The sequence below is a fragment of the Pholis gunnellus genome, assembly GCF_910591455.1.
Source record: "Pholis gunnellus genome assembly, chromosome: 2".
Lineage (NCBI taxonomy): Eukaryota > Metazoa > Chordata > Actinopteri > Perciformes > Pholidae > Pholis > Pholis gunnellus.
The window spans coordinates 8176787-8305865 of NC_136536.1; the positions used below are offsets into that span (position 1 = coordinate 8176787).

A 129079-nucleotide genomic window follows, 5' to 3' on the forward strand; every position below is an offset into this window, starting at 1 on the left:
TCCCACTAGACAACCTACTGAGTTAATGAGTTATTACCTAAACTATGACTTTTTTGTGGATAAAAACAATCAAAGGCTTTCATTTGTTTTATACTTTTATTGTGACACTGAAACAACTTTCAGTATGAATTCATGAGTGACATTTATCACACTTGCATGGGTATAAAGACACACATACCATAGATTTAAAAATAAACAGGAGTCAAGTGAAGCAGATATCAAAAAGTTGAAAACAATTTATTTTAAATCACAAAATGTTATAAAATGGGACAGATAACTGAAGCAGTGCACCGATGGATTTCCAAAGAGAAAACACAAAAATAATATGCTATCTGAAAAATCAAAAGTACAATTAAATACATATCGGAAATACAAATAAGTGAGTTAAAAATGTTTCATGAATTATTAGAAAAAGGTTTGTTTAATTGCATTACTTACAATGAACAAGTATAAAGGATTTACCTTGCACTCGTTCAACTACCATAAACTAGATCATCTTGCTGTTAGAATTGACTTTTTCTCTTTGTTCTTTGAAGGAATTTTCTATTTCCAACGACCAAAAGTTCCCATTTCCCTTGTTGCATGCAAGATAACGAGAGGACATGTTTAGATACCAGGTTGGTTTTTAGCTTGTGCACACTGTAGGAGTTGATGCAGTTTGAGTTCAGTTTCTATTTTTGTCTCTACTCTCTGTCCAAGTAAGAGCCTCACTGGTCCCACAGCTGCTTCACAGTAAAGGCATTCCCTGCTTCAACTTGCTCACATTTTCTGTTTGGTGTTGTGAAACAAACTTCCAAACTTCCAGTGGTTTAAAGCACCATTTTGATTAAAGAGTATATTGTAAGGAATCACCTGACGCAGGGATCACTAATTATCCCGTACGAACAGGCTTTTGCTGTTTGACTGGTTGCTGGATAAAGACCTGGTGAATGGACTTCATTGCAGCTCAGAGGAAGCAGTGAACAGTGTGTTTAGTAGAGAGGGAAAAACAAAACCTCTGTTACACATGAGTGAAGAACTGGCCACGTATTGTATAAACAAACCTAATTCCTGAAGTAAAAAGAACGCAAATTAAAAATGACACGATCGAAGGCCTCCAAGGCCTGAGAAAACGGTGCGCCAGTAAAAACTAAATAGGTGGTTTGTATTAAATGTTTTTCTAGTTTGCATTATCCACTGACATTGAGGTTTAGTAAATAATCAAGAGCTTATTTTTATCGTTTTGTTTTCCAAACCGTTTAATGACACAACTCACAAATGTATCTTTGCATTTAATTGTACCTTTGATTTACAGGAATCCTATCAGTGACATTTGTCGTCTGCAGGGATTTCTGTTGTGCAGTAATGAAGATGTTTTACAAAAAAAAAAAAAAGATTCATCATAGGCTCTAAAACATTGTTCAAACTTTTCCAAATCTTTCAGCGCGCTTCATTTTCTTTGCCTGTAGAAAAAGACAAAAAGAAAACCTCGACATTAAAACCCAATCGCTCCTTTTTTTATTCCCTCTGGTGTGTTTACGTGTAATGAGCTTCATTATAAAATATAAATGACCACAGTTGTGTTAAAAGTGTTAAACAACAAAAACACACACACCTCAACATCGGCTGAAACGGGACCTGCTGAGGCCCCAAATCTCTCCTTTCTCTTCTTCAGCTTTTCGTCCTCTTCAATCTGCAAAACAACAACAAAAACAACATTTTAAAGCCAAATGTTTGACTCCAAAAAGGGCAGAAGAAATGTCAACATAAGGATAGAAATAAGCCATGAATAGAAGCTCACAGTATGGCTGGGCGTTAAATACAATATGATATATCGTCCTTCAATGGAATCATATTACGATGAGGTCATATATCGAGATAAACAATAATGTCTAAATTGATAACTAACTCATATTTCTCCGAAATTTTGATTATTTTGCACTTAAGTTCTTAACTAAATGAGAAAATACTCAATTCTTTTCATTTGTCAAGTATTTAATTAACACAAGTGAATACAAAACCATGTGATTATTATATATATATATATTTACTTATTGAATTACCAGAAAGCATGCTGTATTGTGATACATAGTTATCGGGATATGAAATGACCGATAAACGTGATGTTGGTCATATAGCTCAGTCACAGCTCATAGTCACCTTTTGTGAAACGGAGGAAACGTTGATGCCAAATCGCTCTGCTCTCTTCTTCAGCTGATCGACGTTCACCTTCATGAGACACAAACAAATTCTCCATCAATGTCATCTCATCAACTGGAGGAATTTAAGAAATGTGTAAACTAAATGACGCGACACTTACAGGAGCTTTGCTGTTCGCAACGGCACCTGTTTGAGAGACAGATTATTAAAATGGTGTGGTGAGAAGCAGCAGGTACAAACCAGTGAGACCGTTAACATACAACTTTATGAAAAACACGCTAAAACTACATGCTGACCAAGTACTACTAGGTTAAGGCGTTTGGAGGCTGGGAATTGAGATGCTGGTTTTTCCTGAGAATTTGTAGCAAAAAGTTATATAAAGACAAAACTAGAAAAGTGCACCCAGTAGAGAGCAGATCATCTGCAACGACCACACGTGTGATGTTTGTGTGAATGAACACAAACCACAGTCGCCCGTCTAGACCACCAGCGTATCAGAGATGTGTTTTTAAGTTTTATGTTTAATTTTAATCTCTGCAGCCGTCTGCACCATCTCTGCTCAGCTAAACTACAGCTCACTGTGCACCGTTTCGCGTTGACTGTTTAACGCTTCCTCTGAACAGAAGCCGTCAGTCCTGCTGTGCGTTTAGTTACGTTAGCTGTATTTGTTTATGTTAGCTGCTGCCCATCCACTGCTAACAGGTAACAGCTGACTGCTGTCCTCCTGCCGACACGAGGGGACAGGGTTTAGTTTGTCTTTTGCAAAGCGTGAGGAACAATAACTAATCTGTAGCGGACACCAGAGTCCAAAATGAAGCAGCTGTTGATGGTGTGCGGCCCCCTACCGGCTGGTTAAGAGTAGTGAGAGTCGGCAGTCCATCACGATATAAAACAGTCAATAAAATAAGTTTTCTACAAGTGTAAATCGCTGCAACCAAAAGAGGTACGTGAACATATATTCATACATGAGCACAAAAAACATGAGGCTGATGGCTCCAGAAGTATTCAAGATTGGTGACGGACGGACAGACAGACAGATGTGCGCACACACACACACACACAACGAAAGACACACTCTCTTCAGGCTACGCCCTGCGAAGATAACTAACAACAATTTTCTGATTTGTTATCCAGAGCTCACTTATGGTCAGAAATCTCGAACAAAGACTGAAATGAATACTTTTTAAATCCCAGGAAACAGTTCAAAAATAGTTCACTGCACCTTTAATGTTGCTCCATTGAGAACATAGAAAGACAGTGAAGCAGAGGAGTAAAGACTACACACCTGGAGCGGGATTGGAGTTCTCGGTGGATTCACCAAACCTGAAGAAAAGGAGCGTAATCCATTTAACGTGGCATATAGTACATTTACTTCAAGTATAAATCGAGTTTATGGCAACGTGGCTATTATTTTCACAGTTTAGGCAACAAGTAACGATATTTACTGATGCAGTGATGTGTAGTAGGGCATAGACCGTTATTTAAGTGTACAGGTTCACTCTACTGGTTATAAGAGTGAAATGGTCATAATGTAGAATATGTACACTTTCCAATAAAAGGGAACATTTAGCATTTTAAGAAAAGCAGCTGAATGTGCTGCACTTCCTCTATTTTTTCTGGACTTTTACCGGAGAAGCTTTGGACTTTAGTCACTTTACTTTCCGTGTTTATGTCAAGTATCTTTGAACAAATATAAAGCGAAGTTTTGATTTCTTTCAAGCGTATTTCTGTTAAATGGAAGATAAGTTGTCCTGTGGACACCATGATGGCTAGTGTGAGGTATTTAGTGATCGTTCACAGTGTTACACATTACAGACGCCCTGTGAAGGCTTTGTTTCTCTACAATTACACGTATGCGAGGCTCTTTTCAGGTTGTATTTAAAACCGGTCCGATCAATTAATTAGTGATTTTGCTGCATCCACAAATCCCAGAAAGGACCTCAGTGAATAAATACAATGTTATCGTTACCCAAAACTACAACAATAAACCTGCAACAAGCAGGAAGTACCGTTAAATGGGATCCTGGTTAAGTCTTACCTTGCTGCACGTATGGCCTTTTTGCTTTCGGCCGTTGCAGGAATGTTGAAACGTTCTGCCCTCTTCTGTAGTCTCTGCTCAACAGAATGTCACATTTAAAATCACAACACAAGCTGTCGGTGAAGGTGTCGCTTCTGCTGGTCAATATTTGCGAAGGAATAACGACTCTACTATGTTTTATTATGAGTTCTACGGTTTTACACCCTCATACAGATATCACTTACACACACGACATTGATTGTAATATTAAAATATGCAGATCGAAAACTTCTAATTGGATTAGTAGTGCACGTAAACATGTCATACGTACTTCACCGGAAGATGATGGAGGAGCTATTTTCACCACCTTCTTATCAGCAGGTCTGAAAGAACATATGGAGAAGTAAGATGACCGAAGATTGATTAGTGGTGAAAACTGAAGAACCATTACAAACCTGGTGGTTATTACATCACGGTCATGAACCAATCGGATCGCTTGATTTGAGCGACCCGTTTAATAACACCCCACATCTCTAGACAAGAGAATTTCAGTAACAAGCCGAATCTTAGGTTAAAGACGATTGCTTTGATTGTTTCCATAGACTGTATAAAATAAGGCGGTTAGTCTCCGTGACGGCTTCGGTTGTCGCCATCTTGGTTGTGATGAGACGGCCTATCTCTAAAAAAAAAGTGCAAAAAGGTGAAGAGTTGGTGGCGCCGAGGCGGTTTTCGGGAGACGCTGCAGAGCAGACGGCTTGCAGCTGGCGATCTGAGACTGCACTCACCGATAACTTAAACTTAAAATATTCCCCAACTTTAAGCCGTGATATAATTTCCACAGGTAGCTTATATAAAATGTAAACCCCCATATGGTTGTCATAAACGGGGAGATTAGCTATGGAGACCAAAACTGCTTTTGTACCCGGCTGCAAACGTGTCCATTTCTGCTGTAGGCATTTTAACATGAGGGTCTATGGGGATTGACTTGCTTTTGGAGCCTCAAGTAGCCTTTTCAATAGATGCAGTTTTTGGCTCATAGATAAATAATACTTTCCAAAATCAACGGAAAAGATTCATCGTTTTGAGAAATATGCTTATTTTGTTTGTTGTAGGCTAAATGAGAATAAACTTACGGCTCATGCTCATCCTCGGTAGACTCGGAAATCTTCTCTTCTTTTACATCGTTGGCAATCTCAACTTTATCTAAGTCCTAAAAAGGAAAATAGAAACATTCATCACTAGTCCACAGAATGGTCTAATGAGTTCTGAGAGAGCAAGTGAAAGTATCAACAATCACATTACCTCTGTATCCTCTGCCAGCACGTCATCCACGTCCACATCGTCCTCTGTTTGGATTACAGGAGAAATAAACGTTACACCATGCCGAGAGCAGAAAGAAAGAGGGTCAGACGGAGAGATGAGTGCTTTTAAATCCATAAAAGACAACGAACAAGACACAGTCTCACTGTATATCAGGACCCAACAGCATCTCACATCACAGCGGCACATAGACGCAATTCACCACAAAATGATCAATTTCATGCGTTTCTGATTACCGTCCCATTTGCACACCGTATCTATATATAATGTCGCCTCACCGTGCTCCTCCAGATAGGATTGCAGTCGAGCAATGAGCTCTCCTTTGTTTCCCTTGGTGTCCAGACCTCGGGCCTCACACTCCTGCCTCAGCTCAGCAAGCTACAACAAGAGGAACAGAAAACAGCCCTTTTAATACAACAAGTGACATTTAACGATTAAGCCTTGCTGTTGAAATAAAACTGCTCGTAGTGACATGTGTGGATAATCCCCTGTAACCCACAGTACTCAAGTACAGTAGTGGATTTTAACTATTGAATATATTATTCATATAAGTATGAATAATATCTCTCAAAGAGAGCAAATATTAAATCTTGACCTGAAACAGCAGTGGGATTATTTGCAGCGGTATAAACATTTTAATAATATTCCTATCTGAAATGTAGAAGAGTCTTAAGTGTACAAAGTGAACCGTAAAAAGGAAAAACTCGAGCAAAATAAAAGTATCTAAACTGTAGTGTTACTTTCCACCACTGCTCGTGAGTAGGAAGTGGTTTTGCATCCACGCCATTGTACTTTTATAGAATGCGTGCAGTTTTGCACACGGCTCGTGAACTGGACAACACGACGAACATACGATAATAAACTTTAATAACACGAATTAACGTAATATGACCGATGGAGGTCAAACACACACACAAACACGATGTTAAGTTCGATAATTTAATTGAACACGCGACATATATGGCGGGACACTTTATATCGAACAATCGGGGGCAACATTTACAGTTTTAATTAAACGTTACAGTATAAGTTAACTTCCCCGGCGGCGTATTAACCGCTACGTTAGCTTTTAAATAATATATTTGTACGGTTGACTCGTTTCGCTTCGCGTCTGAATGAACAACGTGAACACACGCCGGTTGTTAGCCTCCACTCACGACGGACACATTTAACGCTTCAAACCGCTCTTCAACTTCTCTCTCTGGTAACTTATCACAACTAACAACGGTTACAACACAATATTTACTAATAAAAGCTCCTTCTGTGTGATATAAATACGTTTTTACGGCACTACCAACCTTCAGTTTCTGCAACTCTATGACTTCGGCCATCTTTCTTTGTTGATGTATTACTTCCTCCAATCAAACTGGAGCGGCTCTACTTCTGAACGCCTCCGCTCTCACGCGCTCTATCTCACAGCGCCGCCTGGTGGACGGACGGACAAACTGCAGGCCAGTGCATAAGCAGGTTTTCTCAACCAAAACGTATTTAATCGTGATAAAAGTACGAATACATCAATGCAAAAAATATTCCATCACGGTAAGTAAACGCTAGTTAGTTAGTTAGTTAGTTTAATTACATTTCTCTGTCATGTCAAATATCAAGACACCACCATTTTAAAGTATGTATGTATAAAGTTCATATATTTTTCAAATATCATATTTAAAATGATGGTTGTATGTAAATGATTTGTACACTGATGAAGAACTGTTACAGTTCTACAGTTCATCTTGATGAAGATCTTTTTGTTTGTCTCTCCCAGGCTTTCTCCAGGTAACTAGACAATCTAAATGTTTCATAACAGACAACTCTATCTTTGTGCTTCATCCATGTTTACAATATCAATATCTGTTTTTACCTTAATAAACAGAGTATTGTGACGCAGTTCCCAGTAAACAGGATAAATTGAAAACAACGTGAATCTCATTTCTATATCAGTCAAACAGCAAATGAACAAATCCGCTTTATTTCTTCCAGACTGACAAACTGCCCAGTTTCAACTGCAAGCGGTAAAATATCAGTTCTTAGCTCGGCACATTCGTCTCTTTGCTTTTTAGATCAATTATATAAAACATAGTTCATATTTCATCATCCTACGCAGTTTTGGTTTAGTCCATCAGTTCATCGCACTTTATACTAAGTAAACACAGATTCTCTTAACATACAAATGTTGAGCTTTTCATTATTAAGAAATAGCTCACCAAACCCAAAGTTATAGACAAATGTGTTTCATCTCTCAACCAAGAGCCATTGTTATCCCACAGGCGATGAATATCTTTCTTCTCAGCTTATTTTCTTCATGTGACCGATTCCATAACTGGGATAAACATTACAAGTCACTTACACACTATACACTTACCTGTTCTAGATGCTAGATGCTCAACTGCACGTCGTTGTCTCGTACCTACAGTCTGTGCAATGACCATACATTTTAATCAAATCTCATAATAGTACTATTTCTACATCAGTGAATAAGCAGCATAAGCTGGCCACGGTGCAGCTAGTTTATCTATTTTTTGGTGAAATATTGGATACTTTTTAAACTCAAAAACAGTTGTTGAAATGAAACCATCTTAGAAGTTTTGAAGAGAAATATCAAGAGGCCCCCACTAGACATTGCTTTTGTGTGTCACAGGTCGAAATACAAGTAGAACAAAAGCAAAGTTGTCCTAAAATCCACAAATGAAAGCCTAAGTAGGTTTATCATTCCAGTTTTTAAACTAATTTCGAGAACGAGATGAAGCCTCAGAGGCCTCAAATCGAAATGGTCGTCTTTACGTCTTCTCTTCATGCAGCTGTGATGAAAAGGTGCCATCAGATTCTTTTAAATGAAGAAGAACAACGCCTTCTAACCAGGTTTGGGACGAAAAGGTTGCCGACATTTAAGCCTATTTGTGTATGAGAGTGGTCTCAATCTTCATAACTCTGCTTATTTCTGGGTTTTTTCTTCTCTACCCTCTGTATGCCATGACCAACCTGACATGCTGATCAAACGGTTCACGGGAAGCTTTAGCCAGGTTTAATTTTCACCACATTATCTGATGCATCAGCCCTTTTTTAACCAGAGACCTGAGACGTCATGTTATATGCTTTAATTCATGTTATGATGCTGCACATATATGTTGTGGCCTCAAGGGAGTTAAAGGGTTCATGAAAGGGTTCATGAAACAGGTCTGAACAGGATTAGGTGTGAATGCTGACATTGTTTAAAAAAAGAGGTTTAAACACTGTATGTGTTTGGCACATATGATATGGAGACAAATAATCTTTCAACAAAGTCACTTGATCGTTCTCGGGGGGTAGAAGGACAAAGCCGGATGAATTTAAGGAGTCACAAGTGCTTCAATAATCCTCATTAAAGCTGCATTCCTGCCTTTTTTGCCCCCAAGCACAGCGTCTCTGTGTGCGCTATTGTTCTAATGACACAGAAACTTCCCGTTACACTTTAATATTCAAGACACTATATTTCATCACAGCGTCATATTCAAGCATGTCAGCTTATATGACTTCTACGAATTTTAAGGTTTTTTTTAGAGTTCATGGATTAAATCATCAGCAGCAACATGAATTTCAGCGTAAATCCGCAAATAATTAGGAACAATTAGACGAGCAGCCCAAAATGTGTCAGGTGATTTTAGCAGAGATTTCGGTGACCATTCATATTGTGTTTGAAAACACGTGGGATTGTCAACTAAGACCCAAAATGTCACGACACTGTAACCTCATGATTTCAGTACAATCCATTGGGCATGGTACTGACCTTTAAAACGCCTAATTAATAAAACACTGTTTGCAATTCCAAAATATACACATGCCAAAAATAAAATACAAACAGGTTAACTGTAAGGCTCCTAAGAATCAGCATGAGAAAGAATAATTACATAAGGTTGATGTTATGATACAACACATATTTACACTGATATAACTGCACTGCAGTATATTCAGTGATGGAAGAAGTATTTCTGCTCTTTATTAAAGTAAAAGCATCAATAGCACAATGTACAAATACTTGCATGTAAAATCCCTGCATTCAAAATGTTACTTAAGTAAAAGTATAGAGCTATTACCAGCTCAATCAACTTGATTATGCAGATTATTATGTTGTTATCACATGTGTAAGCAGCATTTTACGCGTTTTAGCTCGTCTATTTGGAGCTAATTTAAACTACTTTATCACTGTTGGGTAATTTAATCTATAACAATGCATCATATTTTATCAGTTAATCATTTATTGTGTATCTAAATTGATCTATAAAGTCACATCAGCTGTCAAATGTAGTGACATAAACTATAAATATTAAGCAGAATATATGCAATGTTACGTTCCACCACTAACTGTAATGATACCACTAAGCGCAGCTATGTTAGGATGTTTATTTGTTATTTCTTTTGATCGGTTTATGCAAACTCGAGCATGTCTTGTGACCCAATCTGCTGCATGCATGCATGCAAAAGAAAAGTGGTTTTCAACATTTCTTATGGGATTATGAGCTCCTTTCTCTACTGTATTTGCAACTTTAATCCTTGAGACGCGCTTTAAACTATAAATACACAGTTCAAAAAACCAGTGCAGGCGCCCCTAAAATCTGATTCGAGGAGCTCTACAGGGCTTTGTGAGGAAGGAGGCGTTTCTTCTACTAATAATCTGAGTGAAGTCAAACATCGCACAGTTTATAAAGCCTGATTCCTGTTGTCTGGTCCTCACAAAAGGGATATTTCACACAGAGGAGGAGCACTGACAATGTGGACGTCTGTGGTGCTGTTGGTGTTGCTGGCAGTGGCCTCACAAACTGTGGCAAGTAAGTACAGAAAATACATCTTCTATGACTTCTATGAGTCTGTACCTGAGAGTCTCACAAACCTAAAGATAGTTAACGTTAATAATCAGTTATTAGTCCTTCCAAAGGGGATGCAGGAAATATTCAGATCCTTTACTCAAGTAAAAGTGTCATTATTGCAGTATATAAAATGTCTTGATAAGTAAAAGTGCTGCCTTCGAAATGCCATATATGTATGTATTACTAAGTAAATTGAGTAAAGGTCCTCCCAATTCAGGAAAATGGCCCCATTGAGTGTTACACTACTATATGTTATATTATTTGATTATTATTACTGAAGCATCTATGTGCGAGCAGAATTGTATTGTTGAAGGTGATCAAGAGGGAGCTAATTTCAACTACTATTTGCATATTGCTGGATAGTTTGAGCATCTTATTTTGGATGATCATATGTTTTGTATTTTGTTAGTTGTTAATTACAATAACTAACCATGTCCGATAAATGTCGTGGAGTGAAAAGTACCATTTCTCTCTGAAATGTAGTGAAGTAGTATAAAGTTGCTTGAAACTTGTGAAAAGTATCTCAAATGTGTACTTAAGTACAGTACTTAGGTAAATATATGTTAAATATATGTTACTTACGTCATAATTGTCCCAGCAGGGACGTATACTTTCTTTAACCTTCATACATTAGTTGGTTTTAAGACAATATTCAGTAAACTGGCACACCGTTGTCAATCAGAGTTTTAGTGATGCTGCTTTTACGGACTAATTTTCTTTCCTTACATGGAGGTAAACCCAGCTTTCTACTAAGTAAAGTACTGTGTGTCTTTTGATGTTCAAGATCCAGTTTCATGTATTTTTTTCCCATGACCTCCTTATTCAACCATGCATGAATTTAAATGACACAGAATGTGACCTTTGTAAAGCAAAGCACCGACGATTTATCTTAATCCGTTTATTCTTAACTTAAAAGGGTAAATTTGACATTCTTACAAATAGGAAATTAGGCACATTAGGTGTGCATTGAAAGAGTTTTTGGTCATTATAATAATTCCTCCTCTCCATACTGGCTCTGAAGAGAATGTTCTGGGGAATATGAACAGATAAAAACAACGTCTAAAGCACAAAGAAATACATCTCAAATCATGAATATCTATAATATTTTGAGCGATAGTGTCATGACTTTAAGGAAGTCAGAGGAATGAGTCCTTTTTCCAGCTGCTCCTGCACATTGATTGTATTAACTTTCATTTTACAGTCAAAACTAAAGTGAAACCACAAGAGAAAAGAAAATTGAGAGCGATTACTCTGAAATAATAATACAGGCTGAATTCATCATCGCATTCAAAAGAAGTCTGATGATTCACTCTGTTATCTGCCGTTGTGTTTAATCCAAATTCAGTCGTGTGACGTTGATAATCGGTGGTAGAAATCCTGCACCGACTCAGCTGAGCCTCACATGAGAGGGATTGAAGGGATGATAGATTTACATTGGCAATAAAACTCATTCAAGCTTTGGTGGTAAATATTACCCTTAATATTAAAATAAAACATATAATATCCAACAATGAAACTGTAAAACCAAATCTCACTGAAAAGGCATTTAAGAGTAAAACAAATCTAAATATATACGTCAATATATCTTACGTGAAGAGAACATTTTATTTTAGGGGTCTGTGACTTCCCAATCATTTCCATGGAAGCTTAAAGCTAAAGACAGGAATGTCCTTAAAGCAAAAGCAAATATAACCCAAATGACTATCATTCATTATTATTTATTTTACTGGAATCTTTATTCTGATTCTATCTTGAATTGTATGTTTGCTGTGGACAAATTTCACATTTCTAATGTTCAGCTGACCTGCAGGGCACTAATTTAAAGTCTCAGATTAAGAATTCATTGGAATTAAATAATTTCAAGTCTATGAAGGGAGGATTGTCCCTATAGTTCCCCAATTCTTCTTCTTCTTAATAATAATGATAATAAATCCTCTATAATCCTCCTTATTATTAATAATATTAATAATAAACAGTTCTTTCCAGGAAAAGTGTGAAAGTTATTTGGAAATCTGAGACCCAGTGTTCACATTCTGTTTCCAATAATCCTTTTTTATGTTTCAGAGCCCAGAAACCGTTTCACTCGTTATCCATCATGGAACAATAAGATGTACCCAATCTGGAAAGATGGAGACCCGCGATACAAAGACTCCTGGAAAGGTAGATCCAATGAAATGTTGTTGGTATAATCACTTTCAAATGCTCATATTGTCTTTACTTTATATGTCTTTTTAAGTTTAAGTTTGGGGCACTTTTGTTAAATAGTGCCAGGAGAAAGAGAATATACTGTATGTCCCTCGGGACATTGTAATGAAATGTTCTTACCCACCTCTAATTACTTCTGAAAAGAAAAGAAACAAAAACTCAGAAGGATGTATTTGATCTGAGGCTCATTAAAACCTATTTGGAGACACCGACTTAATTAGTGCTTTCTTGTTTTTCTTCGTCCAGGTGGAAAAGTGACTTTCAATGTGGGGAACGATTCCCCGACTCTGACTGGAGCCAAAGTGACTTTCACCATCGACTTGGAGTTCCCACACAACCAGAAGATGCAGCCTAATGGAGACGCTGTTTGGGCCGAAGACTGCACAGTCAATGGTAACACACACACACACACACACACACACACACACACACACACACACACACACACACACACACACACACACACACACACACACACACACACACACACACACACACACACACACAAAATAGTGTGCTACCCATTCACTGCAAAATACACACTTTACTGTATTATTAGCCATGATAGCGGTTGTGCTCAATGAGATATCTCACTGGTTGTCGTGAAATTTGGTGCACATGTGTGTTATTTGGTGAAATGTCTCAACAACAATTTGATGGATTAGTGCAGACATTAAATCAATGTCCTCCGCAGGATGAATGTATACTAACTTCATTTGGCACCATCCCCGGGTCAAACTGTTTTTTGATTTATTACAAAACACTCATGTATAGTATATACTATAATAATATTAATATTCCTCTCATTTGCAGCTGCACTATGTGTTTAGTGCTATAGAAAAAAGATGGTGAACATCATGATGATACCTGCCAAACATCTGCATGTTAGCATACTGACATTAGCATTTAGCTCAGAGACTTTGCGCTGTGGCTGAGTATAGCCTCAAACAGCTGCTAGCATGCCTGCAAACTCATCTGATAAAATGTCTTTATCAGAGTCTCTTCGAGTCACAACACTCTTGCTTCTGTCACAGGAACAAAGTACCACGAGTCTGAGCCAGTATACCCAACTCAGACCACAGACTGGGAAGCTGTTTTTCCTGATGGAACACCAATTAAGAAGGACAAGAAGCCAGCCTACGTGTTTGTCTGGAAAGCCTGGAGTGAGTGAAGCTGTCGTCTTTTCTGATGGTCACAGAGTTTCTTGAGGCGCGTGCCATGACCTGAAACCTGAAACCTGAGCCAGGATTACTTATGAGCCTCAACATGTGATCAGATTATATCACCTCATTATATAACCTCACTTGTCCTCTATGTACGAACAAAATCCGTTAAACAATCCATGATTTTCAGTTTAGGGATTCAGACGTTTTCTACATTGTGGCACAAGGCTTCAATTATATCTAAAAAGTGACATATTAAAAAGTGAAGTGTACACATCAGACAAAACGTTTTTAACCTGATGTTGTTTGATGAACACACTAAGAAAACATTATTTGTAATGAAGGGGTACAAAGTGTATCTCATATGTACTCTGGATGCTCGTTTTGCAGGTCAGTACTGGCAGGTGGCAGACGGCTCCTCTTCCTCCCTGACCATCGATACAGATGACATCCCGCTGGGCTCCTACACCATGGACATTGTTATCTACCACTACCGCAGCAAAGACAAGTTCATTCCTCTGGGATATGCCTCCACTCAGTTCTCCATCACTGGTGAGTTATAGGGGACTTTATGAATATTATTATATATTCATAGATTAACAAAAACTTTGAGGTGAAGCCCCAAATTAGCTTGAACAAAATGTAAGTTCCTTTAAGGGATTGTTAACCCTTAGAAATAACGCATTGGAGATAATCCATTAATCCCTTAATAGGAAAGATTGGCTCAAATTAAAAGCCACAAAACATAAACGTTTTTAAATGGAGCGTACCGAGCGTAAACAGTGTTCTAGCGTGTGGGACAGCCTTCATTGCACTGCATCAGGTTTTCTCCACTAGAAGGTTGAGATTCATAAGATCAGCTCAAACTAAAAGACAAAAGAAGCTAAAGTCTTAAAAAAAAACATCTTATATTGTGTGCGATAAACAATTAAAACCCTCCTTAAGGTAACAATTAAGGTTTAGACACCTACAATGTTATTTTGCACATTTAAAGGGGTTTTACACTTTACTTACTTTAAACCATTTTAGGGATTGTTATCCATTAAAATATACCAATTTGACTGATACATTAAAGACCTTCAATAGGAAAGGTAGGATTGGCTCAAATTAAAAGCCTAAAAAATTCAAATAAACTTTTGTTGACATCATTTTTTTGGTGTTCTCCTCAGATCAAATCCCCTTCGCTGTCTCCCTGGACCAAGTCAACGACATCGTGGTCGGGGACATGCGCTTCATCCAGAACAGGGCGATTGCCTTCACCATCACCCTCCACGACCCCAGCCAGTACCTCAGCAACGCAGACATCACCTTCAACTGGGACTTTGGGGATGACAGCGGAGCCCTGATATCCAGAGAGCTGACTGTCACTCACACCTACATCAACTCTGGCTCGTTCAAGCCTCAGGTGGTGATCCAGGCGGTCATCCCAGATAAGGCCTGCGACCCACCAGTTGATATCCCAACCAAGGCCCCAGGTCCACCTACTCACAAGAGCACCACAGGTAAAGAACAAAGTGTTAAACAAACATGTAACATGTTAAGGTTTGCTTCCAGTCTTTATGCTAAGCTCAGCTGTTGCAAATATGTTCTGAACCAATGTTCACAGTATTTGTAGCCATGTATATTTTCTCGGCTTCACATGTGTTATGGAAACACACACTCAACAGTCCTCCCTGTGTGTAGTGAAAGCTGCTGCACTGGCGTCTGCTGTCCCCATACTGGTCTCCACCAAGGCCACTGGTCTGACTGTCAACATGGTATCTTCGGACACAGAGGAGGACAACACTGAGGATGAGGCCTCCACTGCGCCTAACACTCAGCCGGCCCAGGAAGCAGCCAGAGTGGCCAAGACTCCCTCCCCCGTCAATCACGTCAATGAAATGCCAGCTGACAATGAGGCACGGACTGGTAAGCTCTTTATATAGTTGTACAAAATTTGTATTCAGTAATAACGCTACGGTCAAACCACTATACCAAGTAGTAAAAATGATCTGTTATTAATAAACTAATTCTCTTGCTCTGGTTATTTCCTCCAGGTGCAAAGCAAACAGTGACCCTGACAGGCCAAGCTACAGTGGTAGTCCTTGCTAAGAGGGATGCTGGTGACACACCGTCCGACGACGACTGCGTGATTTATCGTTATGGCTCTTTCTGCACAGGCATCGAAGTGTTTGGTGAGTTACCTTCCATCAGCGATATGTTCAATATGTAAAATGAAAACAATGAAAACCTTTGAGATGACTGTCAGTGACCTCTCGTCTTTGTTTTCAGAGGGCATTGAAAAAGTAGAGATTGTACAAATGGACAATGCTGTGATGGCAGCACCGGACATGAACAGAAATGTTTTGGATATCACTGTTACCTGCCAGGGAAGGTCCTGCACTACACTTTGTCAAACTATACTTTAAAAGCATGGTGTTGTTTATTCTGACTCACACCAGCATCTTCTTCCTCCAGCCATCCAAAAGAGGTGTGCAGCGTGATTCTGGATGCAGAGTGCTTGAGGCCGATTTACACGGCATGCAACATGGTGGAGCCCTCCAAGGATTGCCAGCTGGTGTTGCGTCACTTCTTCAACGACTCTGGTGTCTATTGCATCAACGTGTCCTTGGCCAACGACGTCAGTTTAGCTGTCACCAGTGCCAGAGTCAACGTCGACATAGGTACGCAACTTAACCACCGTACAGTCCAGTACGTTTCTGCTTTACCCTGCTTACTGAACGCGTGATCCTTGTTTCAGGTTCAGGTCCGTCCTCTCCTGGCACCATCGGCATGGTGTTGGGTGTCCTGGTCCTCGTTCTAGCAACAGCAATAGTGGCATATTCTTATAGGTAAGAACTGACTTCACTTGAGGATATCAATTTTCTACACATAATGCACAATCTCATTTATTTGCTATAAAGAAACGGTTGGTAAACTACTTCAAAAACATTTTCGATATTTTTGTTCAAAACTCTCATTACATCCTGACAGCACTTAATGAATCAAATGCTCTGACAAAAGACAAATACAAAAATCTGTGTCCATCGCATAACTGTAATAAGCCCAACCAATCATTTAATTCGGCCTGATGTGACAAGATGTTATTGTTGTCGATTTGGCTACTTTTGTAGCTTGTTGCTAGCTACTTTCACTGGAAAAGAGTTAGCAACACTGGGCTGGGTTTTTCGGTTAGATAATTTAAAAAATCTAGCATACCCTTGCTAGTTTCTCAAGATTACCAACCCTGCCTTTAAGGGATACATTTGGTGATATTTTAGATTTGTTTTATTGTCAACAAATCCCATGAAAAGATTTTAAAGAAAGACAGGCACGCTGGTGAATAATCACTAGAGCTGCAAGTGTGCATAAATGAACTATTTATTTCTGTTTGAGTAAAGTTTTCTAAATACTACAATGCCCAGCTATTTGAGGAAATACCTTATCCACTTTTTAATAATAATGATAATGTAATCATAATAACTATTAGCCAACTCTGCAGTTGCCCCTCAGCTCTTCATTGCCGCAGCAGGCAGGGGAATGACTCTAAAAACCTGGTGAACACAGTGCAGCATTTAGCAGCTAAAGAGCAGATATTTCACTCAGGAGTTGGTAGCCGACGTATAATAAAGACAAAGAGCCAGAAATGTGGAACTAGAGTCAAAACCTGCGGACCTAATATCCAGGCACCTTTGCTCCGCGTGCGCAAATAAGGTTCCGCGACCATGTACCAGCGAGCGCGTTTCGAGGCTTCTTTTCATGAGATTATGTGGAAGAGAACAAAAACATAGAATATTACGAGGTTTATCCGTAAAGTACGAGCAATTCAATTAACTTGTCTGGATTGTGTGCTTCACTCAACAGGCGCTTTAAGTCCTACCGTCCTCTTAAGGAAGAACTGATTGCTGCAGACCGGCAGGACAGACGGGCCCACGTCACCTCCGGAGCCTCGATGTTCTGGAAGCTTCTGAACAGTCGGGGAGCTGTGGATGACTGCCCTCTGCTGCAGGACCGACCGGTGTGAACCAGCCTCACACCACCGATTAGAAAACCAAGAAACTTATGATTTGCAAGTTTTTTGCACCAGAGATGTCTTTTTGTACTTTTTTTTATTACATATTTTCTAATGAAAAACTCATGTGTGTGTAATATTTGGGTTTTCCCGGAATTATACTAAAGACATGCTCTGATCTTTTGTACCTATGAGTTTGGTAGTAAAAGTGTATACTTTAATTTGGACAAAACGGAATTTGAATGTTTTTCCAATAAACTTTGCTCAAAACTGTTTTGTTTCACTGTGATTCATGACACCTTTCTAACAGTACATTTACTGACGAAGCAGCTAAACTAATGATGTAGATGAGCTCCTTAAGTTATGACATAGACACCTGAATCTACCCTCAACTTGATGACATTGGATAGCTCAAAACTGTGGAATTCAACATCTTGTCAGCTACTCATTGGTTGAATTTATAAAAAGACAAACACATTCACAGGAGTTTTATTTAGAACAGAGCTACTTGACAAACATTTCTGTTTGGAATGCATTCAAGAACCCATTGAAATCAATTTTTTCCTGTTTAACTTGTATCTTTTTGTCCCTTTTAATATTCCTCTCCCTCTTCCTCTCCCTCTCCCTCAATAGAGTCGACTCCAACCTCCTCATAATCCTTCTCCAGAGCTGCCATGTCCTCTCTAGCCTCAGAGAACTCTCCCTCCTCCATACCCTCACCCACATACCAGTGCACAAACGCACGCTTAGCGTACATCAGATCAAACTTGTGGTCGAGCCGAGCCCAGGCCTCTGCAATAGCAGTGGTGTTGCTCAGCATGCACACGGCCCTCTGGACCTTGGCCAGGTCTCCACCGGGAACTACAGTGGGGGGCTGGTAGTTGATGCCAACCTTGAAACCAGTGGGGCACCAGTCCACGAACTGGATGGAGCGCTTGGTTTTGATGGTGGCAATGGCAGCATTCACATCTTTGGGAACCACATCACCACGGAACAGCAGGCAGCAAGCCATATATTTGCCGTGGCGAGGGTCACATTTTACCAATTGATTAGCTGGCTCAAAGCAGGCGTTAGTGATTTCTGACACTGAGAGCTGCTCATGGTAAGCTTTCTCAGCGGAGATGACGGGGGCGTAGGTGGCCAGAGGGAAGTGGATACGGGGATATGGCACCAAGTTGGTCTGGAACTCTGTCAGATCAACATTGAGGGCGCCATCAAAACGAAGGGAAGCAGTGATGGAGGACACAATCTGACTGATCAACCTGTTCAGGTTGGTGTAAGAGGGACGCTCGATATCGAGGTTCCTACGGCAGATGTCGTAGATGGCCTCGTTATCTACCATGAAGGCACAGTCAGAGTGCTCCAGGGTGGTGTGGGTGGTCAGGATGGCATTGTAGGGCTCTACCACAGCGGTGGACACCTGGGGAGCTGGGTAGATGGAGAACTCCAGCTTGGACTTCTTGCCGTAGTCGACAGACAGACGTTCCATCAGCAGAGAGGTGAAACCAGAGCCGGTGCCACCTCCGAAGCTGTGGAAAACCAGGAAGCCCTGAAGGCCGGTGCACTGGTCAGACTGAGGGAAGAGAGGGAGAGACAGAGATTACATATGAGATAGTCATGTCATTTAATGTTAATTCAAGAATGGATCCTCTGATATCATGTTACCCACCAGTTTGCGGATCCTGTCCAGCACTATGTCGATGATCTCTTTGCCGATGGTGTAGTGTCCACGGGCATAATTGTTGGCAGCATCCTCCTTACCAGTGATCAGCTGCTCAGGGTGGAACAGCTGGCGGTAACTCCCACTGCGCACCTCATCTGAAGAGACCGAGTCGATCAGAAATGACTAAAGGGTTTGACTTTAAAAAAAGAATCAAAAGCTAACTATGGCATCTACTTAATTGGAGATTACCGATGACGGTGGGCTCCAGGTCGACAAAAACTGCTCTGGGGACGTGTTTTCCGGCTCCAGTCTCACTGAAGAAGGTGTTGTAGGAGTCGTCTCCTCCTCCGAGAGTCTTGTCACTGGGCATCTGTCCGTCCGGCTGGATCCCATGCTCCAGGCAGTAAAGCTCCCAGCAGGCATTGCCAATCTGGACGCCAGCCTGACCGACGTGGATGGAGATACACTCACGCTGTGAAAAAAAACAAAATCAAGAGGTTGTTTACCTGTATGCATTTAATGATGTTTTCACATTAATTTACATTCTGACGCTGCTGGTTTTCACATGAAATCTGCCACAGTAATTGCAACATAAATGCTTCTGAACATTGTGAACATTCAGTTGCTCCCCCTTTCTGAGATACACAGGCGGTGCAGCAGGAGGCACCTCCCTGCACCACAATCTGCAGGGGACAGAAATGCCTGCCGACAGCCTCCACCGAGGCAGAGCGCTCTTCTCGTCTTTCCTGCAGAACTTTTTGTCCTCTTGTCCTTTTTACCTTCACACAGCACAAATGCAAATTAATTTGCCCCTGCCCATCATCAGCTGTAAATATTCCACTTGCTGTTGTGCCTTGAGGACGCACAATCACAGCGGATGCTTGAAGAAGATCATCTGCCCAATAACAACATTTTACATTATATTTGCATATAGTTAAATTAGCAGTTTAGATAAAATCAAATGAGTGAGGACTTCTTTTAAGTTAACCCTTTATGTTTCATGTCATGCTTAAAATAGAGGCTTTTGTGTGGAATACATTTTATTTTTTTATGAATGAGATTAAAAACATATTTACTTGAATTAAAAACGATGGCTGCAATCTAATGTCATCTATGACTCACTCGGCCCCTCCCTTCCTTCAAACAGAGGGCATTTGCAAGGTGTCTAATTTCAGCGTATTCTCGCGATAAACCTGACAATAATATAAATATAAAGACAGTAATGCTGCTAAAGAACACCAGATTTATCCACCTGAGCGTCTTGTTACTAAAGCTTGAATGCAGACAGTCGGTGCATTGTTCTCATCTCTATACACAATGACAATCACACCGTGCCAGGGCTGCTGACCAATCCGAACATTACACTGTTCACTTTCATCCAAAAATATAGTCGACCTATTTTGAAATGATAGCAAAAAAAAAAATCGGTGTGGTTGTTCGATTGGAGAGGGTCGTTCAGAGATGGAGACCCGTTAATGACGTGTTGTAACAGCAGAAAAAACCGTCTGCTGATCATCTCCTACCTCACAATACTGCGTCAGACAGACAGATAGAAACATAGACTTACCATTTTTATATCGATTGAGGTTCAAAGAGGAAGAGCAGACGGAGAAAATGTGAAGAAAAGGGCTTTTTAAAGACGGTGTGGTTTGCGTTGCGTGTTGTACCCAACGGGGTCGATGCAACAACTGCTGACAGGGAGGGCGGTGCTACCGGATTTATAGGCCCACATGCAGGGCGGGGGATTTGCTTCTGTGCATTGTGGACAAAAAAAACGTTGTACTACCTCCATTTGATAATGCAGTCTAAACCAATTTGTTCTGTAATTTGTATTCAAATTTGAACAAAATTGTCAGACCTGGACTTAAAGTACACTAGAATAAGAAACAGCCTACTATTTTCAGGGTATATTTGATGTGACTAGGAACATAATTATAATGTGATGGCACTTTATTTTTAATAATCTGTTTTATACAGTATCTGGTTGTAATGTAATTTTCACATATTGTTTGTGTGGATACATTAAAGGTAATTGTTATGGATAAAGGACTAGTTCAAACAAAGCCAATTTATTATGCATGCAGAGGCAATGTGGTGGCAGAGGAATGAGCAAGGACATCGTTGATGTAAGTGTGGCAAACTGCAAATCAATACAAAGCATTTCAGCTAATTTTGTGACTATTCTTGCGCCTGCACACCCGATGCATTATAAATGATGCAAGATGGCTGAGTACTTGTGCTGCACAAGATGCTTCCATTCCACTCGAGCTCATATCAGCTGGGCATCCATGCCTGCCATTTTATCTGCCCGGCATGCCAGCTCGCCAGCTCCCCTCCCTCTTTGTCCCAGATTCTCTGCAATGATGTCATTCATGGGCTGATCACGTGGCAGCGTGTCAGCCTGTCCCTCTGTGTGCCATTCAGCTGCACTGACTTTGGGGCGTGCTTCCTCTGGTCTTGTTTGAGGAAATTAAATTGCCTGAGTTGCAGTTTATGTGGCATAATGGTTGCACTGAAGCATTTCACATGTGCAAAAGGTCCTTGCTCACAGCGTGGCTTCTACAAGATTAAAGCCCTGCCAGTTAAGCTGTCTGGAATCCTACAGGGAAGGAAAATAAGCTTGCGTAATGCTTCTAATATAATAAGCACCTTCAGACTCAAGACTTGCTTTTGTCAAAGGATCCACCATAATGTGGGAGTTATCGTTCTTTATTCAGCATTGAATTGAAGATGTATAATCTACGATCAGCTTTTGTGTTTGCTGTACTCAATGAGAACTGCAGGGGATGAAAGAGAAGGACAGGAAGCAGCCATGGCTCTCAGCCAGGACTTCATGAGAGAATATTCTCCACTCCCCATCCTACTCCTCCTCCTTCCCAGCAGCAGCTGTGAAACAGGGAGGGTCTGAGCAACTGCACACCAAGAGGAGAGAGGGAGGATGGGAATGCTGGAGATGGGAGCGGTCCTTAATAGCATGAAACTGACCACACTGCATCCTGCAAAGAGAGAATTGATACCCAACAAAGTGACAAAGCATATGTCCCATCTGCAACAACAATGTTGAATGTTTTAATGCATATGCAAGTTACCTAAAGTGGTCTGTCAGATGAAAGAGGAAGGTTGTGTTATCCTTATTCACATAAATGAATTAGCAGAGATTTTGATCATGATATATTATTTTTGACAAACCTCGCAAGAATAGGCCTACTGATCTGGAGGTCCACGTGGTTAGTGGCCCACATAATGATGTGTATGTTTTAGTTCTGCAAATACAAATGAAATACATTAGCTACTAATCAGAATGAGTGATTCAGAATTTATATAAACGTGGCTTCATGCAGATATAATGAGTAAACTGATTCATTCCTTTATTTCATTTAAAACCTCGGAAAATACATTAAAGGAGAATCCTCATTTTCGAAGGTGCCGAGGTATATATACAATAAGTGCAGATGAAAGAAGAATACATGATTATATTCATTAAAACAACAAAACAAATGAATACAATGTAAAGCAATGACCACAATCAACAAGACTAGCAATTAAACCTTGGAATTGCCTCAGTGGTATTACCAAGATCAACTTAAAGTATTGTTGAAGCATATTCTAAGTATGTTGCATGTTGCTAACAATATGTCAACATGGACTTTGAAGGGAAGTATTTCATCGGCTCAATTGCTAATATTTAGAATGTTGCACTTTCTCTGTTATGGTGGTGTGAGCAAAATAAATGTCAGAACTTCCACAGTCAGTATTTCTTGTATTTGAAAACAACATCCACTTTGTGTTAGCACAGTTTAAGGCGGCGATTAAATGATACCTGTAGATTTAGAGTGGTGGCATGAATAGAATCTGCACAGGAATAAAGGACCGTGTCATCTGTGTAAAGATAGAAGTTACAATTGCACAATGAAGAGGTATGTTTATATTTACAGTGAATAAGACAGAACCCGCTGGAGGGATTATATCTCCCAGCTGGCCTGGGAACGCCTCGGGATCCCCCAGTATGAGCTGGAAAATGTTGTGGGCGAGAGGGAAGTCTGGGTCAGCCTGCTTGGCCTGCTGCCACCGCGACCCGACCCCGGATAAGCGGAGGAAAATGGATGGATGGATGGAAGACAGAACCCTGGGGAATTCCCTTTGTGATGAGGAGAAAAGAGGACTGAATATTACCGGTCTTACACTGAGACCTATCAGAGATAATTAAAAAAAAACACAGACAGATACCACGGTCAAATCCCCCAAAAGGAAAGTATGAGAGCGAAATTTGAAATTAAGATAGTAAAACAATTATTTAAGATTATTAGATGCCGAGGTATGCCATGAATTGAGATCACCAAGGATAATCCTGATCAAGCAATGGTGCATCCATACAATTTCTAGGGCTTCTGAAGGGGCAGATAGACACCAAATACTATTATTGAGCTATTGTGCCCGGATCAATTTTCAAGGAAGTAAATTCAAAATATTTAGAAATCGACACTGAAGTCAGCTAATATATTTTATGTACAGTACATAAAGATTTCACATATATGGCCACATCACCTTTACCAGCTTTATCTGCTCTGAAAATGTTAAAACTAATAAAAGAGATTATCAATCTCTTTTTTGAGCCAAGTCTCTGTTAAAATCATAACATTCGGTTCCGTTGGAAAATTGGATACTTAAATTATCATATTTGTTATGAATTAACACAGCACAAATATTTAGAAGCTGGAAACCAAACCACTTCTAGCCTTAAAAACTTGTCAACCATTTGAATTAGCATCTAAAGTGATGAGTGAGGAAGACCTAGCAGAATTGATGACAGCAAAATTTGTACAAGCTAATTCATATTTAAATTGGCCACAGCATTCTTTCAAATTCAATCTATATGGCAAGTAGCTCTTTCTAAAAATGACTCATTATTTCATAATGAATATATCATATCAGCTGGCTCAATGCCTACAACTTAAAGGCATCAGTCGTCAGACAAAAACGCAATGGCATATCTATAAAAACACGGTTGAGTGGTCGTCTTGAAAATGATTTACCAAAAAGAAGGAATAAAAACATCATTTCACTGTGATTGTGGCTGCAGGTAGTTTGCAATCACTGAAACAGAGATCAGCTTCTCTTGACTATAATCAAAGTGGGTTATTTTAAGGCACCCCAAATTCAGAGAGGCATCATTTCTGCCTCTGGGACAATTGTCATAGAGTTTCCTTTGTTGTTACTATATGGCTTAACTGTCTGTTAGTTTGCGCTTCTTTTCTTTAGATCCACAGAAGAACAATTTATTGTCTTTCTCATTGAAAGTTGAATGTATAACACAAACAGAGCTGTTACGCTCATACATTTACTTCACTGTTTCACAAAGAACTGCCTTGATGTGTCTGAACAAAAGAGCTGACCCATATTGATGCCAGGACTCTTGAGTTTGCAGAGGCCACACCCTGTCATCCTTAGGATAATTTGTATTTATTTATTTTTGTCATCAGTTTTACCAGAAAGGGGGGACACATGCATTTGTAGGCCAGCGGAAGTGTGTTTCCTAACATACACAGGACATCAGGCGGAAAGATTTTTGGAAAACAAGATGGCTGATGCGCCTCACATCCCCCCACAGAGGCAGCTGCACTGCAGCCCGATAATGCTGCCATTTAAGCTGAGACACGTGACCGCCAGATAAAGGCGGTCTATGTGGATACTAGGCTGTATCCAGGCAACCATGTTGTTCATTTCCTAGCAACGTTAAATCTTAGGAGGGGGGCTGGGGGTTGGGCGTCTGTGGATCTCTGTGGCCTACATGTCTCTCATCTCTGACAGGACAATTTGACCTCTTTTGTCTGTGACTGAAAATAAAAATCTGAATGTTTGTCTTTAGGCTGATGGTTAATAATAACACACTATACCAGCATCCCAATATTTGGAAGCTAAACATGATTTGGATGGTTGGGCAGTGAAGCAGATGGTTACTATTCATATGTTGGATTAAATGACTCATTGCCTGGTTGATTGTGCACTGACAGGTGTTCAGACATCAATCATGTTTGGTGTATAAGGCCTACAAACCCTAACCCTAACGACAGAGTGATATATTCCCAAATTGAAGACTCTATTCTATTCTACTCTGTTCTATCATAAATACATGCACAAAGATAGTTTTATCTTATCTTTTGTATTCTATAACCTGTTGTGTTATGCTGCATGCATTCATTTGTTTGTAATGTGGACATGCAACCGAACTGTTTAATGTATGTCAAACTGGGTCAGTGTGGTACCAGCACGCAGAAAATGAGGCACCATTTTTTCTTCAGACGCGCTGCACAATAAGTGGGCGATGACTGGATTCGGGCGTGGTCGGGGAGGCGGTCTGTGGAGCGAGAGAGACGCTCATCCAATAGAAAGCCGCGGATAGCTTCTGCGCGTCCGACTGACATGGAAGTGACCAATAGAAACACAGCAGACACCGGCTCTGGCGCTGCACTTGCATATATACCGCTGTGCATCCTCATGCACGCCATTGTATCTTACATCGACCCCATAACTGTCGAACTGTAAGATTTTCCACAGCAACTGCAACAGAACAAAATGGTAAGCTCTTTTCACATCTTTTATAAATAGAAATATTTGAGGTCTGTTTTAGTGATGGGAGGGGGGCGGGAGGAAACATTAACATTGATGGAAAAACGGGAATACGCTTTAGACATCATACAAGGTTTAAACTAACTTTCTTAAATTAGTCATTTTAAATGTATCATTAAATATATCATATAAGATTTGATGTGGGGAGATGTGTAGGCGGAGCTATGGATGGGGAAACAGCACGCTGACGTTACGTGGTGGGCAGATTGAACAAAAGAGGTTTTCATCAGTTAAACTGGCAATGTGGACAGAATGAACAATGATGGCTTCGGTCTCAATCACCGGCTCTCTACGGGTGTTTTGTTCTCTCGGAGCACCTATGAGCAGTAGGCCTCACGTCACTCGTTACAGAGCAATTCACTGTAAAATAGGATGCTCGTCTTCAGATGTCCCATACTCAGAAAAAGCCTGTCCGGAGGCAAAACGGATTAAGTGCACATGTCAGCATGGCGCAAGGCATTAAAAAATCATGCCGGTCGTTAATGGACACTGTTGAGTGGTCCTCCTTAAAGCCACTGCGTCGCTGCGGCCCAAAGGGGAACTTCATCTCCTGTTGTTTTATAACTGGTTGTTATATTTTAAATCCGTTATATAATTTCACCAACAATTTCCTCAAACAACTAATAGATTGAGAGTGTTTATTTTTTTCTGCCCATGTCACATGTGAACAATGCATACAGGTAAATAACCTCTCTTGTGTTCTCTTTCCACAGCGTGAGTGTATCTCTATCCATGTTGGTCAGGCTGGCGTCCAGATTGGCAATGCCTGCTGGGAGCTTTATTGCCTTGAACATGGCATCCAGCCGGACGGACAGATGCCCAGTGACAAAGCCATCGGTGGAGGAGACGATTCCTACAACACTTTCTTCAGTGAGACTGGAGCCGGAAAGCACGTCCCCAGAGCTGTTTTTGTGGATCTGGAGCCCACTGTCATTGGTAAGTGTCATCACTTATGGCTGAACATTAATTTAGGCAAATTAAAAGTGAAATATTGGAAAATTGTAAACACCACCTGATTTAGTATTTTTGTCTCTTCAGATGAGGTGCGCAGTGGGAGTTACCGCCAGCTGTTCCACCCTGAGCAGCTGATCACTGGTAAGGAGGATGCTGCTAACAACTATGCCCGTGGACACTACACCATCGGCAAAGAGATCATTGACATCGTGCTGGACAGGATCCGCAAACTGGTGGGTAACATGATATCAGAAGGGATCCATTTCTCATTTTGATTTCAAATATTTAATTAAATGACATGACTGTATCTCATATGTAATCACTGTCTCTCCCTCTCTTCCTTCAGTCTGACCAGTGCACCGGCCTTCAGGGCTTCCTGGTTTTCCACAGCTTCGGAGGTGGCACCGGCTCTGGTTTCACCTCTCTGCTGATGGAACGTCTGTCTGTCGACTACGGCAAGAAGTCCAAGCTGGAGTTCTCCATCTACCCAGCTCCCCAGGTGTCCACCGCTGTGGTAGAGCCCTACAATGCCATCCTGACCACCCACACCACCCTGGAGCACTCTGACTGTGCCTTCATGGTAGATAACGAGGCCATCTACGATATCTGCCGTAGAAACCTCGATATCGAGCGTCCCTCTTACACCAACCTCAACAGGTTGATCAGTCAGATTGTGTCCTCCATCACTGCTTCCCTTCGTTTCGATGGCGCCCTCAATGTTGATCTGACAGAGTTCCAGACCAACTTGGTGCCATATCCCCGTATCCACTTCCCTCTGGCCACCTACGCCCCCGTCATCTCTGCTGAGAAAGCTTACCATGAGCAGCTCTCAGTGTCAGAAATCACCAACTCCTGCTTTGAGCCAGCTAATCAGATGGTAAAATGTGACCCTCGCCACGGCAAATATATGGCTTGCTGCCTTTTGTATCGTGGTGATGTGGTTCCCAAAGATGTGAATGCTGCCATTGCCACCATCAAAACCAAGCGCTCCATCCAGTTCGTGGACTGGTGCCCCACTGGTTTCAAGGTTGGCATCAACTACCAGCCCCCCACTGCAGTTCCCGGTGGAGACCTGGCCAAGGTCCAGAGGGCCGTGTGCATGCTGAGCAACACCACTGCTATTGCAGAGGCCTGGGCTCGGCTCGACCACAAGTTTGATCTGATGTACGCTAAGCGTGCATTTGTGCACTGGTATGTGGGTGAGGGTATGGAGGAGGGAGAGTTCTCTGAGGCCAGAGAGGACATGGCAGCTCTGGAGAAGGATTATGAGGAGGTTGGAGTCGACTCTATTGAGGGAGAGGGAGAGGAAGAGGGAGAGGAATATTAAAAGGGACAAAAAGACACTTAAACAGGAAACAATTGCTTCAATTCATCCTTAAATACATTCCAAAAGAAATATTTGTCAGTTAAATACAAGTTTGGCTGTCACAATAAAACTCATTGACTTGTGATCGGAAAGGTTGGAGAGAACAGGTTGTTAGGTTGGAGTTTACTCTGTTACAGGTGTGGAAGACGAGTATTAAAAGGGACTTAAAGCACTATTTAAACAGGAAACAATTGCTTCCAATTAAAGGCATTCCAAAAGAAATGTCTATAGTATTCTGTGTTTGGCTTTTCACACTAAGTTATCGAAAATATGTCATTTTCACTCTGTTCTAAATAAATTCCAATTTGTCACATCAAGTCGTTTGTGTTATTTCTTTCTTTCTAATTTTTGGTTTAATAATGAAAAGGAGTTTATTTGTACCCAATTACACAATTGAGTGTTTGATCTATGAAAACTTAGACTTTCTACCAGATCAGAAATCAACAATATTCAAATGTGTGAATGTTATTGCTACAGAGCTAAACTAAATTAATAATCCATAATCTGGGAACTACAAAATGACAATGTGTTATCCTTTCAACAGCAACAGCAGCCTCTTTAAGTGTCAGATCAAGACACCAAAAACAGCTTATAATCTAAGTTTTCTGTGACTTAATGCACAGCTGCACCTAACCCTTAGTTTTCTTGAAAAGAAGAGACCTAAACCTTCTTTGGTCCACTTCCAGCTAAATCATTGGCCAACATTGAGAACAGTGTATCTAATTTATCCTAAACATATGTCACCAATGTGTTTTTAGTATCAGGGTTTACATGTAGACTCATTAACCTGCTTGTCCGAATGAATTGTCTGATTTTCAAATGAAATGTAACATTATTACGAAGGTCAACCTATAAAGAGAAAAAGAGGGGTGCATTCTCCACGACGTAGCCCACATTTGGTTATTATAAAAGATATAAGAGGCATTTGATCTTCATTATAAACCACCTCTGACCAGCTCACAACATCCCCATTATTTCTGTTCCCCACATTAATCCCCCTGCATTCTGTTTGAGCACACAGTTTGCTTTGTAAAGGCTGGATTTGTCATTTGTATTACCACAAGGCGATACAGTAATTAGTTTACTTTTAACTATTCACGCATAACTTATAAAGCATTAGTGGTCTTGTGGTTTTATTGCATGTGAATTTGAGTCAGTGTGTAAGTGTGTTTACCATCAAACTTGGATTGCTTTCTTTGATTCATTCATCATAGTAGCAGTCATAAACTGGCAGGATTATACAGTATAGTGCGGTGGCCTCGAGAGATCAATGCGCTGCAATTTAAGACACATGCAGAAAGATAAAACAGAAGCATTTTGACAACACATGCAAAGCTTTTAGAAAAAAACAGACGGGCCTATAATAGCTAATCCTGCTCGTGAGAAAAGAGCTATTGTAGGTCCCATTTAAATTGGAATGGTATTTTGAACTGTTTTGAAATTTCTCATAAGCAAAAAAACAACACCAGACAACTTTTGCTTTTAAGTTATGTTTGCATAACTTAAAGTAAACATATTGTTGTATGGCCCTGTAGTAATAAAAAGGGAAAATTCTGCATTTACAAAGCAAACTATGCTGTCTGTGTAACAGTCTGTGTAAACTGGTCTATGGCAGACCCACTTTGTCATAATCAGTCTTAACAAGATTTACATGAGTTCAGAAAATGCACTTTAACTATAGTTAGCCTGCTGTCTAAAGAAAATGTAACTTTAAAAAAACCTTGAAAATATTGAATATATTAATTTTCTCCTTTTAGGTTTTTCACCTAATAATGACTGTCAACTACACCTCATATTGAAACCAATTTTAATGTTGCTTTTTATTACAGGTTAATGAGATCATGTGATCCAGTATTAACACTGACACTGAATGAACACTGAGAGAAAAACTCAAGGTTGAACAGAGATACATCGGACTCTTATTTAATAAGAGTAAATCTTCTGTCTCTATAAATACATATAAATGATGGATGCAGGTGTATCCTGAGATGGTGTGATGAGCAAAGCGTGCAGCTTGAAATGTAAGCAAACCGGTTCAAGTTTAATCTTTTAAAGTAAAGGATTACGGGTTCATTTTAGAGCATTTCGGAGTGGCAGGTGCACTCGAGAATTAACACTCGTGAAATCTTACACAATAAAATGTTTTTGGTGTCTTGATCAGACACTTAAAAAAGCTGCTGTTATCTTTTAGTTCCCACAGATGACATATTATTAACTGGGATAAGGATAAAAACGAGCTCGATAATATTCACACATTTTTCTATGGATTTTCTATAACAAATAAGGTTGACTTCTCAAGTAAAAAGGCTAATATATAGCTTTCATATATCAAACACTGAATTGCATAATGGGGCACAAGAAAAACACAAGTTAAACTACAGAGCCTGATTTTCTTTCTAAACAAAAATCCTGCTTGAAAGAAAACACTGTACTGTAGAGGGAAGCCATATTTCAAATATGCTGACCGTAGCTTTAACAAACCATAACACTCATTTCAAAGATTTTAAAGTAGAATGTTAACACTGTGAGTAGTCTATATTCAGTAATTTGTCAAATTAATTTCCTTATCTAATCACATAAACTAAACTCCTGACTAAAGGTTCTTTTTCATTGTTAAACCAAAAAAAGAAATAAGAAACAACATAGACAACTTCATGTTATAGGATGTTTATTTAGAACAGAGCCAATCTGACATTTTTCTTGGATCACTTAGTCTGAAATGCCAAACTTTGATAGACAAACATTTCAGTTGGAATGCCTTTACTTTGAAGCAATTGTTTTAATACTGTTCTTTTAATACTCCTCTTCCTCTCCCGCGAAGGAGTAAACTCCAACCTAACAACCTTACGTCCTCTCTGACCTTTCCTATCACATTAAATTAAAATCCAAATTGTGATTTTCAGGAGGTTTATTCTGAACAGCCAAACGGGTAATTAACAGATATGTCTTTTGGAATGTATTTAAGGACTAATTAAATACATTGTTTCCTGTTTAAGTGCCTTTTTGTCTCTTTTAATATTCCTCTCCCTCTTCCTCTCCCTCTCCCTCAATAGAGTCGACTCCAACCTCCTCATAATCCTTCTCCAGAGCTGCCATGTCCTCTCTAGCCTCAGAGAACTCTCCCTCCTCCATACCCTCACCCACATACCAGTGCACAAACGCACGCTTAGCGTACATCAGATCAAACTTGTGGTCGAGCCGAGCCCAGGCCTCTGCAATAGCAGTGGTGTTGCTCAGCATGCACACAGCCCTCTGGACCTTGGCCAGGTCTCCACCGGGAACTACAGTGGGCGGCTGGTAGTTGATGCCAACCTTGAAACCAGTGGGGCACCAGTCCACGAACTGGATGGAGCGCTTGGTTTTGATGGTGGCAATGGCAGCATTAACATCTTTGGGCACCACATCACCACGATACAAAAGGCAGCAAGCCATATATTTACCGTGGCGAGGGTCACATTTTACCATCTGATTAGCTGGCTCAAAGCAGGAGTTGGTGATTTCAGACACCGTTAACTGCTCATGGTAAGCTTTCTCAGCAGAGATGACGGGGGCATAGGTGGCCAGAGGGAAGTGGATACGGGGATATGGCACCAAGTTGGTCTGGAACTCTGTCAGATCAACATTGAGGGCACCATCGAAACGAAGGGAAGCAGTGATGGAGGACACAATCTGACTGATCAACCTGTTGAGGTTGGTGTAAGAGGGACGCTCGATATCGAGGTTCCTACGGCAGATGTCGTAGATGGCCTCGTTATCTACCATGAAGGCACAGTCAGAGTGCTCCAGGGTGGTGTGGGTGGTCAGGATGGCATTGTAGGGCTCTACCACAGCAGTGGACACCTGGGGAGCTGGGTAGATGGAGAACTCCAGCTTGGACTTCTTGCCGTAGTCGACAGACAGACGTTCCATTAGCAGAGAGGTGAAACCAGAGCCGGTGCCACCTCCGAAGCTGTGGAAAACCAGGAAGCCCTGAAGGCCGGTGCACTGGTCAGACTGAGGGAAGAGAGGGAGAGACAGAGATTACATATGAGATACAGTCATGTCTTTTAATTAAATATTTGAAATCAAAATGAGAAATGGATCCCTTCTGATATCATGTTACCCACCAGTTTGCGGACCCTGTCCAGCACGATGTCGATGATCTCTTTGCCGATGGTGTAGTGTCCACGGGCATAGTTGTTGGCAGCATCCTCCTTACCAGTGATCAGCTGCTCAGGGTGGAACAGCTGGCGGTAGGTCCCATTGCGCACCTCATCTGAAGAGACAAAAATAGACATTGAATCTTTTATGTCTTATAACACACATAATTTATCAAATGAATGTTCAGTTCAGCCAGAAGTGATGACAATTACCGATGACAGTGGGCTCCAGGTCGACAAAAACAGCTCTGGGGACGTGTTTTCCGGCTCCAGTTTCACTGAAGAAAGTGTTGAAGGAGTCGTCTCCTCCTCCGAGAGTCTTGTCACTGGGCATCTGTCCGTCCGGCTGGATCCCATGTTCCAGGCAGTAAAGCTCCCAGCAGGCATTGCCAATCTGGACGCCAGCCTGACCAACGTGGATGGAGATACACTCACGCTGTGGAGCAGAAAAAGAAGATATTTGTTGAAATAGAAGAGCTAAACACGTATACATTTCTTTCGTCAAATAGATTTTAAAAGAACTCTAAAACTGCAGTGCGTCATAAACTGTTTCAATTCGTTCTTCTCATCCTGCATGAAAGGCCTTTACAGTTCTAATATTATGTGATAGCGTGTCTGTATGGACGTTCAGTCCATCGTTTATTTTAAAGCAACACATCTATTTTTTGCTGCTCTCTGCTGCCACATAAGTTCGGGTCTATTGCATGCATAATTACTGTAGGGAGAGGATTATCTGGGTCAGACATGTTGCAGTGTGCTGTCTCTTTAGAAAGCCACATTCACATCCTCCACTGGGAATAGAAGGCTCACATATATTTTCACATTTCTTAACAGTGAAGAACGAACAGAGGTGTTTTATATTTAAAATACATCTATATGTCATATTTAAGAAGGTGTGCGGTCTTGATGAGTCAGTGGGATGTATAACTGAACATCCTTAGAACAAGGTGTACTAAATTATAATCATAGAAAATCTACAAAAGTGCCTTTAAATCAGGATTACAAACTAATAAAAGATTGATTAAGAAGCTAATTAAGCTAATTCAAAAGAGATATAGGGGGAGAGGATTAGGAGTCAGCTTGCAGTGCAGCAATACACTACATTTCTATTAAGCATGCGATTCACCAATATTTTCAGTTGTCTATTAGCAGCCATATTGACAATAAAGCTATATACAGCCACGATTCACTATAATAAAGAGGAGAAAGGATGACGTCAACATCATATGAGCTACCTCCTTTACTCCCATTCTGTAAGACCCTGTAAACAATAACCTTGGAAATAGAACATGACATTTTTACTTAAAATGTTACTTACCATGATGGCTCGTCGATATTATGCAATGTAATGAGACAAGCCAGAGAAGTGTTTGTGTCTGAGGGGTGCGGTGTTTGATGCAGATCTGCAGATGCACCACACTCATGTACTCTACTCGATCTGCCCCTTGAGGAGAACTGGTGAAGTGCGTGAGAAATAAAAAGAAAACTCCTCCTTCTGCCGCAGTAACTGTTTCACATCCATAACCAGATATGTGGACTTTGAAGAGGACTGATTGATTTGGTTCGGGAGGCTGTAGAGTCTAATGGCCAAATTATAGATTTAAATTTAATCTGGGATGTTCTGGGACCAGAAGCCGACCCTGTCAATGTAGCTGGATGTGGATGCACAAAATATACAGTCCATTTGAGCCTGTAGTGAAGTAAAAAACATAATGTTTCCTGCTTCAGCCACGTGGAATAGTCTACAAAAAGACATCACAATGATGAATCGGATATTTCTGATATTTCTTTTCAGCATTGTAAACTCTGGTATCTGTCTGGGTTAATAAAACTATAATTATGACAGTCCGCCTGGTCTTTTATTGTCTTTTTTCTTCAATAAATGTATTAGAAAATGTCCTTATTGAAAATTATTTTGCTCCTTTTTTCAGGAGAAATGTAACTTTCAAAATCTGTATTTGTATTTGTCATTATCATATGTTATAAATGCTTAAAACAGTGTGTAATAACAAAAAAGTTAGTAAATGGATTTGAATTTTCATCAGGTTTCTCTCTATAAACAATTGTAAATGTACATGAACAGAACTTTTGAGAAAATGAAAACTCAACCTATTTTACATCTTCTCAAATGGTTTTGTTTGCCTAGAGAGCTTTCAGTGTCCATGCTACAGGCTGTTATATGTGTCCATGACTAGGCGTTTTTTAGCTGCAGGGTAGTCCCTGAAGCAGTCCCTTTCCACCTGAAGACAGAGCCCAACCTTGCACTCCTCACACATCCAGGGTGTGCTTTTGGGGGATGAATCTGGGTGGGTGAGGGTTGGCAATGTCAGGGTCTGCCACCGTTTTCCAGGCCTCTTGACGAATTGGTGACTGGCTACGAGGGGCATCCCCAGCTGCATCAGCACCTCTACTGCTTCGGCCTCGGCCACGGATCAGACTCCGTCCCCGCACTGTACCTCTGCGGGTACTGGTGGATGGCCCTTCATCAGAAGAATCTCTAAAAATATAAAGATATATCATAAGATTAGATAAGATTTATCCAAAAGAAACCCTTGTGTTTCTAGAAAAACATTTTCAACAGAATAAGAAAAGTAATAAATATAACACAGGAAAAGTAATAAATAAAGCAATAATAAAGCAATTTGAGACAAAGCCAATAAGAAAATATACACTAGATATTGAAAAACATTATTGTAGTAAAGCTGTGAATAAATATCCAGTGTATACAAACTGAATTACTTACAGTGGTCCTCCTGTCCATCCTGCTATCTCCTCCTGTCTCCTCCTGTCCATCCTGCTGTCCATCCTTCTCCAAAAATCTCGATGGGACTTTGCTCTCCCTGGTAGATCTCCTCCTTCCACTATTTACAAAATGACTACCGAAAAAGACGAATGGTGGCAAAAGAAAACGGCAAAAAACCCGGCAAAAAAACACTCCAAAACTCACAGAAACAATACTAAAACTATTATTTACAACATCAAAATATAATTTACAAAGAAAACACCGCTAAAACACTGCAACAATTCTCAAAAGTTGTACTCACTCTCAGCTGTTGCGTTTCCTGCTCTGCTCACTTCCACCCCACCCCTACAGCCAATCCCGGCACTGGTTTCTCCACTACCGCAATGTCTATGTATACATCACTGGAAAGCTTTCAGAATCCGTTGGAATTACGTCGATAGCGTGAATGGTTGAGGAGTTACGGTAATTTGAATTATGCATGCGACTTTCTGTCTCCGGCGACAGGGTTCGTTTTAGAAGGGTGTTAAATAGCTACTCTCTGAACAAAGGTTTACATTTGTTATTATAGGCTTTGAGACATTGATATTCTATTAAAATAAATTGTAATTTCCAATACAACCAGTCAAACTTTCTTTTCATCAAGTGCTTCAATATTGGAGGCCTATTTATATAGAAAACAATTAATAAGAACCAGTTGCAACATGAACAAATGAATGCATCACACATTCCAATCAAATATATTTGATTCTAAAATGAGTCATTCTGTGTATTTTAATGCTAATACTTTTGTACTTTCACTAAAGTAAAATATCTAAATGTTCATATTATTTTATAGCACAGTGTAAATAACTTGTACATTACATTACAATTGTTTTGATTGTATGAAAACAAAACAAACAGAATGACAGATTACGGTTAAACTAAAATTAGCTCCACCTTTATCAGCTGATACATATAGAGTGATGAACACATGAATGCATCAATAATTATAATCCAATAATATAATCTATATTATTCTAAAATGGGCCATTCTGCATAATGAGGGATATTACTTTTAGTATATTGTAATGCTAATACTTTTGTACATTTACATCAGTAACATTTTTAATCAGTACATGTATTTATACATTGTGGTATTGTTACTTCTCTTAAGTAAAATATCTAAATGTTGACATTCTTTGACAGTATCATGTGATTTACTTTCATTGTATTAAAATCGGAAACAAAATTTGCAGGATGACCGTTTATTTATCTCTCATCATGTTTTGTTTGCTGTTCGTAGTTATCTGTTATGTTGACCAGGAGCTGCCTTTTTGTTGTTATAAATTTGAGACAGAATAAAGTTTTGGAAAATCAGCTGTCATGGCTGACCTATCGGTAACACCCCTAATGAAGACGAGTAGTTTCGTTTAACCAATAGAAAAGAACCTCTTGTGACTCTCGACCAATCGGATTCAACTAGTGTTTACCTTCCCGGAAGAGAAGTATAAAGTGCCTCACCCAGGCAAACACATGCGACAGCATCTCGCTCAGCACTCATTGAAACGCAGCTGTGAGAATTTATCGTCCTCTTCTTTCTTATTTCTACCTCTTTCGACACAGCGTCGGGAAACATGGTGAGTGGAACAATGTGAAGTTTTGTTATGATTTAAATAGGCTCACAGCCAATTTATTTTGTCAATTTAAGCTATTTATCAGCATTAGCTAACGCCCATTAGCGAACATGTAGCTTTAGCTAACATTTCCTTTTAATGGAGTCTGGTTTTTAATGGAGTCTGGTTTTTAATGGAGTCTGGTTTGTGAAGACTGTGGGACGCAACAATGTTCTCGTCGCTTATCTTTCATTGACGATTCTCTACGTGGGTGACTTATTCTTTCGCTTTTTGTTTGTAAACAAACCAGACGTGCATGGGTCGCGCGCCACCTGTCGTCACGCCAGAGTCAGTCCAGCCAGCGGCTTCTTCTGTAGTTACTGTTGGACGAGACCGAGAACAAAGAACCGAGACAACAGTTAGCCGGCGCTAAATATATGCAACACAACAGATGCATATTGCCGTAGATTGGCCGATGGCAGGCGATGTTGTGATCTTCGCAATAAAACATCTTTGATGTGACGTGTCGAGTGTTGGCCAATCGGCGTTAAGATGTCTACAGCGTCTTCATTTCCCTCCGTTAAAGTTTAAGCTACGATATGTTCCGTTACCGTTCAGACTTGCTGGGTTAACGGCTAACGTCAACTGCATGGGGAACTTTGTCGACTTTTAACGTTCGTTATTATCGCGATTTTGGAGGAAAAAACGTAACGTGATGAAACATGCAACCCCCCCCCCCCATGTTCCGGTTCAGTTCACGCGGTCACTCATTAACGTTAAACCGAAACACCGGCGGATCTGGTTGCAGTTTTCTTTTTTAATTCAAAGTAGAATGAGGATGATGTCGTGGTGATAACTTGTATGACCACGAAACATGAGGCCCAGATACTGATGAGATGATGCGATCAAAGCGCTTCAGGGAGAGGAGGCTGTTTGTGTAGCGCAGCTTGACGCAGGACTTGAGATGTGACGGAGCTGGGCCTGGATAACGGTGGAGCTGGGCCTGGATAAAGGTGGCGGTCTAAACAGACGTGAGGACAGCTTCCCGCTGTCACAGTATTTTAAATACATTGATAAGGCAGAGTATGCTAAATGCAGCCACTGCTCCAAGGAGATAAACTACAGGAACAAGGGCTCACGTGCCCTCTGATCGCACTGTTCACTGTAATGACCACAGCCAGTGTACCAACAGTCCCTCGTGCAGTTGCTCCTAAGGGCCCTGAAGTAATGAGTGTTAAGGTGCCTGTAACTTAATTTCAGTGGGTCGCTAATGCAGAAGTGTGTGTGTGTATAGATCACAGCTAATATTTTACTCTTGATGAACTACCTCAGCCAGAGTAGATTATTTTAATTTAACTGGATTGAATGCATATTAATTGCAAATAGAAGATAGGCCACAACTGTAACAGTGTAAGTTAATATGAAGCCTTACAGTAACTGGATTCAATGAAAACTAATCACTTTATTTTGTACAGGCGATGGTTCTCGATACTCTTGCTATCTTTGTTTTTATGACACACTTTTGAAAATGAGACCTCGGTCTCAATGGATTTTGTCTACATAAAGGTTAATAGAGCTGAAATAGTGAATAATAAATCTTATTGCGTACGCATGTTTATCATATGTTGCATGACTAGGTCATGATGTTTTGGTGTTTGGTTTCTTACAACATTTTTATTTTTAGCTTTCTTCATGTGTTGATCTCAAGTATCTAATTAGACATGGTTAAAGATGTATATGTATGGAAATATTTAATGGTAAATGTTACATATTATTGTCCTCCAGCGTGAGTGTATCTCGGTGCACGTCGGTCAAGCTGGCGTCCAGATTGGCAATGCCTGCTGGGAGCTGTACTGTCTGGAACATGGGATCCAGCCGGACGGACAGATGCCCAGTGTCAAGTCCACGGGAGGAGGAGACAATTCCTTCAACACTTTCTTCAGTGAGACCGGAGCCGGAAAGCACGTCCCCAGAGCAGTTTTTGTCGACCTGGAGCCCACCGTCATCGGTAAACGCTCGTTAATATAGATGCATAGCTCACTATCTATTTCATGAAGTCAAACCCTCAAGTGATTTCTGATTCAAACTGTCTCTTCAGATGAGGTGCGCAGTGGGACTTACCGCCAGCTGTTCCACCCTGAGCAGCTCATCACTGGCAAGGAGGATGCTGCCAACAACTACGCCCGTGGACACTACACTATCGGCAAAGAGGTCATTGAACAGGTGCTGGACAGGATCCGCAAACTGGTGGGTACATTCAAAGCATTCCTGATATGGCTGAAAACCTGGAACAATGTATAATTCTAAAGAATTGATCAGGAAAGGACAACGCTGCATTATTGACAATTAATAACTATAATTAAGATTCTAATGGTGTATTCAAGGGGTCATTTCATCCAGGTAACAACACACTTGCTGACTTGCCTCTACTAGTATCGAGGCATGCAGGATATTTTGCTGTAATTTGTCTCCAGACCAATACCGTTTGTGTGAATGTAATTTCATTACTGGTGCTTACTGCATAAAAATATCTTCTAGCAATCACCTTGCACACTTTAATTTTACCTCCTTTTTGTATTTGGGTAATGGCAAAATTGTCAGACAAGATCTCAAAACTTGGACAAATTGTAATGAACTATATCTTCATGTCTAGATATCCCTAGAGGCAGGGGGGGAAATAGTATTTTACTAACTAATCATCATGCTATTCAAATGTTTGGTATTGCTGTTAGTGAAACATTACCAGTGACTGTGGCTACAGAGAAAATCTGCTGTCACTTCACGGTCACCAGATATACATGAAAAGTTCTAAAACCCTCTTTGTTTTGATAAAATGCAACAAACAAGTGAATTCACTTGAAATAGTTATGTTCATTTTGCACTAAGTTCCCTAATAAAATGAAAAAACACTCTGACCTTTTCATTTGTCAAGTATTTATTTCACAAAGGCGTATACAAAAAAATAAGCTTTACCATCTGAATTTTTCATATAACTATTTATTTATATATTGAATTACCTGCTATGCTACATCATTATCGAGATATGAAATGACCTATATTGTTATAGAAGATTTTGGCCATATCGCCAGCCCTAATCTGTCTCTCCCTCTCTTCCCTCAGTCTGACCAGTGCACCGGCCTTCAGGGCTTCCTGGTCTTTCACAGCTTCGGAGGTGGCACCGGCTCTGGTTTCACCTCTCTGCTAATGGAACGTCTGTCTGTCGACTACGGCAAGAAGTCCAAGCTGGAGTTCTCAGTCTACCCAGCTCCCCAGGTGTCCACCGCTGTGGTAGAGCCCTACAATGCCATCCTGACCACCCACACCACCCTAGATCACTCAGACTGTGCCTTCATGGTAGATAACGAGGCCATCTACGACATCTGCCGTAGGAACCTCGATATCGAGCGTCCCTCTTACACCAACCTCAACAGGTTGATCAGTCAGATTGTGTCCTCCATCACTGCTTCCCTTCGTTTCGATGGCGCCCTCAATGTTGATCTGACAGAGTTCCAGACCAACTTGGTGCCATATCCCCGTATCCACTTCCCTCTGGCCACCTACGCCCCCGTCATCTCTGCTGAGAAAGCTTACCATGAGCAGTTAACGGTGTCTGAAATCACCAACTCCTGCTTTGAGCCAGCTAATCAATTCGTGAAATGTGACCCTCGCCACGGTAAATATATGGCTTGCTGCCTTTTGTATCGTGGTGATGTAGTGCCCAAAGATGTGAATGCTGCCATTGCCACCATCAAAACCAAGCGCTCCATCCAGTTCGTGGACTGGTGCCCCACTGGTTTCAAGGTTGGCATCAACTACCAGCCGCCCACTGCAGTTCCCGGTGGAGACCTGGCCAAGGTCCAGAGGGCTGTGTGCATGCTGAGCAACACCACTGCTATTGCAGAGGCCTGGGCTCGGCTTGACCACAAGTTCGACCTGATGTACGCTAAGCGTGCGTTTGTGCACTGGTATGTGGGTGAGGGTATGGAGGAGGGAGAGTTCTCTGAGGCTAGAGAGGACATGGCAGCTCTGGAGAAGGATTATGAGGAGGTTGGAGCTGACAGTCTGAGAGAGGATGAGGATGGAGAAGAGTATTAAACTAAAGTGTTTTCAATAACTTGAAAAATAAAGTTTATAGTTGACCACTAGTTTGCTGTCTATTAATTAATACACTCATTCCAAAGGGCAGAAGTACTGTTGAACGGTTTTAATAGAGAAACACTGTTTTTCTGTGTCTCTAGTTGTCACTATTGCTAAAAGCATGACGCCATATTGGGCAGTATCAAACTGGGTTTGTACAGTTTTAGGGGAACAGTTGCTCTGCTCCAGACATGTGACAAGTCTCAAGCCAGTCCCAAGATTCTGCAGGTCTACCTGCTGTATCTGGTCTTTATACAGAGAAAATACTATTGGCTAAGTTATCTAACTTGTTGTTTTCCATCAAATTAACCTGCGCATTTATTTCTTGACTTTTATTTATACTTTTCTTCATTTCATTAATTGACTTATTTATTATGATGCTGGGTTTAGTCCATACTTAAGTACAGTACTTGAGTATATGTAGTTACTCTTCACCCCTGCTGAGTACTTTTTTCACCACTGTTGGATAAAATAGACAAATAACCGTTTTAATTAACACATAAGAAACTGACAATCTGAAATACCTATATTTAGTAGACTGTCAAGATACTGATGCATAAATGGCAGCAAAACCAAAAAGAGCAACGTTTTCACTTCTGGTTCAAAATGTACTGTCAGTCAGTTACACCATACACACCTGATTACCTTATTTTCCCAATAGAGTATGATTGCCGCGTGTATTACACAGAAGGCAACCTCTGGTCTTACCGAGTGAAGCTGATGCGGAAGTGTCTTAATACTTAAATCCTCCCTACTGACCAGCAGGGGGCGACTCTTCTGGAAGCACAAATAATTCCGAATGTATGGAAGTCTATGAGAAAATGACCCTACTTCTCACTTGATTTATTACCTCCAGTAAACATTTTAAATATTGTCTCAATCGCTAGTTTAAAGTCTTCGATACATGTTAATTTAGTGAATTATGGTCCCATTTGGAGTAAAATAGACCATAATGCGGAGTATGTCTTAGGGCGGGCTTACTGTGACTGGCTACCAGAGCCGTATCCAAAATCACGTCCCTCCTCCGCATTCCAAATATGGTAACTTCCGTTCGTCGGATGCAAAAAAGCCAAGATGGCGACGTCCGTATTTCAAGATGGCGACGGTGAAATCACCTAACTCGAAGCTTCATAACGGCAGTCAATAAACGAATGAGTGACGTCACGATGACTACGTCCACTTCTTGGTCTATGGTGATGAACACCGACTGCTTTGATTGGCTCGTGGGGTACGGGAACGCCCAATTATTCTCTTTCCCAATAAACAGTTTCTTCTTCTTGAGTTGAATTTGAGGCAGACTACAACAGTTCCTTCGTAGATCTGTGTAAATTATATCCGTATGTAGAGTGCAGTACGATGGAGAGAATTGGTTAAAGATGCTGTTCTTCCACAATTTCCCACATTGAGAATTGACAACCACGAATAAACTGTTAGTTGTGGTACCTACGGCAGGAGAGCAGATGGAAGCGCCGAAGAAGTATCCAGAGGCGGGGAGGGGGAGGCAGAACGCAGGGTGCGCTAGCTAGCTAATGCTAACACAGGTCTCATTTGTAGTCTTATAACGTTAAATAGTTCATCAGTACATCCATGAAACGTACATTCTCCATCGGGAAGACACATACATTGAAAGCAAACCATAAACCAAGATGAGCTTTATTCATACGTTATGACACTGATCAATAGGTATCTAATGTAGGCTATGTGAATACATTTTTAGCATCAATAGCTGTTGATTCATTGCTGTAAGCTTGTTAAGCTAGCACGCTAGCCGGCTTTGTTTAAATCGAGTTGGTACAAATTACCAATCTGAATGTAACACTAAGCATTTAGTTAGCTTAGCTTGCCCCACTTGTTAATCAAAGTCACGCATACTGGGGAAAAAAAGATTAAATAAATAGACCAAAGGCGACTTAAATCATGCGTAAAACCGATCTAATGCCACCAATGTGATTGACAGGAAGGAGACAATGAAGTTACTGGGCAAGAAAGCTTGTGGGCGTTCCTGTTCTACATTAACCAATCATCTACTAGGGCATTGCAGCTCCTGCGGCTCCAGTCCATTGTGCAATTTCACTGCGTAGCCCGTGCCGCATATGACTGTTCAATTTAACCAATAGGAGACAGGACCATGTCACTCCCGACCAATCGGATTCATCAGCATGTTTCCGCCGGGTAAGAGAGTACAAATAGCCCCGCCTAGAAAAAAAACGTCAGTTGCTTCTCACACTGGACACATAACGCCCTTGCTGTGAGAGCTAACGTTGCCTTTGTCCTCTTCTAAAACAAACTTTATACAGAATCACGAAAACATGGTGAGTATAAAAGTATTGTTTATCGTGTATTATCGTGTATTTATTTGTACCGAATTCAATGCTCTGGAAGTATCAGTCATCACGTGCCAACCTACCTTAACCGCTGTTATCAATTTTAAAGAAGTAAAGGAAATGTAATGTGTAGAACGGTAATTTTAACGGTGATGTGTGTACATTCGGTGTAACTCGAGAGGGCACAGCCCACATTCAAATTCCGCCAATTTCCGGTTTTCATGTCTGCACGTTGACCCAGTTAGTGCAGGTCATCGTGCGTTCAGCCTGAAACATTCCTCATTTTAACCGCCAGTTTGAAGAGGCCTAGCCTTTTATTAAACTGAGACCACAGGCTTTTCAAACGACCTATTCACTCAAAGTCTTTCATATTCTACCTTAGATGTCCTAACTACTTTTTGTATGAATATCTGTAACGACAGCTGTGTTTGACAAGGTTCACCACAGACTAATGATGGGGAAAATTTTCTTTCTTTCTTTAAGTACTCATGTCTGAAAAAGTCTTTCTGCTCAGAGGGCCAGTGTCTGTGTGTCAGGTTACTGCAGTCATGATAGCCTGGTATCTGGTTCGTTACAAAAGAGCTGTTCTCCCCTCTTCATGTCAGAGCGGTCCTTGACACGTGATGAGTGGCCTTAAGTATCTAATTGGTTAAAATTAGCACAAGAACCAGCCACGCATGCCTTTAAAAGAATGATTGTAGTTACTTTACAATCTTTCCCCCCCTCTTTCCACAGCGTGAGTGTATCTCCATCCATGTCGGTCAGGCTGGTGTCCAAATTGGAAATGCCTGCTGGGAGCTGTACTGTCTGGAACATGGCATCCAGCCGGACGGGCAGATGCCCAGTGGAAAGACCATCGGAGGAGGAGACGACTCCTTCAACACTTTCTTCAGTGAGACTGGAGCCGGAAAACACGTCCCCAGAGCAGTTTTTGTCGACCTGGAGCCCACCGTCATCGGTAAGTGTCATCACTTCCAGCTGAACATTAATTTCGGAAAATTAAAATGTAAATAATAGCTGTAACTTAATCATTATTTTTGTCTCAGATGAGGTGCGCAGTGGGAGTTACCGCCAGCTGTTCCACCCTGAGCAGCTGATCACTGGTAAGGAGGATGCAGCTAACAATTATGCCCGTGGACACTACACCATCGGCAAAGAGATCATCGACATAGTGCTGGACAGGATCCGCAAACTGGTGGGTAACATGATATCAGAGGATCCATTCTTGAATTAACATTAAATGACATGACTATCTCGTATGTAATCTCTGTCTCTCCCTCTCTTCCCTCAGTCTGACCAGTGCACCGGCCTTCAGGGCTTCCTGGTTTTCCACAGCTTCGGAGGTGGCACCGGCTCTGGTTTCACCTCTCTGCTGATGGAACGTCTGTCTGTCGACTACGGCAAGAAGTCCAAGCTGGAGTTCTCCATCTACCCAGCTCCCCAGGTGTCCACTGCTGTGGTAGAGCCCTACAATGCCATCCTGACCACCCACACCACCCTGGAGCACTCTGACTGTGCCTTCATGGTAGATAACGAGGCCATCTACGACATCTGCCGTAGGAACCTCGATATCGAGCGTCCCTCTTACACCAACTTGAACAGGTTGATCAGTCAGATTGTGTCCTCCATCACTGCTTCCCTTCGTTTCGATGGCGCCCTCAATGTTGATCTGACAGAGTTCCAGACCAACTTGGTGCCATATCCCCGTATCCACTTCCCTCTGGCCACCTATGCCCCCGTCATCTCTGCTGAGAAAGCTTACCATGAGCAGTTAACGGTGTCTGAAATCACCAACTCCTGCTTTGAGCCAGCTAATCAATTGGTAAAATGTGACCCTCGCCACGGTAAATACATGGCTTGCTGCCTTTTGTATCGTGGTGATGTAGTGCCCAAAGATGTTAATGCTGCCATTGCCACCATCAAAACCAAGCGCTCCATCCAGTTCGTGGACTGGTGCCCCACTGGTTTCAAGGTTGGCATCAACTACCAGCCGCCCACTGTAGTTCCTGGTGGAGACCTGGCCAAGGTCCAGAGGGCTGTGTGCATGCTGAGCAACACCACTGCTATTGCAGAGGCCTGGGCTCGGCTTGACCACAAGTTCGACCTGATGTACGCTAAGCGTGCGTTTGTGCACTGGTATGTGGGTGAGGGTATGGAGGAGGGAGAGTTCTCTGAGGCCAGAGAGGACATGGCAGCTCTGGAGAAGGATTATGAGGAGGTTGGAGCCGATAGTGTTGGAGACGATGAGGAAGAAGGAGAAGAGTATTAAACAGACTCATTCCCCTTATTGATCTGTGGCAAATAAAGTTTGTTCATTGACTGAACTGTTTTTTTCTCTTTTTAATACACTCTGAAGTTTAACTTTTATCTAAGATGGGTTACACACACATTTGATAGTGACTTTCATTTTGTCATTTTAGTTTTGACTACAGAGATCTTGCTCACTTTCGTCACTTGGGGGCAGTGGTGTTCAACAGGACTGGCAAACTACTCCAAAATTTGAAAATGTTGCAGGTAGTTTACATCCTAAATTTATTTTACAGCATCCAGTGTTTTCAGTATACTATTTGCAGGGCTCGCATTTACTCATTGAAAGTGTGATTTGTGCTTTTAAATGAGAAGAACCTCTGTACGTTTATATAAAAAAAAAAAAAAAAAGGCCCAAGGGAGCGATAGTGTGTTGTCTCATGCAAGCAGACAGGTGGTAGTGAAAAATATATACATTTAGTTCTCTTCTACCAGACTGGACAATGAATGACACTAAAACTAAGTTGCAATTTAGAGAGGCAATTTTGCAATGAGGTATATTTTATTTGGTTTTACTTTGACCAGGTTTGGCTACAAATGCATTTAATCAAATTAGGCAATGTTGTTTAGATTTAAATGCTCTAAAACAAACAAAACAAAATGGCTTCTACAATACACTGACCTGTGAGAATACATTTTTATTGCACTTTAAACTGTCCTCTTACAATTGGCTTTTTTTTTAGATCAGGGATAAACTATTGGGTAAAGGTGTATTCCGAATACAAGATTTATTAAAATTAACTCATTGTACATTTTACTTTTTTTGCATAAACAATGCACAACCAGTGGTCTGAGTTCATCTGCAAACACAAAGGCAAAAAAACTTTCAGCTAAAAACCTCTTTAAAAAGCCACATATTACACTGCTGAACGAACAAGGGAGAAACATGAAACAGCACCTCTGGAGAGTGCTCATCTCAATGTAAGACATGGCGTTAAGAACCATTTTTTCTCCATCTCACAATCACAGGTTTAACTGACTCCTTTTGGGAAATAAATACATTTAGGGTTGCATATTTGCCTCTGACAATATTTTGCTGAAAAGATGTGCACTTCAAAACTATACAAAAACACTGACGCATACACACGAAGTGCCCTCATGCGTACACAAGTTAAAGTCTTATTTAGCTCTGAAGCATAACGGGCCCTAAATATAATGCAGCGTGGAACAGAGTGGACACTTTTCTACACTGAAACATACATTTAACCATGAAAAGCTCACAGGCGAAAACATCCTAACCCACCTCCTGCAGCTACTCTTGTATTTATATAAATCTGGAGATTGAGAAACCTTACAACATAGTGATTGATTTAAACAAGATAAATCCCAGCCTTCAATTTTCTGCTTGCTCACTCTGTTGCAAAACATACACAACTCTCATTTAAAACCACCTGGGTGCTAAACAGCATTGCATGAGAAACACCACAGGAAGATACAGTACAGTGACACTCATAAGCTTCTTATTTGCCTTCTCTATTTGGTGCATCAGCTCTCAAATCAAAGCAGCAGAATGACAATAAATGCATGTAAATCCCAGTGAAAATAAAAGGTTTCACAGTGTAGTACACCACAGTCTCAAATGCAATTAGCCGAAATGTAACTCTAGTCTTAAGAGACTGAAGAGCAAGATGAAAACAATAAACTGACTTTACAGTAGCGATGGATTACAGTTTGAAGTATTTCAACAGTATTATAAAGTATTTTCTGGAGACACATTTTAGACTCCTACTTAATGAATCTTCTTCAGCTTTTGAACCACATATTGGACATTGTTGCTAATTAAAACCATGATAGCAGGAGTTATAACTCCTAAATCTTCCACGCGTCTGCTGCAGTTGAATTTGTGTCTCATCAACCAAGTTAAAGGCATAGTGGAGAGAATATTCAGTCTGCACAAACATTCCTTCATAATACCAGCATATCTTGTGACAAACTATAATTATCTACTGAGATCGTCTAATCAACCAGTGTGTGCCAAATAAAGATCGGGTTAAAAGCCTTTTTTTTTGCAAAAAAAAAAGTTGACACACTTGTGACACACAGTGACGAAGTTGAAATGAGACTTCTTGCTTCTCCAGCGTAAGCACTGAGGACATGTTCCACCATCCAGCCCCGACTCTAACATACAAACACCATCATATTCAGATGAACTGAATCTTGTTCATGTCCTTCAGTCCTTTATCAAACCTCTGGGATCAGAGGACCTTCACAGAGCCTCACACAGTCACACCAGCAAAAACCTTTAGAGGAGCTGCGGCAGTCTGCATGAGGCTTCTTCATCTTTGATCTCTGGTCCTAACTGAGGAGGAGGCCGGCCTGCTTGTGACCTGCAGCAGCAAAAAACAATTTGTCTTTCACTTTAATTAGTTGACTATCATTTTACAGCAGGTTTTGCCATCATATTTATTTATTACCTGAGGTGGTGGACAATGTCTCATGACAAAATGTGCACGAAGAGAATGGCCAGGCCAATGTTGAGCAGGATGACCATGCAGATCATTATGGTGTTTGGGCCCTTTAAAAGAAAGGAGCATATGAGAAACGAGGTCAGTGAATTTCATATCCTATAAATGTGTAGAGGGATTATTATTATGCTGAGAATTAGATGAAAAGATTGAAACCACTCTCCTGTCCGTATGTTAAATAAGAAGTTTCAGCAATAAGACGGTTAGCTTAGCTCAGCATTAAGACTGGAAGCAGCAGGGAAAGCTAGCCTAGTTCTGTCAATCTCACTAATTAACACATTGAATCTTGTCTGTGAGCTTTAAAGGTGCTGGGAGAAGGATTCTATTACCTTTGGACTAGCTGTTTCCCCATTCAGTCGTTATGCTAAGCCAAGCTAAGCTAACCATCTCCTGTCTTTAGCTCCATATCTAACAGGCAGACACCAGAGTGGTATTGAAATTTAGAAGGCAAATAAGCAAATTTCCCAAAAGGTTCATGGAAAAGTCTAAGCAATTAGTGCGGGTACAGTAGTTTTAAGTGATTTACTTGAATTAAATGTATCCCTCAAACACATATGGAGACCATAATTGACAACACTGTAAAAAAGCTGGGATTTACAGACAACAAGAAGTGCTAGTTGTCCATCACCATCTTGTATGCTGCAGTCACTGCCACAGATAAGGGCAGACTAAAGCGTATCATTCACTCCTCCAGGACCCTGAGGCGGGCAAGAAAGATTGTAGCCGACACCTCTCACCCTGGACACAAACTCTTCGAGTCCCTTCCGTCTGGCAGGAGGCTGCAGTCCATCAGGACCAAGACCTCACGCCATAAAAACAGTTTCTTCCCGTCTGCTGTTGGGCTCATCAATAAAGCCCTGGACCCCCACTGACTCAGACTCTTACATCCACAGGACAATTTATTACAGTTACACAGCCTTGCAAAACTTTTCTCTATTAATATACACATGACAATTTAATAACATACTTGCTTTAACTCATCTGTAGAAAACTTGAATAGTTGTTGACATATTTCAGTCTGGACCAAAGTGGTGGACCAACTGACAGACAGACATTAATTGCCATATAGTCGTGCTGTTAACATGCCTTCAAATAATCAAATATGAGTCAATGTGTTTACTCTCTTACCTCCAGCTCCAAAGACTCCTCATGACTTGAGTTCGACACCATGGCCTTCGGTCTGGCTTCTGCTTTGGGCTCTACCTTCGGGGTTGGTTTGGCAACAGTGGCTTCCACTTGCTTTGGTACTGGTTTAGGTTCAAGACTCGGTGCAGGTTTTGGGGACGGAGCTGGGCTGGGTTGCCGTTTTGGTAATGGCTTTGTCTCTGCTTTGCTGGACGGCCTGCTCTCCTCCCTGGACTCCACTTGGTTCTCAGAGACGGACGGTGCTCGTTCGTGGACTGATGGAGCTCTTTCAGTTTTGCCCTCGCTGGTTTTAGGCTCGGGGGTGACAGCTTTGGAGGACACTTTGGAGGTGGGGCGTGGTGCTTCTTCTTCATCTGGAGAGATGAGGCTATTCCTTACAGGGGTAGGAGGGGCTGGAGAGAAATCTGGACCTTTCACCTCTGAGTCAAACTTCTGCAGGGGCTTTATCTCCAGGTCAGAGCCCTGCTCGTTCTTGCTGCTCTGGCGGCTGGGGGTCCGAGAGGAGCCACCTGCCACCTCAGGTGTAGCCGAGGCGGGAGCAGAAACGGAGGCTGACGGGGTAGTGGGGCGACTATTGGGCCTGCTGTTGGGTTTGCTGCTATCCTTACTGCCACCACCTTTAATGGTTTTGTCTTCGTTCCAGCTTCCTGGACTGAGGAGTTTGGGGTCTTCCTTGTTGATGATGCCTGGGCTGGGGGAGGGGGTGCGGGCTGGGGATGAGCCAGGCATGAGGCTGTCCAGTTCATTCATGAGTGGGCTTTCGGGTGGCGTGGGCAGGGGCTCCTCTTCGGCTAACAGCGGCTCGTGCATGACAGTCTCTACGGTCTCACTTCCCTCAAGGACCTCCAGCAACAATCTCTTCTTCAGATACTCAGGACCTGTGTGAGATCAGTTCAACCAGTACATCAGCGTTTTTCTCATCATAGTCTCAATATGTTAAGAACAATGATAAGCACTGTTTTCTGGAGAGTATGTGATATTATAAACATGAATATCAAAATTGTTGAAGGCATTACGGAATAAATGTATATTTCTGTTGTTTCCAAGTTAACAGTTATCATGGAGTTCTCCTTTCTCTCTAGTTAGTGGATCAAGTCATTGTTGGTTTTGATCTTTTCATGGAATTTGTTGAAAATAGGAAACTAATGCCACCAGATTTATCCTTAACGTGAGGCTAAATGGTTGCTTTCCCCGGTGCAAATAAACCAGATGGTGCCCACGCTGACAATGTATGTCTGTGTTATCTTTCATGAGAGACTGCTTCACAGCAGGACTCAGCCAGGCTTCGTCCATTTGTGAAGCCACTCAGAAAGCTGGATGACTTTCTGTCTGATTCCTTCAAGCTCTCTGCTGAGGGAGAAAGCAAGAGAAAAATAGCAAGAGGCTCCTAAACGGCTGGTGTGCTTTTGTTTGAACGTGTAAGTGTGAGTGTCGCCAGACTCTCAATGAAACTGATATGATCCCTTCGACCCAATAAGATGTTCTTTTTTTAGACATTCAAATGCGACTACCCCTGTGATGAGCCGCAGCCAAAGATCTGCATGCTCTCAAGCTGGAGGTATGCACAGGGGCACACTATAAACGTCATGCGTGTTTAGTGGTGGAAGAAGTACTAAGGTCTTTTACTTATAAGTAAAAGTAGCAATACCACCTTGTAGAAATACTCCAATACAAAAGTAAAAGTCCTGAATTAAAAAATGTAGCATTAGCAACAAAATGTACTTAAATCAATTAACTAATCATGCAGAATGGCTAGTTTGAGAATAATAGATATTACTGTATTATAATTATTGATGATTTGTGCCACTTTAATGTTGCAGCCGGTATTTTTTACTACATATATTTCACTAGTAACAGTAGTTGAAAGTCAATAGTAAAAATTGCCCTCTGAGATGTAGTAGAGTAGAATTATAAAGTAGAAGAAAACAGAAATACTCAAGTAAAGTAAAAATAACTCAAAATTGTACAGTACAGTACTTGGCAGTATTTAGTGACATTGCACCACTTTGCATCATCAGTCATCAGTTCATATATGCTGCTTTCTTCAGTAAGTTAAGTAAGTTAATTGTAATGTTAATGTCATATTATCTCTGCTCCACATTGATCAAAATATTGCTGTATGTTAGATTTGTATTGATTCCAAAAATATAAAGCTAGTAAGAGGATTTCCTCTGTGGTGAGACATTCATGTCATTCAAGAAAAATTATTTATGGACAATTTCAGGTGAAAATAATATCTATTTCTGTATTATCCTTTTCTAAAGAGTCCTAATGTTGCTATGCTTTTCATGTTAATATCCATTTGACAGTATTTCTCACAGATGAGAAGTCCACTGACCTGGCTGGTAGAAGGAAGGGGAGAGCTCTTTGGCCACCAGTCGGGCGATGCTGGACTCACTGTTGGCAGCGTGGGCGGCCTGGACAGCTGCATCTGACTTAGCCTTTGAATGGGTCGTCCTGCAGAGGGAACAGATGCAACACAATTCATAAATCCCTGGAACCACAACAACCAAGGAGATGTTTACCTTTCGTGTTTTAATACGAATAACTTTTGAAGAAGCAAAAATGAACGTTCGGCTTCTTAGATGTGAGGATTTGCTACTTTTCTTTATATATGTGCTATTGTGAATATATTTAGGTTTTGGACTTTTGGTTAGAAAAAAAGCAATTAGCAGACAGTTTCATAGACCGGGAAAATAATCTACAGATAAATCGATGATGAAAATAATTGTTATTTATTACAACTCATGTTCTCTCAGCCATCAGCTTGCTTAAAGAGCAGCTGTTCAATGGAGACTAATTCATATTGCAGTTTTAAAATTGGCAAAATGCAATACTATGAGTATTGTCAATTACTAAACTTATGTTTTTTACTTTTATATTACGTGTTCTACATTATGTTACATGTCATTTTATCCGATCTTTACGTGTGTGTTAATGCATGCTGACCATGATCTTGACCTTTTAGAGTATGGACTTTGAATGTGAAACCGTAAGAGATAGTGGCTTAAAACAGTTTAACCAAAAATACCACAGTGCGGGGGATTGTTTATAGTATTCAATCAGGGGTGGGTGGCTGTTGGTCAGATGGCTCATTAGTATTATTAGCTATCGAGAGAGGAGGTGTCCCTTTCTGCTGTTGCGCTGGGATGGAAATAAATTATGCTCACGACTACTGAAGACTCTATCATCACAGGTATTTCTACGAGAAATAGAGAAAAATCACTGAAGTGATGCAATCAGCTTCAGAAGAGTTTGGAACATCTGGAGGATTTGATGCAACACTAATGTAATTCTGAACATGAAACAAATCTGACTACATACAGTAGGTATAACTGATATGAATATTGTACTTTTTATTCTACTCCATGTATTTGACAGTTACTGGTTACATACTATGATGCATTTTTGTAGATTAAACTGACCTCCACAAAGTCAAAGTTAAACTTAAAACGAGCTCCACCTCAATCTGCTGTTCTACAGCTTACACAATACAGCATCAACAATAATAACAATAATGATCCAATAATATAATGCATTGCCACTTTAACGTGTGATACTTACAATTATGTTTTGAAGATATGTCTGTACTTTTACATGAGTGACATTTTATCAGGAGTATTTTTACAATATTAAGTAAAATATCTATGATTAAGATTATAATTATGATTATGATAATTATTATTGTCTTGTTGTTGTTATTTTGTTTGCATCTTCTCATAAATTAAGGAGTCTGTTGCTGTGCTGTGAGGCTCTTTAGCACAGAGGAGCTAAATGCTAACATTTTCACTGGCAATGCTAACAAGCTCATGTTTGGCAGATATAATGTTTACCATGTTCACCACAGTAGTTTAGTGTGTCAAAACAAATGCTAGCATATGCTATTTAGCACAAATCCCAACATGTAGCTTTGTGTGTGATGGAATGTTAGATGTGCATGTATTTAGTCATGAACAAATTATTGGACAAATTACAATCTGACCAGATGGTGGTGCTAGATGAAAAGTTAAGACATCATAAAAGTTACCACATTTCATCCTGACAGGGACATAAATCTGTGTACCAGTTATATGCCAATCCATCCAAAAACTTTGTGGAACTGGATAACTGAAAGTGTTTGACCTGCAGGTGGTGCTGGATGAAAAGTCATTGGATCACCAAAGTCACTAAACTTAATCTACTGGGAAACATGAAGGTCTGTACCAGATTTCATGGCCACCCATCCAGTAGGTGTTCGGATATTTCAGTCTGGAACAAAATGAACGACCAAAAGGCCGCTAGCGCAGCTAAAAACCTGACCTAAAGGCCGCTGGTGCACTTCAGGGATAATTGCTGATTGTGATTACTCTGTGGATACTTGACATACTGTAACGTTACACTGTGCTGAAAATAGATCCCTGGTCCACTTGAAGACTCAGTGGAGAAGGTGCTTCCCACTGGAACAATTAGAGACTCCTGAGGCTCCCTGTTGGAGATAGATGAGCTCCACCTGTCCACACACAGTCAGCACCTCCTGTTCCAGCAACAAATATACCCTCAAATCTCATATGTTTAATCTTTCAATAAGGTAGATTTATGATAAATCTGGAAACAAGTGTTTTGGTACCAAGGCAATGGGACAACTTAAAACCAACGGTTTTCAACTACAACACACATAATACACATTAAGAATACACATTTTAATTTGGCTAACTGTCCACCACAACAGGTCACAAAGATATAGTTGTATAGGCTCAGTAATTTACTAAACAAACAGCTGGCCACTGTGTTTTTCTTCCTCAAAAATGTGACTCAAACAGGAGCAAATACAACTTTGTTGTGGACTATTTTCAGTGGAGGATTAATACACATTTGGTGCTCAATTGAGTGTTTGGATCAGCAGGACGCTGTATGATTCATTCAAAATAAACTACAGTGTGTGTGTTCATGGTAATGAAGAAACTTGTCACCCAGTGCAATAGTGTGTCTCATTGATGTGTTTTTGGACAACAATTGTGCTCGAAGTATTTACATTTTACAATATTATACATCTGCTCTACTACATTTCACAGGCTAATGTCAATTTTACTCCACTACATTTATCTGACAGCTACAGTTTCTAGTTACTTTCAAAACTATGCATGCATTGTTGTAGATTAAACTACCCATTAGTATACAAAGTACTTAGAATGTACATTTAGGAACTTCAAGTGTATATTAAAAATAATACCTCTGTACTTTGTAATATTTTTTAACAAAAAGAGTACTTCTTCTTTTACCTCTAGCATTCAGTGCAGTATACAGTGGTGACAGAAGAATAGAGATAATTGACTTGGGTAGGAATTGCGATACCAGGTTATAAAAGTACTACAGTGCTTTGTTTTTTTCACATTTTGTTATGTTGCAGACTTCTATACCATAATGTCAAAGTGAAAACAACATTTTATAAATAATTGCAGATTTATTAAAGAGAAAACATTAAATATCTGTAAGTATTCAGACTCTTTGTCTTTAGACTTTGAAATTTAGCTCAGGTGGCTCCCAATTCTCTTGATCATCTTTGGGATGTTTTTACACCTTGATTGGAATCCACCTGTGCTAAATTCAACTGATTGGACATGATTTGGTAAGACACACTTCTGTCTATTTAAGGTCTCACAGCTGACAAAACCTGCTCATGCGGTTGAAGGATTAGTCTGCAGAGTTCAGAGACAAGCTCTGCTGCATTGAAAGTTCCCAAGAGCACAGTGGCCTTCATAATTCTTAACTGGAAGCTCCTCCACCACCTCTCACAACCCTCACAGAGTGTGTTGGTATCAATGCACTGGTGTGTGTGTGTGTGTGTCTGTGTGTCTGAGTCTGACCAGCACAACTCTCAGCACCATAAATGTGCAGGAGAAACCTCCGACTTGAGTAGTGCTAACCGTCACACGTCCTTGAGAGTGAAGCAAGAGCTGACCCCTGCATTGCAAAGTACAACAGATTTAACCCTAAAATAACCACTCCAAATGTAGTTGATGCTGCATTATCTGAAAACAACCAGTACCACCAGCTGGAATGAAGCTGAAGACAGCTGTGTTTCCTTATAGTTGTAGAGGGTCAGCAGTGTAGCAATATATCTCCAATGTGGTCATAGTTGCTAAAATTGGTTAGCATTGCTGCTAATAGCATGGTAGCTGGCAGAGCTAATATGGGGATTGTTTTGACAGGTGATTCCCTACTGAACACAAATGCCGTTGTTCAGCTGTTGAATCCAATTGTAATTTCATTTTTGTCCACATGCTCTGGTATATCACTCAGTCACTGTATTAACTGCCATGCCAACTTTAAAAAACAACTTCATTTATTGAAAACAAAAGTTCAAAACAAACATCTTAGAGCATGACATCTGCAGAAAACTGCCAGATAGAATCAAATGAATGACAAACATTTCCTAGGAGTCATGTAGTTTTAATTCATTTTTTTAAAAGGTTTTAAGAACTTTGGGGGATTTTAGTCCGTCAGATGATGGAAATTGGTTCGTGGTTGAGTGATTAAAACATCAAACAAGATCCAGGTGAAAATGGGGAAACAGAGGCTGTAGATTTAACTTTTTTTAGTTTAGTTTAGTCATATGTAATCTTTTATTAGGGAGCAGGAAGAGGAAGTAGGGATGCTCGTTCTCTGGAAATGTCTGTCAAATTTGAATACGCCTTCCTCCTACAATAGAACAAAGGGATTCAGGTCAGAAAGACCTTAATGTTTTTCAACTGCTGCAGTGTGTGATAGTCCTCCAGAGCTTCTCTGCAACCAAACATGACATTTGACACTGTGACCTAAATACCCCTTATGCTTTTAGGGCCTTAAGAAGACGCTTGTTGTACTCTGAGGATTAATGAGACGTCAGCTGTAGGAAGAAACACCCAGAGCTATATACACCTTCAATCTTAAATTGGAACCGATGCAAAATGTTGGCATGTTACTGCAAATAGGTCATTCTGCTATTTTGTAATCATTTTCTTTTTTGTCATGCTGCAGTTGCACAGCAGGCTGCTGATGGCAAAGATATTCTGGCATTCTGGCATTTGTCACTTTATCTTTTTGGAGGGCCCCTTTCATCTGTGTGAGTGTTGCGTGTGTGAAAGAGTGATTTAATGTCTATATAAAGACGACTTAATGCTTCTGACTATAATCAAATCACTTTGTCAAAATACACATGGGCTACATTAAGAGCTAATTGCAAACTCATTATTGCCACATTGCTGAGAGGTCACATAAGGAATACCTTATGTAGAAGACGTCATTTACTTGAGTAAAAGCAGTAATACCACCGTGTAGAAATACTCAAGTAAAGGTAAAACACTCAAAAAGTACAAAAGTATCAGCATGAATATATCATTTATTTAAAAAATTAAAAGGATTCATTATGCAGAAAGGCCCATTTTTGAATAATATATATTGTAGTATTGGATTATAATTAGTGATGCTTTCATGTGTTCATCACCTTAATGTTGCAGCTGGTAAAAGTGAGGATAACTTTGCATGGCTTTTTGAATTCCACCAAGGGATCAATCATAATCTATTTGTTGTTATTAATCTGGATCTTTAACTAACATTATTAAATGAATGCCTCTGAATTGTGAGTAGACGTATTGCCATAAAATAGAAATACTCAAGACAAGTAAAAGTCCTCAAAAGTAAATGTACTTAATTACTTCACATCACAAAATAGCCACAAAGATCTCCTGAGCTGAGGATAGAACTTTATTTACAAGTGTTGCACACAAAATGCTCGTATCAGCAGTACAGTATGTAATCCAAGCCGCACAACTAAAGCTAGGTGTGGTACATATATAACCCTTTATACCCAAGCACTTGCCTATGAGCTGTGTCATATTTATATCCGTGGAACCATTTGACACCACTGCTGACGCAAGATGGACCGAGATCTGTGATCTCAAACTGTTAACGGCGAGTAGTGGCGCTAAAGCGTGCAGTGGGTGATGGAAACTAAATCAGCAAGCAGACGACTGTTTCAGGCAGAATTGTGCACCATTTAAACGAATATTTGATTTGCTTTAACAGGAGACGAGTGAGTAAAGTAATAGGTAATGGGTATGCAGACAAACATAAAGAGCTGCTGTGATTCAGCTTATGAAAACAGTCTGGGTGTGTGTCTGTGACTAGGCAGGAAAGATGGGGTTTGGAGGTGGGGGGAGGGGGATAATCAGCTGTTGCATTCCCCTGTGATTGTGATACAGCAAGAGTGCGCCTGCCCATATTTAGTCAGGGCTCCTCCGTGACTACAGGGCCCCTGTGTGTGTGCGTCATTTACACCCTGTCCTACCGCACAGGTCCTCCTTCAGCCAGCCCACGCTACAGAACAATGTCCACAGAGCGACTGGATGCCAGGGAACGCTCAGCTAACTAGACTTGAAGAGGCCAGGTCTGGCATCCCATGCAGTGCACAGGTTGTACATGTATTTTTACATTTCGACTTCATTGCCAAAGGATCACGGAGTGAGGAAGCCACTGCCAGGAACAGATGTGTCATGTCTCCACTGCTTGTATAATAAACAGATTCCGATTCAACGTGCAGGAACACTCTGTTGTTTAGTTTGTATGGTGTCAAAAGTATTTAGATGACTTAAATAGAAAATACCACAATGTAAAAATACTGCATTGCAAGTAAAAGTCCTGCATTCAAAGTATTGATTATAAGTACTAAAGTATCGGCAAAATGCACTTAGAGTATTACAAATAAAAGTTCTCTTTCTGCAGAAAACTACCCCTGTGACTGATTCGTATGCATAATTTAGGTCTTGCAGTAAGTTGCAGCTAGGTTTAACTAGTATATAGTAATTTAATCCAGTGGTTCCCAATTTAGGGATCAGGGCCCTCCAAAGGGTCACAAGGTAAATGTGAGGGGTCTTGAGATGAGTAATGTTGGAAGAAAGAAGAACAAAATAAGTTTTGATACACAAATTAGATACATTTTTTGGACTTAAATCTCTCAGCTTGTTTGTGAAATATTGGAGAAAATAATTATTCAAATAAAACCATGTATAGTTGAGAGGTAAAATGTCTCTTTGCCGGAACTGCAAACAACTTGACATGAGGCACTAAGCCTAAAAGATTGGGAACCACTGGTTTAATAAATAAAAATGCATTGTATTTTAGAAACTTTGCCAAACGTTTGTATCTAAAAGAGTAATCTGAAAAGTAGAAACTCCAGCTGTCAGAAAAATGGAGTGAACTTAAAAATACAATATGTCCTTCTGAAATGTAATGGAAAAGCAGAAAGAATACAATGGAAGTAAAAGTACCTTAAAATTGTACTTGTACTTAAATGGTAAATGTACATTCTATTTCTGGTCTTCCAGTAGTGTGGAGTTTCACACATTCAAGATACACTGTATTTCCTATCAGGTCGTGTTTGGTTTGTGAAGGCCACCGAGGTGTTCCTGAATGCAGCCCTACATAAATACTGAGCTTCCAGTCTCAGCTCTGTCCAGGCGCCTGTTAATGTGCTGTAGGGGAGCTTAAAGCCCTGATGCAATGAACACTGGTCTATAACTCTTATATACTGCTTATCCTTGCGAGTACAATATTTAGATTTCAATCTGCTGGGACAGAGGTCTGCAGCCCATCAGTGTGAGTCTCACTGCTGTAAACACTGATCAGGTGCTGAAGACAACTGCGGAGAAAAATATCACCGCCTTGTACGGTCACAGGCAACGGTAGAAGGTAGACATATGAACTATAATATCTATCGGCTAACAAGACAGAAATTGTTACATTCTATCTGTTTCCGTCTGTTTCCAGTTGTTATGCTAAGCTAAGCTAACTGTCTGTAGCTTCATATTTAACAGACAGATATGAGAGTGGTCTTCCTCTTAAAACTCTTGGCGAGATACTATTCCTTTAATCTTGCACTAAGCAATAGTTTTTTTGGTAAAATTCTGTCTCTCTGTCCGGTTTCCACTTTCCTTCATCTGCCCTGCAGGAACCCCTCCCCCCTACTCACCTGTTCCCCAATTCCCTCGTTAGTCTGCAGTCTGCAGTATATAACTGGCCTATTTCCACTCCTACCCTGCCAGATCGTCACAGTTGCCATGCTGCTTTGGGCCTTTGCTTTCCAGTCACCAGAACCTGACTCTGACTCTGAAGCTACCTGTAGCTACCTGTACCTGTACCTGCCTGTAAGCATATATATATATATATATATATATATATATATATATATCTTTACTTAGGAAATAAATCCCCAAACTATTCCTGTCTGCAATGATATCCGATAAATGTTCATACTGTATTGCTCAAATTAATTTTGGGGTTCAATATTTGTACTGGTGGCAAAATCCTTGGGCCACTCAGGAAGTGATCAGCTAAACCCTGAAAGTGAAATCTACAAGTTGGATTTATTTAAATACAGTACTCTGGTAAATCAATAACTTTTTATAACATATTAGGTCAGATAAAATGTAATTCCTCCTCACCAAGAGGTAACAAACAATCCTAAACATTTTAAAGTTACGTTTTTTTAATCTTCTGGAAGAGTCAGATAAAGCCAAAAGATTTTACTGAATGGTGAAATTAATAGACATTGGCCATTTTGAATCTGATCAAATTTGTATTATTTAAACAAAGCAAAAAACATCTATTTATGTTGTATTTATCTGCACTTTTCTGTTTTTGTCTTATTTTATTAGTATTATCTGCTCGTTTGAGCCCAGAGCTGATCTGTTCTTCTATGATTTACTGTAAGATCTTGGACAGTGTAGAATGTAATCCAAGCCTCACAACTAAAGCTAGGTGTGGTATATATGCCAACCCTTCATACCCAGGCACTTGCTTATGAGCTGTGTTATATTTATATCCATGGAACCATCTTGTGTTGCATTGTGGTCTTAATGTGTTAGAAAAGTTAATGAAAACGTATCTTTGGGCTCACCAAATATGACTATTGCTAATATTACCACCATCTCTGCATGCACAAAGAACACGGGTGAAGATGAAATTACCAATTTTAACATTTACGGCTATAACCTGGTTGTTGAAATGTCATACAGTATACTACAGTTCTGACAGATTAGGCTACAGAAACGGAGAAACAGAGGGAGAAATTCCATTTTCTTTTTCTTTTTTTAACGCTGCAATCATTGCAAAAACTATAGCAACATTCACGCCTTACATTTATTATATGGAGACCCATGATGATTGATTGGTTGAACATTTAGTAATCCAGAGCGTGATATACAATCCTGTGGTTCAAGCAGTGGCTCTAAACAGCCTCTTCAACCACTGCGCTCATTACTTCTTGTCTGTAATACAGTAATAGAAAATATAATGATTCTTTGGTTACTTTTTCTATTATGGGAATTATTGTGGCCAGCAGCCAGAGTCAGTGAAGGGAGTTAGTGACTCTGAATGAATGAAGTGTCTCTTTTTATTGCTATTATGTCTACATGAACCTCATTTACCTTCATACACTGCCCTCTGAGTAAACCAAGAACCAGTTTGTGCCTCTAGGCAATAAAGCGTTAGTTTCTCTGAAAATTAAATACTCTGTCATCTTAGAAAAGCCTGGAAGGTTTTCTAACATTACCCACCAATGTTCTGAAGGTATTTCCAGAATCCTTAAAGACCCTTCTAACCATTTAGATTGGCAATAAAAACATATTTTGCACAAAATAGAATATAACATCATTGTAGTATATAACTGAAAATGGATAATAACACTTTTTTTTAAATATAATGTTGACAAATTGAGCATGGAGAAACTTTATGTAATTCCTGTCTACCTGTCTTTGAGTATTGTGGAAATACCTTCACAACAGCTTTACGTTTTGTTATCACTTTTTGTGTTTTTCATCACCAGGTAATATATATATTTTTTAGAAGTAAACCAAAGTTGATGATGATTATAGTAATCGGATGATGTTGTAGCTGTCTTTCAACCACCAGTGCAGCCGTAGTCAGAGCAATAACCACATCCACAGCTTCAACCACCACAGACAGACAGAGCAGCTGTGCTCACAGCCGGTGGCAGTACACTGTTGGCTTTTAGAAAGCGCTAATTGGCAATAAATGCCTCATGTAAAGTGTCACATCATCTCTCCTTTCTGTAGTATCTGCAGACCATTCCCCTAAACTTGCAGTGTATTATAACTGGACTGGATCAACACACTAACGAGAAAGTGTTGTTGTAGCAATGTGACTACATGAGGTATACAAACTAGGACAAGAGAAAACTCAAGAGTCTTGTTTGTCTTTATAAATATTTCCTCTATAAACAAGATGAATAAGGAAAATCATGTCTTCACCCATCTGCTCTTACCTGGAAGCAGCGATCTCTGCCTTCTGCTTGCCGATGGCTGCAGCCCTCTGAGCTCCCTCCACCGCACGCTCCACCTTCTGTTTGATCTTGGTTCCCTTCAGCTGGATCACTCTCTTCTTCATGGCCTTCACCAGCAAGTTGTTCATGTACTTGCCCTCCTCCTTCCCTCCCTCGGCGAAGGTGGTGCATCCGTAGCCGTGTCTCTGGTTGTTCAGCCACTCGCCCTCGTACTTCAGCCCGCTGGACCGTTCGCTTATTCCATATCCTGAGCGTTTATCGTTCTTCCACTCGCCCATGTAGACCTCTGTGGTGGTGGCGTCAATGTCGGCCTCCACTGGGGGGTAATCCTCGGCTCCGGCTAGGCTTTCGTCCCCAATGCTGATGGTGGAGTTGGTGTCGCTGGCGTTGGAGCTGAGAGCCGATTCCGTCCTCAGAAAGCTGATCTTGCTCTTCTGGCTGGACAACGAGGTACTTGAATCGGACTTCTTCAGCTTACCCAAAAGGGAGCCCCTGCGAAACAGACCCTTCTTTTTAGGTTTGACAGCCTCTGGGTCCACCTGGAGAGTGAGGGCAAAGCCTCCGCGGGACGGTCCCAGATGGTTAGGGGTGGCGACGGGTGTCTCCTCACCTGAGGCGTTGGTGGTAGTGATGATGGGGATGTCTTGCTGCAAGACGGTGCCGTTGCTGTGCTCGCTACGAAGTGAGGTCAGTGAGGTACGAAGAGGGGAGCGGACAACTGCTGCCATGCCATAAGGGACGCTCTGCCGGACCCCATAGCCGTGCCGCATCCCGCCAGTGAACTGACCCTGAAAAGTACCTAGACACAGAAAAAACAGGGAATCATTGTTTTCCAACTGCACCACAGACCAATCAGAAGATACTTTATAGCCATGCTAGTAACGTGGCTCTAGATGGCTTTGTCATGGTTTGTTTGTCTACTACTTTGGTCCAGACTGAAATATCTCAACTGTCGGATGGATTGCAATGAAATTCGGTACAAACATTCACTCAACCCAGAGGTCCTACCAACTTTGCCGATCGCCTGACTTCTATACCACCAGCAGGTCAAGGTTATCACTTATCTCGTGAAATATCTCAACACCTGGATGGATTGGCACAACATCTTGAACAGACGTTCGTGGTTTCTAGACAGCAAACCCCTTCATATTTGGTGATCTCCTGACTTTGTATAGCACCATTATCAAGTGAACATTTTAATGTCCAACACTGTTTTATTACCAAATGCCAGCAAAAACTAATGACATTCCCATCAGCCTCAGCTGTACTTTGTGTTTAGTGTGTACTGGCTAATGTTAGCTTTCTAAGATGGTGACCCTGGTGAGCATTAGCCTCTACCTGCCTAATATTAGCATGTTAGCATTGTCATTGTGAGTCTGTTAGCATTAGTCTACAGCCTCGCAGAGCTGCTAGCATGGCTGTAGACTTTAAAACATGGCTTGGAGCGAAAATAGTTCATCATGGATATCTTTAGTGTGAAATATTCATTAATGCCCTCACTGACATCTAGTCATCTAGAGGTCTGGTCTCATGCTAAAATTGACATGGGTGTGGATTATAGTGACAGCTAGGCCTCAGCCCGTGAGGCCAGGAGTGCATGGGGCCTGTGGGCTATTATTACATCCTGACATATGATGCTATCACATCCCCCACTGCAACTTCCACCAGACTGGGCTTTAAAGCTGATGAGTCAGCTGCTGAAGAGGGGAACCACCGCTATTGTACAAGCAGAGATCAACACAATCAATTTTATTTGTCTGAGCTGTTTGGTTTCCTCGACACATTCAAATGGATGAGCTGGGGGATATAGGCTACATGCACCAGAAGCTTCCCGGAAGTACAACTTAACTTTAAATGTTCAGGATGTTTTGTAAGCTTTCATTGTTTCTAGCCTAATCTGACCTGTTAACAAGAACGTCTTGATGATCAGTGGTGGAAAGTAAAAATAATTAATTTACTCAAGAACTTTATCCAAAGGACAATTTAAAGTACTTGTATTTTACTTGAGTATTTTACTTTTATGCTACTTTATTTTTTATTTCACTACATTCATATGACAGCTTTGGTTATTACTTTGCAGATCCAGGTTTTACATACACAAATACAACTGATTAATATATACAAAATGATGCATTGTATAGATTGAACTACACAACAGTGTGTGTGTGTATACTTATACAGCAATCCATATAATGTATCATGAATAAGCATCATGAATCATTAATTTTTACAGTATTTTTACATCTCTGCTTTTACTTCAGTAAAACATCTGAAAACTTCTAATACTACTTCCACCACCACTGTTGATGGTGTAATTTAACAAAATGGAAATATTCCTGTGGGGTTTTGATTTCCAACCAGCTTTGAGCACCTCTTGACTGACAGCAGCAGGGTGATATTTTCTTCTGGTTACTCACAGACATCGCAAACGACCATGAGGATCATTAGGCTGCCCTGTTTGTGATTTGTCTCCATGTCGCCTGCAATGAACTTTGTGCAATGGACCTCATGGCCACACTTGGCTTTGGGGGTTTGGGTCTTAATGTTGTATGATTTAGTAGTTATTATCCTCTCCGTGGTGGGAAAGTAATCAAGTGCTGTACCTCAGTAATATTTTGAGGTCCGTCTTTTACTTCTGTATTTCCATTTCATGCTACTTTATTTGTTTTACTCCTCTGCATTTATCTTTCTAGTTACTTTACAGGTTCACATTGTAGACACACACCATATGATTAACAAATAAAATATGATGCATTGTATGGATTAGGCTAGAGTAATTATACTTTTACTTAAGTAAAGGATCTGAATGTATCCTCTGCGGCAGTTGCAATTTGAATGCACATCCACATTGCAAGTACATTTACTTAAGTATTGTAGTTTTTTTCATTTTACAATGTAAGTACTTGAGTAATTCCATTTCCCAGTACTTAATACTTCTACTATATCCTTCAAAGGCAAATATTGTACGTTTTACTCCTACATTTATTTGATAACTTTACTTTACTTATCAGATTGATAATAAAAATATAATCATGAAATATTACTTTATTGATCCCTACAGGGAAATTCACAACCTACACAGAAATATATAAAGCAGTTTAAATCAAACAAATAATAATTGAACAAAAAAAAAAAATGCATTTTACTTTTTGGATTAAACTTGGTCAAATGTAGTCCTCCGGAAAACAGCAACTTTGGAATAGCTTTTAAATAATTTTAGGTATAATTTGATGCTAATACTGTTTGTTTAGTGAAATAAACATTTGAATGCAGAATTTTTACTTGTAGAGACTTTCTACATTTTGGTAGGCCTAATACTAGGATGTGAATACTTCTTCCACCACTGTGTAATCACAGTAAAGCTGAGCTCCAGTAGGCTACATTTACTCGAGCACCGCATTTAAAGAACAATATTATGATACTGGAAGGCTACTTTACTTTAGTGTTTCCATGTTATGCAACTGTATACATCTCCACAACATTTCAGAGGGATATAACTCTGTTACAACTTTACCTTGTAACATAGTGTTTGTTACTTTTACAAATTAGAGTACTTTTTTTTTTGCATTATAAAAAAGTCAAAAGTCTCAATTTGTAAATCTCACCTCCATCAGCATATGTTTCTGTTCCATATCCATCCTGAAGCCCATTATTCCATGTTCCTTCATACTTCGCTCCACTGCCAACACTGATCCGGATGCCATATCTCCCTTTAAAGCCATGAGTCCATTCCCCTTTGTAAATCCAGTGTCCTTTGGTTTCTGCTCCCAGGCCGTGACGCTTCCCCTGCGACCAGTACCCCTCATAAGTGTTCCCGCTGGGCCATGTGTAGACTCCCACCACCTCAAAGCCGTAGTTCCAGGAGCCGGAGAACTCGCCCTGGCCTTTGGGTCCGGTGCAGATGCCATGGCCGTGGGCTTTGCCTCCCTCCCAGCCTCCGCAATAAGCTCCGCCGTCGTCAAACTCAAAGCGACCTCCACTCATGCCTCCCCGCAGCCCTACAAACCACCGATCGGAAAGTTAAGTTTGAGTCTGTTACCTGGCTAAAGATAAAACCTCCGTCAGTCTGACTTCACCTTCACCTGACATCAAAACTGATTGGAGATATCCTTGGTGCTGAACTTGTGGGGGTTTCTTTTTTTGGAGTTGGTTTGAGGATTTCTGCGCGTGTCCATGAAGCTCCAGTGCGCACGTCTTCACCCTTAACAGAAACTTTTATTTCGTCCTCTTGAACTCCAGCGTCTTCTTCTTGGATTCGTCGAATTCACTCATCAATCTCCTCTTTCTTCTTTGGATGACTGGGTTAATAAATGGAATTATTTATGTCCTGACGAGCCACTGATCTTACATGGCTTTTTCCAGGTGGCCACAGAGAAAAGCCCCTTTCCCCCTGTCCCTGCCACCCAGCTATCTCTTGACAGTCGCTGCCGTTGGACATATTTCAGCAGACCCAACAAGGCGACCAATCCACACACACACACCCTTCCAAAAATACAACCCAATCCTTATGCTGCTGCCTGCAAGGAGCCATGCCAGAGTCTTGCCACCTCGGGGCTGAAGTGCATGCCATTGAGGACTCTGCCCTCCATAAATTTCCCCCTGCAGTTAATGCAGTAACTAGGTAATAAAGGCTAAGCTTGATAAAAGAGATATCTGATACAGACCTGTTATTTTCCACTGATGTTTATGTGGTATTATAGGACTGGGCCATAATTCAATATGATTTATTTTCTTTCAATGGAATATCGTGAATCAATCACATAACGATATATTGTGACACAATTGCTTCATCTAAATTGATCACAAGCACCAAAAATGATTATTTGCTCTAAAGTTCTCAATTAAATGAGAAAACACTCCGTGCTTTCAGCTGTCGAGTATATTTAATCTAAACAAGCATACAAAACCATGAGGTTATTCCATCAACTCTTTATTAAATAACCAGAAAACATGCTATATCTTGATATGTTTTGTTTTTGAGATATAAAATAACGATTTTGGCCAATTTTGCTGAACCCATATGGTCTCATTATATAATCTAATATTAATAATGACGTTCTCATTACAGTACATTTTGTGATATGCATATTGTTTTTATATAAAAGCATATCATCAGATGTTGTAATTTTCATTATTTTGTCAGTCAAAGTTAGTTTGCCAGATAACTAGAGGAGTTTACTTAAGTACCCAATCAATCACTTTTTTTTATTATTGTAACCTAATTTAATTTACTAACTGTGGGAATGAATGTTTCTCATTATGGGACAAGTTGCACAGTGTGCCTTCTTCACTCTCTTCACGCCTCCTGCTGGCAAACGTCGGTAACTGCATCATAGATCCTCCAATTTCTAGGTGTTAAACCTTTTTGGAATACTGATTGAGCGGTGAAAGAAGACGTACTGAAATATTTTACTTAAATAAAAATGAAAATACATTAATGCTAAAACAATTAATCCCAAATAAAAGTATTTATCTATATATTCAAAATCCTACTTGGGCAAAAGTACAATCAAATATAAAGTATCCTACTCAAAAATGTCTGTAAACTGTGTCAACGTTTTCGAAATGAGCAGTGATAGAAGAACTACTCAGATATTTTACTTAATTAAAAGCATCATAGGCTATAGAAAGTTGTAATACAAGTTTAAGTCAAAAATCATACTATTTTCAGTCAAAATGCTTAATCTAAAAAGTAAGAATGGCGCTGGTGACTAGTATATTTTAATGAAGTATCCCATTAAGGTAGCAGGCTACTTTCCAATAGTAGTTTTAAATCGTTAATCAGAGGGAGATACATTTTTTTTTCACTGAGAAGGAAGGGTATGAAAAACTGTAATCGAGAAGCTTAAGCTGCAGTCAAAGGAATAAAATACAGTAAAGTACACCACATGCCTCTGAGATGCATACTGGAGTAGAAGAATAAAATAGCCTACAAGTTACATTCCACCACTATTTGATTAGCTTACGCATTTGATATAATATATGGCTTGTTGTTGTTTACTCGTGGCTCTAAATAGACTATTATGGATTTTGTTTTTTGAAAGAAAAATTAAGGAAAAGAGTAGGGTATATACTATATTTATTTTTATTGTAAGGGATCACAAGACAAAACTCATTAGGAAACTACTGGTTCATTTAAAAAATTAAAAAATGCATTGTATTTTATAGGGTTATCAAGTTTTTTTCTCAAATTTAAAGTCTCAATCTGAAAATGTAGGCTACCAGTTGACCAACAGCTCTGAGTGGAGTAAAAAGTGGGCTACAACATTCCATTGGAAGTATAAAGCAGAAAAACTCAAGAAAAGTAGGCTATTAAGTAAAGTGTTGAGTGAAGTTTACTGTTTTTCTAGAGAAATTATAGGCACATGTTACTAATATCTGCTGCCACTTTTTTGTGTCTAGTAGCACGTGCAGGCGCATACAATTTAAATAATTTCACCCTGACTCCATCCCTGTACAGTCTACAGCCTCCATGTCCTTACAGAGAGCCGCTTGACCTTCCTGTGAAAAAACGCTTCCTCCGCGGGTTTCACCGCGCATGTTTGTGCGTGGCTCATCGTGTGATGTAATAGCCCACGGTTACACATTGATGGAATCGAAAGTGCAGCAGTATGCTCGAGCAAGTAGCTATTTGCATATGGATTTCGTTTGATTTAGAAAAAAGAAAAAAATGGTATTGGTTTTCATTTGTTGAAGCCGATTTCAGCACCGGAGCTGTCCGAAACTGACGGATGCTGCTGCCGCGTGAACTGATGATGCTGCTGAGCTCGAGCTGCTGAAATCTCTCTCTCTCTCTCTCTTTCTGTCTCTCTCTCTCTCTCTCGCACTCTCTCTCTCTCCTCTTCTCTCCCTCCTCGCTCCTCTCCTCCACACGCACAAAACGCTCTGTCATGGCGTCTTCCAACAATGTTACCCCCACCAACTGTAGCTGGTGGCCCATCTCAGCCATGGACGAAGACGGCAAAATCACAGACGGGGAGGAGTGCGAAGAACCGACGGCAGAGCCCAAACCCTTCAGTAAAGACAGGCTCGTTTTGTACCACTGGACGCAGTCTTTCACCTCCCAAAAGGTAAAAAAAAAAGAAAAAAGGGCAGAGCTTGAAAATGGAGGTGGCTCCACGTCCCTTTGCATGATGCTACAGCATGGAGCTCTTGTTTGTTTATTATGACCAAAACACGATTTTCTGTGCATGTTTATTCTTGCACGTATTGCCCCGGAATATGAATATGATCATGCAGCAGGGCAGATCTCCCGTTTGAGACGCTAGAAATGCGCTGCAGCATGGGGCTCATTTCCTCGACATTGATCTGGATTGGTGGCACATATTCAGTTTATTTACCACTGTATAAATCACCCCTCATATCTCATGAGCTTCCACCCTTTAACAAGACGTTGAAGCTGTTCTGCATCCCTATGGCTGGTAAATGTGGCTACAACCTATGTGCTCTGACACATGACATCTTAAATAATTGATTGAAATGATGTGCAAAACAAACCAAAGGCCATCTTCCCCCCTTCTGCAGCCGAATCATATATGTTTTTATTTCAAGGGCTTCTTTAAGTCTGCCATTGGTAACGTAGACAGTAACCTGTACCTTCCCTATTAAGTGAGCATGTTTGAAAAACATAAAGCTCTGAAAGCAATTCATTCACAGAAATAACTATAAAGCTAGGCTCCATACTCTTATGTATGATCCACAGGGCTTTACCTCACAAGCAGCATGCATGTTAAACGGGCACTCCATCAATCGTACAGATAAAGTTCAGTCATAGTGCCACACAGCCTGTGGAAACGCAGTGTCTTCTGTGGCTCTGGAGGAGCTTTGAGAAGTCCTAAAAGAAATAACCCCTGGTGACATCACGATGGCATCACAGGGGTTATTTCTGTCAAACTGGGGGTGTGGAGTCTGAAGGACATGATATTTACCAGACAGAGAGGGTCTGATAGAGAGCAGAAGTCCTGATGTCACGTCGTGTGTTGTCTCTGTTCCAGTAGCTCCCATAACTTGGTGTAATCTCTCAGTTAGCATTTGTTTCGTCAGTCTTTCTGAAAATAATATGCTGGTTTTGAGGTTTGCTTTTGATATTCTAAGACAAACTGGCATCCACTACAGCTGTTGCTGATAGAAACTGAAACCTTTTCAGATTTTTCTTTGCGAGGGCAGAAAAAACTACAGCGATTACCAGCACAGGTATTTACAGCAAGAGCTTTGTGACATCCATACTTTTCATACTTTTCATCTGTAATCTCTGCGGTTTGAAAACGTCGACAGTGTTATTACTATAGCTGCAACAATTTGTCGATTTAAAGAAATATAATTGGCAGCTATTCTGATTTAATTGTTTTATGTCGTTAATTGTTTCAGTCATTTTTAATGCGAAAAAGCTAAATATTTTCTGGTTTCAGTATCTTATATACAAGGATTTGCTGCTTGTCTTTCATGGCTGAATTTTAAATGTCAATGGGGTTTTAAATGGGTTTTCATTAAATCCAGTATTTATGAAGTTTGATTCATATCTTGGCTTCTGCTGCTTCAACTTTGAACATTCTTTTTAAAAACCTGTCTCTTGTAAATTTCCCAAATTGAATGAAGTGCAATACGAAATAGTTGGAATACCCCTTTAAAAACATGCACATCCACTGTTATGAAATGACAATTGGTGCTTCATCTCATGATCATTGACTTCCATGCGTGCCTTGTTTGTACACATGGATTACACTCTTTCAGTTTTAGAGCTGAAATGATTTGTCCATTAATCGCTTGGTCAGTTGATCAACTATTTTGATAATTGTTTTTTACTTGGTTCCAGGATTTTAAAAGTGAGGGTTTGCTTGATTGAATTTTGACCTATGTGAGAATAAACTCAATTTCTGTTTATTTATTTATTATAATATTTTTACATTTTATTGACCAGACGATTAATCGATTCATTAAACAAAAATATGTCAGACTATCAAATAATTCAAATAACCATTAGTCCTTGTGAGTTTTCCTTTGCTTGTGCTTTGATCTTTTATTACACACCATACTATAGGACTGCAGAAGTATTCCTGTCAGGATAAGTGGCTCAACTTGGCATGCACCATCACAACTCTTTCTCATTTGAAGGATGGTGTTACTGTATATTCCTCTCCAACAACCTTGAGTTGATGCTCAGTCTCATGCCGGTACGTCACTTATGAGGACCAATTGTTTGCTCACAGCCACCGAAGTCTGAGCTGCTGATTGTGCCGGTTGTCACTCAGCAGAGGGTAAACACCAGGCTCACTGTCATGATTATTGCCTTAGTCCTGGCGCTGGAGTAGCTGAAGTGACTTCACGTCACGATCATGTGTGACTGTGTCAATTAACAGACAATTTGGCATGCATTTCTTTAGGAACAACACACATGGATTTCAGTAAAATTGCAGCACAGAATTCTTGATTCTACGTATTTGTACAACAGCCTGTGACATTTGTTGTTATGCAAGCTGATGCATGCTTTAAACTGCATTTTGGGGATGGCTTTTATGAGATTAAGGGGCCAAGCACTAGATTGTCCACTCCACCAGAATTTAACTGCATATTTTGGGCCTAAATGCAACACAAATGCTTGCATCGTGATTGGCGAAGTTTCTCCGCAGCACCTTGAAAGGTAGTGTTATATTTAGTCAATCTTGTGTGACATAAAACCACTTTTTCTTTTTCTAAAAAGACAACCTGCACATAAGACTTTGGCAATGAGACACTGAGCAAGTGACAATGACAAAGGAATTACTTCTCCAACAGATCAACAACCCTGTGAAGACAATATTGTCATCAGATGTTCAGGGGGAAGTCCCTGTATGCCTCAGCAAATTCCTGAGCAGAGGAGGGAAGCTGAGCCATTGTATTTCTCCTGCATGACAATTTCTTTATCCTTCCTGTGTTTATAATGCTTCATGAATAAGACAGCCAATATGATAAAGATGAGAGACAGATAGAGCTCGATACCCTGGAATAACGGCACATTTAGAGGCCAGCTTCACAAATCAATAGAGCACTGCAAACCTAAGAGCCTGCATGTTAGAGATTTACACCTTCAACACAGCTTCTGTGAGGCTGTAACACTTTCTGTCTGTGTAGAGGGCAGTGTGTCAGGACACCAGCAAGTATCTGGTCAGTCATTTAAGAGTTTGCTTTAACAACCAGTGGTGGAAGAAGTATTCACATCTTAGAAAGTATTAAAGCATTAATACAACAATGAAAAAAATACTAATTTGCAAGTAAAAGTGCTTCGTTCAAAGTCTTACTTAAGTACAAATACAGAAGTATTAGCAGTAAAAGTACTCATTCTGCAGATATGTGTATTAGATTATTGTTAATCCTAATGCAGGAACATGTAAGCAGCATGTTACATCACTTTTGTGTACATGTTGGTTGAAGAGATGTATTGATAAAGTATTGTGTTTTTACTTGTGAATGTTTTCTTGTACTCATAGTAACGCACGTATTTTGTCGTCAACTCAAGTAATCCGATGACTTCACTTTGTGTTTGTGTGTAGTTGGAGGAGCTCAGTCCGAGATTCACACTGCAACGCGATAATGAATTACACCAAAGCATTAAACAGTGCCGATAAAAAGCATCGATAATGTCGGAACTTATCAATACTACAGTCTTTAATAATTTAGCACTGGTGCCTGTTTAATACCGGGTTTCGGTACCCATCCCTACCTCCCGGTAACGTGAAAACACAGAAGACCCTCTCAAGTGTCAGCGTTCGGTTTGTCCATTCTGGGCTGCTGTAGAAACATGGTGGTGCAACATGGCGGACTTCATGGACCCACTCCCTATGTAAATATGTATAGGTTTTTCCAAGCTAACGACAACACAACGATTCTTAGTGTTACTAATGAAAACATAGTTGTGAATATTATATTCAATTTCTGCCAATAAATCCCCCTTAAATCCAACTCACTGGCCATGTAAATGTATTTTATAAGTTTATCATATGTTTTTATTATATAAAACCTTGATAGTTTAACTAGAAACTATAGCAGATACATATAGTGGAGTAGAAGTATTAAGCAAAATGAAATAGAAATCCTCAAGTCAAGTATAAGTACCTCAAAATTGTACTTAAGTTCAGTAATACTGATTACTTTCCACCACTGTTAAACACAAACATAGTAACATGCATGGAGCTGAAGTCAAGTAAGAGGTGTTTATTTTGTAGTTCCCAGGCAGCTGAACTACTTGGCATCATTACTAAGAGGTGACTAATATTATATTATATAACAAACTCTTAAAGCAACAGATACTATGTTGCTGTGGGCTTCACCTAGCAGTGTATGACTGGAACCTGACACAGAGTTTTGTATAGACATCCTTGATTAAGTGTGTAAAGTTCTGCCGATAGAGATATAATAAGCTATTTTCTCTTGTTTGACTTTACAGCTGCAATCATAGATTTGTTCCTTCTTTCTGAACCAGCGGTCGTGCTGTAATTACTGTGCTTGTGTTACTAAATCATTCAGTATTATTTCATTACACCATGTCTCGCCATGTTCAGCAAAACTCCCATTTGGTTGTTCCTTCGAAGCGGCCAAATGTAGCACTTTATAGCCCAAGTGTCATCTACTTTCTCTAATCTTATTCCCACTAATGGCTCTCCATGGACCCTGGCTTATCCTTCATCCCTCAAGGATTTTGCTGAAACATTAGCACGCTGTAAAGCATCTCATTACTTTTCCAGACCATACAAACAATTCAGATAATGTTATTTACTATACACACAAACATGATAAGTTGTGTAATGTCAGGAAATAACAGCTGAATGTATTAGCTACCCTGCACAGCTTTGGTATTATTGCAAATACTCCTTTTCAACAACCAAAAAACAAGATTATTATGCAATGTTTTTGTTTTACTTCAGATAAAATTGATCATCAGTCTTCCTTCTGTCTTTACATCTTTAAAGCGTCAAAATGTCACCATGTTGCCTCATACAGATATTCGCATGTATATTGATTCATTATTCAATATGTTTTGTTTAGAGCCTATAGGCTAACTTTTCTTTCCTCTTGTCAGTCTTATTTTTTGGTTTGACTCCCTAGAACAAAAAGGCAGACAGTGCAACGATGAATGCTTTTCCGGTCTCATCTTTCCTACTCATCAGCTGCATGTGCTTGTGATTGCAGGTACGTCTAGTCATTAATGAGAAGGGTCTGGTCTGCGATGAGAGGGATGTGAGCATGCCGCTGCAGGAGCACAAGGAGCCCTGGTTCATGAGGCTGAACCTGGGTGAGGAGGTGCCCGTCTTCCTCCACGGCGACACCATCATCAGTGACTACAATCAGATTATAGATTACCTGGAGAAAAACTTTGTGGGAGGTATGGTGCAGTAATAATGTTCATTTATCAAATGATTTCTCTTCCTTCTCTTCACTTCAAACATTGATTTTAAGAGCAAAGGCAGATTAACTTGCTAAGGGGCTCTGGTGCAACAAGTCATTGCAAGTCTCTCAAGCTTTGGGTTTCTCTACATGCTGCAGTTCTGCACGTGGGGCTGAAGTAAGAGCAATACTCTGCATTCAAAGAGCTTAGATGGTACAGTTTTCTTTTAGTCTTTCCAAAACCAAACACACAAAAGAAAAAGTGTAAGAAACGGATTAAACTGTGTGTTTATCTGCTCCAACATGAGCTGTAATTGCTATCTTAGCTATAGCAGCTGAGCGTTACTTCCAAGGCCAAGGAGCACATTATTTGCCATCTACTGTTAAATTAGTTTGTGGGGTTACAGGTTACGTTAAAAAAAGAGCTGTGTTCACGACTAACTCATCAACTGATTTTCAACGTGGATCATCAACTGGTTAGAATGCTGACTTTTTGCTTGGGCCATGCAGCTTTGGCTTCAGTCTTTTAGCATGAGATCATATATGTAGACATCATGTTACATGTTTAAGATCCTTTTTACAAGATTTCCGTTTTAAAACATGTCAGCTGGAAACATTAAAACATCAGAAACAGACAGCTTTTTCAACCAATTCATGGATCGAAAAAGAAAGCTAAAAATGAAATGCCTGCTTCTGTCAAACATTACTAATAACATATAGGACCCAAACAGCAACTGTTTAACCCGGTTCGCCATAGTTTTAGTTGTGCATTTGTGAAATAAACGTTCCATTAATTAATTTTCTACAAACCAGTTGACACATATTTGATCTAGGGTTTTCTGGGGCAGTTGCCTGAGAATATCAGGCTGTAAACCTCCCAGTTTGTTGAGCTGGAGTAGCAAAAACCATTGAAAGCCATCAATTCGTGGCCATCTGTCGTCCTTGTATGGTGTGTGTCGATGTGTACTGTGCTGTGAAACTGTGTAAGTCGTTGAAACAATGTCTCTGCAGCAATGTGAACTCCTCGGATTAGATCAGATGAAACTGGAGTGATCTCTTGGGAGAAAAATGTGGCAAGAACTTCATTGATTGAATCAGTTATTACTAAAACATTGAGCCCAACAAATAAATAAGTAAAGATGTACCAATATGTGAAATGTGCATTGTGAGGCGGTGACTCAGGTTCATCCACTGCCTATGCAGTTCTAAGAGTAAGCAAACTTTATGATGCGTCCTGCTCTCTCTGAATCTCTGTGGGTGGCATGTCCTATAGATTTGTCAGTTGAGACATTATGTCGTTATGTAATCGTCCGGCGAGCCTCAAACCAGTAAAGGCCTGAGGGATGTTGGCCAGTAACTATCTCCCTTGTCTTAGCATAGTTTGTGGTCACTCGTTCGGAGCAGCGATGCTTGAAAGCGTTGCAGAGGATCTGGTTCACTGCTTGCTCGGTAATAGAAGGCGGTAATGGACCCTGGTGTTTGATGTCTTGTTCTCATTCAGACACATTCATTTTAGCTGCTTGATAGAGGGCTGCATCCAGGTCATTGCATTCATTTCTTTTGGAACAAGTTGGTTTGAAGTCTGCAACTATAAAGTGTAATGTAACACTTCAGCTGGGTTATTTAACACACAACAAGTTTAAAAACCAGAAGTCAATCTGCTGGAAAAGACATAAATAAATGCTTTTTCTTGGTGTGTAAATCCCTCACGGATACTGGCAACGTGGGCTGCAGTTGTCCTGGAAAGTGCAGATGTCTCAGAAAAGAGACTCTAATACCGGCACAGAAGCAACGTGGTGCCAACTCAGACCACTCTACTGTGTTGTTGAGATGCAGCAGATGGCTCTTACTGTGTTAAACTGTTTGTTGACTTACAATCAAACAATCAGTTGCTCTTGTAATCTGTATTGTGCATCGCAGTCCCCAAGACAATGCGTTGTTCTTCAGATGGCTCTTAGTTGCTGACGTGATACTTCCACCCCTATGCTGCAGCAGACCACGTAGAGGACCACTGCATGGCATGCCCAGGTCAGCATGCAGGTTCTGGGAGTGATTACTCAGCTTTCTGGAACTCTGCCAGGTGCAGCTCCACCCTTCCTCAAGCTTCTCCGTCGGCCCGGACATCCTCAAGCAGCCAACTGTCAGCTATGCCGTGCCTGAGTTTGTCTGGCTGTGAACCCTGCACAGAGATAAAAGCTCACTCTGTTCTGCTAACCTGTCTCATCCTTAATTCTGAAGCTCAGCAGCAGGTCATTACGTTGGACATTATCCCTCCCAGCCATGCAGCATGAAGTCAGCACAAGAATTGAGACAGCAAAATACAAAAAGCTGGTTCTCTCAATCATTTTTAAAAGTACGAGTTCAACATTTCGGGAAAGGATCTGTAGACAAAAATCTGAAAAGTGGTTTTATGGGAGAGAGTCGGATGAGAAAATCGATATCACTCTGTCTGTCTCTTTATTATGTCTACATTTTTTAAATCCGTCTTTTATGAGTATCATGACTTAATAGAAGTACAGTATAACGGACATGTGAGAGTGGTATTCATCCTCTCATCTAGCTCTTGGCATGACAGCAAATAAGCGCTTTTCCTGTAACGTGAGCAACAGCAGACGCATAGAGCAGATCAGGCCAGTAGCGGATTGGTGCTATCATAGAAGAATTGACCCCTGTGATTTATGAAACTGTGGCCGCACGTTCCTGAGCGTCTCGTGTTTTTGTTCAACTGGATTGTGCTTGAATTTCATCTCCCGGGGTTAAACTGTGTCTTTAGTTTAAACCGGTTTACTCTTCCACTCCAAATAGATTCTCAGAAGCTCTTTTTAGTCTCCAGATGTTTTTTTCCTACTGCTTCCAGTAGTGTCTAAATGTCAGGCTTTGTGAAACGTGAGCACCGGTGTGTTGCAGAGAGCGAGAGGTGAAGTCTGTTACCAGGTTGCCATGCTGGAAGCAGGGAGAATCGTGTTATGTTGGAGGGATGTAAAAGCAAGCTTAATAACGGTTGCTTAGAAACCTCAAGTGTTCAGGGAAGTTTATGAAAATATACCAAGAATAATACCAAAGTGCAACTGTGCTGAGAATTTATTTTGTTTGCACATTTTGTTGAAACTGTCAGCATGTTTTTCTGTGCCTGTGATTGTCATCTTCAGAGAGCAATGACAAGATCCTGAGCTACATTAAAATATATTTCTCTGTATTGCTGTTGTCATATCGGTGTCTCGCCCCCCCCCACAGACACGGTGGCTCAGCTGGTTCCTGAAGCAGATTCGCCTCTTCACGAGCGTGTGCAGCAGTACCGTCAGCTACTGGACGATCTGCCTATGGACGCTTACACACACGGCTGCATCCTCCATCCAGAGCTCACCACCGACTCTATGATCCCAAAGTACGCCACCGCAGAAATACGTAGTAAGTGAAGCCAGCTCACCGTATTGTGTAGACACGGTTGTTTACAATTCAGCATTACAAGTAGACAGCGTGGATTCTTTTGTGTGCGTATATTATTATTTACAATTTGTAACTTGTATATATTATAGTTACAAATTTAAATCAACCTAAAAGTGAAAAATCAAGTTCAAATGGATCTGATTTTTTAATAAAATAGATAAAACCAATTCCAGGATTAAGGTATATAAAATAATTAAATAAAATGATTCATGTAAAATCAGGGTAAACTGGTCAATAGGAGTATGTTTAAAGAAGATATTTAAAGGAGCAGTTTAACATTTAGGGTCAAACTCTGATGTGCTTTCTTGAAGTAATTCAAATAGATTTCAGTGTTTTGAACTCACTATTCTGAACATTTACAAGCTCGAGGTGGTGAGCTGAATGAGCTCCAACTTCAGGACCAACTGATCTGCCAAAGCAAAAAAATATATAAATGCAAAGCTATGCATATTCCTTGCAACCTTTATGTGCAGCAGTGTAATTTAACGCCTTTAATTGCCCAAATGCAGCATATTGCACTGATGCCAGGTTTATAAATGCCAACAGCTGATATGAGGGATCTGTAGTGCTCTTCAGGTAATTGACCTCGGCATGTAAATCAAATCAAATGAGCTGGACTAGATTCAATTCTGCAACTCTGGTAAGTCTGTGTATCTAATATATCAACGTCATTGAGAGTTGAATAGAAAGAATCAGGGATTTTTGCATGTGATTGTCCACTTATGTTTCTTTTACATTCAATAGTTTTTCACTGCAGTATTAAAAACACTCTTGTCAGAGTCACATTGAAAACTTCTGAGTTGTAATATTATGTTGCTGACTGAAGGCTAAACACATTTTAATAGCTCTGGGTTCATCTTGTTCGCAGCAACAATAAATACTTATAATGGGTTTTGCAATCATAAACTGAAACATTTCAGAATATCCAACAGTATATAGCACAATATATTTTTCAGTATGGATTATAACAACACAAGTGTCTCCCTCTGAATCCATGGGACCCTGAAGGGAGAACAGATAAGAGTAAGTCAGATAATTCCTTGGGAGGATTAAACACACTCATAATATGTCTGTTCTGTGCAAAGATTAAGCACAATATCTACAATTTACGACTACTTTGCCTGCTGAATGTGTGCACAGATAGATTATCGCCGAAGTAACATGTTCTAAAAGGCAATGTGGATTTTACAGATTATACAAAAAACTACATTATTTAGATTTGTTTAAATATCAGTTTTGTCAATAGATGAAGAGACTACGTGTGTGTGTGTGTGTGTGTGTGTGTGTGTGTGTGTGTGTGTGTGTGTGTGTGTGTGTGTGTGTGTGTGTGTGTGTTCAGGACATCTGACTAATGCTGCAACAGAGCTGATGAAGTTGGACCATGAGGAGCCACAGCTCACAGAACCGTACCTGTCCAAGCAGAAGAAGCTCATGGTGAGTTTTATGTGTTCATTAATATGATTTAAAATGCTTTAATGTATTACTTGTCTTCATTATATATTATAATGTTGTGTATAAGGGAGGCACAACTGCTGAATCTCATCAGTAATGTGCACATTACTAATGATGGAAACAAGTCGTTTTATTGTGATTCAAGGGAAAATAATTAACTAAATAATGGTTTGTAATAATTAAGGTATTTAATAGATTATTTTCAGTTTGAGGGGTAACAATTCCTCAAAATGTATTAATAGTATGAAAACCATCCCTTACTTTGTACTTTAAGGGTGTTTATATTTCAAATTAGTTGAACATTGGTGGTATTTTCAGGTTATCCTCCTGAAACCCCTTCACAGATGAACCCCTGAAGAAATATCACATTAATTGAAAAATGCAGTTAAATATTTTTGTAATACTATTTTACAGCTCTACTGGCTTATTTAAGACAAGCTCACCAAAAGTCACACTTGTCTCTATTAAGGTTTAACACACTAACAGATAATTTAATTCCCAAGTCTGTAGCTGAGGGAGGTTTCATAATGAACAGCCTTGAGCGGTTTCCTCTGAATACACGACTGAAGAGCTGAAAAAAGGAAAAATCCTGTAACACCGAACCTTTGACCTAAAAACAGTTCACATTCTCTGGAGAAAACATCCAGGCGTACTGACTTGGGGTGTTATAAAAAGTGAGGTTTTGAATCAATGAGACAGAGATGAGTGTGTGTCACGCCAGCACGTTTTCTTCAGCCACACTAGTGATGTAGCTCCGGGAATAGCAGAGTGTTGACTGATCTGCCGGTTAGTCGGTCCAGAAATATAAAACTATAAAATGGATCAGCATTTTCACGAGTATCATTCAAGTTCCCCTCAGGATGACTTAGCTTTTCATCTAGTGCCATCCAATACTGGCACTGTTAACCAGCACCATGTGTGTATGGTAGTTATGGTCGAAGGCATTATGTTTTCGGGTTGTCCGTCTGTCTGTCTGCATACATTCAATGAATTTGCTAATTTTGACAATTTCACACAAATCTCTAATAAGATAAAGTAATGCAGGGATGACATATTGGACAGACATGGATGAACTCTGCAATTTGACTGGATGTCGGTTGAATATGTTGATTGGGTCGAACACAGCAGCAAGTACAGCTTCATGCGGCTGGTTTTGTTGCTGTGGTTATTTTCAAACATGGGGACTTCATCCCCTTACATGCAAGTACTGGGGGACATGCATATCTTGTGTTTATTTTATTAGTGAGAACTTCAAATCAGCTGTCACTCATCTTAAAGTACTTGAAGAAAAACGCAATCCATATTTATCACAGTAATTCTACTTTATGATGATGGAATTCCTAGCTATGCGTGCTGGATCTAAGTTTATACAACTATATATTTTTTAAATTCTTTTTGTAAACGATTGTCAGGCAAAAATCTTGGACCACGATAATGTGAACTACCTGAAGAAAATTCTGGGGGAGTTAGCTATGGTTCTAGATCAAGTGGAGGCTGAGCTGGAGAAAAGAAAACTAGAGTATCAAGGTATGTCCCAAAAAAAAAAAATCATAGTTATCTTCCATCATAATGGCACCAAAACATGTTCCAACAATGTTTAGTTATGAATTTTTCATTTCCTTGCAGGTCAAAAGTGTGAGTTGTGGCTATGTGGACCTGAATTTACACTAGCTGACGTCTGCCTCGGAGCTTTGTTGCACAGGCTCAAGTTCTTGGGACTTTCTAAGAAATACTGGGAGGACGGCAGCCGAGCCAACCTGCAGTCCTTTTTTGTGCGTGTGCAAAAACGCTACGCTTTCCGCAAGGTCTTGGGCGACATCCACACGACCCTTCTGTCTGCAGTCCTACCCAATGCCTTCCGGATGGTAAAAAAGAAGCCGCCGTCCTTCTTCGGGGCCTCTTTTCTCATGGGCTCGCTGGGAGGAATGGGCTACTTTGCCTACTGGTATTTAAAAAAGAAATACATGTAGTGAATGCCCTCTTGTTGTGTTAAATGTCTGTGTATTTGTGTGATGTTTCAACTTTTCTGTAATGTTTTATGACTGCAGGAAAACATAATGAATCTATATAGAGAACACTATTACTTACCTGGGTGAACAAAGAATATTAAAACATTCCATAATAAGAAATTGTTGACAGCACATTTTCTGGTAATCAAGGCCTTCATCGAGTTTAATTTCTGGCAACTTGCGGCCGACAAGTCCTTGTTTAACTTTTGTTGGAGGCATGCATCGTGTCTTCTTATACTGGAAACTTAAAGAAGAAACCCAGACAAAATGTTAAACACAGTAACACCAACAGGGGTTAACTGACCTTCGCATGCCACTATTATAGTCATTACTCATACCTGCTGTTCACTCCTTCATCAGCCTGAGGTTCACCCACTAAAAACCGCAGGAAGATGTCACAGACTTTCTGTTAAGTGCTGCTGCTGCCAGAAACTGCCAGAAGAAATGATGAAAGGATGAAAGGATGGAGACAAACTTAAAGCTTTAGGTTGACATTTGGGGAAATTAGTTTTTAACTTTCTCACAGAGACGTGGATCCACTCTCAAGTCTGTCCGTTAAATATGAAGCTGTACAGCCAGGAGATGGTTAGCTTAGCTTAGCATAAAGACTGCAAAGCTAGCTTTCGGAAAAATATAAACCCAGCAATCTTTGAAAAAACTCAGAAGGATGGACTCCTGTTCTGAAGGTATCGTGTGTGAACACCAACTTTGAAGCTAGACCTATCAGCTGGTTAGCTTAGCTTAGCATTATTACTGGAAACAATGCTTAAAGACTCTTTTAAGCTGTCTCCAAGTTGTGACTGTATTCTTTTTTTTTATTTTTATCTAAGTAGCCAGAAATGATGCTTGGTTAGTCAAACATATACATTATTTCATTTGAAAATGTACAACATTGAAAAGAAACACTTTTGATTTATTGTGCAGCAAACTTTATTTTTTCCAGATGGGCAGAAGTGATACAGATGATACAGGAAATTTCATTGGAATGATTTTATTAAATGACCTTCTGAGTTTATCAAAGATTACCTGGTATACATTCAGAAAGTATTCAGACACCGTCACCTTTTCACATTACGTTGAAGCCTTTTGCTAAAATCAATCTACACTCAATAGCCAAATAACAATAAATGACAAGGAGAAAAACAGATTCATGAGTTTGTTTTGAAAAAGCATTAAAAAGTATTCAGACCCTTTGCGATGATACTTGACATTGAGCTCAGGTGTCTCCCGTTTATCATCTTAGAGAAGTTTCTACACCTTGATTGGATTCCACCTGAGGTCATTTCAACTGATTGGACATTATTGGGAAAGGCACAAACCTGTCTATTCAATGACTCACAGCTGAAAATGCACATCAGAGCAGAAACCGAGCCACGAGGTTCAGAACTGTCTGCAGAGCTCGGACGGGATCATGTCGAGGTTCAGAAAAAGCCCAAAGAAAAAGATAATCAGGAGAGATGGGAGGCACCTAAGCTGAAATTCAAGTGTCATTACAAAGTGTCTAAATACTTATGTGATATTTCAGTTTTTTTCTTTACTTTATCATTATAGGGTGTTGAGTGTAGACTGATGAGGGGAAAAATGCACAATTTTTGCACGATTGCAACATAACATGTAAAAGGTGAAGGAGCCTGAATACTTTCTGAATGCACTGTACATGACGGGCACACATTGGGGTTATATGTGTAAGCTAAACTATCAAGCTGCTGCATCAAATTTTACGGACGGGCCTTAGAGCTGTCGATCTTCTCGTCTAACTCTCGGCAAGAATGTGAATAACTGCATTTCCCAAAATGTGGAACGACTCCTTTGAACTAACTGTACACCTTTCACACGGTAAAACACAAGAGACACACTACGTCAGTTTATTTAGAGCACCACGGATCACACGGCACACACTGGTCCACTGTCACTGAGCAGGAGTTCAGACGATACAAAACCCGGGTGTTTGAAAAGTTACACTTTGGCCGAACTGGTAGTAAAATTGTAAATTCTGCATCTATGGCACAACTAGTGTTGCATTAGGTTTAGGATGTATATCTCATTGCATGGGTACTTTCTTATTGTGTAAGCGTTTCCTGATGGACGGACACTGCCCAGAGGCAGAATTTATGATCACTACTGAATATTAAAACCACAGATTTCCTAAATATTCTCTTGCTAATTGTAACCTTTGAAGCACCTGCACTGTACCGTGTGTTCAAAAATGGTCCTTCAGCAATACGGAGCAAAGAAAAACTGGATTTAACTGCTGTTTGTCGCCGACTCCTCCTGACAGATGCAAGATTGTTTTTACAGATAGATATTTTTAATTATACATTGTCTCATTCATTTTACTGGGCTGAATTTTTAATGAGATTAAAGGTTGAATAAGGGGAACAGGGGAGGAAAAAGCTGACTCATCTGAAGGCTTTAAAGGAGTATGATGAGAATGAATAACCCCCCCCCCCCCCCTCGGCTAGCCTTGCCAGCTGTCTCGTTGTTTGTGTGTACATTTCCCGCTCCACATTCTGTTCACCCTAATGGGAGCCTTTCTGCTTTTTTCTTCGTCAGAATTCCAGGGTTTAACATGTTCTACTTCTGCTCCTGAACAGTGCGCTCTTTAGGTTTAACTCATTATGTGAGGCACTGGCTGGAGCTCTAAGCTGCTTTTGGTTTTATGGCTGGTTATACAGACATTTCTTGCAGTAAGGACTCGGTACAGTGTTTCTGTACAGCTCAAGCCTTTGATAATGAAAGGTCATTTATTTTATGTTTTTCCCCCCAGTTAGGAGGCTCCTTGTTTTCTCTGGCTACAGAAACTCGTCTCTGCAGGTGGCGATTAGCTGCTGGGGCAGAAAACGTTGAACCAAAGACGACGCTCACTGCTCCTTTTAATAGCAGCATCCGCTTGCTGTGTCACGTTCGATAATAAATCTGATTCTTATGCAGAAAGCAGAGGTGTAGAAGCTGTAGTTCGCTGTGTTCAGTTTCATGTTTGATATGGATATAGTGCTGTACAGCCGTTTGAAAAGAAGACATTTGAGATGTGCATTAAAGGAAACAGGGAGGGTGTTTGGTTTCAAACTGTTTTTGCATGACCAGCAGTGATGTAAATGGCACAAAAGAGAGGATTAAAAAATATATATATATGAATTTTTCCAAGTTTGAAAGTAAGAAAGAGGACACAAAGTGTAAAGTACTATTTCCTGTTGCTGTTTAATTATAGAAATGTGCTTAATTGTTTGTTTACTTTTTGATTCTCAGACACACTTCTTTTGTTAATTGACGAAACAGCAGATGACACTGCAGGGGGAAATGTCAAGAGACTTCATAATCAGCCAATCATTGTGAATGCTCTTCGATTACTGCAAGCACACCGGTTCAGACTCCACTGCTTCTTCAGACTGAAATCATGCCGCCCGAGGGGTCGGATCTGTACTTCTTTGAACACACACACACACACAAAGAGTTCAAGTCAAGAAATCCTAGACGTGATTTGTGGCCATTATATTTCACTATAGTATTTTTTTATTTTTTACTTTTCATTTTTTTTATATTTCTATATATATATATATGCATTTATTTATGGTGCTTTTTATGATGTTTGTTCATAAGCCTTAATTTATTCAGTTGCCATCAATGACAAATAAATAATGAAAATGGAATAAACAGATCCTGGTTTTCATTTTAACCTACGATGTTCCTGCTCTATAGAGCTTGTAACTCTGTATTTTGCACATCAAGAAATTTCATTTGCTTGTGACATTGTAAATCAATATTCATACAAAATACCACTCTGATTTACATACCTATAGATAAAGCTGGTACCAAAACCAACACATTTTTTAACCTTATTTTAATACTTTCCTGCTCGGTCTGTGGCACTCAGATTCAAGCCCTTCAACTTTCAGATTATAAAATAAATAACTTCCTGGCAGCTGGCCATTATAGATTTTTCAGTAAACATTACTCAACCGGGAATCAATAGAGCATTTGTTGGGGACTATTTTCAGATGCAGAATAAAACAGATTATCTAGTGAGTACGTATTGGAGCGGGACGCTGTATAAGGGACTGAAAATAAAGGTCAGTGCTCAGATCAATCATTGATGTGTTTTTAATAGTTTGGCGCTCCATGGTACAGAGGAACAATATACATCAGGCTTTTGATGAATTCAGTTTTGGTCTCTTTATGGTGGTGTTGAGAACAAATCAAGTTACAACTGAAACTATTAGTTGATTAATCGATTAGTCCAATAACAGAAAATTAAACTACAACTCTTTAGATAATTAATTCATCGTTAAAGTTATTTTTTTAAGCACAAAAGCCAAACACACTCTGATTCCAGCTTTTCAAATGTGAGGATTTGTTGCATTTATCACATTTGAATGCAAATTGTAATGGACATTTTTGACCATTTAAATATTGGGCAGATTAATTAATAATGACAACAATTGTTGGTATTTCCAGCCCAAACCGTAGCGCATTCTTTACATAATTGCCACGTGCAGAGCTGGCTTACTCTCTCATCTCATCCATCAGTAAATCATTTAGGCCCACTGTAGTTACAGTGTCTGATCTGACTTTGTTCTGCAGGTAGTTTCCTATAAAAACAAAAGAAAGTGTAGCTTCTTTACATTGGTAAACAAATACACATCAGTGCTATGCAGCTGGAGCTGTAAACATTCTCAAATGTTCCCACTCATCATCTAAAAGATGCGATTACTCATCCAAAAGTCAAACAATATAAGGCAACAAACTGGGGTAGAAACAATGGTGCAGCATGCAAGCCTCAGAGGCGGAAGGTGAGAGGCTGAAAGCTGGGCAGCGTCTTGCTTTTTATCTCAGATTACCAAGAGTCATTTTGGGAACAGCAGCTGCCAAACACCGTCCCGACTAAACAATCTTAAAATAGAATGGCCAGCTTGGACCCAACGACGGATAATGTGAAAAAGTAGTGTGTTGTTTTTTGAGGATGGCTGCAACAATAGCAACAACAGGAAAGTATGACTGTAGCTCAGGTGTGTTGTTTCAGTCCTTTTGGGTGGCGCTGAGGAGGGAGTCCTGGTGACAAAGGTTTGAGATACCAAACCCGATATGTCAGATACCAACCCAACACGCCGCATATGGTCCCTAGCAACTTGTGAGACGGGTCGTGGAAGTAAACAGAGGTGCAGGCAAACATCCACACCCAAACGATCACTATCAGATTCAAGGCGACGTACAGCAGGTTTAGGACCATCCTGGACATTGCAGAGAGACTGGCCGTCTTCAGGAAGGCCATGGGTGCCGTTTCCTCCATGATGAAGAGAGCCGAGTAGGCCAGGATGAAGGAGTGTCCCGAGATGTCATAGCCGTGCCACTGGAAGCCGGCCCGCCTGCAGCTGGCTTTGGATGTGAACTCCTTGTTGATAACGTCAACGCCGTCGGTTGTTGTTTCAAAACACGAGCCCGTCGCGTCCTCGATGTAGAAGAAGGTCTCGGTGCAGACGTACCAGATGGTCGTCGCCACCGCCAGAGACAGCAGCCGCCGGCCGAGGAAGGACGCGCTCCTGCTGAAGGAGGAGTTGGAGAGGAGGAGGAAGGGGGTCAGCAGCAGCAACGTCCAGCCCCAGGATACTTTGACAAAATACCTGCAAAAGGAAAAGGGCATTCACATTAGCACAGATTATCACAACTTATTCGTGACTACATTTATCTGCACTCTTATTATACTCTTATTTGCCACTGTGCATGGGCGACCAAACTCATTTCCCCTTTGGGTATTACATATATTTATCTATCTTAACCCTTTAAGTAATTCCATCCATGAAAATCATTGTATTACTTCATGAATACTCCCGTATTTAACACACCAAAATGTCTGGTATAATTCTCCACTGCCCAAGTTGACGCCTTCAGATGTCTTGTTTTAATAAGAGGATAACGCCTGAGCTTTCACTGAGAAAGATATTAAAACATATTTTCAACAAGTGTGAATTAGCACAGGAACACTAGAGGTTATCATTTACCATTAGTTTGCTAACGTTAGCCTACACAAGCGATCAGCAGAAGCCAAATTTGACCTTTGACACAAATTACGTGGGCGTAGCTTAACTTTAATACAAAGGCAGTGCGGGACAATCAGAAGCTGGTAGTTTCACCTCACTGTTACCAGCAGGTCACCACAAAGCGTTTAACTACAGTGAGCACAAGAGTTTAAACTCATTATTTATGTTAGCTAACGTCAACCCTCAGCTAGCAAAACAATCCCCTACTAGCACTACTCACACATTCAGCGCATTTCTGCTGCTGCTGAAATATGTCTGCGGGACGAGCTCCAGCTCTTTCAGCATCGATCCCACCCCCGAAACCAGCAAAAATATCCAGTGGAAGTTCTGTCGGACGGCTGGTATCCTCCAGAGAGTCACCAAGTTGTCCACAATGACATCCACCGCCGCCATGTTGACAGCGCTGACCAGACGAGTGACTCTGACGTCACCTGCGGCTCAACCAATGAGGCTTTTCGGCCGGGTGTTCTTCTTCGCTTCGTTTTTAAATGTGGAGAGCAAGTCGCTGAATTCAGGTGCATACCGCCATCTATTGTATATAATAGTGTACGACCGTATCACCATATCCTGGTAGTTGCTTTGTGATTACATGTTTATTATACTTTTATATAAATATGTAAACACAAGTGTAAACAGCGGTGGAGAAGTAGGATATTTTACTTAAGTAAAAGTAGCATTACAAAAGTGTAAAATACTATGTTACAAGTAAGAGACTTGCATTGAAAACTATGTAAAAGTACACAAGTATTGTCATCAAAATATATTTAAAGTAAAACTACTCATTATGCAGAATGGTCCATTTCAGTTGCATGCATATTAAGTTATATGTGTGGTGATTATTGATGCATTAATGTGTACATCATGTTAAATGTTGCAGCTGGTGTGGGTGGGCATGAATTTAATTATTTTATATACAGTTGGGTATAGCTTAACCTGTAATGAAACATAATAATGTAATAGTTTTTGTATATTAATATTTATATTGTGTATCAATAAAATAAATCTACATAGTAAATTAAGCTTTAAAATAAAGCTAGAGGAGTAAAATGTACAATATTTGCCTCCAACATGTAGTGTAGTAGAAGTATAAAGTAGCATGAAATGGAAATAATCAAGTAAAGTACAAGTACCTCAAATGTGTATTTTCAGTACTTGAGTTAATGTACTTACTTACTTACTTTCCCCCACTGCTAAATGCTTATTATATGCTGTCACATCTATAAACAAATCAAGAAATAATGCACGTTATTTATTGGCTGCAAAAAAGGAACGTTGACATAAATTAGACTCCAGTATCTTTCAGGATCATTGTTTGAAATATTTGAACATATGAGAGACATTTTAATATTGAATGAGAGATAGTTTCAGCCAGACACTCCTTTCTTGCTCTGGCTGGTGTTTGCTCAGACGGAGCTTTGTAGTGTGGCATGTGGATGTAAGTCAGGGGGTCACGGTGTCAGGTTTTATGGCACAAGCTGTCCTCAATACAAGAGACCACCACAATGCAATGAAACCGCACTCACAGACACAATGTAACCAGATAGAAATAATTAAAATGTTGCAAATATTTGTGGACCTGGGTGGATGACAGACTCGCTTTTAAGACCCATGGACAAGAAAACGAAAAGTCAAAATTGAATTAAAAAAATATCTCAATAATTCATGTTTCACTGTGCTTTATCACAAGGAATACATCGTTTACTCATCATTGGTATCTTACTTTCTACATTATTTATCTATAAAGCTCTACTGTAACAAGTACCCAACCTCTGATCTGAGCTGTACTGCATGTTCAAACTGAACAAATCAAACATTGTAACTGTTTACTTTAATGTGGTCTTTTGTGTATGTTTATGATGTGTTGTCGTGACTTTCTGTGCTTGTGCTCATGATGTATCTTGTGCACATGTCTTTCTTGAAAAAGATATCTTGAATTTGAGTACTTGAATAAACGGATTCAGTAAATGATAAAAAATAAATAACTTGGATAAGTGTTCACTGATTGTGTGCAACATTCTAATTCATGCACTGCCTGGTGCAGATGATGGCAAACTAGCTGAGTCATTACGATTGCACTGGAGGAAGATACATCTTTTCCCATCTGAATGCAGGACAAAGTTTGTCCTTGATGCACTCTGACTTGGCAAACAAGCCTCACCTAGAAAGGACATTTTCCAGGCACGTCTGGTGTTTGACGGATTGTTCTTTAAGCACTGATGCAAGACTACAATCTCTGGCAGGACACAGATAAATGCATCTAAATATATGGTTTCATATTACAGTGCAGATATCTCATCAAAATAATTGAATTTAAAGTATTCCTGTGGTTAGATTAAATCCTTTATACGCTATAAAACATGCATGCATATAATACAGAACATTCACAATTGGCCTCTATTGCTGCCAGACTGCAGAAATCCCCGATGTGAACATGCTAAATGCAAACACTGACAGGAGCCTCTTTGAGAATGAATATCTCAAGCAAATATGAGGAAGGGGGTGAAACTCCTTGAGACATCTTGTCAGGTTGATCAAACGGCTGAGGATTTTTCTGTGCAAAGTGGAAAATGTTACTGTGAATTATTAAAACAAACTTCTCCCACTGAGCTCTACGATTATTCTACCACCACACGGTTTTACTGTCCAGCTGCCTGCTCACACTGCAAAGAACGATGCTTTGTTCTCCTTCAATGACTAAGAACATTTGATTATTTCTGTTGCAAAATGGACGCATGCCTTTCAGAGAATCATTTCAGGGGAAATAATTAGGAAACAAATAAATGCATCAAGTTTGAACGATTTGATGGAAACACATAAATCCGCATTTTAAACCTGCATTCATTTATTATTTTTTCCACTTTGGGGCAAGGCAATAATATTAAAACAGAACATTGATACTATGAAGTTTAACTTGTTGCCTACCTTATATATGCACCTCCAGCAGAAACAGAGTTACATGCAGCATTCATTTGAAATTGTGTTTCCGGCCACCTTATGAATATTCACTCTCCTTTTAGTTTTTTTTTGGTCTCAACCAGCTCTTGTGAGAACTATCTGTCTCTTTCACTGATAAATGCTCCACTATGTCCACCAGCTAGTTGCTATAGTCTGTCTGCTTGGTGCTAAGCAGGTAGCGTACAGTCGGTTCACAGGTTTTTTTTATTAATAACGGCTCCCTGCGGCAGCTGGACAGAATCAAAAAGAGCTGTGAGTGAACCACAGCAGTAAAGTTACTGGAAAAACAAAACAACGAGCTAAAAGACGTCAAAAGACGATAAAATGCTCTTTGAGGAATGCAGAGTTTAGTGATTCTCTTTGAGTTCATCATTGATTAAAGCATGCATCTTCTTCATATGTCTCAGACAAAAACATTTAGTTCCACCCATGACAAGTTTTAGGGTTAGGTTGCTGAATTAACACATAAATCTTTCAGAAACACTGGCTCGCCCTCTAATTCAACGAGCTGTAATTCTGGTATTAGTGCTGCTGTGAAAGAGTTTTGTGGTGCACCAACCCTGTGAGAGGAACCAGCTGCTGTTACTCAGACAGCTGAAAGGCCACTCTGACACCAGAAAAGCTGCGACTCAGGGACCTCAAATACAGTTGGTGCAAGGTTTGTTTTATGTTCCCTTTCGGGTAAATACGGAAGGCCACTGTGTTCTCCTCTTCACCTTTCAGACACGACAAGGTCACTGCAAGCTTTTGTACACGAACGCCCGACAGCGTCTCGAACCAGACGGATGATGTCATGCTGCAGGGAGTCTGGTCTGGTCCATTTTGGCAATCCCTTCTTTTTTTCATCATTTGATATTATGTGTCCAATACTCATATTCATACCGGCAAAACTAATCCAATCATTCTCAGCTGAGATTAGTGCTCAGTTGAAAGTTCATGTCAGAGTGCAATTTTCTGTTCTTTTAACCTAAAGTCTGTATGGATCATTTTCACATTCCCACCTTCTTTCTGCTCAGTGCGAAGCAGCTCACTCACTGAGTACATTTACTTTCTGGCTGCACCGCTGTTCCTTTACTTCAGATTTTGAAATTACCCAGCACGAATTTTCCCAATTGTTTAATCTTCAAGGGCCTTTACTCCTCAGTATGTGTCATTCTGTCTGCTATTTGATATTGCTGCTTAACATTTCTCCCCTCTTTGATGTACGATGATAGAAATATTAACTATGTGACAGAACTGGCATGCATGTGGCCACTGCTACATTTAACTGTCTGACTCTACAAGTGCAAAGGTTCACAGATAATAGTTGTCAAGACCAACAACAAGATGTGACCCTGGGTTTTAAGTGAACCATAACTGTTGTTGACCTTCTGTTTGCCAGAGGCCCTGGCAGTCTCTTTGATGGAGCCCTCTCTGCATTTTAGATGCAAAGTCACAAATTCTGACTGCACTCTGCTCAACCTGTGTGGAAGTCTGCTGAAAACCTTTGAAGGGTTGACTTCAGAGCGCTTACCTGAGTGATCAGGTGTCACACAAAAATCCTCAGAGTGCTACTTTGTTCATTCAGGTGGATTCCACTTGTTTCCTGATTGAAGAATTTGAAGACTTATCCTGCTTTTGATCTGAAAGACATTTGAATAAGTTAAATGTCATCAATCCATCAGCAGTTGCGGACAGATTCAAACTCCTCTGCAGACATTTCAAACATATGTCACTCTGAGAATTTGTGTTCAGTTCGGACTGATTTCTTCTTCTGAGACGTTTTGACAAATCCAGGTTCTAATCAGCTCTGAGTGTCTTTATGAAACAGACTGATCCTGGTTTGGTTTGTGAGGTTAACTACTAGAGAGGCTTTTCACACAAAAACACCTTCATGAAACAGTCCTCTGTGGTTTGACAGACGGGAAACTAAACAGTCCAGGAGGGATTTGAATCGAAACCACAATTTTTAGACAATTGAGTTATCTCTCTTACCTGAGCTATTGCAGAAAAGTTACTCTAAAGGTGACAGAGAAGCTCATCATGTGACCTTCTATGGCATATCTATAATTTACATTAAACTTGTCTTATTAAGGCTTCCTAATGGCTCGTCTATGGGGATTATTTAAAGGGATTGTTTCCATTTTTCACTGTTATCAAAAATGTATTAACGTGTTTTGAAGCTTAGGGAACGACAATTTAATTTGTACACTTAATCTTTCAATTAAAATGCAAATTTTAGATACATTAATAGACTGATATATAATAGGGTTTTCATGTTTGAAAAAAATAATAGTACTCGATAGTAAAATAGTATAAAGGTGGTCCGTGACCCATGTGTATGTAGGGGTCCTTGACACAAATAAGGATGAGAACCGCTGCTCGAGGGAGCCTGTCTAGTGGTGTGTGTACATATGTATGTATGTATGTATGTATGTATGTATGTATGTATGTATGTATGTATGTATGTATTGTTTTTATTTGTATGTAACGCACTCTCAACTGCACTCTTAACTGCTTTGCTTTGTATGATATGGTGATACACAAATACATTTGAATAAAAAAAAATGTAATCCCCTTGTAGTGTCGATTTCATTGGCACAATTATTGAATGGATTGTCATAAAACTTAGTACACACATTAATGTCCCCTCAGACTGGCCATAAATATGATGATAAAAGTTGTAATTAGTCCAAAATTGTTTTGTGACCAAATAGTCCCAAAGTCTCCACCAGATGCTCTCAGACTTTCCCACCTGCTCACCTGTTTTCACTTTCCCTCATCAGCCCTGCAGTATATAACCATCCAATTTCCACTTATTTCCTGCCAGGTTATGATCCTTTTTGTCTTCCTTTTCAGCCATGTGTACATGGACCTGCAACCTGAACCCTTTACGCTGAAATCTGCAACCTTTACCTGCCTGTAAACTTATACATCTTAATCTGATCAATAAATCCCCGAACTGTTCCTGTCCGCCTGATTATCTGCATTTGGATCCTCCTCGCTTGTTGCGTCGCACTCACTTGCTTTGCAAAAACAGCAGCAAAGGTCATGACATTCCCTTCAGCCTCAGCTGGCTAATGTTACCGTGCAAACACATGACGTCGCATTATATGTGCTACACATCAGAGTGTTAGCCTCCTCATTATGAGCATATCCGCATGCTTCTGTTAGCGCTTAGCTCAAAGCACTGCTGTTCCTGAAGCCGTTGCTGCATACTCTAGTTATTGTGCCTTGTCTGCTGCTGTGAATGACGTCCAATGTTAAAGATACACCACGATGAATGAGTTGTGTCGCTATCTTTGCCAGTCACTTGCAACTGATGAGTTTTCAGCTCACACAAAATGTTGGGATATTTCTAAATTTTGCGGATATTCTACACCGTAACTTCAAGTTTCTAAAATATAACAATTAACAAGTGATTTCTTTACATTTTTGTTCATTTACAGAGTGGAATAACATATGAAACAGAAACTCTATTTAAATGTTTCTGTGGTTTTCTTCTTCCTGGACCAACTTGATGATCTGACAGCGATGTGACAAGATAACAGTGAAGAATGTGAGTCTTGATATATTCATGTTAATGTCTGTGTTTGAATCATACCATCATACATACAGTATATTACTGATGGTGTTCATGATTGTCATGTCGGGGAAAAGGTTGCATCCTTTGTATTTGACATTTGTGACCGTGTAGAACCAAAATGGATCAAAATCCTCGTCCACAATCTGTGAACCAGAAAAGTCAAAGAATTCATTTTTTTCTGTGCACACAGAGCTTTTCAGAAATTGAGATATTTCACACAAGGCCTACATGACATTTCTACTGATCTCACACACGTTGCAGAAGTTTGCTGGGCATTAGTTGGTTCAGAACATATTATTTAGGGGCAGGGGCATGAATACATTATTGCAGTGGGTTTCCAAAAGGTGCCAAACACACGATGGTAACCAAATATAATTTCATAATGGATTTTGTGTCCTAGCTTTCATTTCATTTTCCAGTTGTTCTCCATGTGTCTGATCTTTGTTCATATGTATGTATATATACATACATGTGTGTTTGTGTATTTCTTTCATAAAACAAATCCGACATGCTGTTGAACAACCAGTAAAATATGTCATGACTTAGGTTCTGAAAGCCAATTTCCTGTGGTTGTGATTTCCTCTCCAGTGGAGGGAAAGTCAGAGACAGACTGTAGGTTCAGGAACGAAGAAGAAAAACAGGAGGATTTTTTGTAAGCCCAGTTAAAACTCTGCCACACATGAAAAACCGGCTTGTTTGCAAAGGCTCGTGTTGAAGTGAGGGTCTCCTCGTCGCTCTTTGCTCTTTGAAAGGATCCACTGAGGAAGGTATGAAACTCTGTTTTTTTTTCTATTTTTACCTAACAAATGTGCTCTCTGTTGACTGATTGATTGATGACACGCGCTGCATGTTTTTGTCGGAGATGGTGACTGCAAGTGTTCGTCATTATGTTTTTTATTTATCTGATAAGGGTATATTTGCAAAAACGGATATCTCTGTTTTTCCTAAATCATATTTTTGTGCCCACCAGGAAATATCTGTTAAACTGGTGTTGGTCTATTCATTTTAAGAATTGCCGTCGTCTGTTTTTGCAAAAGAAGTCTTCAGAGAGTTTGGCAGCAATACTTAATATGTTGGAGATTTAGTTTATTTTCATTGTTCTGAATCCCTCGATTAATACATATCAGAATCTTCCAAAAGAATGGGGTGGAATCCTAAAAAAAACACATATTTCATGTAGAAGAGGGTTAAAGGAAATGTCATTGAGAGAGATGAATCATTTTAATTTGGTCAACCCATCTAGTGATATTTGACTTTTTTCAAATATATATTTATTCGTGCAAAGACTGCATGTAATTACCTTTTTGAGATTCTTTCAATGTCAGTCTTATCATGATGTAAACTCGTCTCCACTTCAGAGTCGTGCAGGGAGGTGGTGCCGCTGCAGCCTCCTCCTGCTCCACAGGCCTCAGATGGGTGCTGCTTGTGTTCAGCTCCTCTTGGCTGCCACCCTGTGGATGACGCCTCACATGGGAGCTGCTGCTGTGCTGTCGAGCTCCACAGAGCTGCTCAACACAACCAGGTCCGGAGCTGAGACACAGTCAGACTTCAGGATGCTCACTGGAGCTGTCAGCAGACGTAAACGAGCCATTTCATCCAGAGAGACCAACGCTCTGCTGGATTACCACAACCGAGTCCGCTCTCAGGTCTTCCCTCCTGCAGCTAATATGGAGTTCATGGTGAGGGAATCAGTATTGGAATGTAACTCAGTACATTTACTCAAGTACTATACCTAAGTAGCCTACAATTTTGAGGTACTTGTACTTTACTTGAGTATTTCCATTTAATGCTACTTTTTATATTTCTACTCTACTACATTTTGGCACATATGGTACTCCACTAGAGTTATTTAAAGCATTAGTTACAAGGTACTTTGCAGATTTAGATTATTAACATGCAATATAAATTAAGTAATGCGTTTTAATATATTTTTTAAGCTACCCGGTAGTAGATAAAGTAATGAAACGCAGCTCCACTGTTAGCTGCAACATTAAAGTGATGTTCACCCTAATGCATCAATGATTATAATCCATTAATAGTATATATATTTACCTGAAATGGACCATTGAATACTTTTGCTTTTGATACTTTTAATATAGTTTGACTGTATTTTTGTAGTTTAACTTAAGAAAGATTCTGAATACCTTCACATTGTAGTACTTTTACTGAAGGAAAAGATATAAACATTTCAGGTACACATTTGAGTCCACAACGTTTTTCACGACTTGTCCTAATTTGATGAGAATCGTTTAAAATTGGACTAAGCATGTTTCAAAAGGCTGCTACAGAAAATGATGCATTGCTGTGCTTATTTATGGGGTCTCAGAGACTACAGCTGTTTAACAACAAGCCTAGTTTGTGGAGATAAAAAGGGACTTCAATAATTTTCTACCCATTGGATTTTGAGAGAAGAAAAAAGAAGAAAAAGTGCATCTCATGTGAAGAACTGCACACCTGATCCCACACATCTTAAAATACGAGTATCGAAGTAAAAAAAACTCCCATTTATACTACAAGTAACACAAAACAATATGTTATTGCTTATTTTGTGTTACAAAAAACTGCAAAGACAGCAGGAAGTATGTATGTTTTAGTGTATTTTAAGGCAAAGAGCAGAGTTTCTTATTTTGATTTGTTTCCATACAGAACCGAGTGAAATGAACAAACCCTGTCTCTCTCTTTTCCTCTATACAGCTCTGGGATGAGGGACTCGCTAAGTCAGCAGGCTCTTGGGCATCACGATGCGTTTGGGATCACGGTCCGACACAAGCCATGAGATACATGGGCCAAAACCTGTCAATCACCTCAGGAAGGTAGTTCAGACACAAGAATCAACTCTTGGTGTTATGCACGACTATGGTCTTAACATACATTGGATACAGCTTAAAATCATAAATATATATATATATATATATATATATATATATATATATATATATCTTGGAAGATGTGGATGAATGTGTGTTGGATGTGACAGGTACCAGTCCATCACTGATCTGGTCCGGTCCTGGTACGAGGAGAGGCATCACTTCTCCTTCCCGAACCGATGCAGTGGACCAGTGTGCTCTCACTACACTCAGGTTATGAGTTATTCATCTTGTGCATTTAAAGAAAGCTCAGCGAAGCTTAAGTAAATATGTCTATGACGTTTATAACGATTAAATGAAACCTCCCCCCTAAAAATGACATTGCAATTAGTTTGGACAGATGATCTTAGCTGCATTTCTGAACTGAATTGAACAAGGAAGACCATCAGTGTTTATTTTCCCAAAAACAAAGAAGAAGAATTTGAGATTCAAGCATATCTGGCTAAAGCATCCTCTGGTTAATTGTAGTTTCATTATTTGAAATCCAGAGGTGGATGTTACGTTGCTCAAATCCATCACCACCCAAAGAGCCCAGTTCAAACATCCCATTTTCTCTGTTTGGCTTAATGTTATTTTATGATACAGGGGGCGGGTACTAAGAAAAGCAAATAATGAGGAAGGGCCCTTTATGGATGAAATTAAGATTGAGCCCCCCAAACCTGACCTCAATATTTGTATTTACAGTCCCTTAAAAATGATGAACTGGTAAATCTGCATGTAGTCATCATCACAGAATTGAAGTTGATTTTTTAAAATGTAGAACAGTGTACAGTATGTAATATATGATAGGTCTTCCACAATATCAGATTTTCACTCCATGATTATCGTGGCCAAAATAACTCAAATATATCTATTGAAATATTTGAAAAAAATAAATTAATAATAATATTGCTATCCGTCAAATTCATCTTGGTTTATTGTGTGTTTTGTCTATTTTTTGGTAAATGAGTCACACTCAACATACTACAAATATAATATATAATTACATTTTTTAATATCGTGGTTATTGTCAATATTGGTATGTTGCAACACCACTAGAATAAAAGCATCAACATGTGTTTTGTGTTTCCTCTCAGATGGTGTGGGCGAGCACCAACAGAGTGGGATGTGCTGTGAAGAAGTGCTCTAACATGTACGTGTTTGGGAGCACATGGAAGGAGGCAACACTGCTGGTCTGCAACTACTCTATAAAGTAAGAAGAGCTTGAAGGAAGAGTTTGACATTCGGGGAAATACACTTAATCACTTTCTTGTCGAGAGTTAGAGGAGAAGTTTGAAAAGCTGCAAACGTGGGAAACAACTTGCTCTGTAGCTCTGTCTGCTAATACGATAAGATAACCAGATGATATTTAGTGTAGATATTTGAAAGTGGTCACGATATAAGAATAAGTGTATTTCCGCAAAAAGAGTATTCTGCAATAGTGGTGTTAATTTCTTAAAAGATTGGCCATTATTAACATAACATTAACTTTTTTTTCTTTATTGATAGTTGGCTATTCAAAAAGAAAAAACACCTCAAAACACATTTCTTATACAGAAAATATGCATGAAAACATTGTAATTTTACAAATTAAACAGGTATTTATAGTTTTCTTTCAATATACAAGTCTGGTGAAATTCTATATTTTTCTTTTTGTCAACAAATCTCTTGAAAAACATACACAATATAATGTATCTGTTGTCCAAAGCCTGATATATCTTTTGAGCCCTTTTGTAAGAATAAAGGTATGTTAAGGTTTCTCTGTTCAGTAGGAAGCATTTGGTTTGGGGCTGTGTGTGCAACAGACAGAATGGGGATGTTGGAAAGTTTTAAGATACACACTAACACATTTTGGTTTTATGTGTTAACAACAAAAATATAGGAATAATGCCAGTCTTATCCTTTAAAGGGTATTGGTCCCGAACTAAAAAATACATAAAAGCATAACAATGCCTTGCGCCTCCAACTAGTTCAGAACGCAGCAGCTAAGCTTTGCTCTGGTTCTAACAGACGACATCACATCACCCCAGTCCTGGCTTCTCTTCATTGGCTTCCTTTGTTTTAGAATTGATTTTAATATTTTACTGATCACTTTTAATGCACGTATGGGTCCGGCCCCAAAATATACAGAGGAAATGTTGAATCCTTATGAGCCAGCGCGCAGCCTTAGATCCTCAGGTGGGGCCCTTCTGTTCCAAAGTCGAGGCTGAAAACTAAAGGTGACCGTGCTGTTGTCATCAGGGCCCCTCAACTTTGGAACGATCAGTAATCTCTTTTAAATCACTTCTTAAAACCCATTTTTACAGACTGGCTTTTATGTGATGTCGTCGCTTTACTGCTTTCTTTTTTTATTATTGATTTTGCTAAATTATTTCACTAAATTATTTTATTTTATTTTATTTATTTTTTATTGTATTTTCATTGTATTTTTATAGTTTTTTTATAGTTTTTTCCCCATTTCATCTGTTTTATCCAGGTTTAACTCTTACCTTAGTTGTCTTGCTTTGTTGGGCATCACTGCTTTCTGCTTTATTATTGCCTTTTGCTGCTTTGTCTGTCAAAGCACTTTGTAAACTCTGTTTTTAAAGGTGATGTATCAATGAAGTTATTATTATTATTATGACTATAATATTATGTTCATTTGTGTTTCAGGGGGAACTGGGTGGGAGAGGCTCCCTATAAGAGCGGGAAGCCTTGTTCTGTCTGTCCGTCCAGCTACGGCGGCTCCTGCTGGAGAAACCAGTGCTCCCCAAACAGAAAACCCAAAAGACTTACAAGATATTAACGCAACACAGTGTTTGAAACGTGTTTTAATGGAAGAAAAAAGTCATCATCCAAAGTCAAGTTTCAACCAACACAAAGGCTATAACGAAATGATGCAGCTGTCCAGTTACCTTAATTAATGAATGTTACACAGGTGAGTTAATGGTACGAATGTTTATTTGTTTGTTGCTGTTTGTAAGAAACAAAATAATGTCTTTCATTTGTTGAAATAGTTGCCCAGTTTATACTTCTTGAAGACTTCTATCGAGAGTTTTTGCACTTGTAATTGATGAATTTTCTTGACTTTTGAGAGGCATTGAGCAAAAATGAAGCACTTTTCTTGTACAGATTATATATAACCTTGAGTGTGTTATTGATTCTCTTTCTTACCTGATTAAATATTTTTGTTGTTCAGTGTGAAAAACTGTCAAGTCATTCCTGCCGTCAATGTGATTAAATCACGGTTGTCTGTTTGCCTGACTGAACATTAATGAAGTTATAAATAGCTGATGACGCTGTATATCCCTGTGTATTTATTTATATAATTGGCTGTTCACTACTTTGGCTTTTCACTTCTTTGTGTTTATTCACTGCTGCTGCAGGAAATTTTCTGTCCTGCATTTCACCTCATTAAATCTCTGTGCCATAAAACAGGAGACTAATGCAGCTTTTATGGTCTGAAATATGAGGGAATCAGCTGTGCCTACCAACCAATTCATAAACACACACACACACACACACACACACACACAGAGCCACTAACAGCAAACATGTAAAATATTTTATATAGAAACCATTTTCGCCCAACAAAAAACGAGAGCGTAAAGAGCAGCCAAGCTCAACCCTTCACTTACCGTAATAACTGTTTATTTAAGAGCTCTTTGTCCAGAAACGGAAAGTGGCTGAAAGCGGCTGCTCAGCTTTCTCTTGTGCAGTTCTGGTTTGTAGGCTATAATTACATCAGTTGTTTTTAACTCTGTATAAAATTACTGGTAGTTTTCAAGTTGTAATCACCAGTTAATGCCTCAACAGATACTGAAAGAAATAGTTTGACATTTTGGGAAATAAGCTTACCGGTATTTACTTTCTCATTCATGTCTGCGCTGTAAATATGAAGCTACAGCCAGGAGACTGTTAACTTAATTTAGCATAAAGACATAAACTGAAGGAAACAACAATCTGTGTCTGAAGGTAGCAAAGTTGCTTATCAGCGCATCTAAAGCTGGTTAATAAGCATACTATGTTTAATTTGTTCAAAAACTGAACCGTAAAAAACACAAATTGTGTTTTCTTTCCCGAAGTCATGCAAAGAAATAGTCCAGCTCATGAACCCCGTAGAACCATAACTTGTTTTATCTTTATTTTAAAGAGTGATTAAACAAATGTGCATTAACATATTAATTAGTACGTTTTAGAGGGTTTGTTACCTTTGGAAAGAGGCAGGCTAGCTGTTTCGCCCTGTTTCCAGGCTTTATGCTAAGCTAAGCTAACTGGCTGCAGGCTGTAGTTTCATATTTAATGTACAAATATAAGAATGGCATCGATCTTCTCATCCAATTTTTGGGCAAGAAAGCCAAACGGCTGTATTTCACACAAATGTCGAATTATTCATGAAGAGACCGTAAATCACATAAAGACCATAAAAACACACCATGGTTGTTACAGTGAGTGATTCATTCTGAATGTCTTAATATGGACAGGGTTGTACAAGTAAATCAGGTTAATTAAAGTGTCATAATATTTTGAGAATGTCCAAAGAAAACTTGCCTGTGAAATAGGTGTAATTGTATCTATATCAGAAGGAGCTGGATGGCGCAAAACTTGCCTTTATGGAGTGAAACAGGTGTGAAATTTACATTTTAGCTGGGAGACTGTGAAAATCACATTTAAAAAATAGATTTCAGGTGACTCAGGCCCAATTATACATCCAACAGCTCAGCAGTCAGTGAAATCTCCCCCTCAGTCAAAATAAAAACTACTGACGTCACTCATCATACACAGTTTGTTCGCTGCCACCTTCAGTACATTCTCCACTCCTCCGTCTTTTATGTCTCTCCCCACCCTCCAGCTTTTCTCTGTAATTTTTTTTATAAACTCCGTTTCTTATTAAGTGCTCTTACTCACTCCAAATCTGAATAGAGAAATGTTTGGTGATGAGAAAGAGGGAAAAGCATGTAATAACTTAATGTCTATTTGAGTTTCTATCATCATGTTGCCTTAGTTACAGCTGCTATATAGATTGGTGTCCATACGAGCCTGGTTACTGTTTAACCTCCCCACCCACATTTGCCCAGATTAGGAAAATCAATAAGATAACAGCGGCAACACCGGCCTTACCTTGCACCAACAACACCCTTCTCACACTACAGCAACCTGCGCCAAACTTCCACATTTGACACCTTATGGTGAGGGAGGAAAAAGTGGATTTTAAACACACGTTTGAGAGGGAGCAGAGGACGAAATGGTCAATGTAAATACACAAGTCAGTTCAAGTATGGAACTTCCATTTGGTGAGTACAAACTTTGTTTTTATCAACCCGGTGGTTTCATTGGAAAAAAGCTTTGAGTGTGGCAGCTGCTTGCTTTTTCTTTCTCTTTCGGTGATTCGAGGTCCGGAGCGCTGCTGGATCACAACAGATTCAGGGTGGAAATATCATCGCCATTTGTGTCTGACTTTTTCACACGGCTGTAATTCAGGAGGTGTGTCAGAGACATGGTGGTTGTTAAAAAAGGCCAAGGGAACTGGGCCTGATGGTGATGATGGTACAGAGGTGTTATGAGATATCAGAGCAGTTGGAGTGCATAGAGTCTAAAGGGGGTTTACATAAGGATTTGAGAGGATTTGAGCTTGATGTTGTCGGTGCAGTTGATACAACAAAGAGTTTTGAGAAGCTGCGGTACTGGACGAAGTCTGATGTATTTTTATTCTCGACCTGAGTTGCTGAAAACATTCTTTTTGTAACTGGGCAAAGCCTGAAATATGAAACTTTTGATGAAGCTTATATTTACATGATGCCGTACAAAGACAAACACAGAAATCCCCATCAGTCACATCTGTCTTCACATTCGTGCTACAGGCTATCGAACATACAGAGTGTTACCGCTGTGTTTTGAATAATGTCAAAGAAAGTGAAGGCCTTACTGTACATTACTGCCTCTCACAACAGTTTTTAATACAGCAGATGAAGGTTTTGTTTTTACTCCAGAGGTCATTCATTGAATGATTTGCATGTAACACTGTGGAGATGCAAATTTCACAAAGCCCTGGCCAAATGAGAAAAAACAGTCATAAAAATATTGATTAATGTGGCTGAAATTTTGTTTTTCCCTGAACAGATGTTGCTATATTCATGTTATATCATTGAGCTAAATATGTTAGAAGCCCTGAAAGTAAAGTGTTTCTGTTTGTGTTTAGGTTTATCAACCTAAAGGGTTTATCCCACACCTGCTTTCCCCATTTCTTTGAACTCTACTGCATCAACCCATCACTATCACTTCCTCCTGGTAACAGACAGTGGCAAGGAACTTTTTCCTTCAGCCCGTTTGTAACACTGTTTTCTTCTTTCATCCAAACGTCACCGTGTGATCATTCACAGTGACAGTGACGTGAAACATAAACTAGATTGCTGAAAGACTTCATATATTTAAAAAATATGTGAGTTAAGAACATAAATGACTGCAGTGCGAAATATTTTGATCTAGAAGCTTGGTGACATTGTGACTACTCACTAGTTGGTAATCTACTGTAGCTGGCGAGCTAACTGCTAACTGAGTTGTAGGACAGTGTTCCTCCATTTTTGTCCAAAAACTATTAAAAAACGCACCCCACTGCACGCTGTTGCCCTGGGTGACATGTTCTTTCATCATGATGAACTAGGCGGCAACCTCCGGGTCTGAAAAGTGAAGCCAATGCAGAAGTGCCTTAAACTTGCATACTTTCTAATAGCCAGCGAGGGGCCACTCTTCTCTATTGAAAAAGAAGTCTGATTGCATTGAACTCTATGAGAAAATGACTCAACTTCTCACATGGTTTATTAACTCAGTAAACATTATATACATGAGATTATGGTCTTAATCACTAGTTTCAAGTCTTCTTCAATACAACTTGATGTATATTTGGTAAATTATGGTCCCATTTAAAGTAAAATAGACAATAAAGAGAACGCTATAGGGCCTTGTGATTGACAGGTCACTACCACAGCTTGTCCAGTCTGGGAATTGTACATGTTTGTGGTGTGTTTACAGTTCATGAAATTTAATTGTAACATTTTGTTTGCCTAAAAATGTCCTATTTAGCATTTGGTTGTATTTAGCTCCACCCTTTCGTTTCACTTCAGGTTGCAAATGAAACAAGATGGTGGCGGCCAAATTGCCAAACTCGAGGCTTCAAAACTGTAGTCCACTAACCAATGGGTGACATCACAGTGTTTACATCCACTTCTGACAGTATACAGTCTATTTGATGAACAAGGTCACTGTAGTTTATTTGAACTTACCATTCTGCTGCTGTAAAGTTTCACTAAAGCACCAATTGTGTATTAATCTGCCACTGAAAAGAGCACCACATACACTCTATTTACTCCTGTTTGTGTAATGTTTGCTAAAAACTACAGTGCCCAGCTGTTTAAGTAAATAACTTGGCCTTTTTCAAACATGAAAATATATATTCATGGTATGTTTTTAACGTTTTACTTCTTCAGTAGGAACAAATGTGCCTCAGACAGGGCAGGGAAGCCAAGAAACTATTGAGAGATGGACTAACATGTTGTTGCTTTTGGCTCTTTTTCAGCTTTTTCCTTCAAACTTCATGCTATAAGATCTATAAAAAGAAGTGCATAATAACTCACTGTATGTTTATATCTATGTATTCCCCATTCACTGATTAGCCACCTCTTTCATCCATGACCAAAAAGTAGTCTCATCTGATTTGCACTGTTTTTGAGTACACTGGCAGCATTTTCTTCTTGTTTATGCCTTATAAATGTATGCTTAACAAATGTTCCAAAACAGGGACATTCATGTTTAAAATGCATTCTTTGGCAGCTGCCTACATAAGCCTCTTTTTGGCCTAGATCGGGTTATAACATGCCTCTGTGTCCAAAAAAACTGCAAATCACTGTTCACCTTGCCTCCAACGTTAGCTGCTATTATGACTCAAGCAAGTATCACAATTTCATGCTCAAATTTCTTTATAATTTCGACTGAAAGGTTTAAGATTTCTTGTATCCACCATAGATTACAGCTGCTTGCTAGTTTAAATGGATACATTTCTACAAAATCTGAGCTGTGTCTGGTACAATTTACCAAAACAGCCTTTTTATTCCTTTAGTCTCAGCTACTGAGACAAGCTCACAAACCTTCCTCTTAGCAAAGTAACATGCACTATATATCCTACAACACGTGCAACTTGTGTCAGACATATGGGATTAATTGCCCAACGGTCACAACCTGGACAAACTCCCAAACTCTGCTGTTGGCAGAATTACTTGGTGAATGTAAACATGACAGCAGCCGTTCAACAGCTCCTCAGCGGATATCTGTTTGCCTACAAAGCTGAATGACTTGACAGAGGGGCACAGAGTGGTGACTTAATGTGAGCGACGAAGACAAAGTTAACGGCTCAAATGAACGGAATTCACAAACACAACAACATATTGTCTACACAGGCACTTATTACAAATAACGTTTGTGGCTTATACTATCTTGCATGCTGCTATGTGGGTAGTAATGAAGATTTGTCATGAGAAAACATGCATTGCAATGCATTTATTCATGGTTTGAATGTGTGAAGTTTGAATTGATTCAAATCAATTTGAACTAAAACAAAGTATTGACATCTGTTACTTCAGTAAACATAGAAAAAGTCTTAATTATTTTGCTTAAGTAGCAGAACTAAAGTATAATCAGCTAAATGTTAAAATAATAAAAGTAGAAGTATTCACAACAAGGTCCATTAGGTGTCCTGGAGCTTTCAATCGTATCACATGATCATCCTTATCAGATAGAGTTGCCCGGTTGTGATGGAAATGTTCACATTTTAATTTTTTCTGAGCCGTTGGTGGGTTGGTTGGTCAACTGCCGTTTCAAAGATTTCAATCCATCATTATAATGGCCTACTGTTGGATATTTCGGTCATTAATAATTCATCATATTTTAGAGGTTGATTGCATCTATTGTGTGTAAAATATGAATCTGTAAAGTAACTGCATAGCTTTAGTTTAGTAAAATGTACAATATTGGAGAATGAGTACAATATAGTATAAAATGGAGGCACTCAAGTTAAATACAAGTACTTCAAAATTCTAATTAGGTGTGGTAATTGAGTCCACCACTGATTAAATGTTTGTCCTTTCATTGAAAGACCACCTGCAGACTCCTGTTAAGACAACAAAAACCTGTTTTTACATTTTTTAAATGCCTTTGAGCTCTTTTTTTTCAGCAGAGCTCAATACAGTGAACGTTTTTTAAATACACACTGAACTGCTGTCGTCTGCACATCAACATAGAAGTCATTGTTTGATTCTTTCGGTCAAGTAATTTTAACAGTTTACATCTGCAGAGCTGCTACACTTTGAGGAAGCATGGACGGATTATTATGACCGTGGTCGCAAAAACGGCTCTCACTACACATTCAACACACGCATTGTGCTCTCCCCCTCCCAGTACGCAGGATCAACATGTATTAAGCTGCAATAATATTTCATTCTGAATGATTCTCATTCAGTCGTTAACTTTCGTCTCCTACTTTCTAGTGCTTTGACAGTTGACAATAACTCACATCTCTAGCCTCTTTCTAGTGCTTTGACTCTTGACATTAACTTGCATCTCTAGCTTCTTTGTAGTGCTTTGCCACATGACATTAATGTTGCTTAATTTTCAATAAACAAACAGTTACTTTACAGAACACCCAAGCAAGCATTTGATAGACTTACTTAGCAAGTCATCTTGGATTCTCTTCAAAAACACAATGCCAATTTAACAAGCCAAATGTGAATTTCATAAGATGCTAACAGATGGAATCCTTATTTGGCAGACATATCTAAATCTATACTGTACGATATTCCTTTTGTTGAATTTATTTTTCTCAGTGTTTATCATCAGGATTTAATGATTTTGAATGAAAACACTGAGACAGATACAGCTTTGTTTCATTTACTGTAGTAATAAAATCCCTGACTGTGTCCATGGCGAGGTGCTTTCCTTTCCCTTTAGCCACCAGAGTTTAGCCAGAGTCACCATATGATCAGATAGTAACAGCAGCAGTAATGTGTGACATGAACTTGAAGATTCAAATTATAAAGTAGCCTATAGCTGTATAGAAAGTAGTATACTTGTTATATAAAACCAACAGCGTCCTGGTGAATAAATCACTCAGCTGATGAAGTGAAATTGAATCTGTACTGTAATAAAAATATGATCGAGATGTGCCTATCTGGTGTTAAACAGAGGCAGAAAACCCAATATTTGGCTTGTTTGGAGGGTAGATATTACACGCTGTTCACTTGACACTATTAATCCGGGTGTTCAAGTCTCCAATCAAATCTCATTGTGACAGGCATTAGGGGGATTATCCCTAGGTGCTGTGGGCCCTTACAGCCGGCCCGGTGGCCCCGGCAAACAGCACTATCCAGTAACAGCGGCCCTGCTTCTCCTCCCAGGCTGTCTCAGCCTGGCCGGGCCTGAGAGAGCCGCTGAGGCTCATGGGCCTTCACTCAGCTGTCAGGGCTCGGCCTTCAGAGGGATGTATGGCCAGAATGGGACGCTGCACTTCACCAACCCAGGTAAACGTAACGGAGGCAGAGAGAGCTCTGAGAATCAGGCAGATTATTCCAGATTCGAGGGCGAAAAACAAGCTGCTGTTTGTGCGTTAAAACCCTGGAGTTGTGGAAGTAAAGCTGCTGGAAGCTAACCGACTGAAAGCAGTGCTGATGTGAAAATTGAAACTATGAAACTGGGTGATTTTGGTTTACTGCTGCTTGAATCATTCAAAAGAAATGTTGTTTAAGGTGTTTTGAGAGAGGAAAGCTTTGAATTTTGACTGTTTACAAGAGCTGGTTCATTAAGGAACATATTTCATGTATATTTGGTTACAATATCTTGACAACCCCAATTATTGGATTCTATGTGATGAATATTTTGGATGCAGAATAGTTCAGTGATTCATCTGTTTGTAAATGAAACTTTTAGCATGAGGCTAGTTAACTGAACAGTGAATTGAATGTAGACTTTGTGTGCTATGTGTCCACATGATGGCAGTAGTAAGTAGTGATTTCATGTTGCCTGACTGGCAGTGGCAGAAAGTAACTACACTCAAGTACCAGACTCAGGCATGATTTTAAGACACTTAACTTAGTGGTGAAAAGGAACAAAGTACATTAACTAATGTACTGAACTTAATTATAATTCAACTTGAGTATTTCAATTTCATGCTACTTGATACTTTTCAATATCAGAGAAGAATATTGTACTTTTTACTCCACCACATTTATCTGACAGATTTAGGCGAAACATATTTTCATATGCAATACCTCTGCTGAGCTCATAAAATATGATGGACTGTTATAGATGAAAGTACTCAACATGTTTATAATGTAGTTTAAATTAAATCCACCTTAATCATCTACAACATTAAAATACAACTTACATATCTCATCTTCACATATATTTAACATTACGTTAACATAGAAATAACCCAGAAATAGTATATTACCATCAAACGGATCATATATTATTTTCTGCATCATGAGTACTTTTACTTTAGATACTTTAAGGGAATTTTATTGACAATGCTTGCGTTTTTCCTGAAGTGACATTTTCAATGCGTGCTGGATTTTTACTTGTAACGGAGTATTTTAATATTGCATAGTGCTACTTTTACTTAAGTAAAGAATCTGAATACACCACTGCAGAGGTCTATATATGGAGTATTCCTTGTCTTCTTTTACTGTGGCGTTGCTTCTTTTTTTATCAAGAAAAGGGATTTGGATCATTTCCTCCACCGCTGTTGACTGGCCTGTAACGTTGAAATAAAAAACGATAGTGTGATCGGACCAGAGAGTTGTTTTTTTCAAACAGAACGTGACCAGAAGAGAGCAGCATGTGACCTCAGAGGGTAGAAAGACAGCAATAAATGAATGAGGAAAAATGAGCTGATGGAGCGTTGAAACTGTCCCCCCAAAATGTAAGGAGGCGTCAGTGTTACTGATGCAGTCAGCAGATGAATTGTAATGGGTTTCAATTCTTGAATTAAGTAAAATTACAAATATTTAGGAATGTCTTCAAAAGTAGTTTTAATTTTGGATGACGCTGACAGGATAAGGTTGAATCCCTAAATATTTAGTGCCTTGTTATTCAAGCAGTGGAGGTTAAATGTCTATTGATTGGCTGCTGACTGAAGGACCTTATGGAGGATCAGAGAGATAAAAGTGCTCAGAGCAGAGCTGCTGACAGAGGTGATTGGGCCAGCAGTCAAAATGAATTCTCAGCAAAACAGAGTTAATGATTACAGAGCCTTATCACAAACTGTGATTGATTTACGTCTTGCATGGGTCTTCGTGTTTATTGATGCAATTGTTTACTTATTTAGTGGCACAGAGGCTACTAGAGTTTTTTAGTCTGACTAGATGTGTAACAAGATGAAACCTGTTTTTGTAGATTAAAGATTTTATCTTGAGAATATTGTCTTCAGCTTGAAACATTACAAATTTGATGTGTTGAAGGGTTATTTTGGCGTTAACAGTATGTGACGGGGAAATATTTGTTTTTGCACGAGAACTAAAAAGTTGTGCACTTTACAAAAGTTAGTTTATAAAAAGAAATGAACTGTAAATCGTTGTTACTGACCTTTCAGACACAAATACAGAGCACACTGTCAGAAATAGTATGAAAAGCAACCTAATAAATCTTAGTGTTATATTATCCTTCTCCTACTGAACAATTCCTTCATGCATTTTGTCACCCAATAATATTATGAGATACTGAGCAACTAAATAGGCACTAGCCATTTATCTAAACCGTGAGACCAAAGAGTCATCGTGGGTGAGGACAATATGTCAACTCTTCTGTTCTTTCAGAGAAAAGCGCTGATTTCAATGTCTTTCCATTTTCAATTTATTGAAACCATCTTTATAAAACACAGTTAAAAAGTCAGGTTATGTATCGCTGAAGAGGCACCAAAAACATTCAACAGTACATTTCTATCTTTTTAAATAACACAGAAAGGCCTCTTCAAAGATCCGTTTGGTAACTTGATTACATACATAATTACATTTGTCGTTTTAACACACCGTACCCCACTACAGAGGATGGTTTTGGGTTTGTAAGCCTGTGAAGACATAACTGGAAGTATAAAAGGTTCTTTTTTGACAAGAACATTTTTAAAGAAGCTATTAAGCAGGACTGTCCAAAAGTAGTTTCCACTCTAAAAGCAGGAGAAAGGTCTGACACAATTTGTCAGATTAAACGCACTAACATAACATTGGGATTTAAAAAAATAAAAGCAATTGGATCTTGACAAAAATGAATCAATCAGTGTCACTGGAAGCAACGAAAGTAATGGCAAAGAAAATATGATATTCCTGCGGTCAGCCACAGGGGCTTGCATAAGCTGTGTTATTTGCAGATAGTTATCTGTTGACAAGGTCTTTGCCATGACACTCTACTCACCTATCTCCTCCATCTACTGCAGGAGAGCAGAGCAGCAGCCTTAAATATGCTGCAGCCAGCACATTGTCTCCTTCTGTTTTACTCTTATCAACATCATCGCGCTCCTGGATGGTGCTTTACAAACACTCACATTTCCCCTGTGGTGCAGCTCTCTTAGAAAGAAACAAAATAAGTCCACAGACAGTGTATATTCCACATCTTATTAACTCTTCCAGGCCACCATGATTGTCTTTTCCTCCCAGCTGCTGGTTCGTGTCATTTTGATTTTTTACTATGTTGCTTCCCTGCCACCTGCCTTTGAGATCGGACTTGGGAAAATGAAATGTAGTCATTGAGGAGAAGGTACAAATAGGCTGTGGTTGCAAATGGAGTTTGGTCAGTGGTCGGAGATTCCTATTCAGAAGATAGACAGGACTTTGTTCACAAACTGGAGTTTCAAAGGGGAGAATCACAAGTGTTACATCAGGTCTCAGCGATCCTTTGACTTTTAGCCCCGGGGCAGGAGTTTGGGTGACTGATTATAAGACAGCACTGTGATCGGCCAGTATTTAGCAGGTATCTAACAGCTAAACGTCAGGCAGTTGTTGTCAGCTGCAGCCATTAACAAAGTGTTGTAAAAATGTGCTTCAGCATGAATAGCAGCTGTTCACCTATTTATATTGTGCTCACAAACGTTACAATAAGAAAATATGATTTGATTTGATTCTGCCATAAACAACACATAACACACTAATCAAAAATATTCACCACACACACAAACAAGAAGAAAAACTAAATAAAATATATTAACCACATTGGAAAATAAAATAAAATATATTATGTTTTATGCATGAAACTGAAGCATGACAGGATGAAAACACTTATGTATTATTTCCGTGTTCTTATCTTATTTTGTCAAATCTCTTTTAGCAGAAAGTTCATGGTATGCTTAACAAGTCTACAGCAGGCTATACTTAGGCAGAGTTGAGATAAAAGCTGACGTCAGCATGCTAACATGCTCACAATGGCAATGCTAACATGCTAACTGATAATATTTTACCATGTTTACCATAGTTAGCTTAACGAGTTAGCATGCTAAGATTCGCTAATTAGCTTTAAATAAAGTTCCTCTGGGGTTTCCAGGTATGTTGTCACAAACCAAAGATTTAAAAATATAAAAAATATTGAAAGATTTGACCTGATGATGCCGCTAGATTAAAAGCTGGTAGCCTATATTTCATCCTGTTTGGAACATGCATGTTTGTACAAAATAACATGATAATCCATCAAATAGATGCGTTACACTCAAAACCGAGAGTTAGATGACAAGATTGACACCATGCCTACCTAACCAGCAGCCGGTTAGCTTAGCTTAGCACAAAGACAGAAAACAGGCAGAAACAGCTATCTGCAGTAAAACCACAACACAATGTTTTTCACTTCGGTTTTTATTTGGATTAAACAAACAAGATTAATACATTTTAGAGGTGCTGGTAGGGGGATTATTGTTTTGTTACCTGTAGGACCGGGCTAGCTGTGTCCCCTTGTTTCCAGTCTTGATTGTCAATTTCATGGTGGCGCCCAAAGTCACCAGGATTCATTGTGTGGGAACCACAAATGTCCAAACTTTCATGGCAATCCATCTAATGTTTGTTGAGATATTTTAACCTGAAATGACTGCTCATCTTACTCTGCAGGAAAGGGAATAAAATGTGGCTTATTCCTCCGAATCAAAAAGCTTTTACTTTTAGAATATTAAATATTGAGACAGGCTATAGATTTCTGATCAAACTTTATTTGCAGAAGCTGAAAGTTTGTCTTTAGCAGAACTTCACACTTTGTTGTTTTGTGACATTAGCATTTGACACGAGAATGAACCGCATTGTTAACTTTATTCTGTTCAGATCTTTGTATTTTATAGCTTCTTGCATGTGTCAATCCAGCCGGGAATGTAGGTACAGTATGCAAAGACAAACCCCCCACCTCAAAATGCAGATGAACTATGAGAGAATCTCTATCCAACACATCAGAACAGTTTGTCAGTTTGTGATTAAGAAAGCTATAACCACAGATTATACTTTATAGTCCCGTATATATGACTGTTCCTTGAGGAGTTCACAGAAATTTAAGATGGGAGCAGTGATAAAAGCACTTTAATGACGGGGAAGATAAGATTTTGTCTGAGTGACTCATTCATAGCCCCCCCTCCTCCTCTGCTTACTGCTTTGAAATAATCAGCACACTTCTTGAGCAAATATGGGCATTGCAGACGAGCAGTACGGATCGAACATGCAGAAATGTTGTAATGCACGACCTCTGTACACAGAAGTGAAACAACATGGTGTGACTGAGCTGCAGAGTTTGATGCAGAATAATCATCTGTTAGTGTGTAAAGAAGATGCTAATCATTTTCTGATCATGACTCTTTCAGCCTGACTGAGTTAATCAGGCTGTTAAAGATTCCAAAGAACATTTAATCTGATTCTATGACAGAGTGAAATGAATAGTTTCTGTATGTTTAATCACAGGTTGATCACTTCTACTTTAATTTCTGATGGGATTAAGAGGTTTTTTTGTCAATATGATCATCAAACAGATCATCTCAGTGTCAAGCAGGAGCCCCCGGGAATGTTATGGAGTTTGCCTGCTGGAATAAAAATAATGTTATTAGCCCCCAGTATAATATGTGTGTATGGTCAACAGGTTCACCTACGTGGGGTTTACTGCTTCTGAGGTCCGGCTTGAACTCAGGATCGTTGACCTACCGCTATGTACTGGCACTTTCTCTTCAAATACAAGACTACTGTTTGCTGTGTGACATGTGGAGTTGAACACTTTGCGCAAGCAGATAATTTATTTTTTTAAAACAATTGAATTCAGGATTCAGGAGTGTGTTAAAAAAGTCACATGTGTAAGAAAACCACCCAAAAAACTGTAAATAGTTGATGAAAAAGTAACACGTCGCTTTAGCGTTATAAGCATTTGTAAACACTTGATAAATAGTTAAGAACGCATTATAATGTGTAATGTTTTTGTCAAAAGTTATAACTCCTCATGTAAAGCATCCATAACTGGCACATTAACTAGTGAATGATTGATACCACAGTATAGCTGTAATGACTGATTGATTTATGATTATATACATATCATCTAAATCATTCACAGATGGCTTTATATATGTTTATATATGTGCTCAGGTTCAGTAGTTTGATGAAAGAAATTCTAACTTAAGGTCCACTTACTGGATTTTGTCCAGAAATTTCTTCCACCTCTGTTGCATTTACAAGCAGATAGAGTTTTTATGAATATTCCAAGAATATATGAATTAATTGAATATATTTTGACCATTGTGTGTGTGTGTGTGTGTGTTGTATTGACCAACGCTGGTCTCTAGTACGCTCAAACACCTGTAAATAGTCTGTCGCCATGAACTGCTGCTAAAAACTAGACTCAATTAGCAATATTTAATCATAATTTAATAATTTAATTTGTCCCACGGTAGCCTCAATAAGAAGTATAAATACTTAATAGGTTTTTTATAACCCATTAAAATGTAGTTGCAAAACATCTTTAGTTGTTATTAATGTATTAAATACTTCATAGAACATACTCATATAAAATATTATTACACATAATTATCAACGCATCTTAAAAATTGAAAACACGGCCACAAACATTCAGATTTTCTAAATGAATTACACCAATAAGTGCATGGATAATTACATATTTTCTTATAACCTTCTATTTAAGCTCTTTGTGTTTTTTAAGTAGGTCAAATTTGCATCTGTATCTATTTAACTGTTACATTTAGTTATAAATTCTAAATAAATTATTTTCCACGTGCTCCGCAGTCGGCCTATCATATCCTATAGTTTGTTAGTTATTGTGACAATAGATATACTAAAGATCAGCCTCACAACAATATGTGACCCTATTTGTAGTTATTTTTCTCCTAAACACACAAAAATGTACTTATATAGACTGTATTTATTAACATTATAATTTCTATTTTCTCAAATCTGCTGAGCTGCAAATAATACTCCTGCACTGTAATACATCATTTGGGTTTTGATTGAGTTTTAAGTGATTGATTTACAGTCGAAGACCTTCTAGACAAGTTTATGATGAAGAACTACAGAAAATAACTTTGATAATAAATCAGGTTCCATTCCGACTGATGAATATTGATCTTTATATTTTTCTAAAATAAACCTTAAAAATGCAGCTGCCTTCCCAACAACAAGAGTTGAGCTTTTGGGTCAGCCCTTTTCACAAACAATGAAGTCTTTTACATAAAGGCATCACTTTGCTTTAGCAAGAGTTATTTCCTCTGTTAATTATGCTGGAATTAAGTCAGATTTACCAGCGTCGTATTATACATGGAAGTGGGTCTGAATGTGACGGACTGATATGTTCTGACTCGTGGGTTTCCTGAAGTGGAAGAAGTTTAACATCATAGCAATAACACTGTAAAACTATTTGGTTGCAAGTAAAAGTCCTGCAATGAAATTGAACAGAAGTCAGACATTTACGTATAAGGCATTTACATGTAAGAAGCATTCTAATGTAACACTATATGTTGTTGGGGAGTTTCATCTATCATAATGTATCACAGGTTGCAAATTGATCATATGTGTTGTAAGTAAAATCTTGCAAAAAGGGAATTTAGCTGTCAGCATTAATGAATTTGTGTTTTTTTAAGTGAATGTTAGTCACAGTGTTAAACGATTGGGATGTCGTGTGTGTTTTGCCCCTGATCAGACTCTTTTAATGTTAAGAATCTATTCCACCATATGTTTATTTTTTAATTCAACCCTGCAGTAACATTTCAATAAAGTACAATACAATGATTAACTTAAATCATCAGTCTTACAGCAGAAAATATTACCTGTAGGCTTTTCTCTCTGATGGTTTCCTGTTATATTTTGGATAATGTTTTGTATAATATTTGTGCAGAGGAACCTAAATCTGGATTTGCTGTGACAGGAAGCTTTTTGACAGACTCTTCATCTCAGATTTTAACTTAACACTGAAGTTCAGTTGCATTTTTTTAACACCCGATAGTTCTGCTTCACCTGCAAAATGTCCAGACACTTATGCAGGAGAAGTTGTGGCCCACTGTCTTATAACCATGGCTCTCAGATAAATGTAGTGAACTCCCCCTCTGAAATGTTGTGTTAGTATAAAGTAGCACAAAGTGGAAATACTCAAGTAAACCACCTTGAACGTTGCACAGTAAAGTACTTCAGTAAAACCACTTATCACTTTGGGTCTCCCTGCAGACACTCAAAGCTAAGCTGCACCTTCTTTTGGTCTTGGTTGCTTTATAACTTAATGTGGACGCTGTAAATTTGTGTGCATGTGATAGCAGCATGCTACAGAAAGTGCTGGCTGTAAAGAGCTGGGTTTAAAGTGACGGAGTGATTAGGTAAAGCATTGACCTGATTTAGCTCACGTGCAGGAATTGTCTATCCATTAATGACAAGGGAACCAAGAAGAGATGTCAGATATCAAAGTTGTGCTATCTCTTCCAAAAAAACCCTCCAAAAAACAACCCTGTGATTCAACATTGAAGGGGCTAGTTAACCATCAACTAGAAAGAGACACTCCACCTCTCTCTGGTTAGCGGCACGAGGGAAGGAGGAGAAGGAGGCGAGCTCTGCTGTCAGTCACTGGTCTCCTCTGTGACACCAGTAGGTCCCCATCACACTCAACTGGGCCAGGGAGCTACCTTGTTACTGGGCGGAGCTAGGAAAGGGGGGGTTAGTGGAGGTGTGTGGGGGTGTGAGAAGGGAAGGAAAAGGAGGGGTGGAGGGTGGGGGGGGGGCACATTAGCTTCTTGGACAAGTCTTTCTGCACCACTGTCAGGTAGTTGAGAATTTGTTTGTCCAAAGCACTGGCAGACATGGACATGGCAGACTACAGCGAGGCTCTGGACCCAGCGTATACAACACTGGAGTTCGAAAACATGCAAATGCTCCCATTGGGCACAGGTGAGTCACATTATATGCAGCTCTGGCGTTGCACTTTGAAACTTTTACTGATTTAAAACTTTGGTCAGGAGAGGAAAGTGGGAGTTCTTGTGTGAAGTGATAAAAAGGGGTCATTTGTCCATCTACACGCAGAGGGATGATCCTGTGCAGTGGTCTTCTTTTATCACCTCTGGGCACAACACAAACATTGAGGAACTTTGATTTACGAGACTTCGCTCTACTCTCAATAGTTCAGGTCATTTGGTCGAGGCAATTCGAACCTGTTTCAGCTTGGGGAGCGAGGTGGTGTCCGATTGATTACACCGGATTGATATTCATCCTCTGATGAAGCAGTAGTTTGAGTATCATGATCACGCATCTCCTGTTACAAATGGTCTGTTCCCACAGAGTCTAAAGTGAAGAAAACGGGATCACAATGACACCAACTTATTTATATATGCAGTCTCCCATGACGTCTGGCTGTGATCCTGATTCTAAAATTCCCAACAAGAGTCAAAAATGGAAGTTTCACAGGGACCATTACTTACAGATTAACTTCTTCACCACTTACGTGTTTCTACTCTATTATATAAACATATAGCAATGCATCATGAGTCAGCCTGACATCCATAGCATGACATGCTCTATGATTGATTGACCAAGTCTGATAACTGTGAGACTGTGACTAAAAAGAAATCTGTCTCCAGTGATTGCCTTTTTCAGAGGCAATCAAGCCGACATCAATTATGCTCTGTTGACTCTGTGTGAGCTGCTCAGGCAGGTAACAGATCCTTGCAGGTTCATGAACATGAAGGCTGGATTTGATCAGCCGTCAATGGAGCTGATCACTGTATTCACGCTGAGCCGTTCACACCTTCTTAAATCAAACTGTCAAGTAGAAACATTCGCTGAATGTGTGCTCAAACATATTTCTTGATGTCGCTTTTATAAAAAAACACTCATGTCTAAAAACTGATGATTTATTCTCTCGCTCTCCGTGTGTGTCAGACTCCTCACCGACTGAGAGCGCCAACATGAATGCTACCGGCCACCTCGGGGCTGGCAGCCTGTGTGCCATATGTGGAGACAGAGCCACTGGCAAACACTACGGGGCCTCCAGCTGTGACGGCTGCAAGGGCTTCTTCAGACGCAGCGTCCGCAAAAACCACATGTACTCGTGCAGGTGAGGGCAGACAAAATCCAAAAGATATTCCGTTTACTATGAAGAAACTGGCTGGAAACATTCAAGTTTCTTTTTGGTTCTATGACTTACTTAATCCACTCATTTTCCAGGTTCAACAGACAATGCATTGTGGACAAAGACAAGCGAAATCAATGCAGATACTGCAGACTGAAGAAATGCTTCAGAGCCGGCATGAAGAAAGAAGGTGGGAGACTTTTTATGTTTTCAAAGCACACTGACTGAATATATAAACTCAATATATATGTTTTTGTAAAAACAAAAAAGAGAATTTCTCTTTTAATCAGCAAGGCCCTGCCAGAGTGTGAGCCGTCCCCACTGAATTGACATGTTGCAATACCCACGAGAGTACTTTGTTAATGTTCACTCTGTGCAGCGGTGAAGTCTCTAACCAGCTTCTGCTGAGCAAACATTTCCGGGCAATAATGGCCATATACTGATAAACATGACAACCTTGGAAGACTTATTTTTCTGCTAAATTGCTCTGCATTCTTTGTGTAACAAAGATATGGGGAAAATGAAATATGTGTCATTGTTTCCCTGCGTGTTGCAAGAAGACGGCACATTTTTCTTTGAATATTTCTGCAGCAGTGATGACACTATAAATCTGTGTGTGCTTTTAGCTGTGCAGAATGAAAGAGACCGAATCAGCACCAGGAGATCCAGCTATGAAGACAGCAGTTTACCATCCATCAATGCACTCATCCAGGCAGACGTGCTGTCAAGACAGGTAAGACATACTATATCATGTTTGGGAATCACATCTCACTGTGATTAATCACTTGTAACAAGGCATCAAATGATTCCACATCTGCATCGCCTTATCTAGATCACCTCCCCTGCTCCTATACTGAACGGCGACATAAGGACTAAAAAGATCGCCGCCATCACAGATGTGTGTGAGTCCATGAAACAGCAGCTGCTGGTCTTGGTGGAGTGGGCCAAGTACATCCCAGCCTTCTGTGACCTGCCCCTGGATGACCAGGTAAGACTTATACACAGACACAGTGCACATAGTTGTATAGACACTCTGGTCACTCATCTACTACCAGTCTGCTCAAGCCCATAGTGTGGGCTGCAGGAGAACAGGAGTACTCTGAGGATATATTCCTCCTAAATAAATAAAAATGGAGTAAAAAAAAAAGGAGATATGTTAAAAAACATTTTTTATTTTAAACCTAAAACTCTTCAACCAGAGTGGTTACTGTATTTTAATTTTGAGTTAGCGTATGATGAGCTGTTTTTATAGTTATATCCCACCTTTTAAAAAGTGCTGAATCATTAACAATTTGATCACCAGGCCTTGGTAACTGATTTGCTGATGTTATATCAGTGAGGGAGTCAGTGTCTTCTTCCGGGGTTTATCACTCTTCACTTTACACAGAAAGCTTCAAAAGAGACTTATTTTTTTGAAAGGGAAAGAACTGTACAATACCAACACATTCAAATGAATGCAGAGTTATTATCACACAGCTAATAAGTCAATGAATTCACTGTATTTCAGGTGGCGTTGCTGCGAGCTCATGCTGGAGAGCACCTCTTGCTTGGTGTTGCAAAAAGGTCGATGCTTTACAAAGACATCCTCTTATTAGGTAAAACTGACATAAGAAGTAATGTTTTACCACACTCGCCCAATCCTGTTACAAAAAGCATTGTCGCATTTCCTGCTCTAAACCTGAAATGTGACGCTCTTGTAGGAAATGACTACATCATTCCAAGAAACTGCCCGGAGTTGGAGGTTGGCAGGGTGGCGGTGAGAATCCTGGATGAACTGGTGCTCCCCTTCCAGGAGCTTCAGATAGACGACAATGAATATGCCTGCTTGAAAGCCATAGTTTTCTTTGACCCAGGTACTGCTACTGAACAATCTTTTGGATTGTATTAGCCACTTTTGAAAAGACAAAAATATCACTTAGAAGTATTCTAGACACTGTATACGGATAAAACATTTTGACTTATTTAAAACACTTGTCTTTGTAAACAACACCTGCTTTTATCTGCTCTCAGATGCTAAAGGTCTGAGTGACCCTGGAAAAATCAAGCGGATGCGATACCAGGTCCAGGTCAGCCTGGAAGACTACATCAACGATAGGCAGTACGACTCCCGGGGCCGTTTCGGGGAGCTGCTCCTGCTGCTGCCGACGCTACAGAGCATCACCTGGCAAATGATCGAACAGATCCAGTTTGTCAAACTCTTTGGAATGGCCAAGATTGACAACCTGCTACAGGAAATGCTTCTCGGAGGTGAGCTCTTTCAGATCATTTGTAACCATGACCTCTGATCTTCAAAGCTTTGGGTCAATATACAGAATCCACGTCTGTTAAGAATATAGACAGTAGAGAGGACTGTGGCATTCTTGGGGAGTCAGATATGCAGTAGTAAATGAAGACCGACTGTATTTTTGTGTGTTTTGTCTCTCAGGTACTGCCAATGAGGCCCAACACGCACCTCACTCTCTGCACCCTCACCTGGTTCAAGAGCACCTCAGCAGCAATGTTATAGTGACCAACATCCCAACGCCGATCCACAACGGTCAAATCTGTAAGTTCAAAAGACAAATGTGGAGCACAACTGTAGTGGCTGTTGAGATTCATTCATTGCCACATGCAGCGTGATCAGAAGAATGAATCTAAGAGAACTGAAATCAATCATACTTTAATTAACAGTGATGGTCAAATCTCCCTCACCCAGCTCCATGTGCAGCCTAGTCAGGTAGCTGGAAGGACAAACAGGCTTGGCAGAATAATCCTCTAAATTCTTTATGGAAACTAATCTGGCTTATTTTGTCAAAGGGAACTTCTGTTATTCTTTCTAAACATGTTTAATGCTCTGAGAAATTTCACAAAAGTGCTTATTCCTCATCTGAAAATTGTGAAAGACACGTTATACCACAGAATGGTAAATATACACTTATGCTGCAGTTTTCCCTTCTAACTCGCTCCTGTTCTTTTGTGTTCTACTTTTCAGCCACTCCTGAAACCCCAATCCCATCTCCGCCTACGGCCTCCAGCTCAGAACACTATAAACTGGCTCAGGGGGTCATAGCCACCGTGCCCAAGCAGCCAACCTCCATCCCTCAGCCTACCATTACAAAGCAAGAGGCCATCTAACAATCTTCTGAACCCCTATTCCTTCAGTTTATTTTTTATTGTGTTAAACCAGGTTTTAAATGTGTCTGTTCATACATAATCAGCATTAAAGCTGTTAACTTGACTGAAACAATAAAGTTGCTAAATATAAAGAATATAATTGCAATTAGTCCCTTGCAGATTGTTATTTTTCTTCAGGGATATATTTGTTCAGACATGCAGCAGCAGTTGAACTCCACAGCTCAAGCAAAAGCCATACAAAACTATTAGCATCCCAACTATCCATTCATACGGTTGTTCTTTAAAGTCGAGGTGTAGAAAGACGTACATTGTTGTATATATGTAGTTTTTTATTGGGTAACATCACTACTTTTCACATGTCCTCAGTGTGTGCAGTAAGGCTCATGTTAGACATGGTGGTGGGGTCATGTCAGTATTTTATGAATGTTACAACAGGCCTTACATTGTCATGTATTTAGTGTTGCACAGTATTTTATTTTATGTTTATTAGTGATAAAATGGTGTCAACTTTCAGCCAGGAAGTCTTTATCAAAGCTAACAGAAATCACTTCAGAGTTCAACTTTTAAACATTCTGTGAAAAGACTAAAATATATGTTCTTGTATATATTGGAAAATACATATTACAAAAGTGAAATTGAACATGTTCAAATTTACACCAAGGAATCTTGGAATAAGTAGTGAACTCTGTAGTGACACTTTATAAAAGTCGCAAGTAGACACACTGAGGAAGTTTCCCAATAATATGTTGTGTTTCTTTTTTTAATATATATATTATATTTTTTGTTTAGTACTTTGTCATGGTTTAACTGATGGAATAAATTCTGCCTTGTAACCTGTACTGCCTTACAAAAAAAGGCAATATGTTGCCTTACAATGTGAAGATGAATTAATAAATCTCGAGATCTATTTTTACATTGCTTTTTCTGCAGACCATATTTTACATTATCTATGATTTTATGAGGACTGACGGGGTTTGCACATTCTCTGACTACTTAATAAAGAAATCCCACATGTTGGGAGTCTCTGGAGGGGAAAAAAGAGTCCAACGTGGCAGTGCTGCTTGTTCACTGATAGCATAATGCAACATGTTGCTTCAGACTGATAAAGTGCCATAAAATCATTATAGATAGCACTGATTCATGAGAGGGAGAGGGTGGAGAGGGAGAGAGAGGTTTGACACTTTAAGGATTTATTTCTATATTCTAGTTGAATAAGTCTATAGATAATAATAATGTGCTCCATTTAGACTAAATCGATTGTCATGATGAAGTCATCTAAGATATCCAAGTAAAGTTACTTACCAAAACACCCAAAAAGTAAAGTACATCTATATGAATCCATTATCGTTTTAAGAAATTATTTTGAATTTTAAAACAGAAAACATACCTGACAGATATTAAGATGGCATACGTAGCCTTCAGAGACAGGGATGCAGGTTGAGCAATATGAAGGCAAACTCTGCCATCTACCGTATTCAAATGGAACTGATACATGCGATCTAATCTGCCCACAATCGAAACAAGACATTTAGACCACATCAACCCTATGGTCCATGTTAACGTTAACATCAGCTAAAACTAATTGGAGTATTTTTATTTTAATGATGAAGATTGGGGATGAATAAAGTATACATCTATCTATCTATCTAATGCAGGGAATACAACTACACGCAGTATGCACTAGCCCTACTGTAAAAAAAAAAAATGACAGGCTCTTATTTTTACTAATGCCGTTAAAATAGTACTTATGCTTTCAAATAACTTGAAACTAGCACTCAATAGTCCGTGAAGAAGTATGCTATTTATATGTATGTTAGTTTGCAACATGTGCAGTTGAAATGCACCGACGCCGTGTGAATATTGCCACGTCATTTAGTCATTTGCCGAAAATGTGTTTTCGAATAACAAGTGCTAAGAGTATAAAAAAGATGAGAGACTCACGAAACACCCACAAAAAAAAAAAATGTTTTTTGGGACAAGGTACATTTTGTTCAAGTATGAGTGGCTAGTTTACGAAGGGCACATGAACGCGGCATTGCCATCAAAACAACAGACGCAAAACTCAACCTCTCTGGTGCATCAACAGAGCGTCACGTGCTATCATATGAACCAATGGGAGACCGCCATCTCTCTACCCGGAACAAGGATTTTCCTGACAGGTCAGTTGTGATTTTTTGACACTTTTCTGGTCGCGGTGGCTTCTGAATGACATTTATATCTCTTGCCAATACATTGCTCGTAAAAGGCGTTCATGTGAGTCCCAGGCGGTTCAAGTTAAACGCATATCTGGGTTGGTGCTCAGTCATTATTCTGACTTTAGTTGTGTCGCTTCGGTTCTGCTTCGGATCCGATTATATTAGCCAAGCAGTGTTGGTTTAGGATCTGACTCAATGTTTAACAAATGCATACAGTTAGCATGTTTGTGGTGTTATAGCGAATCATCCTACTCTTTCCAGCTATCAGGGAACGTTTTATTAAGTTAAGTGATATTGATGTAAACTATGTGTGTGCAGTGGATTCACATCCCATCTAGGCAAGACTACTTCACACTTGGAGGGTGTATTGCTGGGGCCCCCATGTGGTGCCTTTTCAAATTTGGTGCAATTTGGACACGTTCAATAGTAGTAAACTGTATATAAACAATCACACAGTGCTCTGTGTAGCAGCGGGGGTTGGGCTCGCGTGGATCGTCTGCAGTGGGCAGACAGCGGCTGGTTCATTGACTGCATTATCTAGGAACGGTCTGCCATTGCAACTTAAATTGTGTAAGTTTTTGCCATAGTCATGTATAACACAAAGTGCTTCCCTTGCAAAACAAACAACACAGGCTGCCTATGCATGTTAGTGTCAGCGAGTCCTTCGGCTGCAGATATGAAGCATGATTTTACCAGAAGCGTTTTCAACAACGTTTTCCTCTGAAGTAAACAGTTGTGTTGCATGCTTTTATGTGCTTTTGTGGTCTTTGTAAGTTGATTCATGGTACAACGTCTCAGAACAGAAACATAATTCAATATTTTTCATATCTAAGCATAATATTGATTTATAGCTTATTTACTTAAGTACATGTACTTAGTTTACCTTCCACCACTGTGTGTGAGTCATCTGCTAGCAGCTAATAGCAATAGCCCAGAACCAGGTGTCTTTTAGTGTCTTCATAGACTTTCTTGTCCCTCTTGTGTGTTTCTGGCCAAACAGCCTTACCCAGTCAGTCCATGGCTGATCAGCATGAGTCCATCGATCTCAGGTCTCCTCCAGTGGACCCATCAGCAGCTGCAGGACACAGCTGGTTCCCTGGGCCCCCTCCACCCATGTATTCCTGCACCCTGACCCCGGAGCTGGTGCACAAAGCCCGGGAGGAGCTCCAGGAGAAGCCAGAGTGGCGTCTGCGGGATGTCCAAGCACTGAGAGACATGATACTTAAGGTATTCCTATAAACACACACGGTCTCATTCCTGTTTATGTGCCAGTTATATTTAATGCAGGAGAGGACAGTTTAGTAGAAAACATCCCTAAAAATATAACCCCAAAAACTATTTACTCTACCTACTCAAATTCATCAATCACATATTATGTTCTATCATAAGCAGGCAATGTTCTTGTACAGATGTGAGTCTGGGAAATATTTTTAACAAAAGACTAATTTGCAAAAGCCAAAAATGTAAAATATAATTACTGTGCACAAAACAAAAACTTTCACTGTGAAAAATATCTTTGCCAAAAACCCATATTCTAAAATGTTCTTTTAAATTATAAAGGAGGTTTATACATGATCACTGTGAAAGTATCGAAAGACTCTACCTATGGAGAAATACACAAAGCCCGTATTCCAAAACTGTGCCTTTTAAACAAGCTGTCGGGATGTTAGTACGGTTGTGATGTCACAACTATACAATATAAAGAGCCTTTCATAGTTTTAAACCGAAACATTCTCAATGTGTCCCAGTTTATTTCCAGTTGCAGTCTACAGTATGTGAATGACATCAGCTGACCGTAAACATTCTGACATCACCAGCCTGTGGCTCTCTACCGAAGACGTAAATCTTTAAAAATGTGTCATAAATATATACATTGTTTTTCAAATGCAGTGTTGTAAAACAGCTGGCCATTTTAGCTTTTGGAAAACATTACTTAAATAGGAGTAAATGTGAATCTGTTGGGGACAATTTTCTGCCACAGATGTATTTACGGCAGCGGGACGATGTATGAATCAAAACAAAATGCAGTGCTCGGTGTTTATTGTTATCAAGGAACCAATGTCCTTGTGACAATGGTCAATGGAGCTCTATGGCACAGAGCAAAACGACACATCTGGCTTTAGATACATGGACATGTTAGTAGGACCAACTCTTTGTTATTTATGGTCTTTTCTTCTTTTCTTTTCTTTCTTTCCCCCTCACTCTGCAGGAGCAGCCCAATCTCAGGACCCGCCTGGACGACGCCTTTCTCTTGCGCTTCCTGCGGGCGAGGAAGTTCGACTACGACCGAGCTCTGCAGCTGCTGCTCAACTACCACGCAGGCCGCAAGGCTTGGCCAGAGGTCTTCCAGGACCTGAAGCCATCCACAGTGAAACACGTCCTGGACCTGGGCTTCCTCACAGTCCTGCCACAGCCGGACCCCAACGGCAGATACATCCTCTTTCTCCGACCAGGTTGGTATCAGCTTCATCTTCATTGAACAATTCTGCAGTTTTATAATGAACGAACAATTTTATGATGACTGTTTTCCATTTAGCTATCATTTTCTCCAGTAGACCTCAAACGAAGTGTATTTTTTCCAAAACTCTAAGTACATACTGTTTGACCAATTCTTCCAGGATGGGCTTGACTCATGATGTGTGATTACTAAACTCAATCTCCTGTCACAGGAAAATGGAAACCAAATGATTATCCGTTTGTTGACAATGTGAGGGCCATTTATCTGACTCTGGAGAAGCTGATCCAGCCGGAGGAGACGCAGGTGAACGGTATCGTCATCTTAGCCGACTACAGCGGAGTGGGCATGTCACAAGCTTCCAATCCAGGCCCGTTCCTTGCCAAAAAAGTTGTGAGCATCCTCCAGGTAAAAACAATCAATGATCTGAAATCAGCACATAACTATATTTTCCAGAACAGATATATGACTGCGGCATTTAGTCAAAATGTTTTTTTCTATGTTGTGACACAATTATGAGTAACTATGTTAAGACGCGTGAGAAAGAAACCTTGTCATCTACAACAGTGGCTCTTTAGCACTGACTGAGTTTTGTCGTGACTGCAGACAGTGTAATATTTACACAAGACACAAAACACATTTGAAATGTTTGACAAGGACCAGTTGTGACTGTTCTGAGTGCAGTTTCTCTTCTAATTCACAGGATGGCTTCCCAATCAGAATCAAGGCTGTTAACATAATAAACGAGCCCAGGATTTTTAAAGGCATCTTTGCTATTATTAAGCCTTTTCTGAAGGAGAAGATGGCAGAGAGGGTAACTATTGTCCTTGAATTGTGTCTGACTCTTTTGTTTTAAACAAAGGACTATTTCCAGTCCTGTACCTCCCTTTTATCTGCAGCCTCTGCTCCAGAATAATGGTCTATTTTCATCTGTGAAGATGAAGGCCAAGCATTTTCTTTTCAGGGGGATGAACTCAAACCACCAGCTACACAACCATGTGTTTCCCTATATCTCTTGCAAGTTTTTTATTGATTTGGGGGATAATGGAAACAAGAAAAACATGTTGGCACCTTTTTAATTTAACAATATGGCAAAGGTTTTAGCATACAGTTAATTTACACAATCGGCAGAGATTTTAGCATTCATTTTAATTGTGAATAGGACATATCTGTTCCTTTAGCTGCTAAATGCTCCACTATGTTCACCAGCTAGCTGCTGTTTAGTGCTGAGCAGGTAGTATATTTAGAGCTTTCCTGAACCAAAAAACGTAAAGTTGTGGACTCTTAAAAACAAAGCAATGAGCTGAAAGAATCTTTATTAATTTGAGAGGAGCTGCAAAGTCGGGTGATAACTCTTTGTGGGTTCATTAATACGAGTGACACCTTTTATGACACAACATTAAATTGATTGATTCTAGCCACTTTAAGTAATGAGGCAGATGACTGTGTGTATCTGAATCTGTGCTGTCTCCTCATACAGTACATCCTCCACGGCTCGGACCTGCGCTCTCTGCACCGCAACATCCCGCGGTCGGTTTTGCCAGAGGAGTACGGCGGCACCGCGGGCCAACTGGACTTGGGTGCGTGGTTGAGAGTGCTCCTGGACTGCGAGGAGGAATTCATAGTGGAGTTCTGCCAGCCAGATCCACTAGAGGGCGTGGTGCTCCCAGACTCCATGCTTTTTGAAGGCGAGCAGGCCAGCGGGCAGGACGACGACACCTTCAGGGGGCTGCGCTCTCAACTTTACTACTGTTACTGATGCAGGCTGTCGATGCATACGCTCCCATCACTGAGAGGACATTTTCTGTTTCATTTGAAACAAGTGTGTAGACTTTTACAGGGCAAGTTGCCAATAGTATACATGATTTATTTTACTAACTAAGGAGCACTTCTATAGGTGTATAGTCTTCTGTAGTTTACACGTGGCCCAGCGTTCAATCGTGGTTCCAAGGCAGCTGCAGGCTCAGGCAAAGAGGCCTTTGACATGAGCCGGTGCATGTTTGGTCGTTATTGGTGGCCCTCCTGTGAAGTTATTTCTGGTACTTAAAGGATAGGGTCACATTTTTGAATATTCAGCGCCCATATGTACATTGAAGCAGGTTTTTGTTGAATTAAATCAGTCCTCTTGTCCATACTAGCTGCTAAAGGATCCCTTCCTAATGTGCTAATGAGATGTGGGGCAATATTCACCGTCCTTGTTTTTGTTTTTAGCTGAAGCTAAAATTAGGTTCTAGTAGTATCAGTTGGACAAATCAAGTGGGCAACTTCCAAAGTTTTAGTGTTTAAAATTCCCACTTTGTGTTTCGCTGGTCAGTTTTTCTGATTCCCACTTGATTTGAATAATCAAAAATAACTTTAGCTGAACTTTGAAAACGATTTTTAAACGGAACCAGGACTGTGGATTTGTCCCCCAGCATGCTAGGGAGGGATCTCCTAACAGTATGAACAGGAGCTATGAACACTGCAAGCAAAAACTGTGCTTATGCACATATGAGTAATGTTTTAAGACAGACATGGAAACCTTCCTTTAATCCTTTAATATTTGTTCGCTGAGGAAGAATTCCAAAAACAGTTTCACCCCCACAACCCAACACAACAAATGGAGACAGTTTTTGTGTATGTAACCGTCTAATACATTGCCTTAAACTGTGGATTTCCCTATGTATCACAAGATATGTCGGATTCGTGTGTACCAAAGCGATAGTCATGTGTATTCTCATCAGGGCCTGTCTTACAAAAGAGTGGATATACTTCATTGTTGGGAAGTAAAACATTGATGGCTGCTTTGACTATGAGAAAGAATAATATGATAGCTTGAAATGGTTTTGCTCAATATTTAACTCTTGCACAGTATTTTAGGGCCTTCGTTTAGTTGATGCTTTAGTTTTCTCTAACTTGAATCTTGTGAGAGGGTTATTTTTTTTTATTCAGATAATCTGCCTTGTGATTATTTTTTTTTATAACTTTTCTTTGACCTGTTTACATGTGTTTTATCACTCAGTCTTACCAAGAGGCCATCACTGATCACAGGAGTTTAGTCCTGATTTTATGGACATCTGCTTTGCCAAATTTCCCATCAGGCCATGTACAGAAATGTGCAATATTGTTAGATCTGTTTTCTTGCGGTAGCCCGAAGCTAATTTCAATAGTTTTCATTTCAGCATGTTTGTGACTATGAGCAATTGTGTGTTGCAGGATATGTATTGTTTGTAGTGAAGACAGTAAAGAAACACTCAAATGGAGAAAGGGCTATTTCTGTCTTGTTTGTGCTGTGAATGCTGTTGCTGTTGGCAGAGGATGGGGGTGTGCTGCATGCTCTAGGGAAGTTGTGGGTATTTTTCACAACATAATTGCAACACATTGCAACTGATTTGAGCAGTGTTACTGGGTTTATGGGTCCACAAAGAGATCAGAAATACAGTGGAGGAAGAAGTATTCAGAAATAAAAAATATGAAAATGTACAAGAGAATATGATAAACAAAAGGCCTGCATTCAAATGAATATAAATGTACTTCAATAGAAGTACTGACGTCTTAAAAGCAACAAGGGCAACACGTATCAAAGAGGACTCATTATGCAGAATTGGATTTTTCAGATTTCATTGTCATTACAGTATACAATTAGTTTAAAATTCATGAGATACAACTAATTCTGTCTAATGAAACAGTGCTGTAATAAATCCTCACTTCATGGAGGTTTTACTGTTTCAACAAAAAATGATCATAATCTCCATGAAGCGCGGCTTTATTGCAGGACTGTTGTTTTAGTTTTAGCTCGCTGTACCTAATAAACTGGCAACTGAGTGTATATTATTATGGATTAGTATTACAGATGCATTAAACATTTAAGGTTCAGCCGGTCAAGGTGGCGCAAAATCCAATTATTATTATGAATCAACGACACTGTTTGGTCATTTAATCTGCAACAATTTGACGTGTTTTATGAACTGATTGTATGATTTGTGTAAAATCTTCACCTCTCTAAAGCAGACCAATGTAGTGGAGTAGAAGCATAAAGTGGTAAGTTAAGTTCAAGTACCTCATTATTCTTATTTACAGTAAATGCAATGAAAAAGCAATAGTTGTATACTATTCCTATAAGTTAAAGCACAGAGAAATGTATTCTAAAGATTGTGTAACTATGAGTTCTCCTGATCATTTTGTTGTGCAAACGCATTCATTTCTGCATCTTTCATGACTTTATTTTAACTCAGTCAGCCTACACTGTCGGATATTGTTAGTCTGCTGTTTCCATGACATTGATTTTGTGAAGACTTTTTTTATGCTGCACACTCATGTAATATGAGTTAATGACAACACACACACACACACACACACACACACACACACACAAACAAAGGCAGATCAATTAAAGGGGCACTCCAGAGATTTTACACATTAGTTTCCAAAGTCTGAAGAAACAACAAGCAAGCTGGAGGTTTGAAAGAAGTGGGAGGCAGTGGCGGTCTTGGCCCCAGTTTGTGCCTCTCAAGTCACACATTGAAGCATCTATTTCTCTGCTAAATATATTAGTGTTGATCTTTGACAAACCCAGAAGGTAATTTAACAACACTTAAATAAACATGAGAAGACATGCTGCTTTTCTTTTTTCATGCATTTTCC

The 129079-nt window shown here is 39.7% G+C and overlaps 13 protein-coding genes across 14 annotated transcripts; 8 read left to right on the forward strand and 5 right to left on the reverse strand.

The window, feature by feature from the left end:
* Positions 1-216: 216 nt before the first annotated feature.
* On the reverse strand, positions 217-6825 carry sarnp (SAP domain containing ribonucleoprotein). Its single transcript, XM_079178670.1, has 11 exons — positions 6775-6825; positions 5755-5854; positions 5459-5502; positions 5290-5366; positions 4488-4539; positions 4178-4251; positions 3425-3462; positions 2300-2325; positions 2140-2208; positions 1595-1672; positions 217-1442 (listed from the first exon to the last, which is right to left on the reverse strand). The coding sequence occupies exons 1-11, from the start codon at positions 6805-6807 to the stop codon at positions 1401-1403; spliced, it is 633 nt and encodes a 210-aa protein (XP_079034796.1). The 5' UTR covers positions 6808-6825; the 3' UTR covers positions 217-1400.
* A 3392-nt stretch (positions 6826-10217) lies between these two features.
* Positions 10218-17685, forward strand: pmelb (premelanosome protein b; the record flags this gene model as incomplete). Its single annotated transcript, XM_079167791.1, has 12 exons — positions 10218-10275; positions 12379-12474; positions 12766-12912; positions 13554-13682; positions 14073-14234; positions 14852-15184; positions 15366-15590; positions 15719-15856; positions 15954-16056; positions 16140-16345; positions 16423-16513; positions 17526-17685. The coding sequence occupies 12 exons, from the start codon at positions 10218-10220 to the stop codon at positions 17683-17685; spliced, it is 1848 nt and encodes a 615-aa protein (XP_079023917.1).
* A 569-nt stretch (positions 17686-18254) lies between these two features.
* LOC306702289 (tubulin alpha chain-like) lies at positions 18255-21020 on the reverse strand. The gene is made up of 4 exons (XM_079167869.1): positions 20904-21020; positions 19586-19808; positions 19343-19491; positions 18255-19246 (listed from the first exon to the last, which is right to left on the reverse strand). Exons 1-4 carry the CDS (start codon positions 20904-20906, stop codon positions 18266-18268), a joined length of 1356 nt encoding a protein of 451 aa, XP_079023995.1. The 5' UTR covers positions 20907-21020; the 3' UTR covers positions 18255-18265.
* A 4848-nt stretch (positions 21021-25868) lies between these two features.
* Positions 25869-28560, forward strand: LOC306702308 (tubulin alpha chain-like). Its single transcript, XM_079167893.1, has 4 exons — positions 25869-25912; positions 26677-26899; positions 27002-27150; positions 27264-28560. Exons 1-4 carry the CDS (start codon positions 25910-25912, stop codon positions 28242-28244), a joined length of 1356 nt encoding a protein of 451 aa, XP_079024019.1. The 5' UTR covers positions 25869-25909; the 3' UTR covers positions 28245-28560.
* A 2431-nt stretch (positions 28561-30991) lies between these two features.
* Positions 30992-33804, reverse strand: LOC306702298 (tubulin alpha chain-like). Its single transcript, XM_079167883.1, has 4 exons — positions 33741-33804; positions 32636-32858; positions 32390-32538; positions 30992-32276 (listed from the first exon to the last, which is right to left on the reverse strand). Exons 1-4 carry the CDS (start codon positions 33741-33743, stop codon positions 31296-31298), a joined length of 1356 nt encoding a protein of 451 aa, XP_079024009.1. The 5' UTR covers positions 33744-33804; the 3' UTR covers positions 30992-31295.
* A 2859-nt stretch (positions 33805-36663) lies between these two features.
* On the forward strand, positions 36664-41479 carry LOC306702327 (tubulin alpha-1C chain-like). The gene is made up of 4 exons (XM_079167915.1): positions 36664-36781; positions 38543-38765; positions 38856-39004; positions 39878-41479. The coding sequence occupies exons 1-4, from the start codon at positions 36779-36781 to the stop codon at positions 40850-40852; spliced, it is 1350 nt and encodes a 449-aa protein (XP_079024041.1). The 5' UTR covers positions 36664-36778; the 3' UTR covers positions 40853-41479.
* A 1086-nt stretch (positions 41480-42565) lies between these two features.
* On the forward strand, positions 42566-45538 carry LOC306702317 (tubulin alpha chain-like). Its single transcript, XM_079167904.1, has 4 exons — positions 42566-43206; positions 43954-44176; positions 44265-44413; positions 44510-45538. Exons 1-4 carry the CDS (start codon positions 43204-43206, stop codon positions 45485-45487), a joined length of 1353 nt encoding a protein of 450 aa, XP_079024030.1. The 5' UTR covers positions 42566-43203; the 3' UTR covers positions 45488-45538.
* Positions 45539-46147: 609 nt separating this feature from the next.
* On the reverse strand, positions 46148-65875 carry jph2 (junctophilin 2). Its single transcript, XM_079167777.1, has 6 exons — positions 65058-65875; positions 61435-62251; positions 51475-51593; positions 49119-50014; positions 47940-48040; positions 46148-47852 (listed from the first exon to the last, which is right to left on the reverse strand). The coding sequence occupies exons 1-5, from the start codon at positions 65434-65436 to the stop codon at positions 47960-47962; spliced, it is 2292 nt and encodes a 763-aa protein (XP_079023903.1). The 5' UTR covers positions 65437-65875; the 3' UTR covers positions 46148-47852; positions 47940-47959.
* Positions 65876-68333: 2458 nt separating this feature from the next.
* On the forward strand, positions 68334-80678 carry gdap1l1 (ganglioside induced differentiation associated protein 1-like 1; the record flags this gene model as incomplete). The annotated part of the gene is made up of 6 exons (XM_079167975.1): positions 68334-68522; positions 73615-73807; positions 77044-77217; positions 78596-78690; positions 80121-80235; positions 80335-80678. The coding sequence occupies exons 1-6, from the start codon at positions 68343-68345 to the stop codon at positions 80676-80678; spliced, it is 1101 nt and encodes a 366-aa protein (XP_079024101.1). The 5' UTR covers positions 68334-68342.
* Positions 80679-84805: 4127 nt separating this feature from the next.
* Positions 84806-87151, reverse strand: fitm2 (fat storage inducing transmembrane protein 2). Its single transcript, XM_079168033.1, has 2 exons — positions 86970-87151; positions 84806-86332 (listed from the first exon to the last, which is right to left on the reverse strand). The coding sequence occupies exons 1-2, from the start codon at positions 87140-87142 to the stop codon at positions 85717-85719; spliced, it is 789 nt and encodes a 262-aa protein (XP_079024159.1). The 5' UTR covers positions 87143-87151; the 3' UTR covers positions 84806-85716.
* A 6980-nt stretch (positions 87152-94131) lies between these two features.
* On the forward strand, positions 94132-98900 carry r3hdml (R3H domain containing-like; the record flags this gene model as incomplete). Its single annotated transcript, XM_079175826.1, has 6 exons — positions 94132-94146; positions 94628-94948; positions 95964-96082; positions 96247-96349; positions 97213-97328; positions 98768-98900. The coding sequence occupies 6 exons, from the start codon at positions 94132-94134 to the stop codon at positions 98898-98900; spliced, it is 807 nt and encodes a 268-aa protein (XP_079031952.1).
* A 2392-nt stretch (positions 98901-101292) lies between these two features.
* Positions 101293-120719, forward strand: hnf4a (hepatocyte nuclear factor 4, alpha). Of its 2 annotated transcripts, none has more exons than XM_079167850.1 (10): positions 101293-101388; positions 116503-116677; positions 116788-116882; positions 117319-117425; positions 117525-117680; positions 118200-118287; positions 118393-118545; positions 118703-118939; positions 119118-119237; positions 119664-120719. In XM_079167850.1, exons 1-10 carry the CDS (start codon positions 101340-101342, stop codon positions 119804-119806), a joined length of 1323 nt encoding a protein of 440 aa, XP_079023976.1. In that variant the 5' UTR covers positions 101293-101339; the 3' UTR covers positions 119807-120719. The 2 variants fall into 2 exon arrangements, with proteins under 2 accessions (XP_079023976.1, XP_079023975.1); XM_079167849.1 differs by lacking the exon at positions 101293-101388 and adding an exon at positions 115376-115515.
* Positions 120720-122459: 1740 nt separating this feature from the next.
* Positions 122460-127683, forward strand: ttpal (tocopherol (alpha) transfer protein-like). The gene is made up of 6 exons (XM_079167939.1): positions 122460-122571; positions 123002-123228; positions 124211-124454; positions 124671-124864; positions 125160-125270; positions 125937-127683. The coding sequence occupies exons 2-6, from the start codon at positions 123019-123021 to the stop codon at positions 126213-126215; spliced, it is 1038 nt and encodes a 345-aa protein (XP_079024065.1). The 5' UTR covers positions 122460-122571; positions 123002-123018; the 3' UTR covers positions 126216-127683.
* The last annotated feature ends 1396 nt before the right edge of the window (positions 127684-129079 follow it).

Excerpts from the sequence above, each read along its gene's own strand:
- sarnp (XM_079178670.1), bottom strand. The coding sequence starts at position 6,807 with ATGGCCGAAGTCATAGAGTTGCAGAAACTGAAG. Across the intron at positions 4,252-4,487 it reads CTCCATCATCTTCCGGTGAA|AGACTACAGAAGAGGGCAGA; the intron begins GTACGTATGACA and ends TCTGTTGAGCAG. Across the intron at positions 1,673-2,139 it reads TTTCCTCCGTTTCACAAAAG|ATTGAAGAGGACGAAAAGCT; the intron begins GTGACTATGAGC and ends GTTGTTTTGCAG.
- LOC306702289 (XM_079167869.1), bottom strand. Across the intron at positions 19,492-19,585 it reads CCTGGAGCCCACCGTCATCG|ATGAGGTGCGCAGTGGGAGT; the intron begins GTAATCTCCAAT and ends CGGTCTCTTCAG. Across the intron at positions 19,247-19,342 it reads TGGACAGGATCCGCAAACTG|TCTGACCAGTGCACCGGCCT; the intron begins GTGGGTAACATG and ends CTCTTCCCTCAG.
- LOC306702308 (XM_079167893.1), top strand. Across the intron at positions 26,900-27,001 it reads TCTGGAGCCCACTGTCATTG|ATGAGGTGCGCAGTGGGAGT; the intron begins GTAAGTGTCATC and ends TTGTCTCTTCAG. Across the intron at positions 27,151-27,263 it reads TGGACAGGATCCGCAAACTG|TCTGACCAGTGCACCGGCCT; the intron begins GTGGGTAACATG and ends CTCTTCCTTCAG.
- LOC306702298 (XM_079167883.1), bottom strand. Across the intron at positions 32,539-32,635 it reads CCTGGAGCCCACTGTCATCG|ATGAGGTGCGCAATGGGACC; the intron begins GTAATTGTCATC and ends TTGTCTCTTCAG. Across the intron at positions 32,277-32,389 it reads TGGACAGGGTCCGCAAACTG|TCTGACCAGTGCACCGGCCT; the intron begins GTGGGTAACATG and ends CTCTTCCCTCAG.
- LOC306702327 (XM_079167915.1), top strand. Across the intron at positions 38,766-38,855 it reads CCTGGAGCCCACCGTCATCG|ATGAGGTGCGCAGTGGGACT; the intron begins GTAAACGCTCGT and ends CTGTCTCTTCAG. Across the intron at positions 39,005-39,877 it reads TGGACAGGATCCGCAAACTG|TCTGACCAGTGCACCGGCCT; the intron begins GTGGGTACATTC and ends CTCTTCCCTCAG.
- LOC306702317 (XM_079167904.1), top strand. Across the intron at positions 44,177-44,264 it reads CCTGGAGCCCACCGTCATCG|ATGAGGTGCGCAGTGGGAGT; the intron begins GTAAGTGTCATC and ends TTTTTGTCTCAG. Across the intron at positions 44,414-44,509 it reads TGGACAGGATCCGCAAACTG|TCTGACCAGTGCACCGGCCT; the intron begins GTGGGTAACATG and ends CTCTTCCCTCAG.
- jph2 (XM_079167777.1), bottom strand. The coding sequence starts at position 65,436 with ATGAGTGGAGGTCGCTTTGAGTTTGACGACGGCGGAGCTTATTGCGGA. Across the intron at positions 62,252-65,057 it reads AGAAACATATGCTGATGGAG|GTACTTTTCAGGGTCAGTTC; the intron begins GTGAGATTTACA and ends TTCTGTGTCTAG. Across the intron at positions 50,015-51,474 it reads CCCTTCCTTCTACCAGCCAG|GTCCTGAGTATCTGAAGAAG; the intron begins GTCAGTGGACTT and ends GATCTCACACAG.
- fitm2 (XM_079168033.1), bottom strand. The coding sequence starts at position 87,142 with ATGGCGGCGGTGGATGTCATTGTGGACAACTTGGTGACTCTCTGGAGG. Across the intron at positions 86,333-86,969 it reads AGCAGAAATGCGCTGAATGT|GTATTTTGTCAAAGTATCCT; the intron begins GTGAGTAGTGCT and ends TTCCTTTTGCAG.
- hnf4a (XM_079167849.1), top strand. The coding sequence starts at position 115,428 with ATGGACATGGCAGACTACAGCGAGGCTCTGGACCCAGCGTATACAACA. Across the intron at positions 115,516-116,502 it reads AATGCTCCCATTGGGCACAG|ACTCCTCACCGACTGAGAGC; the intron begins GTGAGTCACATT and ends CGTGTGTGTCAG. Across the intron at positions 117,426-117,524 it reads CAGACGTGCTGTCAAGACAG|ATCACCTCCCCTGCTCCTAT; the intron begins GTAAGACATACT and ends CGCCTTATCTAG.
- ttpal (XM_079167939.1), top strand. The coding sequence starts at position 123,019 with ATGGCTGATCAGCATGAGTCCATCGATCTCAGGTCTCCTCCAGTGGAC. Across the intron at positions 123,229-124,210 it reads TGAGAGACATGATACTTAAG|GAGCAGCCCAATCTCAGGAC; the intron begins GTATTCCTATAA and ends CTCACTCTGCAG. Across the intron at positions 125,271-125,936 it reads AGGAGAAGATGGCAGAGAGG|TACATCCTCCACGGCTCGGA; the intron begins GTAACTATTGTC and ends CTCCTCATACAG.